This window comes from Panulirus ornatus, chromosome 57 (genome assembly GCF_036320965.1).
Source record: "Panulirus ornatus isolate Po-2019 chromosome 57, ASM3632096v1, whole genome shotgun sequence".
In the NCBI taxonomy this organism is placed as follows: Eukaryota; Metazoa; Arthropoda; class Malacostraca; order Decapoda; family Palinuridae; genus Panulirus; species Panulirus ornatus.
This window is the reverse complement of record NC_092280.1, coordinates 30,222,159-30,344,054: the sequence shown is the minus strand read 5'-3', so window position 1 is coordinate 30,344,054 and position 121,896 is coordinate 30,222,159. Positions and strand designations below refer to the sequence as shown.

Here is a 121,896-nt window from a genome sequence, read left to right as displayed (position 1 = left end):
TCACTTATGAAACTGTGCAATGGGATTAAATGATGTGAGTTAATGAAATTATAAGAAAGCAGTTTTGAAACAAAAATATAGAGGTTTAAGATGAAAATTAGGCTTTAAATGAGACAATTCCACAATTTTTGTAATGTCTGTTCACTTATGAAACTGTGCAATGGGATTAAATGATGTGAGTTAATGAAATTATAAGAAAGCAAGAAATTAAATTCCCCCCCCCCCCCAAAAAAAAAGAAGGAACAGAGAATTGGGCCAGGTGAGGGTATTCCCTCAAAGGCCCAGTCCTCTGTTCTTAATGCTACCTCGCTAATGCGGGAAATGGCGAACAGTTTGAAAGAAGAAAGAAGAAAAGAAACTAAGCAAACTGTGGGAGGCACAGGTTTGAAGAAAAGCACAAAGTGATACAAAACTTATCATTTATGTTACACATGGATTATACAGCACAAGGCATGAAACAGCTTTTAATTAGACACAACTTTAATGTAATTTGTTTACAATTCGTATAAAATCAAAGGAATACAAACAGAATTTCTGAGTGATATTTATTGGTCAGTGCGACAAATGTGCTACAGCCGCAGGTAATGACAATGAAGTAGTGAAAAAGGCCATCCAAACTCCAAGGTTACTAAATATGGAATGATTTACTTGTCACTCTATGCCTAAGTGTTGAAAAGACATTTTACCCAAGAGTATGGGACTGGAAATTGAAATTCAGGGTTTAACCCAAAGAATGGTTAAAGACCCAAATATCTAACCAAAAAACACTCCTAGGTTGGTTGGGGATATCCAGATAAAAAATCCGACCATACACGCTTCTTTCAATTACACTTGCACACGTACTTAATATCTGAGTACAAAAGGAATCAACCATCTAACAATTGTATTTCTCATAAATAAGAGACAAACCTCAGTCCATTATAATCAACTTCATCTAACATATAACATGTATTTGGTAAAAGAGAGAGAGAGAAGAGGAGAGGAGAGAGGAAAGGAGAATCTAGAATACTTAAAAAAATAACAATGTCACAAAGAAGGCTTAAAAACAGTTAAATATATCAGTGCTGGCTATGTATGTTACTATAAACATCTAGTGATGACAGCTTGAGAAGCAATAAATGGGATTATAAGAGTTTATGTAGCAACTTCATACAACACTAAGGCATCATTTCAGTTTTATAGGATATTTTCCTTTTTTTTTTATTGTCTTTTTTTTCACTGCAACTTTTTTCATCAGCATAAAACATTCTGTATTGGGAACACTTTGTTGTTGACCAACATTCCAAAATCCTGAGCCATCAATGGCTGAAGCTCATTGTTTTCCAATCCCTTTACTTCAAATCCAGCTTCATATTGCCTAATGTATAGTTACCTCATTCCACAGCACTGGTTATAGCCTTGTTCCCAGGAGCTCTGGCTGTCTCTGGCTCAGCAGACACACGCAACAGCAGCAACAGGAGAGAATACAGGATTAATAAATACCCATGAAGCTTTAGAAACAGTACAGTCTCCTCAGAGCAAGGTCTGAAGCCATAGTTCTCATTGCTTTACTTGTAAACTGGTATTGGCATCATCATACCATGGCTCAACAATCTTATCAAATTGTCCGTCTTCCTTGTAACACATCTCTTCACATGTTCACTTCAAGGAATTCTTTGTTCGTTTATCAGTGAAACTTCTACACTCTCATTAGGCATCTTCTTCCTCATCATCATCTTCTTCTGTTTCTTGAAGCCAAGTAAGCCACTGATTTACCTGTAAAATTTACACTATGTAAAGTATGTAACTATTAATATTTTCATTTTTAAAAATCAGCAAACTCCTGGAATGACTTTAAAAACCAGCACTCACAAAAGGCAATAATGATAAATCATCACTTAAGAGTTAATCAAAATTACAAGTCTGACTCATATTTGGATAAACCTATTGAATTCAGTCACATATTCAAACTTATCCTTGAATCACTGAAATCATAAATCTCACAAAGATGGAAAAACTGCACTCTTTAGCATACCAGTAATCAGATACTGAAATTCAGGACAAATGCACAGATGTAAGTAAAGGGAGACATGTAATTCAATTTGACCAATTTGAGTATCGACAAAAGTATTCTACAGTGTACCTGACACTCATCAGTTAGGATAAATATATTTGGAGAAATTGAAGCATACTCACATCACTCTACCTATCTGTTTATATCTATGATGCCTATTCCCTCTGGGAACTCCCTCAAGTGGGTGGCCAAGGCAACAAGTCTTCACAACTGGTGAACTCGTGCCACTCCTTATCCTTTAGGGCCTCACCCTTAACAGGCCACTGGTAAAGGGCAACTCTAACCCCTGTTTTCATAGGATCCTACCTAATGCTCGCATCCACTGTTCTTACCTATTACTTATATCTAATGCTTCTTTCATGTTCTTACCTACTATATCTATTGCTCCTACATCACTCAGATTAATACTATCAACACGAGAAATTTCACTCAGGAACATACTTATGGAAGTGTATATGTGCAAATCAGCTGCATCTTCACACTTTATTATTACAGCAGGAGACTGAAAAAGCTAGATAATGCAGCATAATTTACCATGAAAAAGAAAGTTGTAAAACATGCATTACAGTATAGTTTGGCTGCTCCTTCAAACTTAAACTCAGGATGGGCCTGGATGTGGAAAAGGAGCTGTGGTTTCGGTGCATTACTACATGACAGCTAGAGACTGAGTGTGAACGAATGGGGCCTTTGTTGTCTTTTCCTAGCGCTACCTCGCACACATGAGGGGGAAGGGGGTTGTTATTTCATGTGACGAGGTGGCGATGGGAATGAATAAAGGCAGACAGTATGAATTATGCACATGTGTATATATGTATATGTCTGTGTGTGTATATATATATGTATACGTTGAGATGTATAGGTATGTATGTATGTATGCATGTATGTATGTATGTATGCACTCACTCTTATCCCCTTTGCCTTTGTACAATGACACTATGCACGCATTCCGCCAATCCTCAGGCACCTCACCATGAGTCATACATACATTAAATAACCTTACCAATCAGTCAATGATACAGTCACCCCCTTTTTTAATAAATTCCACTGCAATACCATCCAAACCTGCTGCCTTGCCAGAGTTCATCTTCCGCAAAGGTTTTACTACCTCTTCTCTATTTACCAAATCATTTTCCCTAACCCTCTCACTTTGCACACCACCTTGACCAAAACACCCTATATCTGCCACTCTATCATCAAACACATTCAACAAACCTATAAAATACTCACTCCATCTCCTTCTCAGGGCATCTGAAGCGTCTGGGGTAAACCATGGAAAGCTGTGTAGGTATGTATATTTGTGTGTGTGGACGTATGTATATACATGTGTATGGGGGTGGGTTTGGCCATTTCTTTCGTCTGTTTCCTTGCGCTACCTCGCAAACGCGGGAGACAGCGACAAAAAAAAAAAAAAAAAAAAAAAAAAAAAAAAAAAAAAATATATATATATATATATATATTGTTTATGGATGGGGTTGTTAGGGAGGTAAATGCAAGAGTTTAGGAAAGAGGGGCAAGTATGAAGTCTGTTGGGGATGAGAGAGCTTGGGAAGTGAGTCAGTTGTTGTTCGCTGATGATACAGCGCTGGTGGCTGATTCATGTGAGAAACTGCAGAAGCTGGTGACTGAGTTTGGTAAAGTGTGTGGAAGAAGAAAGTTAAGAGTAAATGTGAATAAGAGCAAGGTTATTAGGTACAGTAGGGTTGAGGGTCAAGTCAATTGGGGGGTGAGTTTAAATGGAGAAAAACTGGAGGAAGTGAAGTGTTTTAGGTATCTGGGAGTGGATCTGGCAGCGGATGGAACCATGGAAGCGGAAGTGGATCATAGGGTGGGGGAGGGGGCGAAAATTCTGGGGGCCTTGAAGAATGTGTGGAAGTCGAGAACATTATCTCGGAAAGCAAAAATGGGTATGTTTGAAGGAATAGTAGTTCCAACAATGTTGTATGGTTGCGAGGCGTGGGCTATGGATAGAGATGTGCGCAGGAGGATGGATGTGCTGGAAATGAGATGTTTGAGGACAATGTGTGGTGTGAGGTGGTTTGATTGAGTGAGTAACGTAAGGGTAAGAGAGATGTGTGGAAATAAAAAGAGCGTGGTTGAGAGAGCAGAAGAGGGTGTTTTGAAGTGGTTTGGGCACATGGAGAGGATGAGTGAGGAAAGATTGACCAAGAGGATATATGTGTCGGAGGTGGAGGGAGCAAGGAGAAGAGGGAGACCAAATTGGAGGTGGAAAGATGGAGTGAAAAAGATTTTGTGTGATCGGGGCCTGAACATGAAGGAGGGTGAAAGGAGGGCAAGGAATAGAGTGAATTGGAGCGATGTGGTATACCGGGGTTGACGTGCTGTCAGTGGATTGAATCAAGGCATGTGAAGCGTCTGGGGTAAACCATGGAAAGCTGTGTAGGTATGTATATTTGCGTGTGTGGACGTATGTATATACATGTGTAAGGGGGTGGGTTGGGCCATTTCTTTCATCTGTTTCCTTGCGCTACCTCGCAAACGCGGGAGACAGCGACAAAGTATATAAAAAAAAAAAAAAAAAAAAAAAAAAAATATATATATATATATATATATATATATATATATATATATATATATATATATATATATATATATATAAGAGTGGGAGGTGGGTTGATTAGAAAGGGTAGTGAGTGGTGGGATGAAGAAGTAAGAGTATTAGTGAAAGAGAAGAGAGAGGCATTTGGACGATTTTTGCAGGGAAAAAATGAAATTGAGTGGGAGACGTATAAAAGAACGAGACAGGAGGTCAAGAGAAAGGTGCAAGAGGTGAAAAAAAAGGGCAAATGAGAGTTGGGGTGAGAGAGTATCATTAAATTTTTGGGAGAATAAAAAGATGTTCTGGAAGGAGGTAAATAAAGTGCGTAAGACAAGGGAGCAAATGGGAACTTCAGTGAAGGGCGCAAATGGGGAGATGATAACAAGTAGTGGTGATGTGAGAAGGAGATGGAGTGAGTATTTTGAAGGTTTGTTGAATGTGTTTGATGATAGAGTGGCAGATATAGGTCAAGAGAAAGGTGCAAGAGGTGAAAAAAAGGGCAAATGAGAGTTGGGGTGAGAGAGTATCATTAAATTTTTGGGAGAATAAAAAGATGTTCTGGAAGGAGGTAAATAAAGTGCGTAAGACAAGGGAGCAAATGGGAACTTCAGTGAAGGGCGCAAATGGGGAGATGATAACAAGTAGTGGTGATGTGAGGAGATGGAGTGAGTATTTTGAAGGTTTGTTGAATGTGTTTGATGATAGAGTGGCAGATATAGGTCAAGAGAAAGGTGCAAGAGGTGAAAAAAAGGGCAAATGAGAGTTGGGGTGAGAGAGTATCATTAAATTTTTGGGAGAATAAAAAGATGTTCTGGAAGGAGGTAAATAAAGTGCGTAAGACAAGGGAGCAAATGGGAACTTCAGTGAAGGGCGCAAATGGGGAGATGGTAACAAGTAGTGGTGATGTGAGAAGGAGATGGAGTGAGTATTTTGAAGGTTTGTTGAATGTGTTTGATGATAGAGTGGCAGATATAGGGTGTTTTGGTCAAGGTGGTGTGCAAAGTGCGAGGGTTAGGGAAAATGAGTTGGTAAACAGAGAAGAGGTAGTAAAAGCTTTGCGGAAGATGAAAGCCGGCAAGGCAGCAGGTTTGGATGGTATTGCAGTGGAATTTATTAAAAAAGGGGGTGACTGTATTGTTGACTGGTTGGTAAGGTTATTTAATGTATGTATGACTCATGGTGAGGTGCCTGAGGATTGGCGGAATGCGTGCATAGTGCCATTGTACAAAGGCAAAGGGGATAAGAGTGAGTGCTCAAATTACAGAGGTATAAGTTTGTTGAGTATTCCTGGCAAATTATATGGGATGGTATTGATTGAGAGGGTGAAGGCATGTACAGAGCATCAGATTGGGGAAGAGCAGTGTGGTTTCAGAAGTGGTAGAGGATGTGTGGATCAGGTGTTTGCTTTGAAGAATGTATGTGAGAAATACTTAGAAAAGCAAATGGATTTGTATGTAGCATTTATGGATCTGGAGAAGGCATATGATAGAGTTGATAGAGATGCTCTGTGGAAGGTATTAAGAATATATGGTGTGGGAGGCAAGTTGTTAAAAGCAGTGAAAAGTTTTTATCGAGGATGTAAGGCATGTGTACGTGTAGGAAGAGAGGAAAGTGATTGGTTCTCAGTGAATGTAGGTTTGCGGCAGGGGTGTGTGATGTCTCCATGGTTGTTTAATTTGTTTATGGATGGGGTTGTTAGGGAGGTGAATGCAAGAGTCCTGGAAAGAGGGGCAAGTATGAAGTCTGTTGGGGATGAGAGAGCTTGGGAAGTGAGTCAGTTGTTGTTCGCTGATGATACAGCGCTGGTGGATGATTCATGTGAGAAACTGCAGAAGCTGGTGACTGAGTTTGGTAAAGTGTGTGGAAGAAGAAAGTTAAGAGTAAATGTGAATAAGAGCAAGGTTATTAGGTACAGTAGGGGTGAGGGTCAAGTCAATTGGGAGGTGAGTTTGAATGGAGAAAAACTGGAGGAAGTGAAGTGTTTTAGATATCTGGGAGTGGATCTGTCAGCGGATGGAACCATGGAAGCGGAAGTGGATCATAGGGTGGGGGAGGGGGCGAAAATTTTGGGAGCCTTGAAAAATGTGTGGAAGTCGAGAACATTATCTCGGAAAGCAAAAGTGGGTATGTTTGAAGGAATAGTGGTTCCAACAATGTTGTATGGTTGCGAGGCGTGGGCTGTGGATAGAGATGTGTGCAGGAGGATGGATGTGCTGGAAATGAGATGTTTGAGGACAATGTGTGGTGTGAGGTGGTTTGAGCGAGTGAGTAACGTAAGGGTAAGAGAGATGTGTGGAAATAAAAAGAGCGTGGTTGAGAGAGCAGAAGAGGGTGTTTTGAAATGGTTTGGGCACATGGAGAGAATGAGTGAGGAAAGATTGACCAAGAGGATATATGTGTCGGAGGTGGAGGGAACGAGGAGAAGAGGGAGACCAAATTGGAGGTGGAAAGATGGAGTGAAAAAGATTTTGTGTGATCGGGGCCTGAACATGCAGGAGGGTGAAAGGAGGGCAAGGAATAGAGTGAATTGGAGCGATGTGGTATACAGGGGTTGACGTGCTGTCAGTGGATTGAATCAAGGCATGTGAAGCGTCTGGGGTAAACCATGGAAAGCTGTGTAGGTATGTATATTTGCGTGTGTGGACGTATGTACATGTGTATGGGGGGGGGGGGCCATTTCTTTCGTCTGTTTCCTTGCGCTACCTCGCAAACGCGGGAGACAGCGACAAAGTATAAAAAAAAAAAAAAAAAAAAAAAAAAAAAAAAAAAAAAAAAAAAATATATTATCCCTGGGGATAGGGGAGAAAGAATACTTCCCACGTATTCCCTGCGTGTCGTAGAAGGCGACTGAAAGAGGAGGGAGCGGGGGGCTGGAAAGAAAGAAATATATACATATATATATAGGGAGGTGAATGCTAGAGTCTTGGCAAGAGTGGCAAGTATGCAGTCTGTTGTGGATGAGAGAGCTTGGGAAGTGAGTCAGTTGTTGTTTGCTGATGATACAGCACTGGTGGCTGATTTGGATGAGAAATTGCAGAAGTTGGTGACCGAGTTTGGTAAAGTGTGTGAAAGAAGAAAGCTGACAGTAAATGTGAATAAGAGCAAGGTTATTAGGTACAGTAGGGTTGAGGGACATGTCATTTGGGAGGTTAGTTTGAATGGAGAAAAACTGGAGGAAGTAAAGTGTTTTAGATATCTGGGAGTGGATTTGGCATCGGATGGAACCATCAAAGCGGAAGTGAATCATAGGGTGGGGGAGGGGGCGAAAGTTCTGGGAGCATTGAAGAATGTGTGGGTGTGGAAGTTGAGATCGATATTTTGGAAAGCAAAAATGGGTATGTTTGAAGGAATGGGGGTTCCAACAGTGCTATATGGTTGTGAGGTGTGGGCAATAGATAGGGTTGTGCAGAGGAGGGTGAATGCATTGGAAATGAGATGTTTCAGGACAATATGTGGTGTGAGGGTTTGATCAAGTAAGTAATGAAAGGGTAAGAGAGATGTGTGGTAATAAAAAGAGTGTGGTTGAGAGAGCAGAAGAGGGTGTATTGAAATGGTTTGGTCACATGAAGAGAATGAGTGAGGAAAGATTGACAAAGAGGATATATGTGTCAGAAGCAGAGGGAATCAGAAGTGGGAGATCAAATTGGAGGTGGAAGGATGGAGTGAAAAAGATTTTGAGCAATCAGGGCCTGAACATACAGGAGGGTGAAAGGTGTGCAAGGAATAGAGTGAATTGGAGCGATGTGGTATACCGGGGTTGACGTGCTGTCAGTGGATTGAATCAAGGCATGTGAAGCGTCTGGGGTAAACCATGGAAAGCTGTGTAGTATGTATATTTGCGTGTGTGGACGTATGTATATACATGTGTATGGGGGTGGGTTGGGCCATTTCTTCATCTGTTTCCTTGCGCTACCTCGCAAACGCGGGAGACAGCGACAAAGTATATAAAAAAAAAAAAAAAAAAAAAAAATATATATATATAATATATATATATATATTATATATATATATATAATATATATATATATATATTATATATATATATATAAGAGTGGGAGGTGGGTTGATTAGAAAGGGTAGTGAGTGGTGGGATGAAGAAGTAAGAGTATTAGTGAAAGAGAAGAGAGAGGCATTTGGACGATTTTTGCAGGGAAAAAATGAAATTGAGTGGGAGACGTATAAAAGAACGAGACAGGAGGTCAAGAGAAAGGTGCAAGAGGTGAAAAAAAAGGGCAAATGAGAGTTGGGGTGAGAGAGTATCATTAAATTTTTGGGAGAATAAAAAGATGTTCTGGAAGGAGGTAAATAAAGTGCGTAAGACAAGGGAGCAAATGGGAACTTCAGTGAAGGGCGCAAATGGGGAGATGATAACAAGTAGTGGTGATGTTAGGAGATGGAGTGAGTATTTTGAAGGTTTGTTGAATGTGTTTGATGATAGAGTGGCAGATATAGGTCAAGAGAAAGGTGCAAGAGGTGAAAAAAAAGGGCAAATGAGAGTTGGGGTGAGAGAGTATCATTAAATTTTTGGGAGAATAAAAAGATGTTCTGGAAGGAGGTAAATAAAGTGCGTAAGACAAGGGAGCAAATGGGAACTTCAGTGAAGGGCGCAAATGGGGAGATGGTAACAAGTAGTGGTGATGTGAGAAGGAGATGGAGTGAGTATTTTGAAGGTTTGTTGAATGTGTTTGATGATAGAGTGGCAGATATAGGGTGTTTTGGTCAAGGTGGTGTGCAAAGTGCGAGGGTTAGGGAAAATGAGTTGGTAAACAGAGAAGAGGTAGTAAAAGCTTTGCGGAAGATGAAAGCCGGCAAGGCAGCAGGTTTGGATGGTATTGCAGTGGAATTTATTAAAAAAGGGGGTGACTGTATTGTTGACTGGTTGGTAAGGTTATTTAATGTATGTATGACTCACGGTGAGGTGCCTGAGGATTGGCGGAATGCGTGCATAGTGCCATTGTACAAAGGCAAAGGGGATAAGAGTGAGTGCTCAAATTACAGAGGTATAAGTTTGTTGAGTATTCCTGGCAAATTATATGGGATGGTATTGATTGAGAGGGTGAAGGCATGTACAGAGCATCAGATTGGGGAAGAGCAGTGTGGTTTCAGAAGTGGTAGAGGATGTGTGGATCAGGTGTTTGCTTTGAAGAATGTATGTGAGAAATACTTAGAAAAGCAAATGGATTTGTATGTAGCATTTATGGATCTGGAGAAGGCATATGATAGAGTTGATAGAGATGCTCTGTGGAAGGTATTAAGAATATATGGTGTGGGAGGCAAGTTGTTAGAAGCAGTGAAAAGTTTTTATCGAGGATGTAAGGCATGTGTACGTGTAGGAAGAGAGGAAAGTGATTGGTTCTCAGTGAATGTAGGTTTGCGGCAGGGGTGTGTGATGTCTCCATGGTTGTTTAATTTGTTTATGGATGGGGTTGTTAGGGAGGTGAATGCAAGAGTTTTGGAAAGAGGGGCAAGTATGAAGTCTGTTGGGGATGAGAGAGCTTGGGAAGTGAGTCAGTTGTTGTTCGCTGATGATACAGCGCTGGTGGCTGATTCATGTGAGAAACTGCAGAAGCTGGTAACTGAGTTTGGTAAAGTGTGTGAAAGAAGAAAGTTAAGAGTAAATGTGAATAAGAGCAAGGTTATTAGGTACAGTAGGGTTGAGGGTCAATTCAATTGGGAGGTGAGTTTGAATGGAGAAAAACTGGAGGAAGTGAAGTGTTTTAGATATCTGGGAGTGGATCTGGCAGCGGATGGAACCATGGAAGCGGAAGTGGATCATAGGGTGGGGGAGGGGGTGAAAATTCTGGGAGCCTTGAAGAATGTGTGGAAGTCGAGAACATTATCTCGGAAAGCAAAAATGGGTATGTTTGAAGGAATAGTGGTTCCAACAATGTTGTATGGTTGCGAGGCGTGGACTATGGATAGAGTTGTGCGCAGGAGGATGGATGTGCTGGAAATGAGATGTTTGAGGACAATGTGTGGTGTGAGGTGGTTTGATCGAGTAAGTAACGTAAGGGTAAGAGAGATGTGTGGAAATAAAAAGAGCGTGGTTGAGAGCAGAAGAGGGTGTTTTGAAATGGTTTGGTCACATGGAGAGAATGAGTGAGGAAAGATTGACCAAGAGGATATATGTGTCGGAGGTGGAGGGAACGAGGAGAAGAGGGAGACCAAATTGGAGGTGGAAAGATGGAGTGAAAAAGATTTTGTGTGATCGGGGCCTGAACATGCAGGAGGGTGAAAGGAGAGCAAAGAATAGAGTGAATTGGAGCGATGTGGTATACCGGGGTTGACGTGCTGTCAGTGGATTGAATCAAGGCATGTGTATGGGGGTGGGTTGGGCAATTTCTTTCGTCTGTTTCCTTGCGCTACCTCGCAAACGCGGGAGACAGCAAAAAAAAAAAAAAAAAAAAAAATATATATATATATATATATATAATATATATATATATATATATATTATCCCTGGGGATAGGGGAGAAAGAATACTTCCCACGTATTCCCTGCGTGTCGTAGAAGGCGACTAAAAGAGGAGGGAGCGGGGGGCTGGAAAGAAAGAAATATATGCATATATATATAGGGAGGTGAATGCTAGAGTCTTGGCAAGAGTGGCAAGTATGCAGTCTGTTGTGGATGAGAGAGCTTGGGAAGTGAGTCAGTTGTTGTTTGCTGATGATACAGCACTGGTGGCTGATTTGGATGAGAAATTGCAGAAGTTGGTGACCGAGTTTGGTAAAGTGTGTGAAAGAAGAAAGCTGACAGTAAATGTGAATAAGAGCAAGGTTATTAGGTACAGTAGGGTTGAGGGACATGTCAATTGGGAGGTTAGTTTGAATGGAGAAAAACTGGAGGAAGTAAAGTGTTTTAGATATCTGGGAGTGGATTTGGCATCGGATGGAACCATCAAAGCGGAAGTGAATCATAGGGTGGGGGAGGGGGCGAAAGTTCTGGGAGCATTGAAGAATGTGTGGGTGTGGAAGTCGAGATCGATATTTTGGAAAGCAAAAATGGGTATGTTTGAAGGAATGGGGGTTCCAACAGTGCTATATGGTTGTGAGGTGTGGGCAATAGATAGGGTTGTGCAGAGGAGGGTGAATGCATTGGAAATGAGATGTTTCAGGACAATATGTGGTGTGAGGGTTTGATCAAGTAAGTAATGAAAGGGTAAGAGAGATGTGTGGTAATAAAAAGAGTGTGGTTGAGAGAGCAGAAGAGGGTGTATTGAAATGGTTTGGTCACATGAAGAGAATGAGTGAGGAAAGATTGACAAAGAGGATATATGTGTCAGAAGCAGAGGGAATCAGAAGTGGGAGATCAAATTGGAGGTGGAAGGATGGAGTGAAAAAGATTTTGAGCAATCAGGGCCTGAACATACAGGAGGGTGAAAGGTGTGCAAGGAATAGAGTGAATTGGAACGATGTGGTATACCAGGGTTGACGTGCTGTCAATGGATTGAACCAGGGTATGTGAAGCGTCTGGGGTAAACCATGGAAAGTTTTGTGGGGCCTGGATGTGGAGGGGGAGCTGTGGTTTTGGTGCATTACACACAGTTAGAGACTGAGGGAGAACGAATGTGGCCTTTGTCTTTTCCTAGCACTACCTCGAGAGCAAGTGGGGGAGGGGGGTGCCGTTTCATGTATGGTGGGATAGCGACGGGAATGGATGAAGGCAGCAAGTATGAATATGTACATGTGTATATATGTATATGCCTGTGTATATACAAGTATGTAAACGTTGAAATGTATAGGTATGTATATGTGCATGTGTGGACATTTATGTATATGCATGTGTATGTGAGTGGGTTGGGCCATTCTTTTGCCTGTTTCCTTGTCCTACCTCACTAACGCAGGAGATGGCGATTAAGGTAGCACTAGGAAAAGACATCAAAGGCAGCATTCGTTTACACTCATTCTCTAGCTGTCATGTGTAATGCACCAAAACCACAGCACCATTTCTACATCCAAGCCCAACAAAACTTTCTTCATGAATATGATTTCGCTTGAAAATGCATAAAACTAAAATTGTATTCATTACTAAAATAAAAAAGCTATGTAATTCATTAAATAAGCAAGGCCTAAAAAGAATCAATCCATTCAACCTTGTCGGTGAGTGGGCATTACCTGGAAGAGTGCCTTTCCCTTGCCAGGGTAGTCCTGGCTTAAATCCTCCTTCCAGGTCAGGAAGGCATCCTCTTCAACAATCTCCAAATCGTAGAGATTCATAAACCACCGCAGCAACATACCTGATCATAAGAGACAGAGAACAATTAGAACAAAATTTTTAAGGATACTTGGTTGTACACAATGTCATTTCTGTTGAAAACAGGTGTGTGTGTTTTGGGGGGTTTGGTATGCGAGAAAGTTGTTAAAATGAGAAATGCATTCTGAAATTCTGCACTGGGCACTACTGTATGCACACTGAGTATTGTGTAATTATTTGCATTTTCCAAGGATCAAACACAAAATTTCTTAAAATTCTGTATGTGTAGATCATTTAAGTACCTATCTGTACTATACGAGAAGGATGAATTTTACACTCATGGGACCCTATCTCTTCAACATTCTCTACAAAACTTACATTTCAGTATGCTGTCTGCAATCACTGTGCACTCAGTCATTTTATTCCACTCACCTAATTTTACACTTGTGAGGTCCATCTCTTGAACAATCTATACAATCATACAACTCTGAATTTATGTATACTGTCTGCATTAACCCTGGTACTTTATTCCATTCATCTATTACTCTTCAAAAATATAAAAGTACTTCTTTACATCTATTCTAACAAGTTCCTTGCTTTACTTATTACTACGTCCTCTGGCTGTCCTAACCTTACATCTTTTGAAGAACTTTAACAGTCTACATCAAGAATCTAGTTTAAAATTTCATAGGTAGTGATCAGGTTATCCCTCACCCTTCTCTTTTCCAATGAAGGCAACTTTAAGGTTTCTAGCCTTTCCTGTAACTGGGCTACCTTAACTCTGGTGCCATCTTTGTTGCTTGTCTCTTCACCTTTTCTATTTGCTCTTTGAGCTTCTTTTGATGAGACTAAACTTTAGAAAAATATTTTAGTTTTGCCCTTTGTAAGATATGAACTGCTTATAGAGGATTTCCTTATCCTTACACCAGAAGGTCATTCTAATATTTGCCAGAAGAGCAAACAGTTTGTCTTCTTTACTATTCCCCTAATGTGGGACTTTAAGGACAGTTTAGGGAAAATGTCAACTCTCAAGTCCTCAAACCTAATTTCCGCTAAATAATAACCATAAGGAGGGCTTTTTTCATTCTGACCCATACTCATTATTCTATATTTGTTCAGTTGAATTTTAAGAATGTACCTGACCAACTTTTGAGTCTGTTTCATGGGCTATGGGTTCGGTGCAATATACATGACAAAGCACAGATGTGAGAAAACGAAGTCATTTCTTCATCTGTTTCTTGTGCTGCCTTTTGCATGTGTGTGTGTATATTCTCGATGAAGTAGCACTAGGAACAAGCATTGACCTCATTCAAAAACATCCACTCTTTAGCTGTTGTGTCTAAAATACTGAGACTAGAGAATACCACATGCAACCAAGCCCCACAAATTAACCCATAATACACCTTGACTGCTCCACATGTCCTGGTTCAGCCCACTGACAGCATATCACCCTCTCTATACCTAATTGATGAAATTCATTCTATCAAATGCATGTCTCACCCTCCAGTATCTTCACCCACTTTCTCAAAAGCAAACATAACATTACAAACCACAAAGAAGAAATGTCTGAGTAATTGGCTGTTTATATCCCTCCTGTAATGGCCTAATAAACTATAAACATACCCCCACCCATTCTTGAGCCGTACACAACATAATTGCCTCCTTGTACATCCCTAATAGTTTTTTCCTTTCACAATATGTTTGCATTATACTTTTACAAAAATGCCAAACAAACTATTCACTTTTTCTATTGTGTAACGTGTTGCATAGACTGAGGAGGACCTATTTTGGAGCATGTATGTCCCATATCTATGCATGAAAATTATGCCTGTTTCCAGGCCTAATTGCATGCTATATCAACCTAATTACAATGCAATTGATGTTTACTTGTCAAGGCGTAATACCACTCAAATAATACTCATTTTTTAAGTATCTTTTACATGACGACTTTTATATTTTGTGTTTTTACCTGTTGAGAGAGAGAATGGTGCAGTGAAAAAGACAATGTAAAGCAATGACTAGGTCTCAAATGTAAATAATAGCATCTTACATACAGAAGTGGTACAACTGGAGACATGTCACACCTGAGAATTAGTGTGTAATGTGAACTGGAAAGCACTTTTACAAGTATGGAAGTACATTTTTACTTAAACACATTATGCATGGGTAGAGGATGCATGCAAGCAATATTCCAAGACTTTATGTACCTATTCCATCCCATTTAACTGGGAATGAAGTACTGATGATAATACAAATACACAGACACACTGATGATAATACAAATACACAGACACACAAAATATATCAACACCGACTTACAGTCATGCAAGCTAGAAAAGGGTTGGCATATCAAATTCCCTGGGGGAAACTTACTATCCAAAAATTCCCTAGCCGTTTCAAATACATACCTTTGGGGAAGTTGTGAGTGTATGTGAAGACCTGCAGTGCATAAACAGCAATGACCTGAAGCTGTAAATCGACATGTAGAAAAGCCTGTAATACAGGCTTAAACTTGGCTAAAAGTTCCTGTTCTTGTTCAGTAACAAGCTTCTCTGGGATGACAGTTGGGTCAGATCCAGAAGCTAAAGTGGTTTCCTGAAGAAAGAGATAGAAAATAGCATATCATTACAAATGTTTCATGCACGTGATGATAATTCAAGACTAAGTACCTAAGTATTATTCTTTTTTTTCTTTCTTTCTTTCAAACTATTCGCCATTTCCCGCATTAGCGAGGTAGCGTTAAGAGAGGACTGGGCCTTTGAGGGAATACCCTCACCTGGCCCAATTCTCTGTTCCTTCTTTTGGAAAATTAAAAAAAAACGAGAGGGGAGGATTTCCAGCCCCCCGCTCCCTTCCCTTTTAGTCGCCTTCTACGACACGCAGGGAATACGTGGGAAGTATTCTTTCTCCCCTATCCCCAGGGACAATTTTTTGAGAAATATACATACCTATACATTACAATGTACACATATATATACACATAGAGACACATACATATATACCCATGCACACAATTCACACAGTCTGTCTTTATTCATTCCCATCGCCACCTCACCACACATGGAATACCATCCCCCTCTCCCCTCATGTGTGCGAGGTAGCACTAGGAAAAGACAACAAAGGCCCCATTCGTTCACACTCAGTCTCTAGCTGTCATGTAATAATGCCTGAAACCACAGCTCCCTTTGCACATCCAGGCCCCACACAACTTTCCATGGTTTACCCCAGACGCTTCACATGCCCTGATTCAATCCACTGACAGCACGTCAACCCTGGTATACCACATCGATCCAATTCACTCTATTCCTTGCCCTCCTTTCACCCTCCTGCATGTTCAGGCCCCGATCACACAAAATCTTTCTCACTCCATCTTTCCACCTCCAATTTGGTCTCACACTTCTCGTTCCCTCCACCTCCGACACATATATCCTCTTGGTCAATCTTTCCTCACTCATCCTCTCCATGTGCCCAAACCACTTCAAAACACCCTCTTCTGCTCTCTCAACCACGCTCTTTTTATTTCCACACATCTCTCTTACCCTTACGTTACTCACTCGATCAAACCACCTCACACCACACATTGTCCTCAAACATCTCATTTCCAGCACATCCATCCTCCTGCGCACAACTCTATCCATAGCCCACGCCTCGCAACCATACAACATTGTTGGAACCACTATTCCTTCAAACATACCCATTTTTGCTTTCCGAGATAATAATATATATAATATATATATCTTAAACTGGGAGAGGGTGGCAGATTTTGAGGGATGGAGTGGATAACTAAACTGAGTAAGACTTTACAAGGTAACACAAAATTTTGCTGGAGTAATGGAATTTAGCAAGTCACACTGACATACTAGTATGAAAAACTGGCTCTTCTTTTGTTGGGCAAAGTTAGAAATAAGAATAAAGTATAAAACTCAGTAGAAAATAAATTTCAAAGATATTCTGGTGGGTGGAAAAATGAATCCAAGATGTAATACAATGAGTGTAAGTGATCGTCAAAACAAAAGAGGCCAGAAGGTAAATCTGAAATGGTAAAGATAATTAGAAGGATTATGTAGCTCTGAGGAGTGTTCAGCATTTCATAATGATAGAGATTAAGAGGGTTGAGAAAGAGCAAGCTCCAGGGAGATAGCACTTTGTAGATACAAAAAATAAGTTAAGTAGTAATCTGCTTCTTACCTGTGTTATGTACTTGACCAAGACTGTCATTAAAGCATTTATAAATCCTGGGTCAGTATGATGTTCCACATCCAGTGTGTCCTTGATATATTTGTAAAATGTGTGTGGCGTCGGGTCAGCAATGAGGGCTCGCCATAAATCAGACTGGATTCTTAAAAGTGGTAGGAGGAAGGAAAGATCACGGTCTTCAAGAAGGTCCGCCAATTTTTCCTTTGTACGATCTGATTCAGGCAGCAAGTTGAGGAGGTTCACCTGTTGAAAACTGAACTTCAACATATGTGCACATTTTTCAAGTAACCTGGTATTCTTATCATCAACAAAAGATATATTTCCTACAAACAGAAATAACAGAGAAGCCTTCTGGAAGGAGCTATGGATATATGGGGTTAATGGAAAGTTACTATATCCAGTGAGGGATTCTACCTGGAAAGTAAAGCATGTGTGCGCGTAGGAAGGAAAGAGAGTGAATCCAAGTGAAGGTCTGACGGTATCAAAGATTTTTTTTTAATATTAACTGCAACAGCACGAGCACCTTTAAGGCCTAATCAAAGCCTCTCGATCAATACCCTCCTATACAAATTTTTAGATATTCAAAAAACATATACCTTTGTAGCTTGAACACTCACCAATATCCCCCTTGCCTTTACAAACAGCACTATCTATGCATTCCTCCAATCCTGAGGCAACTCACCATGATCAATGTTTACCCTGAAAATCCTCATCAACCAACCAAAAAACACAATTACTTTCTTCCTTAATAAATTCAACTGCAATACCATCCACCTCAGTTGCCGTGCCACATTATGTCGTACATAAGCCTTTCACCACTCCTTCCCACTTCATCAAACCACTCTCCAACAATCTCTCACTTCTCATACTACCCCAGACTACACACCCTACATCAGCCATCTTAATATCAAACATCCCTTCAAAATACTCACTTCATTACTCCTGATACCACTTCCCTTTTTGCCCCTTCACCAATGCCCCGATTTGTTCTCATTTTTGCACATTATCAACTGCCATCCAAAATTACTTTTTCTCCCTAGTTTCATAATAATCACTTACTCGGACTCTCATTTGCCCTGATTTCAACCCCTGTACTTTTCTCTTGACCTCCTTCCACTTTCCCTTATACTTCCTTCAATCATTTGCACTCCTTCCCTGTAAATATTACCTAAATGCCTCTCTTTTTCACAAGCAACTTTACTTCTTCATCCCACCATTCACTACCCTTAATAATCTGCCTGCTTCCTACCCTTCATATGCCACATGCATTCTTGCACATGCCAGCACTGTTTCCCTAAATACCTCCCACTCCTTACCCAAACCCCTTGCTCTTTTTACTCTCACCTCTTTCCATTCTATTCTACATACCTCCAGGCATTTCTTCACACAAGTCTCTTTTCAAAGCTCACTTACCCTCAGAACTCTTTTCCATCCAATACTGCCTCCTTGCTTCCAAAAACCTCTGCAAATCTTCACCATTGCCTCTACAAGAAAATGATCAGACATCCCACCAGCTGCCCCTCTTGGAACATGCACATCCAAAAGTCCCTCTTTTACACACCTATCAATAAAAATGTAATCCAGAAATGCCTGCTGACCACCACTCCCAAATCTCCTTGTTCCATCCACTTCTGACAAACATATCGACTTGTATATGTACAGGGGCATTTATGTATATATGTGTATAAGAGTGGATAGGTCATTCTTCGTCTGTTTCCTGATGCTACTTCACTCACACTGGAAACAGTGATTATGTATAATAAATAAAGCAGGGAGTAGCGATGCTGTTTTCTTTGGGGCAGGGTAATGCCAGGAATAAATGAAGGCAAGCAAGTATAAATATGTCTGAGTGCGTGTGTGTGTGTGTGTGTGTTGATATATGTGCATATATGGGCTTTTATGTATATGTATGTGTATATGAGATGATGGGCCATTCTTCGTCTGTTTCCTGGCACTACCTCGCTGATGCAGGAAATAGCAATTATGTTTTTTCTTTTTTTTTTTTTGTCGGTCTCCCGCGTTTGCAAGGTAGCGCAAGGAAACAGACGAAAGAAATGGCCCAACCCACCCCCATACACATGTATATACATACGTCCACACACGCAAATATACATACCTACACAGCTTTCCATGGTTTACCCCAGACGCTTCACATGCCCCGATTCAATCCACTGACAGCACATCAACCCCGGTATACCACATCACTCCAATTCACTCTATTCCTTGCCCTCCTTTCACCCTCCTGCATGTTCAGGCCCCGATCACACAAAATCTTTTTCACTCCATCTTTCCACCTCCAATTTGGTCTCCCTCTTCTCCTCGTTCCCTCCACCTCCGACACATATATCCTCTTGGTCAATCTTTCCTCACTCATTCTCTCCATGTGCCCAAACCATTTCAAAACACCCTCTTCTGCTCTCTCAACCACGCTCTTTTTATTTCCACACATCTCTCTTACCCTTACGTTACTTACTCGATCAAACCACCTCACACCACACATTGTCCTCAAACATCTCATTTCCAGCACATCCATCCTCCTGCGCACAACTCTATCCATAGCCCACGCCTCGCAACCATACAACATTGTTGGAACCACTATTCCTTCAAACATACCCATTTTTGCTTTCCGAGATAATGTTCTCGACTTCCACACATTCTTCAAGGCTCCCAGAATTTTTGCCCCCTCCCCCACCCTATGATCCACTTCCGCTTCCATGGTTCCATCCGCTGCCAGATCCACTCCCAGATATCTAAAACACTTCACTTCCTCCAGTTTTTCTCCATTCAAACTCACCTCCCAATTGACTTGACCCTCAACCCTACTGTACCTAATAACCTTGCTCTTATTCACATTTACTCTTAACTTTCTTCTTTCACACACTTTACCAAACTCAGTCACCAGCTTCTGCAGTTTCTCACATGAATCAGCCACCAGCGCTCTATCAGCGAACAACAACTGACTCACTTCCCAAGCTCTCTCTCATCCCCAACAGACTTCATACTTGCCCCTCTTTCCAAAACTCTTGCATTCACCTCCCTAACAACCCCATCCATAAACAAATTAAACAACCATGGAGACATCACACACCCCTGCCGCAAACCTACATTCACTGAGAACCAATCACTTTCCTCTCTTCCTACACGTACACATGCCTTACATCCTCGATAAAAACTTTTCACTGCTTCTAACAACTTGCCTCCCACACCATATATTCTTAATACCTTCCACAGAGCATCTCTATCAACTCTATCATATGCCTTCTCCAGATCCATAAATGCTACATACAAATCCATTTGCTTTTCTAAGTATCTCTCACATACATTCTTCAAAGCAAACACCTGATCCACACATCCTCTACCACTTCTGAAACCACACTGCTCTTCCCCAATCTGATGCTCTGTACATGCCTTCACCCTCTCAATCAATACCCTCCCATATAATTTGCCAGGAATACTCAACAAACTTATACCTCTGTAATTTGAGCACTCACTCTTATCCCCTTTGCCTTTGTACAATGGCACTATGCACGCATTCCGCCAATCCTCAGGCACCTCACCGTGAGTCATACATACATTAAATAACCTTACCAACCAGTCAACAATACAGTCACCCCCTTTTTTAATAAATTCCACTGCAATACCATCCAAACCTGCTACCTTGCCGGCTTTCATCTTCCGCAAAGCTTTTACTACCTCTTCTCTGTTTACCAAATCATTTTCCCTAACCCTCTCACTTTGCACACCACCTCGACCAAAACACCCTATATCTGCCACTCTATCATCAAACACATTCAACAAACCTTCAAAATACTCACTCCATCTCCTTCTCACATCACCACTACTTGTTATCACCTCCCCATTTGCGCCCTTCACTGAAGTTCCCATTTGCTCCCTTGTCTTACGCACTTTATTTACCTCCTTCCAGAACATCTTTTTATTCTCCTTAAAATTTAATGATACTCTCTCACCCCAACTCTCATTTGCCCTTTTTTTCACCTCTTGCACCTTTCTCTTGACCTCCTGTCTCTTTCTTTTATACGTCTCCCACTCAATTGCATTTTTTCCCTGCAAAAATCGTCCAAATGCCTCTCTCTTCTCTTTCACTAATACTCTTACTTCTTCATCCCACCACTCACTACCCTTTCTAATCAACCCACCTCCCACTCTTCTCATGCCACAAGCATCTTTTGCGCAATCCATCACTGATTCCCTAAATACATCCCATTCCTCCCCCACTCCCCTTACTTCCATTGTTCTCACCTTTTTCCATTCTGTACTCAGTCTCTCCTGGTACTTCCTCACACAAGTCTCCTTCCCAAGCACACTTACTCTCACCACCCTCTTCACCCCAACATTCACTCTTTTTTTCTGAAAACCCATACAAATCTTCACCTTAGCCTCCACAAGATAATGATCAGACATCCCTCCAGTTGCACCTCTCAGAACATTAACATCCAAAAGTCTCTCTTTCGCGCGCCTGTCAATTAACATGTAATCCAATAACGCTCTCTGGCCATCTCTCCTACTTACATAAGTATACTTATGTATATCTCGCTTTTTAAACCAGGTATTCCCAATCATCAGTCCTTTTTCAGCACATAAATCTACAAGCTCTTCACCATTTCCATTTACAACACTGAACACCCCATGTATACCAATTATTCCCTCAACTGCCACATTACTCACCTTTGCATTCAAATCACCCATCACTATAACCCGGTCTCGAGCATCAAAACCACTAACACACTCATTCAGCTGCTCCCAAAACACTTGCCTCTCATGATCTTTCTTCTCATGCCCAGGTGCATATGCACCAATAATCACCCATCTCTCTCCATCAACTTTCAGTTTTACCCATATTAATCGAGAATTTACTTTCTTACATTCTATCACATACTCCCACAACTCCTGTTTCAGGAGTACTGCTACTCCTTCCCTTGCTCTTGTCCTCTCACTAACCCCTGACTTTACTCCCAAGACATTCCCAAACCACTCTTCCCCTTCACCATTGAGCTTCGTTTCACTCAGAGCCAAAACATCCAGGTTCCTTTCCTCAAACATACTACCTATCTCTCCTTTTTTCACATCTTGGTTACATCCACACACATTTAGGCACCCCAATCTGAGCCTTCGAGGAGGATGAGCACTCCCCGCGTGACTCCTTCTGTTTCCCATTTTAGAAAGTTAAAAAATACAAGGAGGGGAGGATTTCTGGCCCCCCGCTCCTGTCCCCTCTAGTCGCTTTCTACGACACGCAATTATGTATAAAATGTTTATGTTCTCTTTTCATTATATTCGCTATTTCCTGCATTAGCAATGTAGCATTAAGAACAGAGGACTGAGCCTAAGAGGGAAAATCTTCAATTGGCCCCCTTCTCTGCTCCTTCTTTTGGAAAAGTAAATCTAGAGAGGAGGATTTCCAGCCCTGCCTCTCCCTCCCCTTTTAGCTGCCTCTTATGACAAGCAGGGAGTACATGGGTGTGTTGAAATGGTTTGGATACATGGAGAGAAAAAGAGAGGAAAGATTGACAAACAGGATATATGTGTCAGAGGTGGAGCGAACAAGAAGTGGGAGACATAATTGGAGGTGGAGGAATGGAGCGAAAAAGATATTCGAGTGATCCAAGCCTGAACATACAGGAGGGTGAAAGGCGTGCAAGGAATAGAGTGAATTGGAACAATGTGGTGTACTGGGGTCAACATGCTGTCAATGGACTGAACCAGGGCACGTGAAGCTCTGAGGTAAACCATGGAAAGGTCTGTGGGGCCTGGATGTGGATAGGGAGCTGTGGTTTTGGTGCATTACATAACAGTTAGAAACTATGAAAAAATATGACCCTTTCGTCTGTATTCCTCACTACCTCGCTGAAGCAGGGGATAGCAATGCTGTTTTCGTGTTGGGCAGGGAGGCGACAGGAATGGATGAAGGCAAGCATGAATATGTACATGTGTATGTATGTAATGTCTGTGTATATGTTGATATGTAATGTATGTATATATGCATATATGGGCGTTTACGATGTGGGGAAACAGCATTTTTTTAATAATATTAAAGTATTTTATCTATCATACTTAATTGCCGTCTCCCATGTCAGCAAGACAGCACAAGGAAACAGACAAAAGAATGGCCCAATCCACCCACATACACATGTATATACATAAAACACCCACATATACATACCTATACATTTCAACGTATACATACATATACATACATAGACATTTATTTATATTTATCATACTTAGTCACTGTCTCCCACGTCAGCAAGGCAGTGCAAGGAAACAGACATAAGAATGGCCCAACCCACCCACATACACATGTATGTACATAAATGCCCACACACGCACATATACATACCAATACACTTCAACGTATACATACATACACAAACACAGGCATATACATACACAAGTACATATTCATATTTGCTGCCTCCATCCATTCCCGTCACCACCCCACCACACATGAAACAGCAACCCCCCCTCCCCTTGCGTGAGCACGAGGTAGTGCTAGGACGACAAAAAGCCACATTCACCCACACCGTCTCCAGCTGTCATGTGCAATGCACCGACACATACATATATATACACAATGGGAACTTATTGAGTTTCATTTTCCTCGTGGATTCATAGGAATATATACACATGTACATATTCATACTTGCTGCCTTCATCCATTCCCATCGCCACCCTGCCACACATGAAAATAGCATCCCCCCTCCCCCTGCAAGGTTGTGCTAGGAAAAGACAAAAAAGGCCACATTTGTTCACACAGTCTCTAGCTGTCACGTGTAATGCACCAAAACCACAGCTCCCTATCTACATCCAGGCCCCACAGAGAAAGAGGGTGAAAGGGATGCATGGGACAATATACAATTGGAGGGATGTGATATACATGGGGTGATGTGCTTTTAATGGACTGAACTAGGGATTATGAAGCTGCCTGAAAAGCCAAAGAAAGGTCTATGGTGCCTGGTTGTAGCAGGGGTCTGTGGCTTTGGTGCATTACACAAGACAGGTAGAGAATGGATGCAAGTAAATCAGGCTTTTTCTTCATCTGTATCTACACATTTCTGCTCCTCTGAAACATGTCTTATCTTTGTTAAAAATATCTTTCAATAATCTGAGAACCAATGCACTAACAGTACATTTTACAACACTTTTCATGGTACATTTTCATATTAGTCCTAATGCATTACCCTTTCCCTAGTACTTGTTTCTGCAATCAAAACTTACCTTGCTTTCATTGAATGTTTGAGTAAGAGCTGATTTTCCCTGAAGTTTGTGCAAGGTCTGGAGAGTGAGCAGGAAAAGTGGGAAGTGCTGCCCCCCCTCTAAAGGTTCAGCAACGTCAGCCAGGGCCAGAGTTCCTGATCCTACCAAATAACCGAGGATCCCAGCCATGTGGGACTTAACCCGAGGGATGTCAGTAACTAGGTCATCTAGCTTACCAAGAACCTATTAGAAAAGAGTGCGGCAAATGGTCATTATTGTTGCATAAAATATATTCAAGAATTCAACGAGACAAACAAGCTATCTTATACAAATGCACAAAAAATCATCAAATGCACTAGAAAATATCAAACAAATCACAATTTAAGCATGTAATCACCAAAATTTAAGCAGAGCAAATATCTTACTTTTGATACCCTTTTACTTCATACCTTTGAACCGTTTCATTTCAAACTTTTACTGTTATTACCTATATGTGCCATATAAGCTGTGAGGCCCCATCTCAACCTTTCTGTCATACTTATATAAAAGTACTTCCTTACTTCTTTTCTTAAGACATCTCCCTTCTGTTCTTCAGCATTCAGGAACCAAGACCCAGATCCATACAACACTGTCTGGACCACTATACCTTCAAACACACTCATCTTTGACCTGACAGACATTGACCTCTTCTAAATACGATCCTCAATTCATCCAAGCCCTCAACCCTATCTACCCAAAAACTCACTTCACCCCTTCCCTTGGTTCCATATACTACCATGTCCATTCCCAAGCACCTAAAGTATCATGCTTTAACCAGGTCTTAACAATTCAAACTTGCACTATACCATCCTGGCTTGTTCTCATCTGTTACTCTAAACTTTCTCTGGTCTCACACTCTCCCAAACTCTGACACCAGCTTCTGGAATTTCTCAGTTGTCTGTCACCTGACAATAAATATCCGCAAATAGCACCTGGTTCACCTTCCATAACTGCCATCACTCCCATATGCCATGGGTGTGTGTGTTGCTATTTCATGTGTGGCAGGGTGGCGACGGGAATGGATAAAGGCAGGAAATATGAATATATACATGTGTATATATGCCTATGTCTGTGTATGTATATGTATATATAAATTGACATGTATATGTATGTATATGTGCATGTATGAGTGTTTATGCATATATATGTGTATGTGGGTGGGTTGGGCCATTCTTTGTCTGCTATTTCATGTGTGGCAGGGTGGCGACGGGAATGGATAAAAGCAGGAAGTATGAATATATACATGTGTATATATGCCTATGTCTGTGTACGTATATGTATATATACATTGACATTATTATGTATATGTGCATGTATGGGTGTTTATGCATATATATGTGTATGTGGGTGGGTTGGGCCATTCTTTGGTTCTTTGCGCTACCTTACTGATGTGAGAGATGGCGATTAACTATAATAAATCCCTAGGGATAAGGGAGAAAGAATACTTCCCATGCATTCCCTGCGTGTCATAGAAGGCGACTAAAGGGGGCATGAATCGGGGGCTGGAAACCCTCCCCTCCTTGTATTTAACTTTCTAAACGGGGAAACAGAAGAAAAAGTCATGCAGGAGGGATCATCTCCTCAAAGGCTCAGATAGGGGTGTCTTAATGTGTGTGGATGTAACCAAGATGAGAAAAAAGGAGAGAGGTAGTACGTTTGAGGAAAGGAACCTGGATGTTTTGACTCTCTGTGAAACGAAGCTCAAGGGTAAAGGGGCAGGGCAGAGTGGTTTGGGAATGTTTTCGGAGTAAAGTCAGGGATAGTGAGAGGAAGAGAGCAAAGGAAGGAGTAGCAATACTCCTGAAGCAGGAGCTGTGGGAATATGTGATAGAGTGTAAGAAAGTAAACTCTAAGATTGATATGGGTAAAACTGAAAGTGGACAGAGATAGATGGGTGATTATTAGTGGCTATGCATCTGGTCATGAGAAGAAAGATCACGAGAGACAAGCGTTTTGGAAGCAGCTGAGAGTGCGTTAGCAGCTTAGATGCACGAGACTGGGTTATAGCGATGGGTGATTTGAATGCAAAGGCTAGTAATGTGGCAGATTAGGGTATAATTGGTGAACATGAGGTGTTCAGTGCTGTAAATGGTAATGGTGAAGAGCTTGTGGATTTGTGTGTTGAAAAAGGACTGGCAATTGGAAATATCTGGTTTAAAAAGAGATAAACATTAGTATACGTATGTGAGTTGGAGATATGGCCAGAGAGCGTTATTGGATTCCATGTCAATTGACAGGCATGTACGAGAGACTTTTGGATGTTAGTGTGCTGAGAGGGGGAGCTTGAGGGATGTCTGATCACTAACTTGTGGAGATGAAGGTGAAGATTTATACAGGTTTTCAGAAAAGAAGAGAGAATGTTGGGGAGAAGAGAGTGGTGAGAGTAAATGAGCTTGGAAAGGATACTTGTGTGAGGAAATACCAGGAGAGACTGAGTGCAGAATGGCAAAAGGTGAGAGCAAATGACATAAGGGGAGTGGGGGAGGAATGAGATGTATTTAGGGAAGCAGTGATGGTTTGCGCAAAAGATACATATGGTATGAGAAAGGTGGGAGGTGGTCAAATTAGAAAGGGTAGTGAATGATGGGATGAAGAAGTAAGATTGTTGGTGAAAGAAAAGAGAGGTGTTTGGACAAGTTTTTGCAGAGAAGTAGGGCAGATGACTGGGAAATGTATAAAATGTGAAAAAGGGGGCAAATGAGAGTAGGGGTGAGAGTATCATTAAATTTTAGGGAGAATAAAAAGATGTTTTGGAAGGAGATAAATAAAATGCAAGAGAACAAATGGGAACACTAGTGAAGGGGGCAAATGGAGAGGTAATAACAAGTAGTGATGAAGTGAGGAGATGGAGTGAATATTTTGAAGGTTTGTTGAATGTGTTTGATGATAAAGTGGCAGAGATAGGGTGTTTTGGTAGAGGTGGTGTGCGAAGTGAGAGGGGTCAGGGAGAATGGTTTGGTGAACAAAGAAGAGGTAGTGAAAGCTTTGCGGGAGATGAAAGCCAGCTTAGTGGCGGGTTTGGATGGCATTGCAATGGAATCTATAAAAAAAAGGGTGACTCTGTTGTTGATTGGTTGATGTATGTATGGACCATGTTGAAGTGCCTGAGGAGTGGCAGAATGCATGCATAGTGCCAATGTACAAAGGTAAAGGGGATAAGGTGAGTGTTCAAATTACAGAAGCATAAGTTTGTTGAGCATTCCTGGGAAATTATATGGGAGGGTACTGATTGTGAGGGCGAAGGTATGTACAGAACATCAGATTGGGGAGGAGCAGTGTGGTTTCAGAAGTGATAGAGGATGTGTGGATTAGGCGTTTGCTTTAAAGAATGTATGCAAGAAATACTTAGAAAAACAAATAGATCTGTATGTAGCATTTATAGATCTGGAGAAGGAAAATGATTGGGTGGATAGAGATGCTTTGTGGATGGGCTTTGTGGAGGCTTTTATGAGTACATGGTATAGGAGGAAAGCTGCATGATGCAGTGAAAAGATTTTACCAAGGATGTAAGGCATGTGCACAAGTAGGAAGAAAGTGATTGGTTCCCAATGAAGGTCGGCTTGCGACAGGGGTGCGGATCTCTCCATGGTTGTTTAATATGTTTATGGATGGGGTGGTTAGGGGGGTGAATGCAAGTTTTGGAGAGAGGGGCAAGTATGCAGTCTGTTGTGGATGAGGGGGCTTGGGAAAAGTTAGTTGTTGTTCACTGTACATACAGCGCTGGTGGCTAATTCGGGTGAGAAACTGCAGAAGCTGGTAACTGAGTTTGGTAAAGTGTGTGAAAGAAGATAGTTGAGAGTAAATGTGAATAAGAGCAAGGTTATTAGGTTCAGTAGGGTTGAGGGACAAGTTAATTGAGAGGTAAGTTTGAATGGAGAAAAACTGGAGGAAGTGAAGTGCTTAAGATTCTGGGAGTGGATTTAGCAGCGGATGGAACCATGGAAGAGGGAATGAAAGGGTGGGGGAAGGAGCGAAAGTTCTGGGATCACTGAAGAATCTGTGGATGGCATGGGCTATTGATAGGGTTCTGTAGAGGAGGGTGGATGTGTTGTAAATGAAATGTTTGAGGACAATATGTGGTGTGAGGTGGTTTGATTGAGTAAGTAATAAAAGGGTAAGAGAGGTGTGGTTATAAAAAGTGTGGTTGAGAGAGCAAAAGAGGGTGTGTTAAAATGGTTTGGACACACAGAGAGAATGAGTGAAGAAAGACTGACAAATACGATATATGTGGCAGAGGTGAAGGGAAGGAGAAGCGGGAGACAAATTGGAGGTGGAAGGATGGAATGAAAAAGATTTTGAGGGATTGGGGCCTAAACATACTGGAGGGTGAAAGGCGCATAAGGAATAGAGTGAATCGGAACAATAGGGTATACCGGGGTCGACGTGCTGTCAATGGATTGAACTAGGGCATGTGAAGCGTCCTGGGTAAACCATGGAAGGAACTGGGCCAGGTGAGGAGTTTTTCTTCTAAGCCTGCCTCTGTCATGTTCTTAACCCTATCTTGCTAATGTGGGAAATGGTGAATACCCATAAAAAAATAAGGCACCACCTTTCTTGGTCATACATCCTAAATGTAGGTTGGGTCACCTGACAACCTTTGCATTCTAATACTAGTCTGTGTGGAGTTACACTGTGGACGTCATGACTAGTTGCACATGGTAGACGCAGCGTGGTCAGTGAATGTAGCATTGTTTTTAATAAAAATCTTCTGACCAGACCAAATCCATATATGCTGCATACAATTATTTCCTCTTCCTTCCACGTACCACACAAAATTTTTCACAGAAAAGACCTGATCCACACATCCTCTACCTCTTCTGAAGCAACTTTGCTCCTCCTTGCAAATACAGTTCACTCTATGCATACACTTAATCAACATATCCTCTACCTCTCCTGAAGCCAAACTGTCCCACCCCAATGTAATGTTCTATTCATGTCATTACCCTCTAAATCATCAATTACATCACTTACCTGTATTAACATAAGACATTTTCAAAACCTTTCAAATAGGCAAAATAAATTAAAGCATTACAGTAACTTTATGTACCTTCTAAAACATTATAATATAAAATCTACCTACCTGCTTCACCCCATCAAACAGACGGTCAACATTTACGAGACCATCAACACGAAGTCTTTCTAACAGCTGACTGCCCAGCTCTCGATTGCTCTCTGTCAAGGAATATCAACATTCTTAAAATTTTACTATTAACTGCCTTCAAGAGCAAACATTTATAAGTATTTCCTATATACTTCAGAATAAATCCTGGTGACATCATTCTTAATTTTACTCACAATCACCTCATCTCTAACTATATCTATACTTGTGGCAGCCTCTCTGTTCAACTCATGCATATTCTCAACACTTGCCAGTAGGTTAATAAGAAAAATGAATTTCCTTGATAATATGAGCACTTCCTACTTTTCAGTAGTTCATCATGTGAAATTCATCTCCCTTCACTATCGCACAAAAAAATTCCTCTGTATTACTTAAATCTAAAATATGTCTCGTATACAATCACCTATCCATCTATAGCTCTGATGCCTGTTTTCAACTGGAATGCCCTCAAGGGGCTGGCCATGGCAAAAGAGTCTCTACAGCTAGAGAACTCCACTGTCGCTCCTTACCCTTTAGTGCCTCACCTCTAACTGGCCACTGGCAGAGGCCAACTCTAGCGCACTGTTTGCACAGGCTCCTTCCTAAGTTCCTACTGACTACATCTACCTAATGCTCCTGCCTGCTGTTCACATCTACTATTTCTACCAAATGTTTCTACCTGATGTTCCTGCCTAAATGTTCCTACCTATTACTTATCTACATTATTCTAACCAATTTGCCAAAAGGCAGGGCTATCGCATAGTGCTCACCACAAGAAAATTTAGAGTAATGAAGAATGAGCTGCGCGAGTTAAGAGTTTTCAGGTATTATGTACAACAAGGAGAGATTGTATGCATGTTTGTGGACAGAATGCCAGTTGTCCACATGTGGGTGAGGCAAACAGAAAAGACAACTACCCAAGTCATTAGAGTGCAACTTGACAATCAATGAAGCACTGGCTCACTATGCAGCCATCACTAACCCTCCTGATACCCAGATGGGTACTACTGGGAATATACAATTTTCTCTGCCTTTATCTATCACTTCTACAGCCTACTTCTTGTTTCTTCTTTGTCTTATTCAACCTCCAATACAAATGAAAGGAAAACAAAAATAAATATAGCTCATGTTAAAAAAGTTCCAATAGGTCAGAGTGCCTGACAAAATTACAAAAATATAACAATTCCTTTATATTATCTTTTTTTAAACTTCCAATAAAGCTCAAATGACCTTCCTGGTTGAGAAGGAAGTTTACGATTGTCTGCACAGCCTCAGCAGTCAGGCGCTCTGGTAGTTTAAGGGACCGATAGCTTTCAACTGCCTCCTCCAAGCTTTGTTCCTTCGTCAGCTCCTCGCACACATTTTTTACACGACGAAGCCACTCCTCACGACTTGGGCCCTTATGTGAAAAAGAAAAGTAAATGTGATGTAATACATACAACTAAGTCAATCAACTATTCACTTTGGAGTTTCTACTTCCATTAACACAAATTCTGTATGACTTCAGCAAACAAAGCATTTATTATGGACATCAGAGCAGCAATAATATGAAGTTTTGCTGTTTGTTGTTCCCCTAAACTCAATTCAGCATTCAGTTATCCTCCAAGTCTCAGTTTCAATGAAAAGTATCTTTTAAGTGCTGCACAATGTAAGTCTCACGAACTGAAAAAAGACCACCAGAATAGTGCAATTATACATGAAGTACCTAGCACTTTTAAGTTCAAGTTTTACTTGATGATAAGCCTGTGAAAATTTGGAGATCCTCGTGCTTAACCAGAAGAGCAGTTTCTCTAAAACTTTAAAACCCAAACTGTGACATACTATTCATGAAACACTTCCACGTCATCAATTTGAACTGTGCACATGTTCAACACACCATCATAGCAAAGCAAAATTGGATAATTCATTTAGTAACTTTTTATATTTCAGCAGACTTTCTTTTCACCTTGAAGTGTTTTGAAAATTTTTTCCTTGCCTCTAAAATTCTAAATCATGCACAAAGTGTAGCTTTCATAAACTTCCAACACAGCACTTTAGCAAATAAAACTGCAAAGAATTTACTTTCAATTTATGCCCTTCTGCATGCATACCTATAATTTTATAAGAAAATGTGCGTTTGTTGAAAAAAAAAAAAAAGTTTTAAGGGTTACTTCCTAATGCTTATAAAGTTTAAAGAGGTAGCCAGATTTTTCTTGTAGCCACAGTGTAAAGGTTAATAATCCTAAATGAACACATAACTATATATAAATCATTTTATATCTATTTATTTTGCTTTGTCGCTGTTTCCCGCGTTAACGAGGTAGCGCAAGGAAACAGACGAAAGAATGGCCCAACCCACCCACATATACATGTATACACATCCACACATGCAAATATACATACCTATACATGTCAATGTATACATATATATACACACAGACATATACATATATACACATGTACATAATTCATAGTCTGCCTTTATTTATTCCCATCGCCACCTCGCCACGCATGGAATAACAACCCCCTCCCCCTCATGTGTGCGAGGTAGTGCTAGGAAAAGACAACAAAGGCCACATTCGTTCACACTCAAGTCTCTAGCTGTCATGTAATAATGCACCGAAACCACAGCTCCCTTTCCACATCCAGGCCCACACAACTTTCCATGGTTTACCCCAGACGCTTCACATGCCCTGGTTAAATCCATTGACAGTACGTTGACCCTGGTATACCACATCGTTCCAATTCACTCTATTCCTTGCACGCCTTTCACCCTCCTGCATGTTCAGGCCCCGATCACTCAAAACCTTTTTCACTCCATCTTTCCACCTCTAATTTGGTCTCCCACTTCTCCTCGTTCCCTCCACCTCTGACACACAAATCCTCTTGGTCAATCTTTCTTCACTCATTCTCTCCATGTGACCAAACCATTTCAAAACATCCTCTTCTGCTCTCTCAACCACACTCTTTTTATTTCCACATATCTCTCTTGCCCTTACATTACTTACTCGATCAAACAACCTCACACCACATATTGTCCTCAAACATCTCATTTCCAGCACATCCACCCTCCTGCGCACAACTCTATGCATAGCCCACGCCTCGCAACCAAACAACATTGTTAGAACAACTATTCCTTCAAACTTTTTTTTTTTTTGCTTTGTCGCTGTCTCGCGCATTTGCGAGGTAGCGCAAGGAAACAGACGAAAGAAATGGCCCAACCCACCCCCATACGCATGTATATACATACGTCCACACACGCAAATATACATACCTACACAGCTTCCCATGGCTTACCCCAGACGCTTCACATGCCCTGATTCAATCCACTGACAGCACGTCAACCCCGGTATACCACATCGATCCAATTCACTCTATTCCTTGCCCTCCTTTCACACTCCTGCATGTTCAGGCCCCGATCACACAAAATCTTTTTCACTCCATCTTTCCACCTCCAATTTGGTCTCCCACTTCTCCTCGTTCCCTCCACCTCCGACACATATATCCTCTTGGTCAATCTTTCCTCACTCATTCTCTCCATGTGCCCAAACCATTTCAAAACACCCTCTTCTGCTCTCTCATCCACGCTCTTTTTATTTCCACACATCTCTCTTACCCTTACGTTACTTACTCGATCAATCCACCTGACACCAAACATTGTCCTCAAACATCTCATTTCCAGCACATCCATCCTCCTGCGCACAACTCTATCCATAGCCCACGCTTCGCAACCATACAACATTGTTGGAACCACGATTCCTTCAAACATACCCATTTTTGCTTTCCGAGATAATGTTCTCGACTTCCACACATTCTTCAAGGCTCCCAGAATTTTCGCCCCCTCCCCCACCCTATGATCCACTTCCACTTCCATGGTTCCATCCGCTGCCAGCTCCACTCCCAGATATCTAAAACACTTTACTTCCTCCAGTTTTGCTCCATTCAAACTTACCTCCCAATTGACTTGACCCTCAACCCTACTGTACCTACTAACCTTGCTCTTATTCACATTTACTCTTAACTTTCTTCTTTCACACACTTTACCAAACTCAGTCACCAGCTTCTGCAGTTTCTCACATGAATCAGCCACCAGCGCTGTATCATCAGCGAACAACAACTGACTCACTTCCCAAGCTCTCTCATCCCCAACAGACTTCATACTTACCCCTCTTTCCAAAACTCTTGCATTCACCTCCCTAACAACCCCATCCATAAACAAATTAAACAACCATGGAGACATCACATCAGGTGAGGATATTCCCTCAAAGGCCCAGTCCTCTGTTCTTAACGCTACCTCGCTATCGCGGGAAATAGCGAATAGTATGAAAAAAAAAAAAAAAAAAAAAAAAAAAAAAAAATATATATATATATATATATATATATATATATATATATATATATATATATATATTTTTTTTTTTTTTGGGATAGGGGAGAAAGAATACTTCCCACGTATTCCCTGCGTGTCGTAGAAGGCGACTAAAAGGGGAGGGAGCGGGCAGCTGGAAATCCTCCCCTCTCGTTTTTTTTTTTTAATTTTCCAAAAGAAGGAACAGAGAATTCGGCCAGGTGAGGGTATTCCCTCAAAGGCCCAGTCCTCTGTTCTTAACGCTACCTCGCTAATGCGGGAAATGGCGAATAGTTTGAAAAAAGAAAAGATATATATATATATATATATATATATATATATATATATATATATATATATATATATAACGCGGGAGACAGCGACAAACCAAAAAAAAAAAAAATATATATATATATATATATTCGCCAACGCGGGAAATGGCGAATAGTATGAAAAAAAAAAAAAAAATATTTATTAAAATCTGTCGTTTCCCACATTAGCAAGGTAGCGCAAGAAAACATGAAAGAATGGCCTAACCCACCCACATACACATGTATAGATATACACGCCCACATACATACTTATACATTTCAACGTTTACATACATATACATACACAGACATATACACATGTACATATTAATACTTGCTGCCTTCATCCATTCATGTCGCAACCCCACCACACATGAAATGGCTGCCCCCCTCCCCCTACACATGCGCGAGGTTGCGCAAGAAAAGACAACAAAGGCCACATTTGTTCACACTCAGTTTCTAGCTGTCATGTGTAATGCACCAAAAACACAGCTATCTTTCCATATTCAGGCCCCACAAAACTTTCCATGGTTTACCCCAGATGCTTCCATGCCCTGGTTCAATCCGCTGACAGCATGTCGTCCCCAGTATACCACATCGTTCCAATTCACTCTATTCCTTGCACGCCTTTCACCCTCTTGCATGTTTAGGCCCCAATCGCTCAAAATCTTTTTCACCCAATCCTTCCAACACCGATTTGGTCTCCCACTTCTCCTCGTTTCCTCCACCTCTGACACATATATCCTCTATCAATATTTCCTCATCATTCTCTCCATGTCACTAAACCATTTCAATACACCCTCTTCTGCTCTCTCAACCAAACTTTTTTTATTACCACACATCTCTCTTACACTTTCATTACTTACTTGATCAAACCACTTCACACCACACATTGTCCTCAAACATCTTACCTCCAACTTATCCACCCTCCTCCACACAACCATATCTAAGCCCACGCCTCGCAACCATACCACACTGTTGGAACCACTATTCCTTCAAACACACCCATTTTTGCTCTCCGAGGTGACATTCTCGCTTTCCACACATTCTTCAATGCTCCCAGAACCTTCACCCCCTCCCCCACCCTGTGACTCACTTCCACTTCCATGGTTCCATCCGCTGCCAAATCCACTCCCAGATATCTAAAACACTTCACTTTCTCTATTTTTCTCCATTCAAACTTACCTCCCAATTTACTTGTTCCCTAGCCCTAATGAACCTAATAACCTTGCTCTCACTCATGTTTACTCTCAGCATTCTTTCACACACTTTATCAAACTCAGTCACCAGCTTCTGTAGTTTCTCACCCAAATCAGCCACCAGCGCTGTATCATCAGCGAACAACAACTGACTCACTTACCAAGCTCTCTCAACCAAAACAGACTGCATATATGCCCCTCTCTCCAAAACCTTTGCATTCACCTCTCTAACAACCCATCCATAAACAAATTAAACAACCATGGAGACATCACGCATCCCTGCCGCAAACCATTCACTGGGAACCAATTACTTTCCTCTCTTCCTACTCATACACATGCCTTACATCCTCGATAAAACCCTTTCACTGCTTCTAGCAACTTGCTTCCCACACCATATATTCTTAATACCTTCCACAGGGCATCTCTATCAACTCTATCATATGCCTTCTCCAGATCCATAAATGCTACATACAAATCCATTTGTTTTTCTAAGTATTTCTCACATACATTCTTCAAAGCAAACACCTGATCCACACATCCTCTACCACTTCTAAAACCATACTGCACTTTCCCAGTCTGATGCTCTGTACAAGCCTTCACCCTCTCAATCAATAACCTACCATATAATTTCCCAGGAATACTCAACAAACTTATACCTCTGTAATTTGAACACTCACCTTTATCCCCTTTGCCTTTGTACAATGGCATTATGCATGCATTCTGCCAATCCTCAGGCACTTCACCATGAGCCATCTATACACTGAATATCCTTACCAACCAGTCAACAACACAGTCACCCCCCCCCTTTTTTTAATAAATTCAACTGCATTACCATCCAACCCAACCGCCTTGCTGGCTTTCATTTTCTGCAAAGCTCTCACTACCTCTTCTCTGTTTACCAAATCATTCTCCCTAACCCTCTCACTTCGCATACCACCTCGACCAAAACACCCTATATCTGCCACTCTATCATCTAACACATTTAACAAACCTTCAAAATATAAAAACCCACCTTATCCTTTCTGTTGGCACGGGATTTATCAGTTGAAGCTTGTTTTATGAGAATTGGAGGATCCTTATGCATTAATGGTGGAGTTGGTTTCTGGTTTGGTGGCTGAGGTTGTGGTGCCAGGGGAAGACTGTTGTGGTGGTGGTGGTGATGGTGGTCATTACTTTGCTGGCTGCCAAGAGCACTCTGTGGTAATACTCCTGGAGTCTTAGGCTTGAGCATCATGCTGGTCGCTGCAGGACGTAATGACACTTCCCCATCTGAAGTGCCTGTCACTCCCGTATTTGAATGGCTAAAAATCTTCTTGAATCGAGGCGGCAACTCTTTGGTGGCACCTGGTGTAAACAGGGAAGCAATATTTAGCACTGCCGTGAAATGACAAAGAAATCAAGATATTCATGAGTATCCAAAATGAGATTATGGCAGGCTAGCATACAGTCCTTATATCTTTTATAGCAGCAATCATGTCATTAGCAAAAACCTGCCACACTTGTGGCCATCTCAGATGAAAGGGAAAATCAAAAATGAAAAAAATATGAATTAGTGTGAGCCTCTCAAGAGTTACATGTAGAAAAGTTTAGGAAGAGGAAAAGAAAGAAAAGAACTCTGCAACTTTATCGTTTGTTGTAACATCATAGTCAATCATAACAAGGTTGATTTCCAGAGAGAAACTATGGTAAGCCAGTGGTTAAGCATATGCTTAATGTTTAGACTTTAGAGGCTTGAACATAAGCAGACACTTCATGAGCAACAGCCAGATTATCAACACGAGAGAGAGCAGACACATCACAGTAGATGGAAAAGGATGGCTGAAAAGAAGTGGCAAGTGAATAAAGTAGAATGCTTCTGATTCCACTCTGGCTAAGAGAGAGATGTAAGAAAAGTCTTCCCAAATATGTAAGCACTACCCAATTCTAAGGACAAATGAGACCCCCTGTAGAAAGATGTAGCTGCTAAGAAGAAAATATTTTGGCACCAATAATACCATCCCAGCTTTAAGAAAGCAGATACTATGATATTCACTGGTGGGATTTACAAGATGAAATACAGGACATGGTTATGCCTATCATGATTATACTGTTGAAGGGCTGAACTGCTGTTTAAACAATACTGTTAATTTTTGCTGCCCAACATGTTCAACATTTGTCAATCTAGGATTACTCTATAACAATGGGATTATTCTTTATTATTCACTTGTGTGTCTAATTCACCATTAAGGGCTTTCGTCTAAATAATCCATGCAGGTTTTCTTATTCATCAGGCAAAAAATTCACATGGGCTTTTTTTCTTAGACTACTGGATATTTTTGCATGGTGTACATCATATCTCTCCTCTTTTCACATATAAAAGCTGATATTCCCTCTGGTCCTAGCACTGCCTTTAACTAAATGCTGTTATTATGATCATACTTATCAATGTCCTTTTAATTTTACCAAGGTTTTGAACCGACTACTGGCTTCACAATAAATCAATGTCTTGCATACTTCCTTACAGATGTTATAATTTTCTCTAATTTGTGTAATGCAATTCATTTTTCACATGCCTTCTTCATCTTTTTGAGGGAAACAGCTGGCATTCCATATACAGATGCTCGCTGACTTACAATGGGTCAACTTATGATGGTGCAATAGAGATAAGCATTCAGTAGAAACCTTACTTCAAATTTTGAATCGATCTTTTCCCGGGCTATAGAAATGGAGTACAATACTCCCTTGTGCTGCTGTGCAGCAGCAGCAAGCTGCAGCTTCATCAGCCACGGAATCACAAGTGCCTTCTATCTACCAGCTATTCTTGAGCCTCATCAGAAAAAAAGAAATATATCCCTGTCTATGCAGCATCCTCACCATCTAGAAATTAATTTTAGTGTTATATGCTTCAAACAGTCTTCAGGCCCAGTGTGCTTTCAGCAGTGTACATCAATGGTTAGTACCCACATAACCATTTTTATTTGAGTACAGTATTCAATAATTACACAATATATTCAACACTATTGTAAAATAGGCTTTGTGTTGGATGATTTTGTCCAACTGTAAGTGTTCTGAGAGTGTTTAAGGTATGCTACACTAAGGTATGATGTTCTGTAGATTAGATGTACAGCATCAAACATATTTTCGACTTACGATATTTTCAACTTATGATGGGTTATCGGACTGTACCTCCATCATAAGCTGAGGAGCATCTGTAATATGAGTGCTTAAATCTATTTAACAGGTCATTATTCTATTCTTGAGCCCTTTTTAATTTTACAAGATTTAGAACTGATAACTGGCATCCCAACATATCATCTTGCTTACTTCCTTGGGGACTTTTTTGAATTTTTTCCGATTTCAAAAGGCCTACATTCAACCTATTTTTTCACCAAATTAAATCAATACTATGCGCAAACGCGGGAGACAGCGACAAAGCAAAATAAAAAAAAAATAATACTTTTGATTTCCATTCCAACATTTCAATTTATACATACATATACATACAGACATAATACATATATACACGTATACATACATACACGCATACATATTCTTACTTGCTGCCTTCATCCACTCCCGTCGCAACCCCGCCACACATGAAAAGGTATAATACAAATAAATATATGAAGCGAGTCACAGGGTGGGAAAGGGGGAAGGTTCTGGGAACGTTGAAGAACGTGTGGAGGGCGAGAACGTTATCTCGGAGAGCAAAAAAGGGTATGTTTGAAGGAACAGTGGTTCCAACAACTCAACAATGTTACATGGTTGTGAGGCATGGGCTATATATAGATAGGGTTGTGCAGAGGAGGGTGAATATGTTGGAAACGAGATGTCTGAGGACAATATGTGACGTAAGGGTTTGATGCAAGTAAATAATGAAAGGGTAAGAGAGATGTGTGGTAATAAAAAGAGTGTGGTTGAGAAAGCAGAAGAGGGTGTATTGAAATGGTTTGGTGACATGGAGAGAATGAGTGAGGAAAGATTGACAAAGAGGATATACGTGTCAGAGGAGGAGGGAACGAGGAGAAGTGGGAGACCAAATTGGAGGTGAAAGGATGGGGTGAAAAACATTTTGATCGATCAGGGCCTGAACATACAGGAGGGTGAAAGGCGTGCAAGGAATAGTGAATTGGAACGATGTGGTACACCGGGGTCGACGTGCTGTCAATGGATTGAACCAGGGCAAGGGAAGCGTCTGGGGTAAACCATGGAAAGTTTTGTGGGGCCTGGATGTGGAAAGAGAGCTGTGGTTTCGGCGCATTACACATGACAGCTAGAGACTTGAGAGTGGTTGAATGTGGCCTTTGTTGTCCTTTCCTAGCACAACCTAGCGCACACACCGGGGGATGGGAGTGTCATTTCACGTGTGGCGGGGGAATGGATGAAGGCATGTATGAATATGTACATGTGTATATATGTATGTGTGTATGTATATGTACATGTGTCTATATGTATGTCTGTGTACGTATATGTATGTATACATTGAAATGTATAGGTATGTGTATGTGCGTGTATGTATATACATGTGTATGTCGGTGGGTTGGGCCATTCTTTCATCTGTTTCCATGCACTACCCTGCTAAAGCAGGAGACAACGACAAAGTATAAATAAATAAATAAATTATATTCTTATCATACACAATCGTTGTTTCCTAAATCAGCGAGGTAGTGCCAGGAAACCGACGAAGAATGGCCCATCCATTCATATACACATATATATAAAAATGCCCATATACATATCAACACATACATACATACATATTCATACACACACAGACATATACATATATACCAATGAACATATTCATGCATGCTTGCCTTCATCCATTACTGGTGCTACCCGCCCCACAGGAAACAGCATTGCTACCCTACGCTTCAGTGAGGTAGCACCAGGAAAACACACAAAAAAAGGCCACATCTGCTCACACTCAGTTTCTAGATGTCATGTGTAATGCACCGAAACCACAACTCCCTTTCCACATCCAGGCCCCACAGACAGTTCCATGGCTTACCCCAGATGCTTCACATGCCCTGGTTCAGTCCACTGACAGCAAGTCGACCCCAGCATACCACATCATTCTAATTCACTTTTCCTCGCACGCATTTCACCCTCCTGTATGTTCAGGCCCTGATCACTCAAAATCTTTTTCACCCCATCCTTCCACCTCCAATTTGGACTCCTGCTTCTCCTTGTTTCCTCCACCTCTGACACATATATCATCTTTGTCAAGCTTTCTTAACTGTATACACAGTATAATCTAAGTTGATCTGGTACTCACTATTGCTGTAGTTTTGTTGCTGGTTGTACTGGTTGTTCTGCTGCTGCCTGCTGAAGCTCTGGTTGTTGAAGTGCTTGTTCTGGTAAGAGTTGTACTGGTTGAAACCCTGATCCGAGACAATGCCACAAAAACATGCTCTTTTAGCTCAAATAATCTCTCAAAATTGATGATTGTTAGAGAAGATAACCAGGAGATAACATCCTACTACTACATATACCAAGGTAAGAACCTATAACTCATTGCTTTAAGCATAATTACAGTTGTTTAATGCCCTAAATAGATTGGAGAATACAAAACTCTTGAATGCATTAAAAAAGCAAAGCCAATTGTCAAGTGTTCTCTCCAATGAACTAGCTTTCCATCAGGCTTTCACATTAAATACATGGCCACAAGGTATATGGTAGTGCTCAGTATCTCTTCACAAAAGCAAGCTTAGGCTGAACCATTACATAATACTGTATCAGTACAATATAAACTTAATATACCAATCTACACCTGATGCCCATTCCCTCCAAAAACTCCCATCAATGGGGTGGTCTGTCTCCACTTATCCTCATCCTCAGGTGCCTCCCTTATATACAACATTCCAAGAATTCTTCCCCCATTTCTTTCCATTCAGTACATTTTCACTCTATTTTCTTGTCACAAATAGTCTTCCTCTCACACTAGACCCTCTAATCATACTATCATACACTCCTTGTAAACTCCCCATCTTTTCTGCATGCCCAAACCACCTCAAAGTATTTCATTTCACCCACATTACTACACCTATTTGCATTCCCTGCCATACCAAATCACTCATACAACCCCTTATGACTTTTCTAAATTCCACCTACTCATACCACACGCTCCTCTCAAATAACTCATTTCCACAGTCTCAACTCTTGACCTCTGTGACTCATTCAATGTCCATATTCAAGGTGCTTAAGTCTGGATAAGATCTATGCTGTCCCTTAACCCTTTATTCACCTCTTTCAATCTTTCTCCATCCATATTGATGACAGTTTAGTAAACCTTCTTCACTCTCTCTACAGGGAAATGCAAAATTTATACTTTCACTCTGTTTCCTTTAACACACACCATTGCTTTACTTTTCCCAGCATCTAATCACCTACACTTCCACACATACAACAATTCCACTTCATTCTTGGCAATCAAAACAGTATCATCCACGAACTGGGTTCTCACCAGCCACCATACCTCACTAACACATTCCATCTCTACACTTTTTCTTTAGTTTTGCCTAATCTGCCCAAACCTCAATAATGCAGGAAGCAGCAATTCAGTATGAAAACAATGAGAATATAAGCAACAAGTATGAACATATAATAATTTGAAACAAAAATATGGACAACAACTTATAACTGTAAAACTATAAATATTCTGACATGTGAAAGGCCAACCGAGGTGGCCTGACTCAGAACAGCCACTACTATTCCACTATCTGTGCTAAGGTTTTTCAGTTGTTTATATTTCCCATTTGTATATGTTACAGGGTGCTCTGGTTTTAGTGCATTATAAAAGATAGCTAGAGAAGCAGCTGTGAGCAAATGATGCCTCTCCTTTGTCTGTTCATGATGAACAGTAAAAAGTTATACATCAACTCATCTAATCTACTTTGTATTGATGATATTAGTGAAACGTTTTATTTGCTATATGCAGTATCATAAAGCAATCACTTGTGAACAAATGCTGTTTATGATAAGGCAGTAGTAATCACCAGTTGGTATATCACAATAACACAAAGCAATCATATATGAACAAATGTGTGTAAAAGAATAAGATCAAAAACAGTAATGCAAATTGATAATCATCATAAACATCTATGATAAGGTTTTGTAAATTCATATTTGTGGGGGAAAAAAAATAAGGCACACTACAGACTGTATACCTACCCCTTTCTCAAAACCCTTGCATTGACCTCAACCACCATTCCATCATAAACAAATCAAACCGTCATGGTGATATCAACACAAACATGCTGCAGACCCATCTTCACCTGGAACCACTAGCTCTCCTCTCTACCTTATACATGTTTTATTCTTTCAGTAAAAACTCTTCAGTGCTCTTAATGACTGCTCCTTATAGTTTTCCTCCCAAACCATATATTCATAACATCTTTAACAAAGCATCTCTATCAACCCTACAGTTTAATTTCTCCAGATCCATGAATGCCACACACAGCCTTCTGTTTCTCTAACCAATTGATGCTACCTATGAAAGTTATCAAAAGAAAAGTTCCAGTTATACAGTAAAATACTACTTTGAAAAGCTCAAGAGAAACCATATTTTGTCTGAGGTAGTTCTGTTGAGGCCTGATGAACAGTGACTGACACGTCTATCTACTGGTCCAAGGAGTTACAATTAAACCATATATGTGCAATGGGAAGTGGTTCCAGTGTATGACTGGCCTGACCCTGGAGCCTGTTACATGTTGTGGATAGCTTTAAATCATTAAGGGAACTCTAGTAAGTCCATGGTAACCTCCAGGGATGTTAGGACAAGCTTCTTGGGGAAAAAGTTCAATTAAGAGAAAATTATAACATCCTTTTATTAGTTCAGTTTGCTGAGGGTAAACACAACTCTGACCCAAAACTCATGGCAAAACAAACTGATCAGAATCATCACCTTTAAAAAGATGATCTGTAAAAGTTTACTTCTAAACTTACCCCTTGCTGCTGGCGTGGCCTGTAATTTCCTCCTACACTGACACCAGAGCCAAAGCCATTTGAATCATATCCATATTTGTCTGGTTGGGAGGAAATGACTCCTGGTCCTGTGCCTAAGGTCACTGCTCCCATGAAAACATCCTCCATGCCAGTGCGATTCCCTCCCGGCTGACAATTAAAAGAAACTTCTGTACAGATCAACAATGAAGCCCTGAAAAATATCATACTAACTCCAAAGCCTTCCTATCAGATTTCAATGCATGCTCAGATGAACAGATTTCAGCGTGGCTCAATGGTAGTGAGCAGTGCTGTACATGATAAAAAAAAAAAAAAAACAGCTGCCAGTGCACACTTCAAGCTTACAGGAAATGTTACAGAGGTGGGCATTTATATACTTGGCCATAGTTTTGGTCTAGATTCACAAGCCAAGCATCAAATATACACATAAACAGTGACTGTCATATTCAACCTAACTTCTGAGTCTTGCAATTCTTATTCTACAAACATAAGTCTTCTCCCCCCTTAGCTTGATTGTGTCAGGAACAGACAAATGAACATATTTGCACTCACAATCTCTAACAGTTATGCCCCTTTTCCCACCTATGACTCACTTTGGCCCCCTTAGTTTTACTTGCTGCAAAGTCCATTAACAAGTAAAAACACGCTATGCAAGGATCAGTTTTAAGCCATTTTATTGTAATGCTACCTCCCTGTAACTCTGTGTGTTTCGAAGGCCTGCTTAAAAATATGCCACACCCAGGTTTTTTCTTTTGTGTATGAACAGTGATCTTAGCCACTGGGAAGAACATTTAGCTAATCAACCCTTGGGCCATCGGGTTTGTCCACTCTCCTGTCTGCCAAATTTATTTCAGGACAGTAGTACCAGTTCAATAATGATTTGCTAGTTTCTGTAATGCAGCTCACACAATTCAAGTCCACAACAATAGCCACCATCTGGAACATAAACCCCTTAAATTCCACAAAACAGTATACATAATCTAACCTGTGGGAAAAAGGGCGAGACACCAGCCAGAGGAGAGATGGGTCCAGAGGACCGTGGTGGTCCATGTGCAGATGGTGGGATATAAACACCGAGGTCATGTGCTGCCTCCTCACGCACCTTAAAAAAAAAAAAAAAAAAAAAAAAAAAATTACTGGCATAGTATTCATACATTTAATAAACTAAAAGCACCTAAAAAAAAATCCTATTCCTTGCATGCCTCTCACCCTCCTGTTTGTCCAGGTCCCGATCGCTCAAACTTTTTTCACTCCATCCTTCCACCCATTTTTTCTCTCTGAGATAATGTTCTCTCCTTCCACAAATTTTCTGTTGCTCCTAGGACCTTAGCCCCCTACCTCAACTGGGGATAAGAGAGAAAGAACACTTCCAACGTATTCCCTGCATGTCGTAGAAGGCAACTAAAAAGGGAGACAGGAGGAGGCTGGGAAATCCTCCCCCTTCAGTTTTTTAATTTTCCATATGAAGGAACAGAGAAAGGGGTAAAGTGAGGATATTCCCTCTAAGGATCAGTCCTCTGTTCTTAACACTACCTTGCTAATGGGCAAAATGGTAAATATGTATGTGTGTATATATATATATATATATATATATATATATATATATATATATATTTTTTTTTTTTTATACTTTGTCGCTGTCTCCCGTGTTTGCGAGGTAGCGCAGGAAACAGACGAAAGAAATGGCCCAACCCCCCCATACACATGTATATACATACGTCCACACACGCAAATGTACATACCTACACAGCTTTCCATGGTTTACCCCAGACGCTTCACATGCCTTGATTCAATCCACTGACAGCACGTCAACCCCGGTATGCCACATCGCTCCAATTCACTCTATTCCTTGCCCTCCTTTCACCCTCCTGCATGTTCAGGCCCCGATCACACAAAATCTTTTTCACTCCATCTTTCCACCTCCAATTTGGTCTCCCTCTTCTCCTCGTTCCCTCCACCTCCGACACATATATCCTCTTGGTCAATCTTTCCTCACTCATTCTCTCCATGTGCCCAAACCACTTCAAAACACCCTCTTCTGCTCTCTCAACCACGCTCTTTTTATTTCCACACATCTCTCTTACCCTTACGTTACTCACTCGATCAAACCACCTCACACCACACATTGTCCTCAAACATCTCATTTCCAGCACATCCATCCTCCTGCGCACAACTCTATCCATAGCCCACGCCTCGCAACCATACAACATTGTTGGAACCACTATTCCTTCAAACATACCCATTTTTGCTTTCCGAGATAATGTTCTCGACTTCCACACATTCTTCAAAGCCCCCAGAATTTTCGCCCCCTCCCCCACCCTATGATCCACTTCCGCTTCCATGGTTACTTCCGCTGCCAGATCCACTCCCAGATATCTAAAACACTTCACTTCCTCCAGTTTTTCTCCATACTTGCTTGCCTTGATCCATTCCTAACTCTACCCCACCCAAAAGGAAACAGCATTGCTGCCTCCCACTTCAGCAAAGTAACGAGAGGAAAATGGACAAAAAAGTCTAGCCATCATGTGTAAAGCACTGAAATCACACCTCCCTATCCACATCCAGGCCCTACAGACCTTTCAATGGCATACCCCAGACTCTTCACATGCCCTGGTTCTGTCCACTACCAGCACGTCGATGCCAGTATACCACATCTTTTCAATTCACTCTATTCCTTGCACGCCTCTCACCCACCTCTACGTTCAGGCCCTGATTGCTCAAAATCTTTTTCATTCCATCCTTCCACCTCTAATTTGATCTCCCGCTTCTTCCCTCCACCTCTGACACATATATATCCTGTTTGTCCATCTTTCTCACTCATTCTTCCCATAAAGTCCAAATCATTTCAACACACCCTCTTCTGCTCTCTCAACCACACTCCTTTTATTGCCACATATCTCTCTTACTCTTTCATTACCTACATGATCAAACCACCTCACACCACATATTGTCCTCAAACATTTCATTTCCAAAACATCCACCATCCTCTGTACGTACAACCCCATCTACACCCCATGACTCACAACCATATAACATTATTGGAACTACTATTCCTTCAAACATGAGCATATCTTCAGACCCGAGGTAGTTTACTTGCCTGACGAATAGTGCGTGGTCCATCCACCTGGGCAACCTTGCGAGGGACCCAGTTTGCAGCACGCAAATCCAGCACATCCTGCAGCATAAAGCGGATCCGAGACAGGAGTTCCACATTGCTGCTTAGCTGGTACATGCGCTCAAAGTACTGGTCCATTAATGGCTGCTTAGAAGATACAAGATAAGTCCATAAAAATTCAGCACACATGGATTTTTCATATTTAGTCATATTTGGTAAGGTTATTTAATGTATGTATGACTCATGGTGAGGTGCCTGAGGATTGGCGGAATGCGTGCATAGTGCCATTGTACAAAGGCAAAGGGGATAAGAGTGAGTGCTCAAATTACAGAGGTATAAGTTTGTTGAGTATTCCTGGCAAATTATATGGGAGGGTACTGATTGAGAGGGTGAAGGCATGTACAGAGCATCAGATTGGGGAAGAGCAGTGTGGTTTCAGAAGTGGTAGAGGATGTGTGGATCAGGTGTTTGCTTTGAAGAATGTATGTGAGAAATACTTAGAAAAGCAAATGGATTTGTATGTAGCATTTATGGATCTGGAGAAGGCATATGATAGAGAGTTGATAGAGATGCTCTGTGGAAGGTATTAAGAATATATGGTGTGGGAGGCAAGTTGTTAGAAGCAGTGAAAAGTTTTTATCGAGGATGTAAGGCATGTTTTGAAATGGTTTGGTCACATGGAGAGAGTGAGTGAAGAAAGATTGACAAAGAGGATATATGTCAGAGGTGGAGGGAACGAGGAGAAGTGGAAGACCAAATTGGAGGTGGAAGGATGGAGTGAAAAAGATTTTGGGTCTGAACATACTGGAGGGTGAATGGCATGCAAGGAACAGAGTGAATTGGAATGATGTGGTCTACCGGGGTCAACATGCTGTCAATGGATTGAACCAGGGCATACAAAGCATCTTGGGTAAACCATGGAAAGTTTTGTGGGGCCTGGATATGGAAAGGGAACTGTGGTTTCAGTGCATTAAACATGACAGCTAGAGACTGAGTGTGAATGAATGTGGCCTTGTTGTCTTTTCCTAGCAATACATTGCGTGCACGCGGAAGGAGGGGGGTGCCATTTCATGTGTGGCGGGGTGGCAACAGTAATGAATATAGGCAGCAAGTATGAATTATGTACATGTGCACATGTCTCTGTATGTATATATATGTATATGTTGAAATGTATAGGTATGTATATGTGCGTGTGTAGACATGTATGTATATGCATGAGTATGTGGGTGGGTTGCGCCTTTCTTTCGTCTGTTTCCTTGCGCTACCTCGCTAACGCGGGAGACAGCGACAAAGTATAATAAATATAAATATTTTTTTATTACATTTTGTTGCTGTCTCCCACGTTAGTGAGGTAGCGCAAGGAAACTGACAAAAGAATAGCCCAACTCACCCACATACATATGTATATACATATATATCCATACACACACACACACATATACATACCTATACATTTCAACATAAACATACATATGCATATATACATATGTACATATTCATACATGCTACCTTCATCCACTCCTGTTGCCACTCTGCTACACATGAAATGGCACCCCCCCTTCCCCTGTGCACTACGAGGTAGCGCTAAGAAAAGACAACAAAGGCCACATTCATTCCCACTCAAGTCTCTAGCTGTCATGTGTAATGCACCGAAACCACAGCTCCCTTTCCACACCTAGGCCCCACAAAACTTTCCATTGTTTATCCCAGATGCTTCACATACCTTGGTTCAATCCATTGACAGCACTTCGACCCAGTACACCACATCATTCCAATTCACTCTATTCCTTGCACACCTTTCACCCTCCAGTACGTTCACACTCCGATCCCTCAAAATCTTTCTCACTCCATCCTTCCACCTGTACATAACTGCCATTTCCCACAACAGAGAGGTAGCGCCAAGAAATGGTTTTAATTCAAAACCAACACAACTGTTTATTAAACGAAATGTCAAAACTTGCCTTGGCCTTGGGCTTGTCCAGCACCTTTCCACAAGTCCTCATTATCTGGCACAGACACTCCAAATCCTCAGCCAAGTCAGCCACTGGTCGACGCCTGCGTTTCTCCAACAGCTGTATATTACAATTTGTTAACTCATACACTGGACTTTAAAAAATCTGTTAAGCCAAAAATAAAATTCATGATGTCTACATAAAGCTAAAGGAAAATGTACTTTTAAATACTGCAAGCATACAAAAAACATTTTACAAAAATACATATTCAATATTTGATAGAGATGCTCTGTGGAAGGTATTAAGAATATATGGTGTGGGAGGCAAGTTGTTAGAAGCAGTGAAAAGTTTTTATCGAGGATGTAAGGCATGTGTACGTGTAGGAAGAGAGGAAAGTGATTGGTTCTCAGTGAATGTAGGTTTGCCGCAGGGGTGTGTGATGTCTCCATGGTTGTTTAATTTGTTTATGGATGGGGTTGTTAGGGAGGTGAATGCAAGAGTTTTGGAAAGAGGGGCAAGTATGAAGTCTGTTGGGGATGAGAGAGCTTGGGAAGTGAGTCAGTTGCTGTTCGCTGATGATACAGCGCTGGTGGCTGATTCATGTGAGAAACTGCAGAAGCTGGTGACTGACTTTGGTAAAGTGTGTGAAAGAAGAAAGTTAAGAGTAAATGTGAATAAGAGCAAGGTTATTAGGTACAGAAGGGTTGAGGGTCAAGTCAATTGGGAGGCGAGTTTGAATGGAGAAAAACTGGAGGAAGTGAAGTGTTTTAGATATCTGGGAGTGGATCTGGCAGCGGATGGAACCATGGAAGCGGAAGTGGATCATAGGGTGGGGGAGGGGGCGAAAATTCTGGGAGCCTTGAAGAATGTGTGGAAGTCGAGAACATTGTCTCGGAAAGCAAAAATGGATATGTTTGAAGGAATAGTGGTTCCAACAATGTTGTATGGTTGCGAGGCGTGGGCTATGGATAGAGTTGTGCGCAGGAGGATGGATGTGCTGGAAATGAGATGTTTGAGGACAATGTGTGGTGTGAGGTGGTTTGATCGAGTAAGTAACATAAGGGTAAGAGAGATGTGTGGAAATAAAAAGAGCGTGGTTGAGAGAGCAGAAGAGGGTGTTTTGAAATGGTTTGGGCACATGGAGAGAATGAGTGAGGAAAGATTGACCAAGAGAATATATGTGTCGGAGGTGGAGGGAACGAGGAGAAGAGGGAGACCCAATTGGAGGTGGAAAGATGGAGTGAAAAAGATTTTGTGTGATCGGGGCCTGAACATGCAGGAGGGTGAAAGGAGGGCAAGGAATAGAGTGAATTGGAGCGATGTGGTATACCGGGGTTGACGTGCTGTCAGTGGATTGAATCAAGGCATGTGAAGCGTCTGGGGTAAACCATGGAAAGTTGTGTAGGTATGTATATTTGCGTGTGTGGACGTATGTATATACATGTGTATGGGGGTGGGTTGGGCCATTTCTTTCGTCTGTTTCCTTGCGCTACCTCGCAAACGCGGGAGACAGCGACAAAAAAAAAAAAAAAAAAAAAAAAAAAAAAAAAAAAAAAAATTACCTGTTGGATGCAGCGATGGAGGATGGACTCGTGGATAATCTCCAATTTGCCCAGTTCACCAATGAAGCGAAGGTTGCCAACCATTTTACGTTTTGCTGCTGCACGTTCCTCCTCTTGTTCTGGGGACAGAACTGCCCCCTCTGATCCGTCCCATGCCTCAGAGGCACGCCGACGACGTTCAAATTCATCCTAAAATTAAGTGTATGCAAATCATAACATATACTGGCAAACCTGATACACAATAATGTCAGAAATAGCCAAAGATCACAAAAAACCTTATGCTACAAGCAGTTTTCAACATTTTCAATTAGGATGTCATCTGAACGTATGCAGAATACATGAATGATAAAATGAACACTCATTCATTCCTTACTGAATGAGGCAGATACAAAGAAAAACTGCAAAACCAAGATATTCTTTTTCATCCCCGTTCATCATTACTCAAAAAGAAAATATTTTGTATCGTACAATGCATCAAAACTAGAAACTCTATCTTCAGCCAAGCCCTACAGAACTTGTACATTCCCCCAACCACTTCGTTCCTTAGGCTCTGCCCAATGACAGCACGTTGTTCCCTTAATCCCAGGTCACTCCAGTTCACTCTAACCACTGCACCCTTCATACCCTCCTACTTGTTCATGTCCAGAACACTTAAACTATCTTTTACCTAATCTATGTATCTATATCTCTGATGCCTGTTCCAATTGAAATTCCCTCAAAGGGGTGGCCACGGCAACAGTCTCCATAACTTAAGAACTCCAGAGTGTCGCTTCTTAGCCTTTGGTGCCTAACCCTTAAAAGGCCACTGGCAGAGGGCAAGTCCAGCGCAGTGTTTACTCCATCCCTCCATATCCTCCGTGATTTTCCCCATTTTCTTTAATACCTCCACTTCTAACACATATACCCTCTTTAGTTATCCTTTTCACATGTCCAAACAAATAAACTCTGGTACCTTTATAAAAGTTCCAAACAAACCCTAAATCCTCCAAAAACATTTTTAGATTTAGAACACCTCAAAGTCCTTTGCAGTTAATCTTGTAACTTTTCAAAGCACATAAGTACTACTAACATTTTCTCTATAATTTCATCAGCTGCTAAAACAAACAGTATGCTATGAAGGACCATAAGCAACTCCAATGACTTAAGAATTTTTTTCAATCTATTTAAAACAAGTTTCTTACAAAATAAGCTTCGAAACTAAATATCAAACGGCATAAATAATCATATAAGAACTGCTATGGGATGAATATTCATTCATACTAACCAAACCAATTATTCTGCAAGTATCAAATAAGAATATATACTTGCACAAAACTTATATTTTCACTTAAAACAGAATGTGCAAATACCACTTATGAATATTTGAGGACCCTTGCTGCACTAAAGGCCTTTATCATATAATAATAAAGTAAGTCCACTCTAAAAAGGTGCTGCTACTCACCTGGCACTTGTTCAAAAGAAGGCGGTTAAAAGTACAAGGTCCGTCAGGTGGATCAAAGTTTGGAGCCTCTTCTGACAGCCGTTTGCACAGCTGTGCATACATAGAACAATATTTCGGTTCATCAAGGGCCTTTTCGAAGATCTGGAGAACAAAATAGGAATGCAAACCTGAATATCCAATGATAATTTAGGGGGGTAAGTTTGAATGGAGAAAAACTGGAGGAAGTAAAGTGTTTTAGATATCTGGGAGTGGATCTGGCAGCGGATGGAACCATGACAGCGGAAGTGAATCATAGGGTGGGGGAGGGGGCGAAAATCCTGGGAGCCTTGAAGAATGTGTGGAAGTCGAGAACATTATCTCGGAAAGCAAAAATGGGTATGTTTGAAGGAATAGTGGTTCCAACAATTTTGTATGGTTGCCAGGCGTGGACTATGGATAGAGTTGTGCGCAGGAGGGTGGATGTGCTGGAATAGAGATGTTTGAGGACAATGTGTGGTGTGAGGTGGTTTGATCGAGTAAGTAATGTAAGGATAAGAGAGATGTGTGGAAATAAAAAGAGCGTGGTTGAGAGAGCAGAAGAGGGTGTTTTGAAATGGTTTGGGCACATGGTGAGAATGAGTGAGGAAAGATTGACAAAGAGGATATATGTGTCGGAGGTGGAGGGAACGAGGAGAAGTGGAAGACCAAATTGGAGGTGGAAAGATGGAGTGAAAAAGATTTTGAGTGATCGGGGCCTGAACATGCAGGAGGGTGAAAGGCGGGCAAGGAATAGAGTGAATTGGATCGATGTGGTATACCGGGGTTGACATGCTGTCAGTGGATTGAATCAGGGCATGTGAAGCGTCTGGGGTAAACCATGGAAAGTTGTGTGGGGCCTGGATGTGGAAAGGGAGCTGGGGTTTCGGGCATTATTGCATGACATCCAGAGACTGAGTGTGAATGAATGGGGCCTTTGTTGTCTTTTCCTAGCTCTACCTCGCACACGAGGGGGGAGGGGGATGGTATTCCATGTGTGGCGAAGTGGTGATGGAAATGGATAAAGGCAGACAGTGTGAATTGTGTGCATGGGTATATATGTGTGTCTGTGTGTGTATATATATATATGTGTACATTGAGATGTATAGGTATGTATATTTGCGTGTGTGGACGTGTATGTATATACATGTGTATGGGGGTGGGTTGGGCCATTTCTTTCGTCTGTTTCCTTGCGCTACCTCGCAAACGCAGGAGACAGCAACAGAGCAAAATAATAATAATAATAATGTATACATTGAAATGTATAGGTATGTATATGTGCGTGTGTGGATGTGTATATATATACATGTGTATGTGAGTGGGTTGGGCCATTCTTTTGACTGTTTCCTTAAGCTATTTCGCTAATGTGGGAGACAGTGACACAGTATAATAAAAAAAAAGATTTAAGGATACCAGGAAAAGTATATGCAAGAGTGCTAAGAGAAAGATGGAAATGACTGAATTGGGAATAAGTGAGGAGCATGGAATTTTAGAAAGGGCAGGGATCAGATTTTTGAGGTGAGAATGACAGGAAAAACATCTAGGAAAAGGTGAGAAGCTGTATGCAGCTTTTATGGATCTGAAGAAAGCATATGATTTGGTGTGGAAGGAAATGAAAAGGGAATCAACTGTGGAGTGGGGTACTGGATGAAACAATACTTTGAGGTGGCATGGGCATGAGGAAAGATTATAAGATGGGGAGTTTACAAGGAGAGTGTACGATAGTATCATTAAAGGGGATGGTGTGAGAAGACCACCTGTGATATAGGGAAACAGAATGGAAGAGTACCGAAGGGAGAGAAGTGGTGGAAACATGCAAGGAATGGACTGGAATATGTAAAGACTATTTTGCCCTGGTCACCCTCATGATGGGAGTTTCCTAATGGAAGAGACCAGGAATCAGAGATATAAACAGGTTGGGTTATGATTATCAACAATGTTTAAATAATTCCATTATCAAATACACATTTATGTACAATGAAGTATGGATATACAGTTCATACTTACCAACAAAATGACCCCTTTGAGAATTGTGGTGGAATCAAGGCCTACATTTAGGATGTCATTGCTTAGCTTATTGAACTTCTCAGGGGTGAGTTTGTTGAGAACTCCTCGAACCTGCAATCCAGTAATTCTCTATTAGCAGAGATTTCCATGAGCTTCATAAAATTGCTTTTATTAATTTATTTTTCATACTTGACAGCCACTTCCCACATAAGTGAAGTAGTGCCACAAACACGAAAGAAAGGCTACATGCACTCACATTCATTCTCTCTGTCATGTACTATGTACCAAAACCAAAGCCCCTTATACACATACTCTTATATGGTTTCTCCTGGCTGCTTCACATGCCCTGGTTCAATGGTCTATCTACAGCAAATCAACCCTTGTATACCACATCATTCTTTTATTTATTTTATTTATTTTGCTTTGTCACTGTCTCCCGCGTTAGCGAGGTAGCACAAGGAAACAGACGAAAGAATGGCCCAACCCACCCACATGCACATGTATATACATACACATCCACACACACAAATATACATACCTATACATCTCAATGTACACATATATATACACACACAGAAATATACATATATACACATGTACACAATTCATACTGTCTGCCTTTATTCATTCCTATCGCCACCCTGCCACACATGGAATAACAACCCCCTCCCCTCTCATGTGTGCAAAGTAGTGCTAGGAAAAGACAACAAAGGCCACATTCGTTCACACTCAGTCTCTAGCTGTCATGTAATAATGCACCGAAACCACAGCTCCCTTTCCACATCCAGGCCCCACAGAACTTTCCACGAATGCCTTTCACCCTTTGGTATGTCCAGGCCCCAATTGCTCAAAATCTGACACCATTCTTCCATCTCAAATTTGTTTCCCCCTTCTCAATCATTATCAATCATAATCTCTTCATTACATTCTTCCATATCATATTTGTTTTCCCCTTCTCAATCATTATCAATCATAATCTCTTCATTACATATTCTAACATAAGATTAAGAAAATCTGAGCAATGGTAGCTCATGACATGCATGGTTTATCTACTGACGTTTATGAACAAGTTCTGCATCAACATATCACTCCTAAATACAAGCTACAAGCTAGAGAAAAATCCAATCCCAAGAATTATGTACTCAAAGGATAAAAAAGGTGCAAAAATCCTACAGAAATAAAGTAATGAACTAAGTAAAATCATGTTTTAGTATCTTTCATAATCTTGTTCTTTTTCTGTAAACCAACCACACTTGCATGGTTTTTATGGTTCTTGGAAAAATGACAGAATTTGGAATGTAATCAAAAATTATCAGAAGGCTCATAAATAACCACTGAACAACATTGTAAATTTGTAAAGGAAAAACATGAGTACACAGCATATAGCATTAAACTATAACATCAAAAAGTAACTTAATCCATTCTTTCAAAAAAATTTATGAAGGCAAGAGCAGAATGCATTCCATCTAAACACTTCCTGCTCTCATTTTGCAATACAAGTATTACTTCATTGTGTATCAACTTTCACATTCCCTGAAGATAGGGGAGAAAGAATACTTCCCACGCATTCCCCACGCTTTGTAGAAGGCAACTAAGGGGACAGGAGCGGTGGGCTAGAAACCCTCCCCTCTTTGTACTTTAACTTTCTAAAAGGGGAAACAGAAGGAGTCATGAGAGTAGTGCTCATCCTCCTTGAAGGCTCAGATTGGGGTGTCTAAATGTGTGGACGTAACCAAGATGGGAAAAACAGAGAGATGGGTAGTATGTTTGAGGAAAGGAATGTCGATGTTTTGGCTCTGAGTGAAATGAAACTCAAGAGTAAAGGGGAAGAGTGGTTTAAAAATGTCTTGGGAGTAAAGTCAGGGGTTGGTGAGAGGACAAGAGCAAAGGAAGGAGTAGCACTACTCCTGAAGCAGGAGTTGTGGGAGTATGTGATAGAGTGTAAGAAAGTAAACTCTTAGACTGATATGGGTAAAACTGAAAGTGGATGGAGAGAGATGGGCGATTATTGGTGCCTATGCACTCGAGCATGAGAAAAAAGATCACAAGAGGCAAGTGTTTTGGGAGCAGCTGAATAAGTGTGTTAGTAGCTTTGATGCACAAGACCAGGTTATAGTGATGGATGATTTGAATGCAAAGGTGAGTAATGTGGCAGTTGAGGGTATAATTGGTGTACATGAGGTGTTCAGTGCTGTAAATGGAAATGGTGAGGAGCTTGTAGATTTGTGTGCTGAAAAAGTCCTGGTGAGTGGGAATACCTAGTTAAAAAGAGATATACACATAAGTATACGTATGTAAGTAGGAGAGATGGTCAGAGAGCATTATTGGATTACATGTTAATCGATAGGTGCGTGAAAGAGAGACATCTGAATGTTAATGTGCTGAGAGGGGCAACTGGAGGGATGTCTGATCATTATCTTTTGGCGAAGGTGAAGAAAGAATATGTAGAGATTTTCAGATAAGAAGAGAGAATGTTGGGGTGAAGAGTGGTGAGAGTAAGTGAGCTGGGAAAGGAGACTTGTGTAAGGAAGTACCAGGAGAGATCGAGTGCAGAATGGAAAAAGGTGAGAGCAAATGATGTAAGGGGAGTAGGGAAGGAATAAGATGTTTTTAAGGGAGCAATGATGGCTTGCACAAAAGATGCCTGTGGCATGAGAAAGGTGGGTGGTGGGCAGATTAGAAAGAGTAGTGAGTGGTGGGATGAAGAAGCAAGATTGTTAGTGAAAGAAGGGAGAGCCATTTGGATGATCTGTGCAAGGAGGTAGTGTGAATGACTGGGAGATGTATAAAAGAAAGAGGAAAGAGGTCAAGAAAAAGGTACAAGAGGTGATAAGGAGGGCAAATGAGAGTTGGGCTGAAAGTACCATTAAATTTTTGGGAGAATAAAAAGATATTTTGGAAGGAGGTAAATAAAGTGCGTAAGACAAAGAGAACAAATGGGAACATTGGTGAAGGGGGCAAATGGGGAGGTAATAACAAGTAGTAGTGAAGTGAGAGGGATATGGAGTGAGTATTTTGAAGGCTTGTTGAATGGGTTTGATGATAAGAGTGGCAGATATAGGGTGTTTTGGTCGAAGTGGTGTGTGAAGTGAGAGGGTTAGGGAGAATGATTTGGTAAACATAGAAGAGGTAGTGAAAGCTTTGCGGAAGATGAAAGCTGGCAAGACAGCACGTTTAGACGGTATTGCAGTGGAATTCATTAAAAAAAAAAAGGGGGGTGACTGTGTTGTTAACTGGTTGGTAAGGATATTCAATGTATGTATGGTTCATGGTGAAGTGCCTGAGGATTGGCAGAATGCATGCATAGTGCAACTGTGCAAAGGCAAAGGGGATAAGGGTGAGTGTTCTAATTACAGAGGTATAAGTTTGTTGAGTATTCCTGGGAAAGTATATGGAAGGGTATTGATTGAGAGGGTGAAGGCATGTACAGAGCATCAGACTGGGGAGGAGCAGTGTGGTTTGAGAAGTGTTAGAGGACGTGTAAATCAGGTGTTTTCTTTGAAAATGTATGCAAGATATACTTAGAAAAATAGATGGATTTGTATGTAGCATTTATGGCTCTGGAGAATGAATATGATAGAGTTGATAAAGATCCTCTGTGGAAGGTATTAAGAGTATATGGTGTGGGACATAAGTTGCTAGAAGCAGTGAAACATTTTTATCAAGGATGTAAGGCATGTGTACGAGTAGGTAGAGAGGAAAGTGATTTGTTCCCAGTGAATGCCGGTTTGCGGCAGGGATGCGTGATGTCTCCATGGTTGTTTAATTTGTTTATGGATGGGGTTGTTAAGGAGGTGAATGCAAAAGTTTTGGAGAGAGGGGCAAGTATGCAGTCGGTTGTGGATGTGAGGGCCTGGGAAGTGCCTGGGAAGTGCCTGGGAAGTGAATCAGTTGTTTGCTGATGATACAGCGCTGGTGACTGATTCAGGTGAGAAACTGCAGAAGTTGGTGGCTGAGTTTGATAAAGTGTGTGAAAGAAGAAAGTTAAGAGTAAATGGGAATAAGAGCAAGGATATTAGGTTCAGTAGGGTTGAGGGACAATTAAATTGGGAGGTAAGTTTGAATGGAGAAAAACTGGAGGAGTGAAGTGTTTTAGATATCGGCGAGTGGATTCGGCAGCGGATGGAACCATGGAAGCTGAAGCGAGTCACAGGGTGGGGAGAGGGCCAAGGTTCTGGGAGCATTGAAGAATGTGGGAAAGGCAAGAACGTTATCTCAGAAAACAAAAATGGATATGTTTGAAGGAATAGTGGTTCCAACAATGTTATATGGTTGTGAGGTATGGGCTTTAGATAGGGTTGTGCAGAGGAGGGTAGATGTGTTGGAAATGAGATGTTTGAGGACAACATGTGGTGTGAGATGGTTTGATTGAGTTAGTAATGAAAAGAGAGATGTGAGAAGTGGAAGGATTGAGTAGAAGTGGGAGACCAAATTGGAGGTGGAAAGTTGGAGTGAAAAAGATTTTGAGAGATCGGGGCCTGAACATACAGGAGGGTGAAAGGGGCAAGGAATAGAGTGAATAGGAATGATGTGGTATACCAGGGTTGACATGCTGTCAACGGATTGAGCCAGGGCATGTGAAGTGTCTGCGGTAAACCAGGGAAAGTTTTGTGATGCCTGGATGGGGAAAGGAAGCTGTGGTTTCAGTGCATTATACACGACAGCTAGAGACTGTGAACAAATGTCGCCTTTGTTGTCCTTTCCTAGCGCTACCTTGCGCACATGCGTGGAGGAAGGGGTTGTCATTTCATGTGTGACGGGGTGGCGAGGGGAATGAAAAAAGGCAGCAAGTATAAATTACGTACATGTCTACATAAGTATATGTCTGTGTATGTATATGTACATATGCACTGAAATGTATAGGTATGTATATGAGCGTGTGTGGATGTGTATGTATATACATGTGTATGTGGATGGGTTGGGCCATTCTTTCATCTGTTTCCTTGCACTACCTCGCTAACGCGGGAGACCGCGACAAAGCAAAATAATAAATAAAATAAAATACATACATATATATATATATATATATATATATATATATATATATATATATATATATATTTTTCTCATACTATTTGCCATTTCCCGCGTTAGCGAGGTAGCGTTAAGAACAGAGAACTGGGCCTTAGAGAGAATATCCTCACCTGACCCCCTTCTCTGTTCCTTCTTTTGGGAAAAAAAAAAAAAAAAAAAGAAAGGGGAGTATTTCCAGCCACCCGCTCCCTCCCCTTTTAGTCGCCTTCTACGACACGCAGGGAATACGTGGGAAGTATTCTTTCTCCCCTATCCCTAGGGATCCTAGAAAGAAAAAATATATATATAATATATATATATATATATATATACACACACACACACACACACAAGTAAAAACACAAAGAAAACAAAACTAAATTTTTGGCAGTTACCTTCCGGAATGTGAGGTCATATTTGTTGTCTGGGGTAAGTGCATCTCGTCTCAAGCTAGAAGGAGGGATCCATCGCCTTTTGCTACTGGACAGGGAACGCACGTCGTCCCTAGACAAGAAAGAATTATGCAAGTCTATACTCTCAAAATTTCAAAGAGATGTTTTAATTACTGTTTTACAGAATATGACAATCACTTATCTTGCAACTTTGCCACTGGCAATTATTCTAAAATAATATTACAAATTTCTATCACTGAAAGTAAGAGCAACCTCGTAACATGATAACCCTTTCACCATGTAATGGAATTTCTAAATGTCTTATGTAAACCATGGTGAAGAAAAACTTAAGTAAATTTCCCCAAGGCTAACAACCCAATTCTGGTTTCAATCGCATATTTCCGGCATGGAAACTTATAAAAACTGTGAAATTCAATTTCAAATACAGTCAGTAACAAGAGTACCATATCCAAGTGTCAAAATTTGAGGGAAACAGTTGTTTAATATATAAAGTTGCTCTAAACTATGCATAATGTACAAAATCATCGATATACTTTATTGAAAACACATCACAAAACCCTACAAAACATGTTTAATCTTACATTTCCATCTCTACCAATTTACTAAATCTTTATCAAACACCATATAAACAGTTTTAAGCAAAAAATTTTTAGATGCAGGAAATTATGTGTATACATATCTATGACATGTCAATGGACTAAACCAGAGCATGTGAAGCGTCTAGGGTAAACAATGGAAAGTTCTGTGGGCTCTGGTTATGGTGCATTACACATAACAGCTAGGGAATGGATGTGAGCGGATGTGGCCTTTCTTTGTCCATTTCTGGCGCTACCTCACTAACGTAAAGAACAGATATCAAGTATGAAAGAAAAAAAATGCCATGTTGCAAACTGTTTGTACACAAAAATCTCCATAGACTATCATAAACAGCAACAAGTCAAATAAATGGGACAAGTGAATGAGGTAGGTAGTAACTGGCAGGCAGCCAATGACCAGTGAGGCATATTACCAGTAATACCCACCTGGGTAATGATGGCTGCATAGTGAGCCAACACTTTTGTGGTTGTCAACCTGAACACCTATGATCCAGGTAGCTATCTTTTCTTTATGCCTCACCCACACATGGACTACTGGCATTCTGTCCACAAACATACAATCTCTCCTTGTCATACATAATACTTGACAATTACATCGAACAGCTCATTTGTAACTAGATTTTCCTGTGGTGAGCACTATGCATGCACTAGTCCTGCCTTTTAAAGGGCAAAATGGTAAGGGCATTAGGTAGAAGTATTTTACGTAGGAACATTAGGCAGGAGATTAGGTAAAAGACAGTAGGAACATTAGGTAAGCGCCTCTGTAAATACTGTGCTAGAGTTGCCCTTTGCCAGTGGCCTAAGGGTGTGACACAAAAGGTTATGAAGTGGCACTGGAGTTCACTAGCTATATATATCATGGTTCACAGTTATCAAGTTGCATATACCAACTAAAGAAGAAATCTAGTTTTTTGCTTTTCCAATTCCATCAAATAAGTCTTGTTCATCTGAACAATATGTCTAGTGCATCAAGTGATCAGGAAGTAGGAAGAAATGTTTGAACTGTTGGCAAATATATTCACATTTGGCAGCTACAAAATTACACAATTATACTGGGATAATAAGTTCTTATTTGTCAACTACAATATGAAAGAATGAAAAACTAATCCCTATCACATGATGTATGGAAAGAGCAACTGTTTCTAGTAAAAAGCCAATTGAAAATTTGCAAAACATCCGTCCCTACCAAGTACAGTGGAAGTGAAATATACTATACCATCTTCCTCTACCTGTTCTAGTTCCTTTTCACTAACTTTCTTGAAATAATGAACATATGCTCCCCATTCCACTCACCATGTATTTCATTCACATACTACCATGTCAAACTGTTGATCTTTCAATCATGGGACCCAAAATGTTTGTCAGTTTAAGAAATTCAATTAATATTTTCATTCAATAACATTTTGGATCAGCATCCCAACATTTTGCAAAGAAATAACATAAAGGCACTAAAGGATTTATCAACTGAATTTTCTTATGATTCTAACCATATCCAGAGGTACTCCTGATGGCTAAAAATGCAGGATACACAGATCAAGGTCTGGACCAAATTCCACCATTTGGACAAGCAGGAACTTTCTACTAAAGAGCATTTGTGCCCAACTTTAAAATCTGATGTGAAATTGACCATGACAAATACAAGCATAATGTTAAATCTTAAATTGTTTTTACCAACCTTCCTCCCACGGAGCGAGAAGCACCCCCCTGGCTCCTCTGCCCGTCCGTTGTTGCTCGTTGGTAACCCACCCTGCTAAAAAATGGTACTCTTCAGGGAATATGGGAGCTCCTGAAAGAAAAACAAAGTAATTCAGTTAAAGGGAATCTATTTTCATAACTCGGTTATTGAATTAATGAAAGAACAATAATTATATATTCTTATCAATACTTACCTATTTCTGTCATCAAAAAACACTTAAACTTGTCTTCCTTATAAAACCCACAGGACCAAAATCTATCAAAGAGTGAGTGTTACCCAGGGCTTTTCTAAAGGTTCTTGCAGCACAAGGCTGTTCTATTTCCAGAAGCAGGGAATTGTAGACTCCTTCAGAGTGAAAAGTTCTTTGACAAGACCATGCTCCCAATGATGCAGCCTCACCAAAGATAACTTTTCACACCTGGAATAACCTCTTGCAGTTGGAGCCTAGTCACACCAAACATTTCATATGTATAGCTATCTAGATTTCTCTAGCTGCTTTGCACAGGAAACTGTTAATCTAATAACATTAAAATCGCACTTTCCACAACTATTACCATAGATAACCAGCAAATACAACAGAGATACTTTCTCTAAGGGTAAGCAAATTCATTATAAATGTTAACAATCTTCACCTTTGCCATATTCCCATTCACAAGAGGTACACTTAAAAAAAATCTCTCAATTCTGGTATCAAACTAAAAAACCATCTTCGAAAGTAGGAAAAAGCTACCAAGTAACTACCCTAAACAAAGCTAATTTATCAACACAGTCAACTTGAAAATGCTGTGCAGGGACATCTACCCAATCCCAGAAGCAAGAGCAACATTTTACTTTCCTTGTTCATTTTCAGTTACGCACAGCATACAAGTAGCAACAAATACATTAAAGCTCATACATTACAGAAGCAACAATCTATGACCTTCAGCTGTATAAGAATAAATGAGCAGTCCACATGTCAAATCCCAAGGTCTGATTTTTTAACTTATGGTAAGACTTATCAGGTTTTGAAAATCGTGCCCCATACAGTACTTGTTAAACTAAGGGCCAACTAAGATTATCCTACTTCCTGTCAGACTATCAAACAACCTATTAAGCAGCTTAAAAAAAAAAAAATTAACATAGTAGCCCCCACATCTGGTACCTATCAGTTTACTTCCTATGACTGAAAAACAAAAATGCATTATATCTTTACATCAACTACATAACCAAACTTTCCCTAACAAGAGAAAATCATTCCCACTACATGTAACTATCAAACAAGGTTATCTTTTGTTTTTAATGAACACTACATAATTCAGGCATGCAATTGCACCCATATAACTAGTAACTGAAATAACACATGGCCAAGATCGAAATCTATGCTTGAGGCAGCACAGCAGCAAGTCTGCACACCAAAAACTGGATTTTCTGTTAAAGAAAACCTACTTGGAATAAAAATCTGGATTTTCTCTGTTAAAGAAAACCTACTAGGAATAAAAATCAACTAAGAATTCTATTGTCTTGGAAATTCAAAATTTTACTTTCATTTCGATGGTCCAAGTATTGAGAGGACTGCTAAATGTTTGCAGGCAATATAAAACTAAATGCTCTTAGAAGTGTCAACTACTATTTGTATAAAAAAAAGTACATTTCAATAACATGCTCTTTCTGTTTTTATGATGTCCATGACAAATAAAATCCCAAAACAATTTATGGTAAAACTAACATTTTACACATTATCAGCGAGCGTCAAGGAAGCTCTCACAGCTTAATTTCGAGTTCATTATATATTATGATCTAATATTCATGTCTTCTAACCTTTACAGCACACAAAGAACAATTTTTAGCTTAAAGAATCAAAATTCAATGAAACAAATCTATACACTCTACTCTGTCTAAGACACCAAAATCATGCTAACAGATAATCCCAAAACAACTTGAGTTTAAACTGTGACCATATTTTACACAATATTGGTGAGCTTAATGTTAAGGAGCTTTACAGCTTAAGAGTTCATTTTGTAATATGATCTAACATTCAGCCAGTGATGTTCCTCAGAGGTCAGTCTTGGGACCGATCTTCTTCGTTATATGAATTAACGATTTGGATATTTGGTTATGGGAATAACCAGAGACTTCAATAAATTTGCCGAGACAAAAATAGGGACCATAATGGTCTCTGATGAAAATTCAGTGAATTTGCAGAGGGACTTAAATAGATTATCAGAATGGTGTACATGGAAAATGGAATTCAACATAGATAAATGCAAAACACTTATTGTGGGTAAAGAAAGGAACACTGATAAACTGGACAATACTACTTCTGGTAAAACAGAATGAGAGAGATTTTGGGGTACTGGTGAGCAAGGACCCATAGACATGAACACTGATAACGCCAAAATGTATTATGTATTGAATGTACTAAAGTGTGTTAATAAGTCTAATAGGATGTTAGGGTTCATCAATACAACTGCTTGCAATAAAACTCCTAGAGCATTATTGTAACTTTATTCTTGTGATGGTGATACCACATTTGAATTATGCAGTACAGTTTTGGACTTTATACCATGTAGCTGATATAGATTGTTTAGAGTGCAAAAGCAATTGACAAAAATGATCCCTGGAATGAGAAACCTCACGTAAGAAAGGTTAAAAAGACTGAATTTACTCTAACTTAAGAGGAGGAGGGCAAAAGGGGATATGATTGAAGTCTTTACTGGGTGAAGGGCATTAATAAAGGTAACATGAAAAAAGTTCTTAAGAATGGCACCACTGGAGAGAACTACAATAATGAATCTAAATTAGAAAAAAAATAGATTCAGGTCAGATGTGGGCAAATATTGATTTGGGAATAGGGAAGTAGATCTATGGAATAAGTTGCCAAGCACAGTAGTGAAAGCTAGGTCTTTAAGGAATTTCAAATGAAGGATGGATGTGTTTATGGGTTCAGGAGGTTGGTCGTAGGGTGAAGACTCAGGACCTAGCACTGGCCAATAGACCTCTTGCAAGTGTCCTCACTTCTTATGTTTTTATTCATGTCTCCTACCATTTAAAACACTTTTTTTTGTTGGGGGGTGGGGGGGGACGTTGCCGCAGAGGCTTCAGCCATCAATCAATGCAGACAAAGAACAATGTTTAGCTTAACTGAATGAACCAAAACCAAAGATACATAAATACATACACTCGCCTAGTCTGCCAGAGTTATAAGACCCAAAATCTGAATTTACTTCAGTTGACCCCACATATTTCCTGATCTCTGTCCTCACAACATCTGATTCATAATCAAAGTATAAAATAATATCAAATCAGGCAGTCTTATGTTCCTAATACAATACTATGCAAGTATATTCCAAAAGTAACTTCATAGTACCCTTCACAGGAATTCTATATACTCTTGCTGTGCAACAGCTTTGTAAGGTGGTGGTGATTACCCTAAATTCTGCTAGTATAGGGAAAGTAAATCAACCCACACAATATGACAAAATACATTGCTAAAAACTTGTGGAACCTGAACCTTCAGAAGTGTTTCAACATTCATATATACACTACCCCAATCAACAAGAGAACAAAAACGATCATGCAACACTTCCCTCAGTGGATAAGGCAGCAGAGTAACATGCCACCACCCTAAGTAGGCGAGGCAGTAGGGGAACATACCACATCCCTCAGTGGATGAGGTAGTGGGGGAATATTACATACCACTTGTTCCAGTGTATGAGTTAGTACAAAAAACATACCACGTTCCTCAGTGGATGAGGCAGAGGGGGAATATACATCACTAAGTGGATGAGGCAGTATGGGAACATTACATACGACTTCCCAGTAGATGAATATGTATAGGAACTTTAGACTTCCCTAAGTGGATGAGACATTACATACCACTTCCCTCAGTGAGAGGCAGTATGACATTACATACCACTTCCCTCAGTGGAAAACAGTATGGGAATATTAAATACCATTTCCCTCAGTGGAAAAGACAGAATGGGATCGAACATAGCATTGGGATCCCTTATTATAAGGTGAGGCAGCAGGGAAACAACATACTGCTTCCATCAAAGAGAATTAGTGGGCAGGGACCATAACACCAATTCCCTCAGTAACTGAGGAGGTAGTGGGTTAAAAAGCATTTTCATCTAGTCTGGGATCCAAGGAACTATGGCCAGGTCTAGGCCTTCCTGTTGGCGTTTGCTGTGTTGATTGGAATTGGAAGCACTTGTTTATTTACAAGAGACCATATTTTAAGCATTCTTAACCCTGCCAACAGCAAGAATTCTCCTATATATCTGGGAAATGCGCGGGCAACAGCCAAGATAAAAGATAAACAAAACGACAGAGAACGACCGTCAACGTGAGAAAATAAGGGGAAAAAATGGCTGCCTTCCCGACTATACACCTGTTACTCACATCCCTTCCATTTACCTGCCTGAAATCGCCCAGGGGTTACCTAATATTTGCAGTGCCACCACACCCCGGGGCAAGAGTTGATACTGACAGAAATGAAGCAGGAATTGACCTACGGGTCGGCCAGAGGTGATGGCTGCCATCTCCGTCTTCGTCTCCTCTTAAGACAAAGCCTGAGGTCTCCCGTGGCACTCTAAGAATATAAAAAGCTGGACTGATTCAAGTTTCTACCAGTATGGACAGCCATGTGACAAAAAAACTGGGATTGGCTTGATCAGAAAACCGCATATGAACCGTAGTCCCTTTAAACGGATTGACCATTACGGATGGGGAACGACGCAACATCTTTGGCGATCAATATTCCGCCTGATTGGCGATTTTAATTCAAAAAAACTTGTAGATCGTAAGCAACACTCAATAACAACTTACCTGGTACCTAGTTGCAGCACTAGAATACTAAACACACTCACAAAGTCGGAAAATTGAGAAGAGCAGCAAGTAAACTCACCGAAAGGAGGGTTGGTTTGGTGGGCTTTCGCAATCTGGAACTCTCTTCGCCTGTTTAGAACACACGAGATAACTCTTTTAAATTAATTATGGTCTACATTTATCTCCTTTCTGGTAAACTTAGTTACCATTTTAATAAACAAGATAAAATAATGATAATTTAAGTATTTTTGGAAATATCTATATGATTAGTTTGACACGAATGAAGCAATTTACCAACATAAGAATTATTACTGGAACGCTTCCTGAGAGATGACGTCATGCTGTCTGCTGTCATGGCCGCTTCTCGGCAACTGTTAGAGACTCTGAGAAATAAATCGATGAGTAAACACAGGGAAGACCACTCATGACACCACCTACATATCGCGAAATTGTAGTAATTATGTATTGTTACTTTTTGTGAGAAATTAACTGTTTAGAGTTTACGTATCTGTTGAAGCAGTTTTCTTTTGTTCTTAAAGTTCTTTTGCAAATTATATAATTTTCATATTTGATTACATAGATTTAATCGTTTTGGGTAGCTAAGAATACAACCTTGTAACAAATTATGATATTATGTCTACATATTATATACACCTAAGTCTGCTATAATTCTCAGGTAAATGTAAGTACATGTAACTCGTTTCTGGGAATATTGCCTCATGGTAGAGCGCTATCGAAGAAAAGAAAACGAGACCTGGGCTATCTCGCAATGTAGGTTGAAGAGAACAACCATTCGTTGCGTGAAAATCACATTATTAATGACAAAGCTCTGGTTCTGGTGAAACTTGGCATCCAAGACTTCCTGTGTAGTGTAGCGGAAGTATGGAGGTCGCGGCCACAGCTGCACTCCACAAGCGCCTACCCACCCACGTCTGCCCCCATTCCCTCAAGTCCACAAGGACACGGACCGTCCATCATGAACACATCCTGCGTCTCACCTCACGACGTGTTCGCTGCTCAGAGAATGACGTAAAACCCTCAAGCATTCAAAACACGTTGAACCAACGACTGTTAAAACACTCTCAAATATAGTACATCCCACTCTATAGTAACATTTCTAAAATAGTGTTGTGAAGCATCATGGTACACCTCCATGTACAGTAACACTGTTGCATACAGTACAATGGTGTGAAACATCAAGGGACACCCCACTAGATAATAAGACTTTCCGCAATACAGTGGTGTGAAACATTATGGTACACTCCATTTTATAGGAAATTCTTTTTATTGATTAGTGTTGTGAAGCATCAGGGTACACCTCACTATATAGCAACACTTTCTTAAGTACAGTGGTTTAAAGAATCAGGGTACACTCCACTGCATGGTAACACTTTCTTAAGTACAGTGGTGTGAAGCTTCAAGAGACACTGCACTTGGCTCCAGTCATTTTTGACCGTTGTCCTGGTAAGGCTTACGGGACACAGGCTCCTCGGGTGTTTACGGTCGGAAATACCAGGAATTGACGACGTGTCGGTGGGAACTGGAGGCATCACCACCATCTTCCCCCAACTCTCTCTCTCTCTCTCTTAACACAGAGGTATATATATATATATATATATATATATATATATATATATATATATGTATATATATATATATATATATATATATATATATATATATATATATACATATATATATATATATATCTTTGTTTTCATATTCGCCATTTCCCGCGTTAGCGAGGCAGCGTTAAGGACTGAGTCAGAGGAAAAAATACAGTAGAAGGCAATGTTGGGGAGGGTGGAGGGGACGGGTGTTAAGTCATTGGAGGAAGGTTTTAGGAAGACATCTGAAGTACTAATGTGTGAACCATGTGGCTGAGACGTTATAACTAAGATCATATATTCATTAGATAAGGAACTATATGAGTTATTCCACTGTGTGAATTATCATGAAACATGTAGTGATGGAGACATTCTCAACCCCTTCAAAACGTGACCTGCTTACTGGCCAATCGGCCTTACGTCAACTATTTGTTCTAAAAGTTCTCTGCCTCTCTCAGGTGACCTCGTTAAGCTCAGTCAACCTACTGACCCCAGTTCCAAGGCGACAGCTCACACGAATGATGATATACGTACATGAGCATGATACATGTGTGCAGATCATCACAGGAGAACAGGAACGTCCACACGTCTTAGCTGAGAATGTGTATGTGAGCTAAGAATGTGTAGGTTCAGTGTGGCTATGTATCTTAGCTGACAATGTGTATCTTAGTTTGGAATGTGTATTTTAGATGAGAATGCGTATGTTGGGTGGAATAGCTGCAAATGTTTATGTTCCCTGGGAATTTGTATGTTAGCTGAGGATGCGTATGTTAGTTGGAAATGTGTATGTTAGCTGGGAATGTGCATGTTTAGTGGGATTGTGTACGTTAGCTGAGAATATGTATGATAGCTAGAAAAGTGTATGTCAAATAGGAATGTGTATCATGATTGGGATTGTGTATATTTGCTGGGAACACTGTGAATTTTAGCTGATAATGATGGCTAGCTGGGATTGTGTATAACAGGAATGTGTATGTCAGCTGGGAATGGAGTTCAAGGTAAGATTCTCTGAGCCAATAACTGTGTCAAGACTTTAACTATATTTGAGTGTCAGTCTGTAGGGGACCAGCTGTTGTTGTTGTTAATGATGGTGATGCCTAAGGAGGGCGTCAGGAGCCACGACCACCAGCAGGAGGCGGTGAGGAACCTTGAGTGAGAAACGTTTGGATAATTGATAATATCACCAGGAGTGTGGCCAGGGAGGTCGCTGCTGGCAACCAAACCACAAGTGAAGGAACAATACAGTGTACACCACTTGGACGGTGTGAGCTACTACTGCCTAGGACGGAGGGATAAGAACGTGTGTACCTGCCATCACTAGTGGCATGTGAACCACACCGCCAAGGGAGGACTACCTAGGTGGACACGAGAAAAACACAGACATTATTCATCCATGAGAAGACTGAAGACACATCCAACACTACACATCAGGCACCACACACACATCCAACACTACACATCAGGCACCACACACACATCCAACACTACACATCAGGCACCACACACACATCCAACACTACACATCAGGCACCACACACATCCAACACTACACATCAGGCACCACACACATCCAACACTACACATCAGGCACCACACACATCCAACACTACACATCAGGCACCACACACATCCAACACTACACATCAGGCACCACACACATCCAACACTACACATCAGGCACCACACACACATCCAACACTACACATCAGGCACCACACACATCCAACACTACACATCAGGCACCACACACACATCCACCACTACACATCAGGCACCACACACACATCCAACACTACACATCAAGCACCCAGCAGATTGCTTCCTTCCTTCTCTTAACTAAGTACCGACCACCCTGATGTACCCTAACAAAAAATTTATATAGTGCTGCATGTCTTCCCTGGTGGCCAGCATGGCCATGATGCCTTCCCTGGTGGCCAATATGGCCATGATACCTCCTCAGTGACCATGATGCCTCCCCTGGTGGCCAGATGGCCATGCATATGTAAGGGCGGCTCCTGCTACAGCTTCACCTCATGGCTTTATCATGCCAGTTACCCTGGCCAGGTGGACCAGCTGGCAGGACGGGAGCCGGGCCAGGTGGGCCAGCTGGCAGGACGGGAGCTGTGCCAGGTGGACACAAAGGGAGGGAGGAAGTATAACCACCTGCCACACCATGTGACCTTTCCAGCACATCAAAAATCATTTTCATAATCATGAAATGCTCTCCATCATCATAAGCCGTCAAGCTGAAAAATACTGAATATATGTGTTTATCTATCTATCTATCTATCTATCTATCTATCTATCTATCTATCTATATATATATATATATATATATATATATATATATATATATATATATATATATATATATATATATATATATATCCCTGAGGATTGGAAAGAAAGAATACTTGCCACGTATTCCCTGCATGTCGTAGAAGGCGACGAAAAGGGGAGGGAGCGGGGAGGCAGGAAACCCTCCACTCCCGTTTTTGATTTTCCAAAAGAAGGAACAGGGAAAGGGGTTCCGTGATGATATTCCCTCCGAGGCTCAGTCCTCTGTTCTTAACGCTACTTCGCCAACGCGGGGAATGGCGAATATGTATGAAATCGATAAAGAATGTGTGGGAAGGAGAGAACATTACCTCGGAGAGCAACAATGGGTATGTTTGAAGGAATAGTGGTTCCAACAATATCATATGGTTGCGAGGCATGGCTATATATAGGGTTGTACGAAGGAGGGTGATGTGCTGGAAATGAAATGTTTGATGACAGTATGTGATGTGAGGTGGCTTGATCAAGAAATGAAAGTGTAAGAGAGATGAGTGGAAATGAAAAGAGTGTGGTTGAGAGAGCAGAAGAGGGTGTGTTGAAATGGTTTGGTTACATGGAGAGAATAAGTGAGGAAAGATTGACAAAGAGGATATATGTGTCAGAGGTGGAGGGAACGTGGAGAAGTGGGAGACCAAAATGGAGGTGGAAGCATGGAGTGAAAAAGATTTTGAGCGATCAGGGACTGAACGTACAGGAAGGTGAGAGGCGTGCAAGGAATAAAGTGAACTGGAACGATGTGGTATACCGGGGTCGACGTGCTGTCAGTGGACTGAAACAGGGTATGTGAAACGTCTGGGGTAAACCATGGAAAGGTCTGTGGGAGCTGGATGTGGAGAGGGAGCTGTGGTTTCGGTGCATTACACATGACAGGTATATATATATATATATATATATATATATATATATATATATATATATATATATATATATGGAGGAGAGGAAATTATCAAAAAAGGAGAAACCGTGCAGGGTAGAGGACATAACCTTGAGGGGCACCGCCGTTGACGTCATGCTACGTCAGAGTCAAACAGGGAGATAGTGTCAAACGTCGAGAGTGACGTTGACACACACACACACACACACACACACATGGACCTCCTTAGTGTAGTGATTAGCGTTACTGACCCTTAGTCAGCATGGGTCAGTTCGATGTCGGACCCGCATGGGTTCGAATTATGGGCGGGACATTCGACCTACAATTAACTCAGGTGTTCATCCTCCTCTTAGGGCTTGTTGATAATTGGGTACCTGGCTTAAGCTAAAGTGTGTGAGTTCGTGCGTACATATATAAAAGTAAAGACAAGATACGTGTATATACAAGGCTGGGTCGAGGGGCAAGCAGGGTGGCAAAGTCTACCACTAACACGCAAATAGTGACAGTAATGACAGACAGACAGATCAGGGTCTCCAGCAGGCAGTTAGTAATGACAAATAGACAGACAGACAGGTTAGGGTCTCCATCAGAGAAGAGGCGTACAGGGCTGGAGAATAAGAGGAAGATTAGTGTATGATAAAGCAGATGGATGAATAGTACAATACAGATAATGCTGGAGGCTACCCACTAGACCACCAAGGAACAACGCTGAGCAACACCTTTGAGTATGATGACGTCACTTTCTGCTAACCCTTTAAGGGTCAGGTCAAAGGTGAGATCATTATTTGCACGGTAGAACCAGTCATGGTCTGCCTTGGTATGTCGATGATGTACATTACTTACCACATTTGTGGCAGGAGGGAGAGTGGCAGGGAAGGCCAGGTTATGGAACAGGAAGCGACGACAGGCAGGGAGGTAGAGATGATATCTTGGAATACGACCCGAACTCCCCGTACGGAACACAGTACAGACGAGACCATACATTATCATATTGGACATCAATCGAACGTACACCGACCACCTTGGTAGAAAATCTATCAGTTACGTTCCCTCGTCGGACGAGTCATGATGAGGTGGCGACGTAGTCGAAGCCCCTCAGCAGTAGCCGCGGGAGAGCAGGGTAGGCGTCCAGCACACAAGAACAGCTTGAGCACTACCATCAAGAGACACATCAGACCAGGAAACTAACTAGACTCACACTATTCCGCCCCGTGAGTGGGAGGCTCCGTGCTGACCCCTACATACATATGATCAAATCCTCAGGATGTACAGGATCATAAACCTACTACACTGTGCACAGTACACAGGGACCCTGTAAGCAAACACGACCCACATTTTGGAAAGTTGACACCCAAAGAAATAACTTCACATAGGTAGCCACTGAACACCACAATCAGCTGTGTGTGATCGTCTCACACATAACTAGACAATGATGGACTACTAAGGAGTCAACATGAGATTTACCATAGTTGCACCTAGGGTTGCATCAGGTGGTAACTTACTCTTTATATGCGTCTGCTGTATGGTTCATCATGGTATATATATATATATATATATATATATATATATATATATATATATATATATATATATATATATATATATATATATATATATATATATATATATATATTTTCTTTTTCTTTTAAACTATTCGCCATTTCCCGCGTTAGCGAGGTAGCGTTAAGAACAGAGGACTGGGCCTTTTTTGGAATATCCTCACCTGGCCCCCTCTGTTCCTTCTTTTGGAAAATTAAAATATATATATATATATATATATATATATATATATATATATATATATATATATATATATATATATATATATATATATATATATAGTCGCTAACCCTGACTATTGGCAAAATGTCTTCGTTGATACTCGTGAGGACACATGCATGTGGTAAGCGGTACGGGCTAGCCTTACCTCTTGCGGGTTCTCTCTCATTTCTTGCCCAACGTCCTTGGGAGCACAACCTTGGGAGTACAGCTTCACAATAGAATAAAACTGAAGTACTGCTCCCGACCTGTTGATACGAACCACGGTTGCCTTGATACGATAATCACAGCTTCATAAAAGTTTCTATGGGTTAACATACAAACATATACTGTGACAATATGCCATATGACGTCATATTCTTATAATCAAATTGTGCCTTTGTCTTATGATGATGATGATGATCCCTATGCTACACAGATAAGGGAAGAACAACAAACGATTCAAGAGCATCTTTCACTACGCACGTATTTCTGTTTTGCTCAGCAGAGCGTATTTTCACCATTAGTGAGGTGTCATGGGGAGCATTTACTAGACACTGGGTATGAGGTAAGGTAAACAGTCTCAGGAGCAGGTATATAAATAGCCTGACACATGCGGACGCTGCCCCGGCGATCATAACTCAGTCCAGGTTTTCGTCAGCAAGCACAGCAAAACTGCCCTCACACACACACACACGTAGCACTTGATATAGAAACTATTCACACAAACACACCTGTACATACAAAAGTATGCATACATGTATGAAAACGCTGATATACATAGATAGATGTGTCAAAAGTGGAGGGAACAAAAAGAATGGGGAGACCAAATTGGAATTGGAAGGATGGAGTGAAAAAGATGTTGGGTGCTCAGCGATACATTGTCTGGAAGAGACGAGAAAGGTTTAAGCATAATTTAATTCAGCACATACTACAAAAATGATAGAATTCAAATACCAGGCAGTCAACCTACCAGTTGTAAGGGGATATTCATACCGATATAATTGAAAAAAAAAATTATAGAGTTGCATACGTTACCTTCATTACCGATGGAAGACAAGGGAAAGTATTTACGAATTTTGGAGGAAGTGAAAAACCTGTCTTTTAAAAAGTCCCAGATCATGAACGGATGTGAGAAGAGACATAAGAGGGTAGAAAATGCCAAAACTTCGAAGTACAGGGAAAGAAACAGTTATCAAAACAGCCTACCCTTTTATTGCCAACGGCCACACAGTAATCATATGACACATCTTTCCGAGATGAGTAACACTTCAACGTAAAGCAGTGAACCAGTAAGAATGAAGTGGTTGGAACATCTGGAAAGGATGGTTAAAGAGAGAATACCTAAAAGAGCCTTTTAGTAGGTACCAATTAGAATGATACCAACTGGGAGACGTCTAAACATTTGGAAAGATAATATCCTGGAAATATTAACAAAATGCAAAAGTGGAAGGTTAAGTGGAGTGAACGAGGATGGTGTGTTCAAGATAAAACCTCAATATCTCTTTATTAAGCTCCTGCACAGCGTCGAGGCTGCTCACCATGCATGTTGACGTGGGATTATCAATATCGTATGGATTTTTCTGTTTTACTATGTAGGTGTTGAGTCCATGTGGCCGCTAGACAGCCGGTCTGTTCCGGGTGCTCAATTTTGTGGTTTGCAGCTTTGTTTCTTTACTTTTGATAGGATGGACGACCAGGCAGACGAGGCTTAGAAAGCAAGGATTAATTCATTTTCTTGTCCACATCTGGTACCAGTTAGTGTCTGAGGGCAAAAATAATAATACTCGGCAAGCTGCTGCATTATATGATCAGTGAGTGGTTGCTGATAACTCAAGGGTGGGCCGATTTGATAACTGTTTCTTTCCCTACACCTCAAAGCTTTGGAACTCTCTACCACCTCATGTCTTTTTCGATAACTATGATCAGACAAATTTAAAAGACAGGCTTTTCACTTCCCAAAAATCTGTAAATATTTCCCCTGTCTCTCTTCTCCCTTCATAATCCTCTATATTACAATTAAGACCCGGCCTTGATGTGGACTTCTGTCCGTGACTGGAACCTACAACGTAAGAAAAAAAAAAAGTGTGTGATGCTTTTATGTTGATGGTTTTGGTGTGAGAAGTGAATGACTAGAATGGATGGTTGGTGTGTTGTTCAGTGAGAGACTGTCCACTCAAGATGACCGAGATAGGCTGTCTGAAAAGGGAAGATTATTTGGAACTTATTAACCAATAGAGGATTCCCAGTGCAACATGCGAGGAAGTGTATATTTTCTACGTCTTGCACGTGTGAAGCAAAACTAATGACGGATAGTCGTTTATCGTTTTTCTACGCATCTTGTAATGAAGTACTGATAAAGGAAATCCAATGGTTCATTATTTATAATTGGGTTTTGTTGTTTGTGAATACCAAACAGATCCGACACTTTCCGAGCGTTAGCTGTGTTAGATGTCGAGTGGTGGTGTGTGACGTCACAGCCTAGCCTCGCCCCCGCCCCGCCCGCCCTTACTTATCACAAGCACTTTATTTCTGAACTTTTGGATAAACATTATCACAATACAAAATAGCGCATTAAATGCAATAAACTGGGTTATACGACACACATCAATTTAGTTAGAACAATAAAATCACCATAGTATTCTTCGATAAGGCCAATGGATAAGCAAATTCCAAATAAGTCTAAAGTACCGATCACCTACTGTAACTGAAATAATCTTAAGAGAATCTAATGAAATCATCTACTAATAAGCTTGCCATACTTCATCTGAAAATAACCTAAAATGGTTGGATATATCATATTGAAATCTTTTATTCAATTACTTATTCAGTTTACGGTATTAATCTATTGATGGTAAATTAAGACATCTCCTGTATACACCAATACGTTATTTTACTGAAACTTGAATCATTTTTCTACACGAAGCGAACAGCAGGTGTGTGAAGGCAGACCACCTACAATACAGGCCGGCCAGCCACTCTACCAGTACAATATTAAGCTCCAATATCGATCCAATACCATGTTACCTCTCCCTCCCCCGGCCTCTCACACCGACCCTCGAGCACATCGGGCACCCTCACCTTGAATCGCAGTAGCCTTTCGTGAAGCTTTAACGTTCGTGAATACTGATTATGAGTACCTTAATGCAGATAAATCTATTCTACTGATATGCCATACTAGAAAAAGATCTGTATGTCTTCCTGCTCCTACCATAATAATCCATAAGTTCCTGTTCTCTTCCCCCATCACAAACAGCCTCGTTAAGACCCAGTGGTCTGTTGCTGTTTGAATTCAGGTGTGTTAATATATCATTAGTGATCATCTCCAATTCTGTAAATCCGGAATGTAGTATATATTGAAAGATATTAACTTAGACTCATCTAATGTAACACCGAGACAGTAATCCATGTTACTACACAAATTGGACATGTACTTTCTTAAACCACAGTGCAGTGTTCTGGCAAGTCTCCTAGGTCAAATGTCGTAATATTCATTATATATTTTTTCTTCAAACATTCAAGTTAATGTACGAGTCTAATTCGTGGCGTAACTGGATTGTTTTATCAGTTGAGTCGGTGGCATCAATGGAATACGGTGCAAAATCTACGTTTTCATAGACAAATGAAGGGGTGGTATATATCCAATATTCGTGATGTCTTTGAGCAGTGTCTCAGTACTGTAACTCCCACAAAAACAAGCGTCTATGGAATGCCAAGTATATCTAGTTTCTACAAACTAAAATAGTTTTCTATCAGTACTTATATTTTTTGTGAACCAAGATATCTCGTTTTCTGTTATATGTCGACAAATAAACCGTGAACTTATTCATTGTTTATATTTTCTAAAACTTACTGTGAAAGTCATTGTATACAGATTTCTCTAGCTCAGACACTTGCCTCGGAACAGCCATATGATTCTAGTTATTCTGTCACATTCAAACCTGTCCCACTTGAGTCCTAGTTCCTGCCTTGCTTTCAACTTCCATTGGTTCCTCCAAGGGATCTTCACACTACGGATCACACACAGAACCAACATATTCCAAACCAGCCACTAAGATATTTTTTCTTAACTCCTCCAACAGGCCCACCTTTTGGCGAGCTTTGGTGCAAACGTTACCCATGGAGACATTCCACATAAGATCAGTCACTAGTTATTATAACCTGCAAGTTCTTAGTGCTATTCTCAAGCCGGGCGCCTTCAAGACCATATGACGGGTTATATTTCCTTCTTCAAAGTAAATCTTATCCTATAACCACATTTTGGTTGAAGCCTCAGGCCCACATCCCAAAACCATGTTGCGGTATTTCGCTCCCCTGCACACTACGGCCAAACTTGTAACAACAGACAACAGCAACAGCAACACCATAATGGATCATTCCATCATAATGTTCCACCAGCAACAATACGGCTCAATACATCGCATATTTCCTTGAGCAACACTATAACTGTACAAGTTAGGATCCAGCAGCTTATAAAGAGTAACAAAAGTTTTCATTAATTTCATAATTAGAACAAAAAGTCCCTGCCCTTAGGTGACTGTACAGTCATCAGTCACGGTACTCACCCGAGATTCATAAGTGTGGTACATCAGAAAAAAGGCTTTGAATCTGTTGAAACACGATACCCTTCCGGACGACACATGTAAGAGACAGTATCATCCAAAAGCTGGAATGTAATACTAGTTAAGGAAACAAGTCTATAGTTACAGGCAAGGGCTCTGTTTACATTCGTAAACAACACATGTTCATCAGCGATCAACCCTTGAGGAAACCTGCTTTGTCCAGGGACGACGGGAAAATGTGAGGGCAGCCACCACCGAGTTATCTGCCAACTGCATGAGGAGCCTTAGGTGAACTTCACCAATACTTAACCTGTAGCGGGGTTCACCTTCGTCAAAGGCTTCACAGTACCAGAGTCTCTGATCTTTACGTTATCCATCTTTGGGAGCCAGGGGACCGAACCACTCTATGTACTAGATAAAATATCACAAAACCGACTATCATGAGCCTCCTCGTTTTTGGCATGGGTCTCTCCCACACCACTTCTGACCTTTAGAGATGAAATTCTTTGTGAGTTATTGTTCTATCTTCTTTAGTCTTTCCAAGACTGACCAAATGCGCAACGCATTCCGGTCACGTGTAAGGGAGTCCAGCAAATGCTGCACACGATCTTCATTCATGGGTATGATAAAAACTTCCCCTTGGACTGGCTCAGGGTGTTCCAACCTTGCCTAGACCATTTGATCAATCAACATTTCTGTTGTCTTTGATAGTCTATGGAAGGACTATCTTAGGTACAGCTGACCCCCAAACTAGCAAAGAGTCACTGTAGTTCATGCTAGGTATTGTCCCAATACCTGAAATACCGAACACCACGAACCACATTGTGAACCCAGACAGACTCTGAACCATCATGTTCATCTGTCGGCATCTGCTGAGGATAGACATTACAATGCGTAATACTTCGCCTTGATCCACAACTGTCATCAACTCCATGTTACGCGTTATACTTTGCCTCAGTCCACAACCTTGTCATTATCATACTTGCTTGGTGTTCTCTGTCCGTCACAGATCTAATCACACTTGTTATTCGTACAACACTCAAGCTCTTTGGTCGAACTTAGTGGTCATTTTCCTGTTGTGGCCATCAGTTACCAAACCAACATGGCTGCCGTCAATAAAGACCGTGTTGCATGTTAAGAACAATTTAATCTTTTAAGATACTAAACCTCTGGTTTATCATCCAGCCATAATGTTGCCTTCATGTTCACCTGTACTTTCGTAAAGAGCCACGGCCTGCACTCATTCCCCTAGTCACCAAGAGGAACGGAGTACGGGCAAGTATCGGTCATTATGCTAAAGCTCAGCTATTTGGACAAATAAGGTACGGTGTTGAAAAGTCAATTAAGGTTAGGTTAGATTAGCTCACCTTAAATTAGGTTAACTTATGAACTCCTCGCCTTACTTCCCCTATTAGTCCTGCTATGGTCGAACCATAGCTGCAGTTTGCTGCGTCCCTTCACCAGGTTCAGTGGTTTATGATACAGATAATCGTGTCTCGGGTGCCAAAAATGTCTGCATGAATTATGTGTGGAATTTTGTATCTTTAACTCTTGCTTGCACAACTGAAAGTTTTTATTTTGAGTTCGCAACATTTGCATATGATGATGATGATGGTGTGACCCTGTAAAACAGATCCTGCTCAACTAACCAGCGTGAATATCATATGAAAAAGTAAAATAAGTATACAGTTGTCCATGATCGGGTAAATAATCGCTTAAACATAAAACCTTGATTACACTATATCTGATTACGTTATATTTTATTATATTTGAAATGACACTAATGCAAGTAGACTTGGAAGAGACTAATGAATGCAACAAAAGAAAACTACCAAGAAATTCAGCTATTTTTGTAATCTGATTAAATACGAGCCAAAAATTCATACACATTTTCGAATCTCTCGTAAGATATCTTGGTCTCGATGGACTAATACATAAAAATAACATCTAACTAGAAAGATATATACTATTACATATAATGCATGATTACCGCTGAAAATATAAATAAAGAAAAGTTAGTAGCATTAGTTGCCAAGGCCATTGCTGCAGTCTGGCTGCTGCCAGTGATATGTTTACCGGTAGAGGCTGATGACCCCTCCACACACAGTCACTGACGCACTCAAACACACCCACACACGCGTCAATAAATTTTTAAAACAAATGTCGGTCTAAGTTGGTCTCAGCACAGAATTATTCTACCACCAAGTCCCACGCTTACATAAACGCTTACTTGAAAGAAAGAAAAATTGAAAATCACAAATTACAGGGATACTGGTAATCATATTCTCTCTCTCAGTAAAACTGCAAAATACAATACAAGATGCCCGTAAAAGCAAGAGTGCTTTCCACCCTGGCCTTCAAAATTTCAAAATGCGTCGGTTGATGTCTTGATTTTTTTTTTAAAGTACAATAGGTTGGGTACTGACGAAACAATATGAAGCACAAAGCTTTTCAGACAGCCACTGATTAACAGCAATTGAAGAGGTATGGGCAAAGACGTTATATTTAACGGATACGCTAAAACTGGTTACATTATTTGTTTGCGATTCCTTTGCAATGACAGTTTTGCAAGACATCAAGATTATATAGTTAATAGTGAGCTAAGAATCACTATAATTTTTCTTATAATCACAATAAGAGTAGTTAGGCAATCGTATAGATCAAATGATATGGGGAATATGAACTGGTTTTACTTAGCGAGTGAGGCCATGTGAGCCTTCTGGATCATTTTGGGTAAACCAAAAGATTTTGCAACTCACGTGACGTGTGTAACAACGGGCAACCTTTCCCCAGCCTGTAAGCAACCTCAGAATTTTCTCTCTCAATTTGGTTTACCCTCACCATCCTGCCATATCTATTGTCATCCTGGCTAACCCTTTCTTCATTGTCCTTGCTTAGCTTGGCCAATCATAACTTTTCGTCTTTCTATCGTCGCCTATACTATCACATCTTTCGCCTCGAGCAAACCATGCTTCACTCCTCAATCTAATTTTGTTGTCCACCTTACAATATCCCAGCTTATCCTTATTCACGGCCTTCGCCTAGCCTAGCCCAGCAACCACAATATTCACCGCCCTAGATAAACCACTTGCAATACAAGTCTAACGTCACTGCCCCCTACCCTTGCCTTACTTGCTAGTTCAATTAACTGTTAGTTATACTTGCCTAGGTTTGTTAACTTTTCCATCTTACCCTTGCCTTGCTTGCGTGCTAACCAAATCAAATTAGCTTACCTTCGCTATTACTCAGCATAACCTAGGTGATTACCATCCCTTTTCTGCATCCTACCCTAATATAGTACCTTACCATAATATTTTTTTCCATCCCTCCCTAACCTATCTACAAATCACTACCCTTCATGCTACCCTGGCCCCCGTACAACCACATTTATCCAACCTACCTTACATTCAATATTCTCTATTGTGCCCTAACCAGCATACCATCACTTTTCTCCATCCTGCCCTATCCATATCATCATTGTTCTTCACCCTACCCTAGCCAGCTTATAATCACTATACCTATACCTCACTTTCTCCATTTAACCCTAACCAGCTTATCATCACTTTTCTCCATCCTACCCTATCTTAGATTTCTTCAGTGTTCTCCATCCTACCCTGGCCAGTTTCCCATTACTCTTATCCAACCTACCTATCTTACCCCACAGTTCTCCATCCTAACCTGCATTCTTCATCCTAACCAAGCAAGCTTCCCATTACTCTTTTCCATCCTACCTGTCTTACCCCACAGCTCTCCATCCAAACCTAGCAGGCTTCCCATTATGACTCCACTCATCCTGCTGTAGCTTATCTTATTACTAATCACTGTTCTCTAGCCTATGCAAGCCTAGCCAGCATACCTTATCCATTGTCCATCCTATACTATTACTTCATACTGTAGTCATGTTCACTCTCGCTTGTCCATTTCTCCCAACTCATTCTGGCTTCACTCCTTGCACTGGCTCCATAAACCCCTGGTACTAACCACACACACCTGGTACACCTGATACACCCTATACTTAGCTCCACACATCCCTAATGCAGATTACACACACCTAGTACTGGTTTTACATACCTGGTATGAGCTCCACACAACTGCTACTGGTCATACATAGCTGGTACTGGTCACACACACCTGACATTGGTTTCACATGCCTGGTATGGCCATCATGCATCTGTTACAGGTTTCAAATACCTACTATTGCCTCCACATACCTAATTCAGGCTACATACTTCTAGCACTTGCTCCACACACTTGGTACTACCTACATACCAATGATCCAGACAAGGGCAACACAGATGGTACCAGAATTAAGAGAGCTGAGCTACAGGGGAAGGCTAGAGGCTTTAGATTTGCCTACCTTGGAAGAGAGTAATGAGGGGTGACTTGATCACACCTTTTAAGTTTTTAAAACAGTTACAAGGACAAAGACCAGTTCTTCCAAGGGATGTAGAGATATTGCAACCAGAGTACATAACATGAAATTCAGCAAGAACAATTTTATAGCATGAGAGTGGTGGAGGAATGGAATAAGATGACCAAGGACATGGTTAATGCAGACAGCATACATAAGTTTAAGAAATTATGTGACAGTAGAGAATGTTCATGAGATGGGGGCCTCTACTTATAAAACTCCCTCCTTGTACAGCACTGATAGGTAATTACATCCCTGGTATTGGTTCCACATACCTGGTATCAGTTTCACACACCTGGTACTGTTCATATCCCTGCTAAGGGCTCCACACACCTGGTACTGGTTCCACACACACCTGTAGAATCATAGGATTTAGTAACAACTCCTAACACCAGATACTTTTTCTGACAAATGCTCCAGTCATGAGTGAAGTCCTCATGGGGGTCAAGTCTTGATGGAAAGCAGCATAAGAAAGGGAAACAGTAAATGTTTGTAAAGAAAAAAAAGGGTGAAAAACTTTGGAGATAAAATATACAAAGACGGAAAAAAGATAGGTTCTCAGTATTTGTAATTAAAAGATATGAAATCTAGCTTGGTAACAGTCTGAAAATGGTGAATAATTATAAACGAAAATTAAGGCATATAATTTTAATAAGGATGATCATTTTTCATTACAAACAGCCTGAGTAACAAAGAATTGAGAAGAGTTATTGGTTCCAGGTGAATGTGGGCCTGCAGCAGTGATATGTGATATCAATGTGGTTATTAATCTGATTATTGACAGGGTGTTGAGGGAGATGAATACAGAGGTCTTGAAGAGAGGGGCAGGTTTGCTGTCTGTTTGAGGTGGGAGGTAGGGGCTGGGAAGGTGAGTCAGTTGCTGTTTGCTGATGACAAAACTTAGGTGGCAGATTCTTCAAGTAAGAAACTGCAGAAGCTGGTTTCTGAATTTAGAATAGAGTGAAAGAATAAAGCTAAGAGTTAATGTGAATAAAAGTAAGGTATTAAGTTTAACAGTGGAAAGAAACAGGTCGGTTGGGGTGTGTCTGAATGGAGAGAACCTAAAGGAAGTGGTGTTTTAGGTAGCTGGGAATATACATGTCAGATGAATCAATGGGAACCAAAGTAAATCATAGGGTTGGCATTGGGGCTAATATTCCTGGGTGCATTGGGGAGTGTGTGAAGCCAAAAAGGGTTTGTTTAATGTTATAGTAGTCCCAGCAGTGTTGTATGGATGCAAAGCATGGACTCAAAATAGAATGGAGGGTGGTTGGGTTAGAAATGAAATTTTTGAGGACAGTATATACTGTGAGGAGGGTTGATCAAATTTAAAACTATAAGGGTAAGAGAGAGGGGTGTAGTAAGGGGAATATGTATGATAGAGCTGAAGATGGTGTGGTGAAATGGTTTGGACATATGGAGAAGGTGAGTGAGGGGAGCAGCTAATTGAGTATAAAAGTTGAAACTGGAGAAAACAAGAAGGGGGGAACCAAGGAAAAGGCAGGAGGGTGGAGTGAAAGATGTTTTAAGAGTTTGGGCAATAACTTGCAGGAAGGTGTGAGCTGTGAATCGGAAAGAGCAAATTGGAATGATAAGGTATGTAGAGGCGATGTCCTGACAGTGGGTTGAACCAGGGCATATGAAGTGCTCTAAAAAGCCTTAGAAAAATCAGTGGGGCTTTGTCTGTGGGTAAGGGTACTCTGGTTTTGGTGCAATATACATGACAGGTAGATAATAGGTGTGAGCAAACAAGGATGTTTCTTCATATGTTCCTGGTTCTTTCTCACTGACACCCCCCCCCCCATAATCACTCTCCCTTACAAGGGTTACAACTGGACAAAGCAGGCAGTTCTTGGCCTAGAAAGATTGGTGTTTGATGGCGAGAACCAAGTTTGATGTTGAGATTTATGTAACTTTTGTTAACTGGCACCTGATGAGGTGGATTGTCTCCACGAAACATGTCGTGCCACATGTAGAGAAAAATTACTTTAAATAAAATTGTAGAAACTCATACTGAAGTGCAATTTCACACACACACACACACACACACACACACACACATATATATGAACCATGGAAATGTCTCTAGGGCCTGGATGTGGACAGGGAGCTGTGGTTTTGGTGTATCACACACGACAGCTAGAGACTGAGTGTGAACAAATGTGGCCTTTTTTGTATGTTTTCCTAGCGCTAGGATAGGAGAGAAAGGATACTGCCCTCATACCTCCTATACAATGTAGAAGGTGACTAAGAAGAGTGGGAGAAGGAAGCTGGAAATTCTCCCCTCCTGCATTACTTTGCAAAAGAAAGAACAGAGGAATTTGCCAAATGAAGGTTTTTTCCTTCAAGGCTTAGTCATCTGTTCTAGGTGTGGCCCCACTCATTCATGAAATAGCAAACACATATGAAAGAAAGTCATGTTTGGTGAGGCTGTATCATTGGGAGTTCAGTCTCATCAAAACATTCTCTCCCTGTTGCTGGAAGTAACACAGCCTTGGGCTGCAGGAGCCTTTAGAATGAGGTCCTGGGTAACATCAGGACTTTCATAGTAACTTGTCTTGGGGTGAAAATTGATATACATGAATAAAAAGTCACTTTTGGTGTGGTTGCATCAATGTCAATGTATGAAAGACAGTACAATCTCACCAAGGAATTTGTATTTGTATTTTCACTGTACTCATACATTTTCTCTTAATGGTTATCAAATAAGGTACCCCCTTAAAAATTGCATAGGGTCAACTCAGACATATTCTAATCCATATTTAGAGCACAGGAGTTAAGACGGTGGATGGACAGCGTGTGACTGTCAAGGGGTGACATATGTCAAAGGAAGCATAATCTAAGTGTGGCTTGATAACAGGTTTCTTATGTAGGAATATTTCATGCACTTTCTTTCTCTAGTAATCATCTATATTTTTACTAACTAATTCATTTAGTAATCATCTATAGTCTACACTTAATGATCACATAGTTTTACCCCTTAACCAATATATGCATGCAGTGTAGGTTATTTACAGATCATGTAGGGCTCCACAGTTATTTATATCTAAAACAAATGAGAAATGCTTTTAAGTTGCAATTTTTAACCAACATGAAAGGGTTGCCCTTACATACTCAGTATATCATACTTACTGCCCTAACATTCAATATATTCAGTGCTTGAAGTGTGAAATGTTAACAAGGGAGATGGCAGTGAGTGTGGGTTAGGTAAGGGGTCCAGGGGTATTCCTCTCCCAATAAAATTGTGAAAAAAAAATAATTACATAAGAGCATAATGCTACATTGTGGTGACATATGAGGAAAAGATATGAAAAAAAATCATTAGCTTAGTAATTTTTAGGTTGTTATAGTATATATTGTTTAGTTAAAGAGGGGATAATTATTCGATTCTAAATTAATAAAGTGGATGACATTCCCATGTTAAGACAAAAAGGGGGATCCCATCTGCTTATTTAGAAAAGGGGATGATAATTTTATATTGAGTTACCGAGGAGAATGCCATCCTCCCTCCCTGAGCCCTGATTATATTGCTATATAGCCATGTCCTAGAATTAAAAGAGGATGTCACATTCACGCCTTTCCTACATAATTAAAACACAAAATCTAATATCAGCACAGGAGTTTTCTATTTTTTCATTAGAAATTAGGAATTAATGTAAACAATGAAATACTTAATATCTTTAATCTAAGCTAAAAACTATATACAATAATAACAACATTTACAAAAACCTGAATGAGCATTGTATTAAAAAAATAAGGAATGCCACTTTTTTTGGCAAAACAGATCCCAAACCTTTAGCTTCATTACCACCCTTTATGAAATAAAATATGTTTGAAAACAATCCTCTTCAATTCCAAGAGTACAAAATAAATTAGCAATTTCCGAATAAGGTCACAAACATAAAGAAATCTGATATTCAGTGCTGGGTAATTATATCGAGGTAGGATGAAGGAAAGCTGCTAAAAGCAGTGGGAAGTTTTAACAAGGGTGTAAGGCATTTGTGCAAGTAGGAAGAGGGAAGAGTGAGTGGTTCCAAGTGAAGGTTGGTCTGCAGCATGGATGTGTGATGTCACAATGGTTGTTTAATTTGTTTATGGATGGGATTGTGAGGGAAGTAAATGTGAGTCTTGGAGAGAGAGGTAAGTATGCAGTCTGTAGGGATGACAGGGTCTGGAAAGGGAGTGAGTTCCTGTATTCTAATCATACAACACTGGTGGCAGGTTTGAGTGAGAAACTGCAAATGTTGGTTACTAATTTTGGAAGAGTGTGCAAATGGAGAAAGTTGAGAGAAAATGTGACTAAAAGCAAGGTTATTAGGTTTAGTAGGGTTGAGGGGCAGGTTGCTGGGATATGACTGAGGAGGAAAATTGGAGAAAGTGAAGTGTTTTAGATGCCTGAGAGTTGAACAAATGGAACCATGGAAGCAGAAGGGAGTCATAGGGAGGGTGAGGGGGGTGAATGTCCTGGGAGCACTGAATGTGTGGAAAAAGAGATTGTTGACTAAAAAGGCTAAATGGGTGTATCTGAAGGTATAGTTGTCCCACCACTATTTTATGGACGTAAGGTGTGGGCTATAGATGAGAATATGAAGAGAAGGGTAGATATGTTGGAAATGAAATGTTTGAGAACAATATGTGGTGTGAGGTGGTTTGATCAAGTAATGAAAGGGTAAGAGAAAAGTATGGTAATAAAAAGAATGTGGATGAGAGAGCTGAAGAGGGTGTGCTGAAATGATATGGAAATAGGAAGAGAATGACTGAGAAAAGGTTAACAAAGAAGGTATATGTGTCAGAAGTGAAGGGAACAAGAAGGGGGAGACCAAACTGGAGATGGAAAGATGGAGTGAAAAAGATTTTTGATGATCTGGGCTAGAACATGCACAAGGATGAAAGATGTGCATGGGATAGAGTGAACTGGATGAGTGTGGTATAAAGGGGTTGACATGCTATCATTGAAATGACCAGGGCATGTGAATTGTCCGGGGTAAACTATAAACCATGGAAAGGTCTGTGGGGCTTGGTTGTAGATAGGGAGCTGTGGTTTTGGGGCATTATACATGACAGACAGAGAATGGATGTATGCAAATGTGGCCTTTCTTTGTCTCTTCCTGGCACTGTCTCGTTAATGTGGGAAATTGCAATCAAGCATGAAAGAAAGAAAAGAAAAGGATGAAGGAATCAATCTGAGCAATTTTCATATTAGGTACATAGATGAAGCATAAACAACAAAACTTGGTTATAGATGGAATGATAAAAGGGAATGGGAATCTTTGTGAAATACGAAAGTGAAGAGAGAAGATTGAGACACTGCAAGTTTAAATATTTGGGTAGCAGAGATATACAAGTTTAAATATTTGGGTAGCAGAGATATAAAGAGATATAAAAAGAACTTTTTTTAGAGGCAGTCATATTGCTAGGGCTTTAGTAGAGAATACTGAAAGGGTAACAAGGGTGAACTATCTCGTGTACTGCAGTTTGTAATGAGCAATGGAAACAACATTATTGCATACTAGTTAAATAAGTCCCTAACAATTAGGGCTTCCAAATATAAGTAGCCTAAATGATATTTCTAAGAAGCGGATGGAGTTCAGAAAATGGATGAACTGACAGTGAAGATATAAAGAGACTTAGTATTGTTAAGTGTGCAACTGATCAAATATATAGAGATTTTGGATGGTAAGAAATATCAATAATCTTATGAGGAGAGAATGCCTAGAAGAGTGCTTGAATGGACTGGAGGAAAAACAAAATGAAGGAATAAGTATTGAGTTATTTTTATGGAAGAATATGCACTGCTTCTAACAAATCATTATGTCTGGAGGATACAAGACTTGTTTAACTATATGGCACAAATAACTTAGGTTGGAAAGAGCTCATTTATATACACTCTTAGAAATTGGAAGAATACTTTGTTATTAACACAGCCAGCACATCAATCACACTCAGCACATTATCAAATCACACATCCAAAGAATTATTTACAGTGGCAAATGGTTTCTTGTGGTGATGTTGGTGTGAAGAAGCATTTCAAAATCATGTACTACTGTCCAATCTACTGGGTATGGGGACTGTTCAAGGTACCGCCGTATATCCATCATAGCTCGACGCACAGATCCTTCAGTTACTACATCTGGCACAGGAAGAAAATTATTGGGCTGATGATTATCCATCTTATATTGCTGTATAAGTCGTTCTGCAGAATAGTTGCCCTGAGAAACCGTGGGTGCAGATACAGCATGGTCACGGGTGCTTGTAATTACCCCACGATTCATGGCATTTCCACTAAATACATCTCTGCTACTGTAAAGATCAGTGCTATATACATGTGCACCTAAAAATTTGTTTGTTGCTGCAACAGAAGAAAACTGCTGACCGCCTCCACCACCCCCTCCAGGAGGACCTACATTACTTCCTCCGGGTACTACTGTCTCTGCTGGGTTAACGGGGCCTCTAAGGAACCCATCATAATTGCCGATGGACTCTTGTGTTGATGGTGGAACTGGAAATCCAAACATGTCTCTACTATAAGTATTATTAAGAGTCTGGGGATTTGCTAGTGGTTTCATATTATTAGGAATGATGGATGGATCTTGCATGACATCCATGTGGTTGCCAGCATTGTGTTGTTCTGGGTTAAACTCAAAGCGATTTTGCTGTTTATTTTCATTGGTAGTTTGGGAACCATTTTGGTGAGGGTTTGAGGATACATGGTGCTGAACATCTTTGTTCTCACTTAAGCCATGTTTTCTCTTCCATGTATCTAACCAAGTAGACGTGGGAATAAAGTCAACTTTTCCCATTAAATCAGCCAGCTCTTTAGCTTTCTGACGAAGAACAGGACCTGTTAGAGGGACATTATGATCTTTTACTTCATTATACCACTTAAAGAGAGCTTCCTCAACTTCTGATGCAGATCCTTTTCTCATGCGTTTCCGATCTGCTGATGGATCGCCATAGAATGCTTTGAGAATTGTGTCTTTATTCTTTTTTATTATGCTCAGAGTGGACTTTGATACATTATACATATCTACCCACTCTCGTAACTTAACATTAGGTTCAGCCTCCATCTGATGGATTATTTCCACTTTTTGTCTCAGTGATAAAGATGTTCGGGTTTCTTTTTCATATGCTGAGTGGAATAACTGCATATCACCATCATCATACTCAGAAGGATGGACATTTTGTGTCTCAGTTCCATCATACTGCTTGGGACGTCCACAAGTTACATTATTCCGCTTCTTCCAGCGAGCAAACCAACCTTCTGTTGGTACAAACTCAGGTTTTCCAAGTGATAAAGCAATAGCCTTTGCTTTCTTTCTCAAAATGCCAGCAGTAATGGGTAAATTTTTCTCTTTTACTTTTAAATACCATACATACAGTGCATCTTCAATATCAGGAGCTTTACCCTTTTTGTTCCGTCTTCGTTCCTTATCAGGACTATTTACATAATTTTTTATGATAAGGTCTCTGTTTTTCATCATATGCAGCATCGTTGTTTTGGGTACATCGAAGAATGAGGCCATGTCCCGCAAGCTCCACTTCATAGGTAAGCTCTCCACAGCCTTTACAATCTCAAATTTCTGCCTTAAAGTTAAAGTTTGTCTTTTGATGCCTTTGCCTGAACGACGAACAAAGTCATCAGTCTCTTGAAGGCTAATTTGTAGTAAGCTGCTAATATCTTGGGCTGTAGGTGAACAAGTATCATCATCATCTTGATCAGAGGCCTGGTCATCTTCCAATTCATGGTCATCATCTTCATCTTTGATATCACTTGCAACAACTGCTTTTTCATTATCACTTTCTTCACCATCACCATTTTCATGAACACCGTCACCAGTTCCTTCAGTTGAGAAAGTAATATTGTGTCTTTTCTTCCACCTCTCAAGCCATCCTGTTGTAGGTCGAAAATTATAACTTCCTTGAGACACAGCAAGGTCTCTGGCTTTTTCAAACAAAACAATATTTGAAAGGGGTAACTTTTGCTTTTTAGCAGTTTTGTACCACTGGTATAATGCATGTTCAACATGAGGAGCCTTTCCTGATCTTAATCTTTTTCTTCTTCCGTTAGGATTACGTTTGTACGCCTCTATTATTCTATCACGTGCTCGTAAGATATTGAAAAGAGTATTACGAGGTATCCCAAAATGAAGTGCCATTTCTCGGTGTGATATTTTATTAGGTAGTTTCTCTATTTCTTTCAAAATTTCTACCTTACGTTTCCACGTAATTTCTGCCCGACGTTTGGGCTCCACCTTCTTTTGAGACTGCATAAGCAAACGCACCTCATCTTCAATTGAGCAATCATCAGATAAATTAAGAACAATTGTACTTTCCTCAGTGGTATCCTCTGGTATGTTTCCATTTTGCTGCTGCTGCTCCACATTCTGGCATGGTACATCCTCCTCTTTGTCTAGCTCCATTATGAAAATATTCTGAAACAAAAAAGAAAATTAACTATAGTACTGTATGGTTTCATGCCTGTTCACAAGCATTTTTCATATGCAACAAGGTGGTTTCACTTTTCAGATAGGTTATGAAACTGAGGGGAGGATGTCATTCAACAATAATGTGGAATAAAAGTCTTATAAAAATATACTAGCAGGTAAATCATAGAGCAACTGATAGACTAGTGTATATATCATTAAGAGAAGCCAAATATATAAAAAAAATGGGTAGAATTGGTTTTTATAAGTTTTCAACACATACTACCAGACAAATGACTAATAAATGTACATAACAGATAAACGATTGCAGGGATACAATTAGAAGAGGTATGTCTGATGTGTATGTTAACAATGAATTCGCTTTGATGAAAGTATGAAAAATGTGGAAATTATGAGACTTGATTATGCTTGAACTAAGTACATATTATAATTTAAAAGAAAACTGCCCTACCTGCACGAAGCACAGACACCAGTAAAGTCTTTTCTATTTTTATTACACTCAATTGATAGTATGTATGATTTAAGTTCATCATACTAGTTTCATTCATATTCAGTTCAAACTTGTTAAGTTACCTGTTTGTCTATTTCATTTATATTTTCTAAATTTCATTAATCTAACATTCTAAATTATCATTATTTTAAGACTTCATAGAACTAACGATTTCACCTAAAGCAGATGCTATAAGGAAAATTTGGTAGATAACAGAAAGACAGAGAGCATATACATCTTTATTCTGTATATCAAAAGCCTTGTACCCAATAATGTGTAATGGATATTTAGCTTGTGTAAAGGACCTATCATCAATGGTAACATTCTACCTTGCTGTTCTCTACTTTACCAACTGAACAAAAAATTAAATTAATGATAAAATAATATGCAGGTATGACTGAGATATGGGATAAATAAAGATTAATGATAATAACTGTTTTTGCTATAACACAGGTAAGAGCTGCTTGCTTAGCACTGGAGACCTGACATGATCTTACCAGCCATGCACAAACAGCTACAAGTAACATCTCAAGAACTATTAAAGATGTATTACACAAAGTGATAATCTAATTAAAGCATTATGCTGAGGAGAAATGGGAATACAGAAAAGACAGGAAAAAAATGTCAGTTTACTGAGGTTACCTGTCCCTTAGATAAATGAATATCCTATCTTCAGTTGACAATATGACTAACAAGGTATGAATGAACAGATATAGTACTGTCATATGAACTCATGTAAGGTTACTTCATAAAATGATAAAATATTACAATATGCCAGGTATTCTGTATATAGTAATTTGTGGGATGAATTAGAACTTACCCTAACTTGAGTTCAACTGTCACTTAGTTTCAAGTAGTGAAACCATGACATCCTTGATAAGTGATATGCTGCTTGAACAATGGATCAAGGAACTGTGCCACAAATCAGGAACAAAAAAGGCAAGTTGCATCCAACTTAAGGAATACATACAAAACCTTGCCCTCTTCTTGATCTAATTAACCCAATAATAAAATTTCAGTACATGCTGCTCTGATTAATACATTTCCAGTTAAAGATCCAGTCCTTACAAGTTCAGTATTCAATAAGGAGAACATATCCATCTGCGTCAAGATACAGAGTCTCTGTCATGAAGTCTGGTATCATGCTCTGGAAAAACATAAAGAGTAAAATTATTCAATATGAAAAATCAATCATGATAACAAACATTACAAACTGAACAACATAGTACAAAACCTTTCAAATTACATCGCAGCCCCCTCAGTTTCCTGTGCAGTATCATATACCTCTGCACCCTGCCATTTAACCACCAAAAGCTGCCCTTATTCCTGGTGAGTAGGTAATTACTGCTGTACTCTACTGTTAGTAATACTTGTTTATTTATTCATATCTATTATTCTAAAATTCTTATGCAGTTACAGGGTGGATCAAGTATGTACAGTCTCTCAGTTCACTTGCAGATATCAACTTGTGTCTAATGTGCTGAAATGAAACGTGGACTTCTGTAATAACATGTTCACTTCATAGTTTTTCACGAAACATTTAGTTCATTCATTAAATGGGACTAGAGTAGCCTTTCACACCTCCATTCAATCATTTCATTTAAATATCCATTTTCTTATTTGGAACATCTTTGTTTCATTGCTCAAGAAACAGGCAGCAACATTATATGGATCTAGAAAAGTACCTTAGTCAACTGAACACTGTCCCATTACTTTCAAATCGATGAGATTTTATTTGTACGGGCAAAGTTCTTCAAATCCAAATTCCTTTGAAAAGATCAGGGTTCTAATCAGAGATTTTCTTCTTGTTACAGAACCTATATTTCTGATGGGGGTTTTCAATTTGTAAATATTATTTCTAAGCAAAACAAATAAATACATACAACAAAACAATTAAAAACATTCATTTATTGCACCAACACAAAATTCTTCCTTGTCTCCAACTCTAATGAGTGTAATGAAGATTATGGTAAAGATTGGATGCTTGTTGGACAACACTGTAGGGGGAGACGAATAAAAACACAGAATTATGGGAAATAAATTAGAAAAACCTGGAACACTACCCCTACAAATTCAAACTTCAGAGACTCATGCACCATATTGGTAGGAATCTCAAATGTATGGGCATTTGGATTTTGGATGACTTCAGACTGGAGATCTACCTAGAGTATACTTCTATAAATTTCAATAATACTCCATGTATTTTTTTGGGGGTATGACACATTATGCTTCTGACCATGAAGCACAAGTATAATGGGTTTAAGGGACAGGTCTAGAGATTTATCACAACACAAATTGTTTTATGTTTTACAGCTTCATTTGCTGTATAATTTGATGTAAAACTTGAAATAAGTTAAATAAAAGACAAACAAAACCAGGTGGATGTCTATCTTCTGTTGTCTGCAAGAAAGTCATTTGTGAATATCCTCGCACATATAAAGACATTCTCCTATTATTTTGGAATGCTGTAGTCATCCATCGTGTTCTACTTGACAAGGTTTGACAAATGTGGTACCTAATATTTCCTAACACTCTGAAGAGTTAAAATGAAGTTATTCCTTAATTTCCTTCTAAAGCAAAATCCTCCCAACTTTGTGTATACCTGACCATAACACATATAAAACAGCAATATATGAGCACCACAACTCTAATTCAACTAAATGCAATGAAAGGAGTCTATTATATAATATGCATCTTATCAAAGTCTATAAGTTGTCTGTGGTGCTCCAAAATTAGAACTTCACTACTGAAAAGACTAAACTGCTCTAAATCATGGTCCACAGGTGTGTATTCTCTAAATACTGCACTAACATTGTAAAACAAAATACATGAATATTCTAAGCTAATTATATTGGAGACATGAACTAATTACTCACCCCCACCACATTTATTCCTCTCTCTGAACATACAATATCATTAAGAAGCAAAATCATTTAATATTCTGCAACACCAAAAGGACAGAGAAGCATTAAAAATACCAGTATAGAGGACCCTTGAGGATTCTGAACTGGAATAAACAATAAGTAATATCCAAAGCCATTAGCTATGAGGACTTTTTTTTTTATCATGGATGTATCTGTTAGTTTTTCACATTCAACTACATTAAATTAAGAGTAAATCATATTAAAGCTGCTCAGAATCATGGTATTGCAAGCGGCTTTATTCTAACCCCTCAGGCTGCAAACCTACAATTATGTCAGAGCCAGTCATTATGGTGAGAAGTATTCCCTAATTATGTCAACACTTAGCAAACCCTGAAAGAAATGAGTGTGGTACGTGACACTTGACGTACCTACACAGTATGTTTGAAGTGTCAGAGGCAGTTTAGTAACGTAAACACAGTGCATCCAGCCTTCCTGTTTGTGACATGACAAGACTAATCTATTGTTATTGTAACTTGTTAGTAAAGCGAGTAATTGAAAAATAATCTTACTATGAAGTGAATAGGAATTTCTTCGTGAATTTATTCCAAATTATACTTTAATCAAGTTCTTCCTTAAAATATGAATATTTGATTGATGATATAAATGATATCAAAGGATTAATATCAATACTACATGCGACTACTTTTGTCAACTTGTATGTAAGCAGTAGCTTGGAGGGCACTTCAAAAACAGCGAAGAATTAGATAGAAAAGGATCTTTTACTTTCGGGTATTTCATCATTTCGGCTTACATATGATAATTCATTTCAACCTATCTTTATTTTCAGATGGAATCTCGTTTTTAACATCAAGATGTAACATAATTGGATGACTGGCAACTTAAGCTAAGTACCCAAAAGTCCTGTAGTTGTGTTGTTGCGGCATTATTCCGGTCCAAGTGGAACCATCGTTATTTACCAGTAGTTGATTTGGATGTTTATAAGAATTGATCGTCACCAGGTTGATGACCTTTCATCAGCTTCTATAAGGAAAAGTGAGAACTCACGATAAACCAACAGAAACATTAAAATTTAATCATTGTTCGCATATGAAGCTGGTATATATACATATATCGTGCTGACTTTCGACTTGGCTCTGAATATATAAACGATTACTGTCTTTATACTTAAGGCAATGGACACTTCTGGGATTGTACCTCTCAAGAGCAACAATACTGGCGAAAGGACCACCTACAACATCCGTCATAAGCCATTGTCGAATAAACGAAAACTTTTTTTTATAAGACTCCGTCACGGACAGAAGTTTGAGAAAGTGAGAAACTTGTGTTTTGAAACGTGCTAGGTCAGAGTTATTGGGAAAGACATGAAAAGGTAGGGAAAGAAGCAGGTATCAAAACGGCCCACCCTAGAGTTCCTGATTGTCACACAATAATCATGTGACGTAGCAGCAGCAGCAGCAGTACATATAAACGTAATATCATTTTGAGAACAATTGGAATAAAGTAACAATTAAGGAAGTCTTCAAAATCTGTGTGAATTTGCAAACAATATCGAGCACACACACACACACACACACACACACACACACACACACATAGTGGTTAAAGTAGATTGTTTTTAAAAACAATCTACTTTAACCACTATGTGTGTGTGTGTGTGTGCTCGATATTGTTTGCAATATATATATATATATATATATATATATATATATATATATATATATATATATATATATATATATATATATATATATATATATGCCTTCTGAGTTACAGGTATTTCTCTGTGAAACTTTTGTACGTCTATCTACTCTTATCACAATAATCTATGAGATTCTGATTTCTTCTTTTGTACGATTTGTGCCAAAGGGTCGTGCCATTGTGTTCAAGGGTCGTTAACCTGTCCATGAGTCGTACTTTTGTGCCCAGTAGTCGTTACGTTGTGCTCATGGGTTAATGAAGTTTGCTAGTAGAAATTCTGCAGCTTAGGTCACAAGGCAATTTCCGTACTTCGACCCAGAAGGGTCACAGTACTGAAATATACATTCTAGAAGTTACAAAATGATCGACTTCTACAACAAAAGAGTTTCCTCATTCTGCCTTTGTTATTGAAGCACATAAAAGGTAGGTTGATTTTGCGAGGGTAAAAAGAAAAGAATTATTTCAGAAGGTTGTCAACACGTTTGCACGTCAGAAGCACAACAGTTCTTCAAATAAAAATGTTCATTGGTGAAGTAAGGTCTGCCAAGGCAGCATACTAACTCCCTACCGTTGTGATATCCATAATACACATATTTTTGGTACGAAGAATACTGGAAGATTTACGGCAAATTATGATTTCATTACTCTCAGCTGTAAATGGCAGTGCATACTGCAAGTGGCTTAGTCATGTTACTTTCTCACTGTAACTGATACAGCTGGTGTGAACAGGGCTAGAATCTCTCTCTCTCTCTCTCTCTCTCTCTCTCTCTCTCTCTCTCTCTCTCTCTCTCTCTCTCTCTGACACCTGTCCCCTTGAACAAGATTTTTGGCATATTTTCTTAAGCTAACCTTATAAGTTTATATCATTCAACCTTTTGAATTAAATCAGTATTGTTCATCAAGTGAAATTTCTAAGTGTCGTGTCAAAATTTGATAAAGATCCACACTTGCCTTTGAAGGCAACTTTGATATAGACCAACAGAATTATTACTATTTTGCTCTCTCTCTCTCTCTCTCTCTCTCTCTCTCTCTCTCTCTCTCTCTCTCTCTCTCTCTCTCTCTCTCTGCCTGTTTCACTCTGTCTCACTTTCGCTTTATCTATCGGCATACATATACATAATTCCACACGTGAACCCAACTTTAATATAATAAAAATCAATGGTTAAGTTTCCTTGTAACATTTATAAGATGCAGATCTTGTACATATCTGGAGAGAGCATAAATTGAAGGGATATTAATTGCGCACGTTTCATATATATATATATATATATATATATATATATATATATATATATATATATATATATATATATATATATATATTGACACGTCAGGGTGATCGTTTGAGTGTAATCATAATTCTTTAAAGATAAAATTGCAAATAAGATTCCCATTTTTTATGAAGCATCTAAACAACAGTCAGAAACAGCTGATCCGACGTCAGTTTGTGTGAGAGGTGGCTCCTCGTCTTGTGATAAATATTGTCATGAAGCCGTAGTGACACAGGTATTTTGTGTTGAATATTTTACATGAAGAACCCATGATGTTAGCAGAGGAGTGATCCAGTACACTCGCTCATTGAAGACTTAGGGGAGAGGAGAAGGTGATTATGCTAGAGCACAAGTTTTCCTGTTGTCAGTCGTGATTTGGTAGGCGTTTCACAAATCATGTGCTTAGATTACTTACATGATAAGTGATCATCGTGTTCAGTAACTGTAATTCACCCATGGAGAGTGATATAGCCACGTTCAGTGTATGGAGTAACGCAAGCTCCAGTGTGGCTGGTCTAGTGGTACATAGCCAGTGATCAAGTTTGTGTTGCATGAAGAAGCGTCTAGTGTTGCAGGCGGCCGGTGCTGTCAGTGTCGGCCAGGGACGTGACTGTCATGTCAGCTTCCATTCTTCTTGTGACTCAACGTCATCTGATGAGTTGCAAGAATTCAGGTACTATAAGGATTAACCCATTGAGCACAACGGTATGACCGTAGAACACAGCGATATGACCATTCTGTACATCAGTTTGACCCTAGAGCATGAAATTACAGATAATTTACTGGTTAAAGTTTACTACTTTTTTAGCTTAGTAATGTGAATGAAATAGTTTTTTTTTGGTAGTGTAATGTGGAAAATGAATTAAGATTGGAGGACCTTATCTCTTATTCCTCTGTAGAGAATAAGTAGATTGTTAGGGAAAGCTTTGAAGCTAAGGGATAACGTGGATTTAGAGAAATAGTAAGTGAAATGTGTTTGACTCATTGGAACTTACGAAATTTCCCATAACATAACCAAATGTGTATGTTGTATTCTCATCTCTATGAGGCCCCTTCACAAAGTGTTTATTGACAGAATTTGTCTTTGTATAGAAACAAATACAGGGCTCTAAATTTCAGAGAAAGCACGAATTAATTGATATGAAAGGAGCCGAAACAGTTATGTAAATCAAGAAAACTATGAAAACCTCATTACCTACCCTCCCCATGCAGCTAAAATTAGTCTTAAAATTTCAGTGTTAAATTCGAAGTATAGGAATGTTTTTCCCAAATGATCATTAAGTCTGCATGGTGTATGAATGCATATATATTAATTATGTGCTTTAGTAACATGTATATTGATGAAATTCATTTTATTTGTTTACAGGAACACACAATGTCAAGGAACTGCACTTAAATTTGAACAATAACTCGCTTATTTTTCATATAACTTAGAAAATAAGGTAAATATTAGTTCCCAGTGGAAGTTAGATGAGGTTCTTTTGGGTCAGAATCATAAATGTGTTTTTTATTATGACTTTTGCTGTAATTTTTTTAACTACATTTCCCCTGAGCTTTATAGCTCTTCCCAATATTAACTTGTGTAGTATTTTGAAATAAAAAATAATGTTCCAGACATGTTATTCCTCTTTGAACATGTTTACCACACTCCACATTACCTTAGCAAAATAACATCATTCATATTCCAAAGCTGATTGATTTGCAGAGTTTAACTGGTACTTTACCACAATGTGACCCTTGGGTAAAATGAGTAAACCTTTGACAACTCTTAAGGGTCAAGTCAAGGGTAACACCATAATACTCAAGGGTTATGTTGCTGTGCTTTTGGATTTTACCACGCTCAAGGGTCAGACTGCTGTGTTGTTCTGATGTGTTGATATTTTTCTAGTGTCAAGGGTTGGAATATGCTCCTGTGGTATGGTATGTTTTGTGTAGGTGGGAACTGAGGTCAGTAGAGTTGGAGTCATGCATATACTTTATAGAGAAGTCACTTCATAATTTATCCAGCTCTTTTTAGGATTAGTTTATATAAGGTGGATGAACCACTATTTCTGCCAAATGAATTTATTCTCTGGCTTGGGCATGCATACTTCTAAAACTGATAAATGTAGACTAATAAAATCTGTTGATGTTAAGGAAGTACAAGGAGATAGAAAAGAGATACTATGATTTTGTATTTGCAAAATTATGACCCATTTTTGCTTTTCTGGCACATGCTTAACCCTTGTGATGCACAGCTGATTTTTGTGATTTCTCCCTTTGTGCAAAAAAAAAAGGATATAATTTTTACTTGATTGATGAAAAGTTGCATATACTTTTTTCTTTTGAATAAAAAGTTAACTATTCCTAGATTAGAAAAATAACATCAGTTACCAGAGTAGACTAACCTAAATTCACCAAAACGTTTGAAACTTTTATTTTGAGTACGAATGAATGTGGCCTTTGATGGTTTTAAGATTAACGTCAGAATCCAGTTTTGATACTTGTATTATCATAAGGTGTGTAATGTGTTGTTATCAATGAAATGAATTTTTTCTTATGTAAATCTTTTCCTTTTAACAGTATCAGTTGTTCAGATTTGATACCAGTGAATACTGCTTCAAAACCTCAACATGGGATCATCATATTTATATCTTTTGCCTCTCACCGTCTTCGTACTCTTCCCTGCTACCTTCATTATCACGTATGTTCTTAACCATAAGGCTGGCTTTTGTTCTGTAGAACGTTAAAAGATATTAGGTTTCAGCATACAGTATGTATTGACACTGAATACTTATCATGATTTTAGTTAGTCTTTCATTAAAACTTCAGTTACCATTGCAAATTAATATGCATGGTCAGGTTGTATCTAAGGTCACCATGTTAGTGGTTTGGTGCTCAACAATCACATCCCTTAAGACCTGGGTTGGACACTAGTTGTAGTAACATATATCTTCAAATATTCTTCATTTGATTGTGTTATGACAGTTCTGCTCCTCATTCATTCTTTTACATCAGTATACAGCCCATTGAGCTCCTCTTTCTATTGTTCTATATTATGTACTTCTAGGGATTTCCCTGGGGATAGGGGAGAAAGAATACTTCCCACGTATTCCCTGCGTGTCGCAGAAGGCGACTAAAAGGGGAGGGAGCGGGGGGCTGGAAATCCTCCCCCCCTTTTTTTTTTTTTTTTTTTTTTTTGCAAAAGAAGAAACAGAGAATTGGGCCAGGTGAGGGTATTCCCTCAAAGGCCCAGTCCTCTGTTCTTAACGCTACCTCGCTAATGCGGGAAATGGCGAATAGTTTGAAAGAAAGAAATTATGTACTTCTAGTGCATTACCATTGGAATAACTGGGTATTTTTTAAAAGGAATTGTAGTTCCAGCAATATTATATGGTTGCAAAGCATGGGCTATAGATAGGGTAGTACAGAGGAGGGTGGATGTGTTGGAAATGTAATGTTTGAGGACATTATAAGGTGTTTGATCAAGTAAGTAATGGAAGGATAAGAGAGGTGTGTGGAAATAAAAAAAGTGTGATTGAGAGAGCAGAAGAGGGTGTGTTGAAATGGTATAGATATATGGAGAGAATGAGTGAGGAAAGATTGACAAAGAAGATATACATGTCGTAGGTGGAGGGAACAAGGAGAAGCGGGAGACTAAATTGGAGATGGAAGGATGGAGTGAAAAAGATTTTAAGCGATTGGGGCCTGAACATACAGGAGTGTGAGAGGCATGCAAGGAATAGAGTGAATTGAAACGATGTGGTATACCGAGGTCAACGTGCTGTCAGTGGATTGACCCAGGGCATGTGAAGTGTCTAGAGTAAACTATGGAAAGTTTTGTGGGGTCAGGGTGTGTAAAGGGAGGTGTGGTTTCCGTGCATTACATATGACAGCTAGAGACTGAGTGTGAATGAATGTGGCCTTTGTTGTCTTTTCCTAGCACTACCTCGCGTGTGCGCGTGTGGGGAGGGGGGGTGCCATTTCATGTGTGGCGGGGTGGGATGAGTATTTTGAAGGTTTGTTGAATGTATTTGATGATAGAGTGGCAGATATAGGGTGTTTTGGCCGAGGTGGTGTGCAATGTGAGAGGGTTAGGGAAAATGATTAAGTAAACAGAGTAGAGGTAGTAAAAGCTTTGCAGAAGATGAAAGCTGGCAAGGCAGCAGGTTTGGATGGTATTGCAGTAGAATTTATTAAAAAAGCGGGTGACTGTATTGTTGACTGGTTGGTAAGGTTATTTAATGTATGAATGTCTCATGGTGAGGTGCCTGAGGATTGGCAGAATGCTTGCATAGTGCCATTGTATAAAGGCAAAGGGGATAAGAGTGAGTGCTCAAATTACAGAGGTATAAGTTTGTTGAGTATTCCTGGGAAATTATATGGGAGGGTATTGATTGAGAGGGTGAAGGCATGTACAGAGCATCAGATTGGGGAAGAGCAGTGTGGTTTCAGATGTGGTAGAGGTTGTGTGGATCAGGTGTTTGCTTTGAAGAATGTATGTGAGAAATACTTAGAATAGCAAATGGATTTGTATGTAGCATTTATGGATCTGGAGAAGGCATATGATAGAGTTGATAGAGATGCTCTGTGGAAGGTGTTAAGAATATTTGGTGTGGGAGGCAAGTTCTTAAAAGCAATGAAAAGTTTTTATCAAGGATGTAAGGCATGTGTACGTGTAGGAAGAGAGGAAAGTGATTGGTTCTCAGTGAATGTTGTTTTGCGGCAGGGGTGTGTGATGTCTCCATGGTTGTTTAATTTGTTTATGTATGGGGTTGTTAGGGAGGTGAATGCAAGAGTTTTGGAAAGAGGGGCAAGTATGCAGTCTGTTGTGGATGAGAGAGCTTGGGAAGTGAGTCAGTTGTTGTTCGCTGATGATACAGCGCTGGTGGCTGATTCATGTGAGAAACTGCAGAAGCTGGTGACTGAGTTTGGTAAAGTGTGTGAAAGAAGAAAGTTAAGAGTAAATGTGAATAAGAGCAAGGTTATTAGATACAGTAGGGTTGAGGGACAAGTCACCTGGGAGGTAAGTTTGAGTGGAGAAAAACTGGAGGAAGTAAAGTGTTTGAGATATCTGGGAGTGGATCTGGCAGTGGATGGAACCATGGAAGCGGAAGTGAATCATAGTGTGGGGGAGGGGGCGAAAATTCTGGGAGCCTTGAAGAATGTTTAGAAGTCGAGAACATTATCTCGGAAAGCTAAAATGGGTATGTTTGAAGGAATAGTGGTTCCAACAATGTTGTATGGTTGCGAGGCGTGGGCTATGGATAGAGTTGTGCGGAGGAGGATGGAGGTGCTGGAAATGAGATGTTTGAGGACAATATGTGGTGTGAGGTGGTTTGATCGAGTAAGTAATGTGAGGGTAAGAGAGATGTGTGGAAATAAAAAGAGTGTGGTTGAGAGAGCAGAAGAGGGTGTTTTGAAATGGTTTGGTCACATGGAGAGAATGAGTGAGGAAAGATTGACCAAGAGGATATATGTGTCAGAGGTGGAGGGAACGAGGAGAAGTGGGAGACCAAATTGGAGGTGGAAAGACGGAGTGAAAAAGATTTTGAGTGACCAGGGCCTGAACATGCAGGAGGGTGAAAGACGTTCAAGGAATAGAGTGAATTGGAACGATGTGGTATACTGGGGTCGACGTGCTGTCAATGGATTGAACCAGGGCATGTGAAGCGTCTGGGGTAAACCATGGAAAGTTGTGTGAGGCCTGGATGTGGAAAGGGAGCTGTGGTTTCGGTGCATTATTACATGACAGCTAGAGACAGTGTGAATGAATAGGGCCTTTGTTGTCTTTTCCTAGCGCTACCTCACACACATGAGGGGGGAGGGGGTTGTTATTCCATTTGTGGCTAGGTGGCGTTGGGAATAAATAAAGGCAGACAGTATGAGTTATGTACATGTGTATATATGTATATGTCTGTGTGTGTATGTATATGTATACATTGAGATGTATCGGTATGTATATTTGCATGTATGGACGTGTATGTATATACATGTGTATGTGGGTGGGTTGGGCCATTCTTTCATCTGTTTCCTTGCGCTACCTCGCTAATGCGGGAGACAGCGACAAAGCAAATAGTAAATAGTATAGTAATATTTGATGATATGGCATGTTGAGTTTATGGTTAACACTTATAACAGGTACACCATATCAGTCTTGCTGCATCATACTGAACCTGAGTTTCCGTACATCAGTGACACAGGAACAAAATCTCCAGAGAGCTGTATCTTCGGCCAAGCTCTTAACATAGGCGCTTTTGCTAGTAAGATATATTTTCATTGCGTGTTTTATAGAGTTAAGGATGGTTAACAATTTTCTTTTAGGAAAATTAAAAACAGATGAATTTTAAGAGAAATACAAAGAATGAACTAATTGTGTTGGTCTGCTGTTCAATTGTGAATTACAGTTCAAACAATTTTCTTATATTCATGTAATTTATGAATAATAGTATGAAGTAAAAAAGTGAGCCACTTCTTTTCAGTATTTGTTAATAGCTATATTTAACTGGATTATATGGAAAACATTCATCTTCAATTTTGTAGATTACAACAGGAACATAAAATTATTGGACATGTTTGTGAAACATGTGTAGCTGAATTTCACAACTCAAAAACATTATATATGAATGTGATGGGGTTGTTAAGATTTGAGAATTGTGATTCAGTTAAAGGCAATTCATTAGTCCTGAAATAAATGATTTGATGCTTTGATTACTGAGTGTGGGAAAAGGCAGTACAGTAGAGTGACTGTGAGTTATACTTGGAAGCATTACCATAGGAGAAGTATAGATTATGTTATGAATGAAAGTTTTTCTCTTTATGGATTTGTTCCTCACTTTTTTGGTGATCCTCTGGTCTCTGTATGTATGCTAATTGTGTATGGTTCACGGATGTGAGATCTGGTGTGAAGTTTTGCATGACATAAAAACTGTTGTCCTTCAGTTCATCTCAGTCCAGTCTCATAAGAGTATTTTTTTGTTCATCTTAAGACAATTTTTCTCTTTTAAAGAATGTATGGATGATTCATATACGTCACATTAATCAGATCAGAGCACATTGTTCTTTGGCAGTTGTTATTGTATTGCATCTGTATCTTTTTCACTTGAATGTGTGGAGATGCATGATGTCTGTTGATGAAATAGGGAGAATGATTATATAACTAAGAGAGAACTTTCCTTTCCTTTTCAGTTCTTGTGACCATTTATGTGCGCTTTCGCCAGATAGCTGAACTCTACCGTAACCATTCTTCATCTTCCAACATTGTGAGGCTGAATCGTGTTGGTCTGTTCATAGGTTCTCTTGCAGCATTTGGTATATCAATTGTTGCCAACTTTCAAGAAACCAACGTTTTCTTTGTTCATATATCTGGAGCTCTATTGGCATTTGGCTTGGGTACTGGATACCTCTGGGTTCAGGTAAGGGACTTATAAGTAAAGTATTATTAGTGTTGTTGTTAGCACTATTATTATATTTTCACTATCATCCTTGTCATCATCTTCATTACCATTACCACTATCACCATCATTCTCATTACTAATGTAATCATCGGAGCAGAGGAAGTGGTTAAGGGAAACCAAGAATAGTCTTTGGGGTGTGGCTTTGGGTAATGGGATCTGGTTTCAGTGTTTTATACATGGTCCCTAAAGAGTGGATATGATTGATTAAGGCATTTTTTTGTCTCTTACTGGGACTACTTTGCTAAGGCAGGAAATGGTGAACAAGTATGAAGAATTACCATTATTGTCATCGTCCATTATCATTGTTAACATCTAGCACTCTTAGTGAATGTCATCTGTTGACCGCCAGTCTTTACATTCAAAAGGAGATGATATGGCCATCAAGTAAAAATCATCTCCACTGGGGCTGTTAAGTTCAGCCTGAATGCCATTAGAGTATATAGATAGCAACATTTTGAGGTTTGCTGGATCCAGGTGAATTCATATTTGTTGGTAACTTACCTAGCAGCAGAGAATGCATTATCTGAGGTCACTGAGCTGGCTTGGTTATGTAGGGCCATCCTTTCTTTGTAAGCCTGGCTTTGATGAGGACTTATTTTCTTGCATGGAGCTCTCATCATAGAAAAATAAAGCCACCCTATCCACTCCTGCATGTTCATCTCCCTAGCTCCCCCCATATCACTTTCCCTCTCCAGCTACACCATTGCCTCTCTCCTTTCCCTTACACACCATTTCATGTATTATTGATGACATGTTAATTGTTTCATATGTCTTAGGCAGGGACAGGCAAATATGCATCTGGCATTAGGAGCCCTGGAGGGAGAGAAATGATGGAAAAATGCTTGGAATGTCCTGGAGGGAACTGGCATCATAGATAAAGACTTGCTTTCTTACTGACAATAAATACATCTAGCATTCTGTGTAATAATCTTTCCTTCAGTTGAGAAAAATTGGTTTTCTTAAGACAGAATAATTTCTGCACTCTGACAGAGGCAGCTTGAAGGATGTGTACATTTGTGAACTACCTATGATTGTGTGTTGTGTTGTTGGAACCCAGTTTTTGTTGCATGTACTTCTGTGAGAGTTAATATGTCAGTATTCATTTCATAAACTAGTTGTCCAGGCAAGAGGAAACAGAGTGTTTTGACTGTCATATATTTTGAGGGTCATGATTGGCTGGCTCACAGATATCAGTAGTCAATATCTTCTTTAAAGCTTGCAAAAAAATGAACTAGACCCTCAACATGCCAAGTTCATGATAATTGAAATTGCTGTTATTCAGTTTCTTTTCATGCCATTTGAAAGAGCTTGTCTTTCTGAGCTTAAAAAAATTTAACACCATGGTGAATGAGCTTACAACCCATCTTGTGTAGCAGCACAGGTGTGATAAGGGATGTTGTTGTAGTCACAGATATGATTGCCTTAACCCCACTTGTGCATTAAACGATAAACATTTCATTTGCCTTTATTAAAATTTTTCTCGTTTTAGTTGAAAAGAACATGCTTGTCTGTACCCATTAAATATGTATATCTGTTATGATAAGCTTTTATATTTTCACCTCCCAGGATTATCATGAAGTGGGCATTGCTGGGAGGCATTGCCTTGAGTTATAGATGCCAGATGCAATGAATATCTCAGTTCCCTCTGAACAGTATAAATGAATTATATATTCCTTTCATGGTTATTCTTATTTCTTTTACTTGAAGGAGAATTTTTTTTGGAACCCAGAAATATATGCAGTCTTGCTATTTGTAATACACTGTTCATAGCTACCTTGTGAAGGCTGTATCTTTGTGATTAATTGCTGCCAGATATACAGGTACCCCAAACTCACATTATCTCTGTCTACCTCAAACTCGGTTTCTGTCTCTCTCTCTCACTTAGACACTGTGATTAATTGCTGCCAGATATACAGGTACCCCAAACTCACATTCTCTCTGTCTACCTCAAACACAGTCTCTGTCTCTCTCTCTCTCACTTAGATGAAAACACACACACACACACACACACACACACACACACACACACACACATATATATGAATACATAGAACATTTTTTTTTTTTTTTTTGCTGTCTCCCGCATTTGCGAGGTAGCGCAAGGAAACAGATGAAAGAAATGGCCCAACCCACCCCCATACACATGTATATACATACGTCCACACACACAAATATACATACATACACAGCTTACCATGGTTTACCCCAGACGCTTCACATGCCCTGATTCAATCCACTGACAGCACGTCAACCCCGGTATACCACATCGATCCAATTCACTCTATTCCTTGCCCTCCTTTCACCCTCCTGCATGTTCAGGCCCCGATCACACAAAATCTTTTTCACTCCATCTTTCCACCTCCAATTTGGTCTCCCACTTCTCGTTCCCTCCACCTCCGACACATATATCCTCTTGGTCAATCTTTCCTCACTCATTCTCTCCATGTGCCCAAACCATTTCAAAACATCCTCTTCTGCTCTCTCAACCACGCTCTTTTTATTTCCACACATCTCTCTTACCCTTACGTTACTTACTCGATCAAACCACCTCACACCACACATTGTCCTCAAACATCTCATTTCCAGCACATCCATCCTCCTGCGCACAACTCTATCCATAGCCCACGCCTCACAACCATACAACATTGTTGGAATCACTATTCCTTCAAACATACCCATTTTTGCTTTCGGAGATAATGTTCTCGACTTCCACACATTCTTCAAGCCCCCAGAATTTTCGCCCCCTCCCCCACCCTATGATCCACTTCCACTTCCATGGTTCCATCCGCTGCCAGATCCACTCCCAGATATCTAAAACACTTTACTTCCTCCAGTTTTTCTCCATTCAAACTTACCTCCCAATTGACTTGACCCTCAACCCTACTGTACCTAATAACCTTGCTCTTATTCACATTTACTCTTAACTTTCTTCTTTCACACACTTTACCAAACTCAGTCAACAGCTTCTGCAGTTTCTCACATGAATCAGCCACCAGCGCTGTATCATCAGTGAACAACAACATATAAGTATTTATGTTACAAATTTATTTTTTTATTACTGCTGGGAATATAGACTTGGCTGAGCTTTGTCACTGCCAAGATCATCTTCCTTTATTTTTGTTTGCTCTTCTTGAGCAATGTCATGATCATTGTCACCCTCCTGTATGTAGAAGAGAGCATCATCATCCTCTCTTAACTCAGTAAGATCAGTGTAAAAGTCTGGGTCAGTATTAGTATCTCTGTTTATTGCCCTCTGGTCTACATGCATCTATCATACATCAACCATCCTCTTCACAATGCGATGGTAAAAGAGTATTTTTAGGGTGTAAGATATGGACTTGCATGATGGAAACAATGGATAGATTCCCATACAGTACTTTCCAGTCACATACTGCCCTCAAACTAGCATGTACAAATTAATAATGTTTTGGGATGCACCTGTCCCAGCTGTAATGTATTGCAGAAAACCTTTAGGGACGTATACTACCCATCCATAATGAATGGTCATGAGTCCTGGACCCCCTTTTTTTTTAGCAGTGTTAGGTTTTTCAAATATGGATGGACTTACTTGGCTGCAAAGCACGGTTAAGCATGTCTCTTTCATGCCTGCTTTGTCAGACTGCAGAAGTATTCTTGCCACCCTGCAGCATTTTCACTAGTCCTGTTTGTTTATAATCAGGACCACACAAGCTGTGACTGGTGAGGTGTGAAATGATGAGAAAATCAACTTGAAGTTGGATCACTGGATTTATGGAGCGGTTGATGATGATAGAGGAAAGTAGAGAAAGTTAGGTGGAAAGTTTCAGGATAATAAGAAACTGTAGTGGAAGGAGGTGAGAAAGGAAAGAGGTGGATGTAAGAGGGGAAATGTTGATGTGAGAAGTAAGGAAGGGGAGTTGCTGAATCAAAAGGAGGAAGTGAAAGGAAGATGGAAAGAGTATTTTGAAGAACTGATGAATGTTGGAGAATGGGAGGCAGCAGTTGTAGCATGCATAGATATGGAGGATGGAAGGAAGAGGATACAAGTGCAAAAAAGGAGGTAAAAAGGGCAATAATGAGGCTGAAGGTAGGAAAGGCACCTGGAAATCATGGGATTATGGCTGAAATGTTGAAGTATGGAGGAGAAAGTGTGATAGAGTGAACACATCTTATGTGTAGTTTAGCATGGAAACAGAAGGTTGTGTCTGAGGGTTGGGTGAAAACTATTATCGTTCCTTTATTCAGAGGAAAAGGTGCTAAGGATGTATGTAGCAATTATAGGGCAGTAAGTCAGTTAAGTTTCCTCTGTTAAGAATTGAAATACAAGAAGGGGAGGGTATCCAGTCCTCTGCTCCCACCCCCTTTAGTCTCCTATGACAAGCGGGGAATATATGGAAAGTATTCATTCTCCCCATCCCCTATTTGTTAAGTATACCAGGAAAAGTGTATGCAAGAATATTAATTGACAGAGTGATGACATAGTGATGGAGGTGACTGAATGCAGAATAAATGAAGAGCAAGAAGGTTTTAGGAAAGGTAGGGGATGTGTGGTTCAGATTTTGTTGTAAAGATGACAGTGGATAAGTATTTAACAAAAGATAAGAAGTTGTATGCAGCTTTCATGGATCTGGAGAAAGTGTATGACGCAGTCAAGTGGAATGCTTTGTAGGATGTGTTAAGGATATATGTTGTAGGGGGATAAATGTTGAATGGCGTGAAAGCCTTTTATATAGAAGCAAATGTGTCTAGGGTGGATGGAGAGCTGAGTTGGGATACATGAAGGTGTGTGGCAGGGCTGTATGTCACTGTGGCTTTTTGATATATGTATAAGAGAAATGACAGCAAAACTAGGGAAAAGGGGTGTAGAGATGGAGTGTGGCAGTGAGATATGGTTGCTAGTGGCAGGCCTGCTTGCAGATGTGTCATTTGCTGAGAGTGAAGAGGAGTTGCAGAAGGTTGTAAGTATGTTTTATGATGTGTGTGAGCCTATGTGATTGATGGTGAAAGCAGGTAAGAGGAAAGCAGTGGTATTTGAAAGGAAACAGAGTGAAAATATAGATTTTGTAAAACCACATAGAGTGAAAGAAGAAAGTGTACTGAATTATACTGTAGATATGGGGGAAGGGGGGAAGACTGGAAGAAGTGAGAGAATTTAAGTATCTGGATGTCATGGGTAAGTGTGGTGATATGGAAGGAGAGATAAGGGAGAGAGCAGTACAGGGTAGAAGAGTCATCTGGTAGTTTAATAGAATATGTAGGGTAGAGGTGTAAGTAAGGAAGTGAAGAGAGGATTAAGGGACAGTACAGTCTTCCCTACCCTGACCTTTGCAGCTGAAACCTGAACATGGAATGAGTCACAGAGTCAAGAATCCAGGCTGTGGAAATGAGCTATTTGAGAAGAGCATGTGGTGTGGCTAGATGGAATGAAGAAAGACATGAAAGGGTGTATGAGAGATGTGGTGTGGCAGGGAATGCAAAGGGAGAGAATTGTGGAGTGGTAGAATGGGTGATATGTAATACTTTGAAGTGGTTTGGGTATATGGAAAGAATGCAAGACTGGGAGTTTACGAGGAGAGTGAATAATAGTACAATTAAAGGGTTAGGTGTAAGTGGAAGACCACCTGTGACATGGGAAATGGGATGGAGGAATACTGGAGGGAGAGAACTAGTGGAAGAGTGCATGGAATGGTGTATACAAGGAAGGCATGTAAGGACAGGGATAAGTGGAGACTTGTTTGCCATGGCCACCCCTCGATGGGAGTTCCCAGGGGGAACAGGCGTCAGATATAAGTAATTAGATTGACTGATGATGATGATGATGGCAGTTAAGTGTGAGGCAAGGATGTGTTCAGAGAAAAATGTGTAAATTTTTTAAAAGAAAAGTAAAAGCATCATTTCTAGACGTTATTGAAGCTAGAAACTAAATTGAATGGTCATAGTTTATTTCTGTGTTTAATACCCATTAGATTTGTACCACTAATCTTTCTTTTATCCATTTTGTGTACCACCATATATCTGACATATCAGTTTAACATAGTAAAGTACTTTGAAGTTGTTTGGATTTTATGTATATGGTATTGATTAGAATAAAGAAATTATTTAAAACATATTGTCCAACATTGCTTGACTTAAAGATGCATTCATATTTCTATTTATGTATGGCTAGAACTTGTAAAACTTACTCAACAAAGCACCTGCATAGCTTTCATACCACTAGTGCCATGCATATCTTCATTTGGGAACTACTGGTATATATACTTAGATTTATTTAAGTGAGCAGTGTGTGGAGGCTCTGATATGTAATAATGTTCCTAGATATTTTTATAAGCTTTCAGGAAAATCAATTTTTGTAGAATTGCAGGTGATAGATCAGTTAGCTTAGGTCATCTATGATAGCACTACCATGGATGAATTAAAGGCTTGTCCTTTATACTATTTTTTTCCTTTGATATTGATGATCTATCACACTGTAAAATTCCAAGGTACTCTGTTTTTAACATTTTCATCATTACTTATTGTTTTCCTTTCATATCCCACTATTGTTTATTGCTTATTATATTACCTTGTGTTTTATCCCTAGTTTGTCCGTGCTGAGATGACCATTGGTCTTATTGCAAGACCATATTTCATTTGCATGAATATGGCACCTACTTCACTAAAGCCAAACCAAAATGCAGGATAATCAAGTGATTTGTGGCACTTGGTTCTGGACATGGCCAGCTACCAAAATAGTTGCCACCTTGCTATGGATATAGGGAAAGACATACATCTTAAAGCAAGGAAAAACAATTGATAATATACTTTTATTTACAGATTTTTTTGTATCTTTCCACAGGCAATGTGTTCCTATCAGACTCATCCGCTTGTCAACAGCCTGGCAATGGCCCATATACGTTTAGTCTTGGCAGTGGTGGCTGCAGTTTTCTTTTTCACAGGTTGCATATGTGCCAGCATTGCCCATACTCAGTTTAATGGTACGTTTGTTTTGTAAGATGAGGAACAATTGATAGATTTATAGTCTTTGTAGTTCATAAGATTAGAAATATGAAACCAAATACGAAGTGGTCAGTGTACACTGTGGAATGGTCTGCTGGGCTTGGTTGTGGATGGTGAGCTTAGGTTTTGGTGCATCATACAAGACAGATAAAGAATGATACGAGGCTGATGTTTGATATTAGCACTGCTTTGCTAAGGAAGATGACGGTGATCAGGCATGAAAGAGATTCATGAAATACCATTTTCATCCTTTATCTTGTGATAATTCTTTTTTTTTTTAAGTTCACATACATTAGAGCTAGAATTATTATTTGTTTGTAATATAGTTTAGATATTTCCCTGATGTAAAGTTCTGAAAATACTTCGTTTGTTGATTGATCATATCTTTCCTTTGTACTTATATGCCATTTTTGGTTTTTGCGAGGTGGCACCCAGAATAGTTGAAACAAAGGCCACATTATGTCATATGGATAGATATAATGAAAAAGACTGGGTTATACTGTCAGCAAAAGTTGAGCCATTTGATTGAACTAAATAACCTGGACCATTTTTTTTAATCTTTAATTTCTACTCTTTCCTTGTGCATTGATTTTTTGTGTGTCTGTTTTTTGAATCCCTCAGTGCAAAAAACAAAACATTGTTTTTCATGAAAAGGGTCACTTTATGTACTTGTTTGCTGTTTCCAATGTAAGGAGGTAGTATCAGAAACAGACGAAGAAAGGGCTTCATTCTTTCTCATCTTTTCTCTAGCTGTCATGTCATATGTAGTGCATTGAAACCACAGCCCCTTGTCTACAAACCCGGCCCACAGACCTTTTCGTGATTTTCCCTGGCTTCTTCATATGTAACTGGTTCAGTCTACTGAGAGCACATCATCCCCTGCATACCACATTGCTTCACTTCACTGTATCCCATCCTTCCATCATCAGTTTGTCTCCCCTTTCTCCTTTTCTCTTCCACGTCTGACACATGCATCCTCTCTGTTAGCCTCTCCTTACTTTTTCTCTCCACGTATCCAAACCATTTTGGTACACCCTCTTCAGCTCTCTCAAACATTGTGTTCTTAGTACCACACCCCTGTCTTACATTTTTACAACTGACTTGATCAGACCATCTCACACCACATATTTTTCTAGACTTCATATCCTGCGCTTCCATCCTCCTCCACACATTTTCATCCATAGCCCAAGTCTTGCATTCATGCACCAGGAGCATTCCCCTTGCTCTGGAAAATGTTTCCCAATTATCTTTTCAGTCACTTTGTTGATGTACTTATTAATGGATCAAGCATTCTCTTCCATGAATAGCAGTGTTCCATAAGGTTCTTTTCTATTGTTTATCCTTTTATTCTTTATCAGTGGTCTTTAGATCAGAAATTCCATTCGCTCATACTAATGACAGTGCTGCGTCCTTCTTTCTTCCATTAGATACCTTCTGTTTTCTACTTCTTCCATTACTTTGACTTTTTTCTTGTTTCAGACCTAACTATTTTGCAGTGAAATACACAAAATCTAGTCAGATTCGATGACTGACTTTATTTTTCCTGTTTATCTCATTAGAATTTGTCTTGACTTTCCTATATTCTTTAAGGATATGGTTTTAACCCTTTAGTCTGTCACCATATTGGGAATGCTTACCTTCTAATCTTACAAAAAATACATTTTCTTCCTAAAGATCCATATTCCTGAAATACACTACCTAAGGTGGCTTGAAAGACTGGGAATTATTTTTTAGGTCTCATATATATTTTCCCTCAGATCATCTATTCCATCTATACAAAGGGATAATCCAATACTGTATGGAATTTGGCTCAAATACATAAGAAGGGAGCTTCCTCTGCCTTTCTCCTTGACAGGGTTCAGTAAAAATTGTTTACCATCTCTCCTTTCTCATCTTGAACCCCTTTCTCATTGTTGCTTTACTGCTTCTTTCTCTCTTTTGTATGTATACTTTGGCATCTGCTTTCGAGTCAGGCATTTGTGAATTTGTTGACATAGCCACACAGCACATCCCACAGATATTTTGTGAGTTTTGGCTGCTTCAGGGCTAACCAACTTGATGTCTTTTTCTGTCCCTCCATATTCTTAACCTAATGTAATTCTTGTCTTATGCAATCATTTTGTCATCTGTATGTCATCATTTGACGTTCAGATGATGTTTTTTTTTATTATTCCCATAAGGCCTAAGTTTGATATGGGTATCTGTCCCTGTGATGGGTTCATATTTTAGGGATTAAGTAATTTAGAATGTGGCAACAATTGTTTTTAGTGTGGCTGTTGGGTATCCAACTGTTTTTTGTGTATGTGTCTGCTAAGATGTTTATGATTTGATTGATACTATATGTGATTGTCTAGAAGTGAACTAATAGGGAAAACCACCTATTAGATGGAGATGTATTCAAATTTCTGCAGGTTCAGGATATAGCATATTTAATGTAGTTAAGTAGAAAGACAAGTAGATATATTTTTATAGTTTAATCTAACTTATCCTTGTTACAGGTAGTGATCCAACAAATTGGTATCCTAAGGATGGAGGTTGGGGCTTTCATGTGGCCAGTACTGTGTCTGAGTGGGTGTGTGCAGGGACCTTCAACATATTCATGCTAACTCTTGTTGACGAATTTAAAAACATCACCATGGATCCACCACAGGTGGGGAGGTATCACTGTTCTGTAGAATTTCAAAAGCAGAGGTGATGTAACTAGAAACCTTGGTCTAACTTGATGAATGAAAGTAGTGTGCAGAGTGAAAAAGTAAAGCACTTTATAAGCGTAAGTCTGTATTTCTTTTTAACGAATTGGGTTGAAGATGTTTATGAGTGATTTGAAAGGCTTGACTTAATGATGAAATAGATAAATAGATGAAGCAGATTAACTCTGAATGCTTTATGTAAATGGTTGAATGTTTATTTACTAGGACAGTTTGGAACACAGTGGTGTGCATATTTAAACCATTAGTGTTTTCACTTTAAAATAAGTGTTTCTTGAACATAATCTTCACAGAAGATTCAGCTTCTGAGGATTTTAAAAACCTAGGTTTAAAAGGTGTTTTTCTGTGGAGGAGGATATTTTCCAGTATTGTGTAGATAGTTCCTTTCAGAGAAAGGTTTCATGACCCACTTTTCACTTCAGCTATTCCCCTCCCATCTGCTGATATACTTCATGAAAGGTGGCTGTTGATTCTGTTGCAGTAATTGTTCATATAATCAATATAGCTTTATACATGCTTCTTAGATCACAAATATTTTGCAAATCAAGTGATTGATAGAATTTTTTTGTCATGATGTGGAATCTTAGGTTTGCATAAGAGTATATGGATTTTGTGTTTCTCATACTTAGGTGTAGTGACTTTTAGGACACTAATGTTAAGATTCTTAAAAAGACCATTCTTTATCCATAAGATTATCCTCTGTACAGGAACATCAGTTAGTTTCATAATAATTTCGGCTTCTCTAAAGATTGTCTTGGTATTTGATATTGCTGTTTGTCATGTATATGTCTGTTTTACTGTAATCTTTTAGAGAAAATTAAGGCTGCAAGGAAAATGTAAGGCAGCTTTGGCCAAAGTTGTTAATATGTCTTGCTTATCTGCAGAAATGATTATGAAGTGTTTTTCATTTTAATTTCCCCGGTATGGGATAGAATTTTCTCACTTCAAAAAAAAAACACAATATTGAAGCAGTGTTGACCTTGACCTTGGAGGCATAATTCAACAAGTATCATGAGTATCATTTTGGTCTCTGACAGACACAAGAATGATATATGTGCCACATCTAGAGAAGTTTTGGAGCATAATGACCAACATGTCTATCTTACAGAAAGACATTTCTATAAAAGGATGAATCTAGATTCAGTTCCTTGGCAGAATTTCAGTGATTTTGCTCTTAATCCATAAATTGCTAGTGTATTGTCTCTACCTTGTGACATCACTTACATATTTGTAAAGTGGATATTTACTATTTAAACTTAGTGGCTTTATTTGCCTAAGATAAGAGGTAAGCAGTTTGTCTCTAATCAGGCTAGTATAATCACAGTTTTAATTCTAATGTATTAGAACAGCAGATGATTAAAATGGCACTAGCATAAGCTTTCAATTCAGGAGAATCTTTGGCATTAGTCTTACAGAATACAGGCCTAAGAACATCAGGTGTGCTGGCATGGTAGCAGTATGGTCAGAACACTTGACTTTATAACAAGATTGTGATTTGTGCTCCCACCTCATTGAAAGACATTCCTAGTTCATTGAACAGTAAATGAGGGCTTGGTCCATGTTAATGGGGAACAAGTCAATCAGATGTAATTTTAGCAGCATTTCTTCTTTTGTACTGTTGGCTGCAGAATTGGTGAGTTTTGAGTATGATAGACGTATACCAAACACTTGGGAATAGAAAAAGTATTCAGCTGTTTTTCCCTGTTCCCTAAGTTAACAGAGTCCTGCATCTAACCAGGAAAGTTTTTTTTGCTTAATATCAGTTAATTGTATTAATGAAATATTTCATGGCAGCAGCTCATTTCATATTAGAGTAAGTTTATCTTTAGATGCAATATGAGCAAGTGGTCTCCATCTCACATCTAGTTTGACAATTTGATATGCCATTTCATTTCAAGCTCATATACCTGCAGATTGTTGTCAAAGTTAGAAAATGGGTTCTTAATTTCAGAAACTTCATTGAGAATAGAGGCGTGGCAAGCTGGGGATTCACAAGTCATGAGTCACATCACTCATCATTTAGATCACACTGTCAAGCCAGATGCTGTCTGATCTCTCACAAGTTAAAAAAAAAAGCCTAAGTGAATTATAGTCATTTGTTGGTATACTTGGACAACATGATGGAGTTCAGTTTACAGAATGTATTAGTTGAAAACTGATATTCAATTAGTTATGGTAATAGAAGGTCTACTGAAAATGGTTGAGTAGACTTCCTATATATGAGCTTCTGTCCGTAACTCACCCTCTCTAGAATTAGAAATGAGTATCAGACTGAAAGCCTATTTTTAGATTTATCTTTTAACACACTTAATTTCAACAGGTATATGTATCTGTGGAGACACTAGCACCTACCCAGTACAGCGGCATTGGGGAGCCAGATCAGACAACTGATGATGTGCAAGCTATTCTCTCGTCACAGTCATATATTACCTGAGGAATACCCTCCCAGTCAGCTAGTTGTGTGTCTGCTGGCTGTTTTTCTGGGGGGGTAGGAAGGGAAAATACAAGCATGAACCAAATGTCTAACTTGGGAGATGGGGGAAATCGGGAGCAGATGCATGTCTCCAAGTGGCCATGGAGTGGTTGTTTTGATTTCTCTTGTGAAGGAAGTGCATTTTTAGATGATGAAAATGTCCCTTGTTTAGAACATTGTCCTGAGACAGAATTAGGAGATCACAGAGGTTGTGAGAATAGAAGGGTTTCTGATATTACTTTCTCTGGTTTAGTGAGAAATGATGTTGGTAGTAGTGGAATACTTTCTTGTGTACGACCTACAAGTGATGTAACTTCAAGGGACTTTTCAGGTGATTTAGAAAGAGACAGATTGTTCCCAGCAATTAGAAAGCAATCTAATAAAGGTTATAGTTCCTTTGAACCTTCCCCTCCCTTAGAGGAAATCATGGATAGAAGTCAACCAGCTATGCCATCATCAAATTTCACAGACTCTTCTGAGGAGCTGAAACCCTTGATTTCTAAACCTCTTTTGGTGTGTAGTGAAAATAATGAAAGTGACAAGGTAACAAATGAATTAGACTGTGTTTTGAAAAAAGAAATTTCATATAATAAAGTTTTACCTTTCCCAGTTATTACTAAAAACTTAGGTTCACATGAATACTCAGGTGCTGTAAACTCTTTGGTAGAATTTGATAATCATACCAACTCTCACTCAGTGTCATTAGGCTGTGGACAAGACAGAAATTCTAATGGTAGCAACTCTTCCTCTTCTTCAACACCTACAGTAACGAGAGACACAATGATACTGTGTAATGACCTGGATAGTGCTTGTCAAGTGGTTCCATTATCCTTTAGTCCAAACCTTTATCCAGATGTGGGCTCAGTGCCTCTCATCAACTGCCAATTGTCCGTCAACAAGACTGTGCCTCCTGGGACTTTCAGTTCCTTAGCTAGTACATCCTGCAGTAGTAATTCTTTGGTGACACTTTTGAATCAGACCAAAAACACTCTAAGTCTCCCTGCTTCTTGGCCACGTAGACGTCCACAGTCACTACGTGTAGCCATCTGTTATTCTGATCCTGAATATTTGAAAGATATGCAGAATGCTTCTGTAATTTCTGCTACTCAGCAGGAAATAGGTTTGAATGATATGTCAGCTAGATATCATAAATTGTATCCTTCTTCTAGAACTACAAATATCCTAGCTTCTGTTACAAGCTCAGACAATAAGAGTGTTCAGGAAAAGGAAGATCATTGTCAGGTAGAGGCTGTCATGAATATAGGCAAATATAATGAAGGATATTATGAAAAGAAATCTATGGAGGACATTATAGGTATAGAAGAGAACCTGAAAATTGTCAAAAATAGAAGACTAGATGGGATTAGGGTGGCTGATTTTTTAACTGGGCATGGTATTAGTCATAAAGATTCAAACCAATTCAGTGACTTTTCAGTGTTGCCTGAGTTTTCCCTTGACTCAACCCAAATAAGCCAGAAATTACTCTCTCCTGTTATGGATGCTGTTCCATGCCATCTGGGTTTTGATGACAGCTTTCTTAGGTCTCCTGGAAGTGATAAGGAAAATGACCCAGCAATGCTGTCTGTCCGGCCTAAAGTTCAGTGCTCAAACACTACTCATTCACCTAAGAAGAAAAAAACTTCTCCCAAGAAGAAGCACAGATCACCAAAGAAGCATAGATCAACCAGTATGAAGGAAAATCAGTCAGGACAACAGAAGTCCCTTTCACTTATGGAACAGGATGAAGAGACTTTAAGAAGTGAAACGAGCAAACTTTGGAGTTTGAATGATGATGCATGGGCAGTGGATGATTTTCTTCCTGTATCATCCCGTTCTCAGAGCCATTCTGTTGCACGGATGTTACAAGACTTAAGGCTTTCCCCTGCTGAGACTCCCAAGGTAACTGTAGTCTCGTCATCAGTAATAGGAGCATCTTTGTCAAATAAATCTCAGGCAAGTAAGTTGGTAACCACTTCTTCATCATCTGATGAAATGGACTCCAGCATGATAACAAGTACATTCTCAACTGACACAGGATATGAGACAGAAACAACCATGAATTCCATATGTACTGATGAATATTCTACTAATGATGAGAAGAAATTATCAAGGAAGATTACGTCTCCACATTCCAATGGTCAAAAGGACTCGCTCTCAGAGATATGTAATCCATATAGTACACCATCCAATCTTGCCACACCTGATCCTTTATCTGAGCCATCAACACCCCAGACTGTGGCAGATGATACGACTGAATATTTCAGTATTTGTTCAGAGTTAACAAACCTTACAAATGCATCAGATGATGCTCATTTACCAAAAAATTCTGGTGATGATACCCCAGACTTTTTAAGCATATCATCAGAGATGCCTGGGATCCCAAGACTGCTTGAAGACAGCCCATTAGCAGATTTAGAAACACAAATGTTATTCCCCAAAGATGCACATGATGTAAGATCTTCAGAAGATTGCATCAAGTTACCAGAAGCATTAAGTAACTCAGGTTCATGTTCACTGGACTCACCTGCAAGTGGTGAACCTTCTACTTTAGTGGAAAGCCCAGCAGGTCAAGACTCCCTTTCCATTCCTGAAGCTGCATCTGGAGAGCAGAGTCCCTCAGATGAGTCATCCTTCTCTGCTTCTAATACTCCCTCACAAGAGCTGGTAGAAATAAAGTATGTGCAACTGTCACTGAGTATAGTATTGGCTATTGTCCTTCATGCCATGCAAAGCATTTCACAGTTTATGTTAGAGATATTCCTGGCCTCAGATCAAGAGGATCGTTGGGATTAATGTCTACTTTTTTAAAACTTTTTTACTGTCAGTGCAATAAGATTGATATTTATGTATTATATGTACTTTATGTCAGAGACTCTTCATACTATATTATTAGGTAAAGCTGTGTATGAAAGTCAAGTTTTAAGATTCAGGTTAAGTGCGCTAAACCTGTATTAGCAGTCACATGATTATTGATAATTAGTTTGACACAAGTAGTTTCTAATATTTCATTCTGAACATTTTTTCTGTCATGTTTTCCATATCACTGTGACCTTTCAAACCATTTCTCTTCACAGAATTCAACCCTTTTTTATGGTCCTTGCATTGTATACAATTATAGAGCCCTTTGACCATTGGCCATGGGTAACTCTGATGAATTTCTCTCACCATTCTGATAAATTTCCTATACCACTCTTATTCTTATGTGCTTTGTCTTCTGGAAGAAATAATTTTAAGTTTATCTAATTTGAGCATTTTTTATTTTCTTTCATGATAGATTAGTGTTTTAAACTAAATGCATTTTATGTAATTTATTGGGATGGCATTACTTTTGACCGTAATTGTTAAAAGATATTAGCATTGCACTGAACCACATTTTTTTTTTCTTATCACTCTAGATGTTGATAATTTGTTGTTGATAGCCCTCAGATGTTTTTCAGGTCTTCCGGATGGAAGAACTTTTTTTCCTTTTTCCTTCTGCCATGGATATCTCAATTACTGTTCATTCAGTTTACTTGAAATTATCAATAGAGTAGACTTTAAAGTAATCCTAGACATTTTCTTCATCTTTGAAATTTTTTTTTCATCAAGTTGTTCCCCTTTGTGATTTTTCAAGGGTCAGATTAGCTAGAAAGTTCGACTAAGTGTCAAAAGACTGCAAAATCTTTTTAGTTTACCACATACAGATATATTTTCATTGGCCCTTCTGTTCTCTGAAAGATCTGATTGATATTTACAGTCATCAACAACTCTGTTTTTTATTTATTTTAGTGTTTTTTACCATTCTCTTTACCTATATTTGCTTTTTGTAGAATTAAGAATGAATATTTAACGAAGCTTGAAGTTTAAGAAGAAAATCAGGTGATTCTGTTAAAGATGAGCATGATAGATTTATGGAAAGATGAGGGTTATTCATCAGGCTTTCATCATGAGAACGTTTAGTTAGAAAATGTTAGAAGTTCTCATTGACCCTTCTTTTCTCTTAAAGATCCGATTGATCTTTGCAGTCATCAACAGCTCCAGCTGTTTTTGTATTTATCTTAGTCTTATTTTTCCATTCTCTTAATCTATATTTGCATTTTGTAGAAATAAGAATGCATATTTATTTAAGCTTGAAGTCTAAGAAGAAAATTGGGTTATTCTGATAAAAATGAGCATGATAGATTTATGGAAGGATGAGGTTTGTTGATCAGGCCTTCATCATGAGAATGATCAGTTAGAAAATGCAGCATATATTGATCTGCAGAAGACTGATAAGAGACTTAATATAGAGGAGGATGGCAGAATGCATTAAATGAATAAGGAGATGAATGAAAGCTAGTAGAGGAAGTGAAAAATTTCAGTAAAACTGAAATACAAGTGGCTGAGTAACTGAAAAAGGTAGACAGGTATGTTTTGTGTTGCCTTGGTTGTAAATTGTATGCACTGATAAGGTTTTGTGAGAGATTCTGACTACCAATTAAAGTACAGTTGTAGAACTGAAGAGTCTTAGGGAGGATTTAAAGATCTGATGCACTCATGATACATAGATGATAGTTGAATAGGCAAATAATAAAAAACTGTAAGGCAAGGATGAGAAGAAAAAAAATCTATGGAAAGCAAAAGAGCTGTGCTTGAAGAAATGGAGTTAGAAATATGAAATATGTTTGGATGGCAAAAGATAGAGAGGGTAACACCAGTCCAAATAATTAGTAGGACTTTGATTAGGGGTGACGGAATAGAAGTTGGGATATTGTTAAAGGTCAAGCAGATTGCCAGAAAGGTACGGCAAGGTTTGTTTGTTGTGTACCCCAAACTGTTGTGTCTTGTTGAAACAAGTCTGTAAAAATAGAATGGTTAGTAGGCATAAGGAGTCAGGGAGGGTGTTTGATGCAGTGGGTGTTTCATTAAGAGTGGATGGAGTGAGGAAATCTGAGGGAGATATGGTGTTGCAAAAGTGATGCTTCTTAATGTAAACATGGATTCCTGAGGTGGGATAGTTATGCAAAGGTAATGCATGTAGCAGTAATGATTTAATTCTAAGTGAAATGAAAAAGTAATACTGAGTAAGGAAAAAACAGAGGAAAGCCATATGATGTAGGAAGATAGAATGTAATTATAAAAAGGGTGTCTCACTTGAATCAGGAAATATGGTGCGGCTGAACTTCCCAGGCCTGCAGAGGGAGAGGCATTTAGTGTAAAGGCAGAAAACTGTATGGAGTACCCTTCTCATTGGAGAATAGATTCTGGACTTTTAAAATTAGAAATTTGCTGAGGTCGTAGTTAGAAGAATTGCTGCATGAATTATCATTCTGTATACAGGGAGAAGCCACATACTACATAGATTAGGTAAGGAGATTTGATATTGGAATCTAACTGTTACAGGATTAATTTGCATTGAATTGGCTGAAAATAGTCATGGAGTGATGTCTGTGGATAAGGAAGCCAAACCATTTTAATGTAGATTTTTGAGTGTAGCATAAGTTGATTTTTATTAACTGTGAATGCAGTTTATGGAAAAGCTTGTGCATGCACAATCGTCTCTTTTCTTATTTATTTAGTAAAGTTTTATTTATAATTTGAAAGTAAATGCAGTTTTATTATTGACTTGCCAAGGGTTATGTTCAGGTATATCATAGACATGCTTAAGCTTGAGTATCCCTTGATATACTAATATAATTTTTTTGATTTTGTTAGATTTTATGGTAATGCTACTATTAATTTCTATAATTGCTGCTATATTGATGTTACATGGGTGAAACATGGTAAATAAATGGTATATTTATTTGTGATAATTTACCACTTAAGAATGACCCACTTCCTATGTAATGATAAGCTGGTTACTTCTCAAGTGAAAACAGTGACTGATATATACAGGTTTTACTGATTTATTGATAATGATTAGGCCATAATCAGACTTTATAGATATGTAAACAAATAATTTTATTGGAATTTTTGCTCCAAGTGGCCTACCTCATCCCCCTCCATAAGTGGTCTTGGAAAAATATATGATTACTTTCAAATCATGGTTATTTCATGCTTTCCCTGCAATGTACATTTTCCATAATATATGCCTGATAATACAAAAAAATAGTTTTTATTGATAATTTTGTAAATAAAAATGAAAAATTTATAAAAAAATCCAGATATTAGACACCTTTATCAGTGTGAAGACATAAAGCTCTTGTTATAGAAATGATGCTGAGTCAAACTGTTCCATTGTTTACATTCAGTATCTTATT

The 121,896-nt window shown here is 39.6% G+C and overlaps 3 protein-coding genes across 11 annotated transcripts in view; 1 reads left to right on the top strand and 2 right to left on the bottom strand.

Moving 5' to 3' along the window:
- Positions 1-462: 462 nt before the first annotated feature.
- NAT1 (N-acetyltransferase 1) lies at positions 463-65,876 on the bottom strand. 4 transcript variants are annotated; one of them, XM_071694985.1, is made up of 19 exons: positions 65,829-65,876; positions 60,923-61,033; positions 58,634-58,742; positions 53,226-53,336; positions 51,204-51,344; positions 49,763-49,951; positions 48,210-48,320; positions 46,231-46,392; positions 44,119-44,235; positions 43,116-43,283; positions 40,447-40,552; positions 36,202-36,533; positions 30,583-30,751; positions 29,335-29,426; positions 24,237-24,458; positions 16,992-17,243; positions 15,212-15,398; positions 12,725-12,846; positions 463-1,755 (listed from the first exon to the last, which is right to left on the bottom strand). In XM_071694985.1, the coding sequence occupies exons 5-19, from the start codon at positions 51,303-51,305 to the stop codon at positions 1,690-1,692; spliced, it is 2,397 nt and encodes a 798-aa protein (XP_071551086.1). In that variant the 5' UTR covers positions 51,306-51,344; positions 53,226-53,336; positions 58,634-58,742; positions 60,923-61,033; positions 65,829-65,876; the 3' UTR covers positions 463-1,689. The 4 variants fall into 4 exon arrangements, with proteins under 4 accessions (XP_071551086.1, XP_071551089.1, XP_071551087.1 ...); XM_071694988.1 differs by having other exon boundaries at positions 40,447-40,525; XM_071694986.1 differs by lacking the exon at positions 65,829-65,876 and adding an exon at positions 65,750-65,805.
- Positions 65,877-84,965: 19,089 nt separating this feature from the next.
- On the bottom strand, positions 84,966-93,637 carry LOC139766396 (uncharacterized). Of its 2 annotated transcripts, none has more exons than XM_071694983.1 (3): positions 93,525-93,637; positions 91,053-91,379; positions 84,966-89,730 (listed from the first exon to the last, which is right to left on the bottom strand). In XM_071694983.1, exon 3 carries the CDS (start codon positions 89,716-89,718, stop codon positions 87,277-87,279), a length of 2,442 nt encoding a protein of 813 aa, XP_071551084.1. In that variant the 5' UTR covers positions 89,719-89,730; positions 91,053-91,379; positions 93,525-93,637; the 3' UTR covers positions 84,966-87,276. The 2 variants fall into 2 exon arrangements, with proteins under 2 accessions (XP_071551084.1, XP_071551085.1); XM_071694984.1 differs by having other exon boundaries at positions 93,529-93,606.
- A 2,590-nt stretch (positions 93,638-96,227) lies between these two features.
- The window catches only part of LOC139766395 (DNA damage-regulated autophagy modulator protein 2-like), a 27,270-nt gene continuing 1,601 nt past the window's right edge, over positions 96,228-121,896 (top strand). Inside the window, exons 1-8 of one of the 5 annotated variants that reach the window (XM_071694982.1) lie at positions 96,245-96,321; positions 97,453-97,528; positions 98,649-98,769; positions 102,207-102,328; positions 103,254-103,480; positions 110,337-110,475; positions 112,996-113,147; positions 115,526-120,363. In XM_071694982.1, coding sequence (XP_071551083.1) covers positions 98,699-98,769; positions 102,207-102,328; positions 103,254-103,480; positions 110,337-110,475; positions 112,996-113,147; positions 115,526-115,639 — 825 coding nt within the window. In that variant the 5' untranslated portion in view covers positions 96,245-96,321; positions 97,453-97,528; positions 98,649-98,698 and the 3' untranslated portion in view covers positions 115,640-120,363. Of the gene's footprint in view, positions 96,760-97,452; positions 97,529-98,648; positions 98,770-102,206; positions 102,329-103,253; positions 103,481-110,336; positions 110,476-112,995; positions 113,148-115,525 lie in introns of all 5 variants that reach the window. The other 4 variants (XM_071694980.1, XM_071694979.1, XM_071694981.1 and 1 more) reach the window with 4 other exon arrangements.

Coding starts and splice junctions, on each gene's coding strand:
- NAT1 (XM_071694985.1), bottom strand. CDS start 51,305: ATGTATGCACAGCTGTGCAAACGGCTGTCAGAAGAGGCTCCAAACTTT. Junction 44,236..46,230: donor GACCACGCACTATTCGTCAG/GCAAGTAAACTA, acceptor TTTTTTTTTAAG/GTGCGTGAGGAGGCAGCACA. Junction 43,284..44,118: donor TCTCGCCCTTTTTCCCACAG/GTTAGATTATGT, acceptor TTTAATTGTCAG/CCGGGAGGGAATCGCACTGG.
- LOC139766396 (XM_071694983.1), bottom strand. CDS start 89,718: ATGGAGCTAGACAAAGAGGAGGATGTACCATGCCAGAATGTGGAGCAG.